The 144,179-nt window shown below is 46.3% G+C and overlaps 2 protein-coding genes and 1 pseudogene across 2 annotated transcripts; 2 read left to right on the top strand and 1 right to left on the bottom strand.

Moving 5' to 3' along the window:
• Window positions 1-24,672: 24,672 nt before the first annotated feature.
• Window positions 24,673-37,815, bottom strand: LOC144168789 (uncharacterized). Its single transcript, XM_077697760.1, has 8 exons — window positions 37,542-37,815; window positions 37,423-37,455; window positions 34,272-34,313; window positions 33,639-33,701; window positions 31,830-31,886; window positions 30,274-30,377; window positions 27,409-27,622; window positions 24,673-25,120 (listed from the first exon to the last, which is right to left on the bottom strand). The coding sequence occupies exons 1-8, from the start codon at window positions 37,669-37,671 to the stop codon at window positions 24,879-24,881; spliced, it is 885 nt and encodes a 294-aa protein (XP_077553886.1). The 5' UTR covers window positions 37,672-37,815; the 3' UTR covers window positions 24,673-24,878.
• A 9,209-nt stretch (window positions 37,816-47,024) lies between these two features.
• On the top strand, window positions 47,025-49,486 carry LOC144167864 (uncharacterized). The gene is made up of 3 exons (XM_077697015.1): window positions 47,025-47,745; window positions 48,604-48,738; window positions 49,479-49,486. The coding sequence occupies exons 1-3, from the start codon at window positions 47,025-47,027 to the stop codon at window positions 49,484-49,486; spliced, it is 864 nt and encodes a 287-aa protein (XP_077553141.1).
• Window positions 49,487-49,590: 104 nt separating this feature from the next.
• LOC144167863 (uncharacterized) lies at window positions 49,591-124,778 on the top strand (annotated as a pseudogene).
• The last annotated feature ends 19,401 nt before the right edge of the window (window positions 124,779-144,179 follow it).

The following is a 144,179-nucleotide window of genomic DNA, read 5'->3' as shown; positions in this document are numbered from 1 at the left end:
TCTGAGGTATGCAGAAATCCAGACAAGTAATTTATCATTTCGTATAAAATGTTCTAATTCGTGCAGAAGCTTTTGGTGAGGTGCTTTATCGAATGCTTTTTTAAATCCATAAATATTACGTCACTTTGTTGTCCTTCATTAATGGCAATCGCAAAGTCATTAACGGTTTCCACTACCTGAGTAGTGGTCGAGAAACCAGCTCGAAATGCGTGCTGCATATTTGTTATTACCTTATGTTTTTCTAAATAGTTAATTACGTGCTTGTAAATGATATGTTCTAGCAGTTTACATAATGCTGAAGTGAGTGAGATTTTGCGGTAATCTGGAATGCAAGTGCTTCCTCTGGTTTTATGTACAGATTTGATTTTGGCTACCCTCCAGTAGTCAGGTATAGCGCCATCATTAACAGACTTCGTGAAGACAACATATAGATATTTTGCACACCATTCCGCGTATCTTTTTAGGAAGGAATTTGGGATCTCATATGGTCCTGGAGATTTTTTGATATCAACATGTAACAGTAAATTCAATATTCCAGGCTCAGAAATACTAACATCAGAAAGAGGGGGGAGATTCATTGAAAACGCGGGAAGAACACTATTGTCCGTCGTAAAAACTGGCGTGAAATAGTCATTAAATGGGGCGGCAACTACTTCATCTCCGTGCACGCATTTTCCGTCTATGACGAACCTGTCAGGAGAGCAAGACTTAGGGGTAATTGTTTTCCAGATTCTCTCGGGGGGCGCGTTAATAAACTCGGAAGCGAGAAGAAGTACTATTTACCCTTATCTTGAGAAATTTTTAATTTTAACTCACTTGATATTTTATTGATTATCGATTGCTGCTGCACTTTTGTAGAAAATCTGTTCTTTTTTAATCTATTGAGCTTCCGTTGTAATTCCAGCGTACCCCGAGTTGTTTTGTAAATAGTGGTTTTTGGAGGATTTTTTAGAAATTTCAGGCACAAAGCGTTCTACGCACTCATTCAGGATGTATTTGAATTGGAGCCACAATTCATTCAGAGAGCAGGTCGTGTTAGCAAAATTGTCGTAACATCTCTCCATTATTCGCCTACCCGCTGTTGTTAACACCTCGTGTGATGTCTTGGAGGTATTATAAATAAATAAACCAAAATTACAAGTTCCCATCGCTTGAAATATAAGGTAGTTTCTGTTTCCTATAAAACCGCTTGGCTATATTGCGAAGTGATAATTAAAATTTCTTTTCGCATCGCGAGAACGATGGCTACAACCTTTTTAGCTTGTAGTTTATGGTATCTTCATCGTGTTGACCTATATTCCGGGTGAATTGGATGCTGAACCATGCAACGAAGCATTCGACTATTTGGTCGATAGTGCGTGCTTTCGGGCAACGTTTATCCAGAAGTACTCATTTCTCACTGTGAACGCGCACTTCCTTGTGCATCACATTTTTGATATCGCGTGGTAATAACAAATACCATAAGGTCTGAAGTTTACATTTGCCGGTTCGATCGCCCGGCGAGCGCTCGAGGTTGAATGCACTCAATATCTCCGCATAGGAGGAAGAGCGGGGGATATATTTGAACGCCTAAACCTACTGTTTTCTCAGCGCATATAGAGACTGTGCTATGTAAGTGCCGCTGCCTCGTGCTCTACGCCAGTGTTTACCCGCCGCAGTTATTCATGCCTACGACATTCTGGCTCGCATCTTACCGAAGTTGTACTGCGCAAACACGATAGTATATTTATGAATTCACTCTACTACCGCCTGCATGATTTGTGGTATCATTCGGCAAGCACCGACTTAAAATATTACCGAAGGGCACTTCTGTCTTGCCTGTATTTCACTGCAAAGGGAAGTCGTACCAATGGCGTCTTAGCTGCTAAGAATCCAGTTGAACTGATGACAGTGCAACACGAAGATTAACGCCGATATGCACTGCCCTGACGTTAGGCATAACGCTACGATTCTTGCGCTGGAGTTTTGGCCTCTCGGGTGGGGGTAGTGCAAGAGCAGACGATCAGCACCGGTCTCCATATGTTTTTAGTTACAAGCCAGAGCTAAACTTGGGCGGAATCTGTTTTAATCACGCTTTTGTGCAGTAAATGATAGTATACTAAATAAAATAGCCCTTACAGTAGTTGCATAGGCTACACAAAATATTATCCGCTAAAAGAAGCCGTTCCACCGGCTTTCTTTTGAGTCAGCTGCCTCGAGCGTCGCGACGTGCGTTAGTATCGCCAGTTCGGGTGGTTTACTTTCCTGGCGATTATTATCGTTCTTTCTTCTTGCGTACGGTCGACAAAGGAACAGTTCGCAAGCGGCATAGAACACAGAACGCTGTTGTCCTATAGAGCCTGAGGTATCCGCGAAAGGTTGCTTCAGCGGGAGCATGCAAGCGAATGCACAGCCGACTCAGCAGACACCACCAGCCCGGCACCGCCTTGAGAACGAGCGGAAATTTTGTTTTATATTTCGGAACTTTCAGGCAACATTATACCCTGCACAATTTACGAACTTGGAGGTAAATGTGTACGAGCGCGTAGTAATCGAGGCAATAGCGTCAAATAAACTAATCAAGCGCATTTGAACAACGCGAAACAAGCAGCACATCGCATAGTCCAAAGTGCCATCTAGACGAGCATTTTGCACCACCCGGACGCTGAAGTGTGTCTGCCTAGTTTATTAGTTCGATCAAAAGAGTCCGTCCGCTTGCTGTTTGTCTCTACGATCAAACGCTCCTAATTTAATTGAAAACGGCAAGCGTACCGGGAGTGTCACCCTGAGACTCTTCGCCGTCCTTGTATATAGAAGGCCACTGAATTTTTAATTTCGGTCCATCTGATATCATTAACCAAATAACGCCGGATGGCATTTTGTTTTGTTACTACTCTACTTGAATTGCACAAAAAAGTAACGAAGACTGGAAAGAGATGACATAAGACAGAGCGCACTTTCAACAAACTTTACCAAGAAGAAATTACAGATTTTATACTGCTCCCTCTCCCTCTCACATGTCGTCTCTCTACAGTCTTCGTTGCTTTTTTGCGCAATTTGAGTACAGCATGGATTACCAACTCGCCGAAACCTACAGCCTACTAAGCTTATTTTATTAGTTTTCCTTAAAGGCAGTGGCGTTCACAATGGGATGGACATTATTTTTTGATTTGGGGACTTACCCAACCATCAGGTTTTAGAATTTAAACCCACTTAACCACGTATAGAAACACCGTCGCCCACCAGGTCTTTGTAATGTGGCACTGGGTAAGGCGGGGCTTCTCTCTATTAGGGGAATAAGATTTACCGCAGGAAAGACAAGTACGGAGAACCGTCAGAATGGCCGCTAACTCGCAACTGCATTTTCTTGAAAAGATGGCATGCATAGATATTCTCAGCGTAATGGCACACGTGTACAAAAAATCAAACAGTCATCAGGTAAAGGCACGCATTAAAATGTTTAAGAAACTTATCAAAGGCACACAGCTTCGCGTAGATTTACAGCAATGGCACGCTTTCTCTTGATGCAGGACGTAGGAACCGGACTGGGCCGAGCCTCTGTCGCCTCCATGGGACGTGATTTGCGCCGGATCACCTTGTCACGACCCTGACCGGCAGGCCAGGTTAGCTGTTACAGCTGCCGCGGTCGCTGATCAATTCACGCTGACAGCCAACCCGGCCACCTAACCACCAGCATCGTCTTCAAGATGCAAGATCACTGATATTCCTCGAAATAAAGTTTATCCTCTCTCTCCCTCTCTCTCTCTTGATGTAGAACACTTTCGTTGCGTCACGTGCTGTGACATCCTGACTTTGTTTCAGATTTTTTTTTTTTTTTTTTGGGGGGGGGGGGGGGGTGATTCAGGTTCACAGTGGCGTTGTTTGCAGTGGGAAGGCAAGTGTGATCCGGTCCCGGTTTCGGAAAGCGCATGCTCTCGTACATCGATGAGTTTGGCTGATGTAAGCTTTGCAGCAATCCATCGGCATCTCGTAGACAACACCTTCAATACACTTTACGAAACGCATTGCACGCTGCTTATCGCATTTTTAGGGACGCTTCTTTTCTGGATCGGTTCGCACGCAATGTGTTCCGAGTTTAAGCGGGTCTAAATATTACCGCGACCTTATTTGTCGTGGCGACATTTTTTTTAGATTGTGTGCGACGCAGTCCTCGTAGGGTATAATTTCAGGACGTGTTTTTGTGCAAAGGCTCTGCGATTACTCTTTTCGACACAGTTTTGTTTTGCGAAGCAAAGTTTCCGACAAGGACGAGAGCACTGATCGCAGAAACGGCATGGCATCTAGTTTCTTCATCAGATGGACAGAACGTGTTTGTACAGCCTGCTCACTGATTTGTAGAGTACAAATTAAAGGCGCAAAGTCGCTATAGCTCGGTTCACTGTCTTCAAATTTGCAGAATTGTAAGGCAGCAGTTCTTTGGCGGTTGGAGGTGAATATCCCCTACAAACGTGGTCGTCCGCAAAGCCGTGTTGATGTCTTGAAACTGGAGACTAGTGCAATGAGGTAACCATGCGTAAAACTGCTGTGCACGCGGCCGCGGGTTCAATTCCCTGCCGCGGTGGTCGCTTGAGGCTAAAAGCGAAAACGCTTGTGCGTACCAGATTTAGGCGCGCGTTAAAGATCCCCATGAGGCCAAAATTTATCCGGAGCCCTCACCGCCTCACCGCCTTTGAAGCGTCGGTGAAGGTGGAAGGCTCCTCACCGCCTGTGAAGCGTCGGAGCGTTCAACCCCACAGTAAATCAAGATCTTCTGTAAGAACTACACCCTTCCCATTCGATTAAAAACGCCTAAAATTTCACTCATCAGATAAATTAGGGTAGCTTGCACTCACACGCAAGACTTGAATGGCGAAGCTATTGTAGGTGATCACTGACGGACACAAAGTTGAGTTTTAGTATCGCTGTGGTATCTTGCTGCGTGTGCAGCCTGGCATTTCAATTACCTTATTTCGCGCAAGGCGAGAGTGAGCTCGTAGTTTTGGTCGACAATATTCGGGCGCCGGTTATCGTTTCTAGCGGATGCTTTGCACGCCGAGCCTCTTGATGCGCGGCGTCTTCCTCGGCCGTGCGAACTATCCGCGGCCCCGCCATGTGGAGTCAGTCATCACCTACAGCATCTTGGGGATTCACATTGCGGCTCTTCTACGGAACAGAGCGCAGGCGCATGGCGACACGAGGACGAACGAACGAGGGGCGTACGCTGACATGTCTTTCTCGTTACGAGCAACTGTTTCCAGAATACGGCGAGCGCTGGAGCTTTTTCTGTGGTCCATTCTCTCCAAGACGAATGTGTTCTGTACCGTAAGAAATGGCCGAGCGCTCGTGCGCGTGTTCCTTGAGCTTACGTTCGTCAAGCTAAGCAGACCCATTTACGGAGGTGTGCCAATATTGGCAAAGAAAAAAAAAACCCCAGCCTTCGCACGCGCTTGGCACAACGTGGACCGCGTTAGCACGCGATAAAACCACAGGCAATCGGCTTCGCGAACTCGGCGTCTGTAGCGCGAGCTTCCCTGTGTTCCGCATTTGACGCGCGGATGCGCGTGAACTGTTTTCTTGGTTTTCTTGCAAGCTCCTCACGTGGAGCAAGCCCGCGCGCGAGACTGGACGACGCCACGCCACCGGACCAAGCTCAAACCTCAACATGTCTACTGCTAACAGCGGCTCAGTTGCGGAAGTGAGGCCTTGCGGGCGAACCAGCGAACCAAAGGACAAAGCAACGAATGAATGAATGAAAACACGAACGCACAAACACATGAACGAGCGAACGAACGCTCACGCGAACTCCAAAGGCAAGGCTACGAATAATACAAAAGAAATAAAGCTCTGCGCACTGGGGAGCCTAGCAGTAGGACAAATTGACCCGCCGCGGTGGCTCAGTGGCTAAGGCGTTGCGCTGCTGAGCACGAGGTCGCGGGTTCGATTCCCGGCCGCGGCGGCCGCTTTTCTGATGGAGGCGAAAAGCAAAAACGCCCGTGTGTACGAGATTTCGGCGCACGTTAAAGATCCCCGGGTGGTCAAAAATTAATCCGGAGCCCTCCACTACGGCGCGCCTCATCGCCTGCGTTGCGTCGGCGCGTTAAACCCTACAATCAATCAATCAATCAGTTGGAGAAATTTGTTTCGACGGATATGTGACGGTGATTTACGGCTAACTCAGCTGTTTGCAGGGCAGCTCGTAAACCGACTTTTGCTTTTACGCGATGTACAGGACCGTTTTCGGCGTACTGTAAAGGAAGTTCGGTTAATGCGTGCTTTGTCTGAACCGCTGGTTTCTTCATTATTGCATGTCAGGTGGTGTTTGTGGATATTGCAAAGAAATATTGTCGTCATTCCGATTTTTAATAACCCGTTTTTCGATGCAATGTCTAGGAAATGTAATAGGTAAATTATATAAGGGTGTATTTGACGTAGGTTTTCCCGTGCCGCTATATTGAGCCCTGCAGAATAATGGTCCAGGACAGGCCATGGTAAAACGAATGAAACGAATGGAAGTGCCGATTTCTGAGCCTCAATGTACCGCTTCATCAGGGTGGGGACATCTCTGATGATATCGCCGCTCGCAGCCGCATAATCTCGCGGAAGAGTTTTCATGCGGTAAAAGCGGCCCCTAAGTTTGAAGGGGCAGGCATTTTGATTCTGTGCCGAAGTTTAGGAGCGTTGGTTACGACGTATTGATATGCATAACTCCCGTTGGCTTGTCCACTCAGAAACGATCCAAATTGTTACTGCTGTTTCTGGGGTTTGAATATCCGCGCGTAGCTCCAATTTAACTTCAAAACGGCAGCTATCGAAGGTATGAAGACTGCATTCACGGCGGAATTGGACACCATCTTTCACTGAAGCAAGCCCATTCAGAAGCCGGCGCAGTCGGTTTAGCTCTCATTTCACCGCTACACTGGACAATGGGAGTCTCACACTGAATGCAAATTAATGCGTAGCCTCAGAGAGTATGTCCGGGGATGGAGCCCTTTGAACTCTTTCTGAATGTGCCTTGGTACCTAACCACCGGTAGCACGTTTTGCAAGGCATGAACCGCGCGCTCGTGCGTTCACGCTGGGGCAAATACATGCGAACCTTTCGTCACATAATTGTTGAAAGAGAACTTTCACCGCAAACTCTACTAGATTGCTCAGTTTCACGGACCTTATGGATGCACACCATTTTAACAACATGTTGGTATGCAGTTTCCGAAGTGCTTCTGAAGTTTTTGTTCAAGTGTGTCAGCGCGAAAAGCACGACGCACGCAGAAGAATGCACACGACGGGTACTGACTGGCACTGGCTGGCAAGGTGGGAACCGACTAGAATACGCACAAATTTTTCTGCCTTCCTGTGCTTCCCCCTTTCTTAATGCGCTGTTATACTTCAACAAGAATACCCGCGAACTCAGCAGACTATCCGTCATGTCTGCAATTTTACCACCCCTCTCCATCGCCTGTCTTCGATCGCACGAAAAAAAACAAAAACTGCGTGGTACACATTTTGTACCACGAGTCAACAACTACAACCCTTTTCGCAGTTTTGCTAATAGTCGTGGTCAACTAGCTACACAGTAAAATGAATGATGCGCTGCCGCGAATTCTCCGCACGCCCGTAACAGCCCGAAAACTGTTTCCTTGGCCTCGATCGCATTCTACGTTCGTTTGATTTTGAGTAGCAAGATAAAAGATTGGTCAGATAGATGAGGAAGCATTTCAAAAGCATTTTTACTGAAAACTACGGCACTTTAAATGAAACGTTGTCTTAATTTCCCTTCTGTTATTCCTGTGAGTTTAACCACAATCACAAACAGAAAACAAATAGAAAATAGAAAGGATAATAAACTTGCATCCGAAAGTAGCATGAAAAGAGAGAGGAGTGCACGTGCAGAAAAATGTTCGTTTCAAACGACTGTTGAACACAAAAAATAACACCATTACAACTTGGCCAAGCAATGATTTTCTGCACGCTGTGCCGCTTTTAAACCAGTAAAATGTGCTAACGTGTCAGCACAAACGACAAAAATATCTTGTAATGCGAATATCTTTAACTTTCCATCTGTCTCCTTTTACAACCTCCCAAAGTGGCGAGCAGCAAAAAGTGGGTGACATTGAAGTAATTTAGTTGGAAAGACAATTGGGGAAAGTTCGGAGTAAATAATAATCAAACTCAGCTCCTCCGGATTCAATTTGAGAACGCATTACCGGTGCCACTACAGCTGCATGCATGGCTCTAGACAGCTAAGGGTAGACCCAGTGAATGTATTGTGGCCTTCGACGTTGAAAACCTCGACAAATCGTGCACGCATTCCTGACATTCAAATAAATTTGACATCTCTTGGCACATTGTGAGTCGGAACGTTAGGCGTAACAACTCGTGTGGATTGGCTAATGATACGTGGCACCAAAAGATAAACGCCATATCACCGATCCAATTTTGGCTGTGAAGCCAACATACTCACCCACAGTTCTCACATAGCAACTCAAGGACTCGGTCAATGAGAGTGACAGCTTTCGTCGAAGCTTACAGCCGCTTCACAAAATCCTATTGTCTACGATGTCACTATACGCACTCGAAGAAGCTGTCAATGGCATTCGAATGGACACTAAGTATTTCGCATTTGCAACTCATAAGAAGCGCTTAGCTGTCCTTCGACTTTTTACCCAACATATTGCTACCAACTGTTAACAACACATGTAACAAAGCTTTATACTGTCGTACTCCCGAATGACAGTGACAAAACAATGCCTGACTACACTAATGGTGACACTGTTCTTCCCGATTACCGTGCCATACCCAAATCACAAACATTTCTGTTCCTAGTGTTGAAACTTCCTTCCTGCAAAGCACAAAGAATTTAGAGCAGGCGTCTTGAAAGAGCACAACGAAAGCTATTGAGGTGGCCAAACATGTTTCAACTGCACTATGATGTAGATACAATTTTTTTTTCGTTATAAAAGGCGTTGTAGTCCTAAAATAATGGCGCTAAAATGCCCCGGCGTGAACCAACCCCTAGACGAACAACAGATTGGTGCGGAGCCTGGTGTTATGTACTTGGGCAAGAATGAAATTTAGCCTTTGAAGACGTACACAAAGAAGAGAGGTGCACACCACACATTGTGCGACTAGGAACAGTTCAACGAAAAATGACGCTCAAAGGAAAACCAGCGTGAACATATGGGAAAACTTTATGAAAACCTCCCAAACACGACGATTTCTTTTTTTGGCATGGTAAGCAAGCGTATGTAACGTTTACTCCAGCATAACTATTATTTTATATTTTTAATTAGTTAGTTCGGTATTTATTTATTTATTTTAACATACTGCGGCCCTCTGGGCGCTATAGTAGTAGTGGGATACATGGCATAACGGCAACAATATACATTCAACAAGCGACGACAGTTGGCAAAAAAATAGCGAGGTAATAATACAACATGGTATCGAGCAGCAACACAGAAGGAAGCCCACAAATCTCAAGCCAAGGGAACTAACCAGAATAAAATGACCTAGTATGCGTGCATAAATATAAGTACACTCACAAAAGTACAGTCGTACAAAGAAAATAAACAAAAACCAAAAACTGTGCCCGTCCACTCTATGAAGAAGGATGACCTGCGAAGCTGGATGCAGTCCACGGACCACATAAAACAAAACACCTTTGTAATTTGTGATTTAGCATGCTTCCTAGCAAATTAGCTGAATGAAACCTGGGCGGATTCGAGCTTTATTTTGACAGACATACATGGAGCCATCTGTTTCACTCACGCGTCGTAGGCATCTTACTATTTGTGCAACGCACCAACCCAATCCACCCAAACACTCAGAACACCGGACCGGTGGCATAGGGCATTGGGCCCACCAGCACAACGGACTGTTCTTCGCCGACAACCAGTTATGTGCACGTATTTAAAAGTGAAAAAAAAACATCAAAAATGACGCTCTGAAAGTCCTCTAAACTGAACTAGTAATATTGGCGCGCTTCAGATTCCCAAGAGGGCAAGTTGCCGTTCATCCGGGAGGGATTCGCAACAACTCTAAGAGCTGTAACTTGAGTAGGCAACGGCGGCGACAGTGGCTTTTTGATGCTTTCCCGCCTATTCGCGATTTTGTTTGGGTCGACGCTTCTTCAACTTCCGCTCCTGCTCCAAGCGAACGACAGGTGTCCATCCCATAGCGAGTTAAGACCTGGAAGGCCTCGAGTTTTATTTTAGTAGACGAACTTCACTGTCCTTTCTGTCTACCGTCGTAAACATGTTACTGTATCAGTAACACACCATCCACGGCTCAAACAGCTCGATTACAGGGAACAGCTGGCAGGACGCATTGACCCAATCGTCTTCTATGTTTAATTCTCCCTCTAACACAACGAGGATGTCATTGGGTTATCGGTAATGACATGAAGTCCAGCTGTCCCAGCCCGCCCCACTCCTTCCACCCCCATTCCGTGCACACATAAACCAGCAACCAGCGAAGGGCGCACGCTTAGGCTTGAAAAGCCGGCAGAAATGTCGCTCTGAAAGCCTGTAAAGCTGAAGTAGGATTGCGGGCTCACGCCGACGTTCTGGGAAAGTGGCTCTTCAATCGGTATGCACCCCTACTATGCGAGGTGGAAATTAAGGTACCTGTGTGAAGGAGACGGAAGGATTGATCATGGTGCTCGAGCTGTTGCTGCCTTGCACACTGGCGAAGTCTGCTGCTGCCAGGACGTTTGTATGCACAGAGAAAGCCGTGACATGCCAGTGACGCTCGATGACTGGCGGACCAGTAGTGACGTTCTGGCGTTGGTGGGTGCGAAAACAGTTAGCAGCAGTGCTGCTGAACACAATGATGCTATCGAGCACGGGTAGTACATGCATACGTCGAAGCGCACAGTCGGTGAGTTGCACTCGCGCCTTGGAATAGTCAGTCGTTGTCATCGCAGCAGAGCATCCCGTTTGCAGCGCAGCATGTGCATGGAGCCTTGGTTCAGTCATGCAGCAGGCAATTTGTGTGATGAAGCCGAAAGGATTGGGAATGGCGCTCGAAGATGATGCTACTTGCTCTGGTGCTATGGTGCGATGACGCTCTGCAATGTGAGCATCGTGCTACCGTGCCCGAATTGCAGAAGGGAAAGGCAAGAAAAAATGGATATACAGGAGGAGGCATACAAGGAAGCTGATATCCAAATAAATAAATTCCGACCATGAGAAAAGGAAAAACAAATACTTGTTCCAATGTGGCTCAACCCATCGAGCCATTTGTTGGCGGAGATGCACTCTCAACCGTGAGCGAACGTACTTCTACAGAAGCAACTTTTGAACATTTTAGTAAGAACTGCACACTCTTTGAAGATTCACCTTCAAATTGTGAGCCAGGAACCTGGTTATAATTTTGAATGGATCCTCTATGTTCAAGATAGTATCAGATGTGACAAACGCCTTGAAATACTGTTCAAAGGGAACCAAAACAGCCATCACAGCATTGCTGGGTCTTTTCCGGTTGTGAACTCCCCTTATTCCTTCAAGTCTACGAGTGCGTTGTAGCATTTATCTTCTCCAACTAGCGTTGGCCTGCACGGCTCACAATCCTGTCTTCATTATGGCCCGGCGAAGAACTCCTAAAAGTAGGCAAAAATGTCACAATAACTTGTAGAAACTTCCTCAATAGCAAGGCTCGCTAGATGATCCTCGTAATCCACGAACTCCTCAAGCTCCTTTTCCAGAGTGGGCCCAAGAAGGTCGGCGAGCTGCACGCTGTCGTCAATGTCATAGCTTGTTGATTGTGGTCTGCATGAACTGCTCTACACAAACCATCTGAAAAGCACATTTGACATCATATGCGCTTGCGCGGGACTTTTTGATCTGCAAAATCGTGGTGTATTTTAGAGAGTCTCGAATTAATCGACTGGACAGGACATACTCTACCCACGGTGGCACAGAAGCTCTTTGCGAGGCTAAGTACGACAGTCATCGAAACCAGAAAACCTGCTTGAGATGGCTTCCCGTGTGCCGTTCCCATCTTCACGTGTCGCAGTATATGCTACGCAAGCTGAAGGGTTGCAATCGCCTCTGCATACTTGCCGACATCTATCGTCCACAGAGCAAGCACAGGGTGGTGCGATGACATTAGGTGGTACCATTTCTACGTTAGCTTAAAATCCAAGTCGTTGCCTCTGGCTTTGCAAATTGGAATGTACTCTTGATGACTTGGGGTTTCAAATATTTAGTGCATCTTTTGTTATAAAATCTCTTTACTGCTGACACAAATAAATCATTAAAAGCAACAGCTAATTTTTTCCTGATAAATTAACACCATTTTAAGTAAATACGGTTACTGGATTACGCGGCAGTGTTTGGCCAAGTAGGGCACATTATTAACCATTTTTATACATTTCCTTTTGCTCTTGGGCCCTAAACGAAATTCGCATACGTGAGGCATGTGAAAAATAGGCAGCTATACAGTAAAAATATATTTTTTGAAGGAATAAAAATCTAAATTGACACATTATACCTGCGTCTCTAGATAATTAGAACAACTTCTAATTGATCATACTAAGACATGTGCTCCTGTGTAAGTATACCAAACTCGAAAAATTCTATTTTTGTTGACCCAAGTATCAGTTCACGATTTCTTTCAGCAGGTTTTTCATCTACGGTAAAAAATTAGCTTTTCTCCAGGTATCCAATATATTTATCAGAGCATTCTCTGCTTCTATAAGGTTTCCCACGTCACTTCCTCCTAAAAAGAGGCTAATATCGTCAACATAAATTACAATTGTAGTTTTTGCGTTGATATTAGGATCAATGCTACAAAAATGTAAAGACTCTGGGGCCCCAATATAGCGGCTTGGGGCACTCTTGTGTTTACAGGTCTTAATGGAGAAGCTATATCAAGAATTACTACCTGGTGATGGCGATATGACTGTAAAATGAGGTGAGTTTTTTAAATATATCTCGACAAACGGAGCGCTATCACTTTCTAAATAACATTTTATGGTCAACGCAATCAAATGCTTAAGAATAATTCACAAATACGCCTAATGAGCAAGATTTGTTTTCAGACTACTCCAGATTCTATTCTTTCTCTGTCTCTCTCCTGCCTTCGTTTTTGAAGCCGAACTGGCACTGTATTATGATTTCGTGCATTTGCGAAAAATTTGTGGTGCAGATGAATGTAAGTTGCTCAGCAGATTTAAGGAAAAGAGGAAGCGTTGAAATAGGACAGTTGACAGCGAAGCTGCAGCGAGCAAAACTTTCCCTTGCTGATAGTAGTGAGCGAAACATGCCCTTGCTGCAGTATGGAAACATTCCTCCTTTAAAAAATGCAGTTTACTACATGTGAAAGAAAGTGAGCGAATGTACGTATTACGTATTTAACCGCTCCAATTGGTAGACCGTCAATGTCAAAGCTGCTGCGGTTTTCATGGACATAGTATTGGTTCAATTGCGGGTGCTATAAATGTACTCTTGATGACTCTGAATTTCAAGTATTCCGTGCATCTTTTGTTAAAAAACGGTTTACTGCTGACGCAAATAAATCATGAAAAGCAACAGCTAATTTTTTTCCTGATAGGTTTACACCGTTATAAGTTACTACGATTACTGATTTATACGGCACCGTTTGGCCAAGTACGGCACAAGCTCAAAAAGCAAGAAAACCATGGGTAACCCAAGACCGCGTCAACGAAATTCCGGAAGAGAAAATGACCTTTTTGAACACTTGATTGAAACAAGAACTCCAGCCGATTTTGTGATGTGCAAGCAATATTCAAGCAAGTTGAATAACGTGTTTCGTGGTCCTAAACAACAACATGTGTATGACCTCTTCAATTCTGAAATAATCAAAGGACTGACCTCCTCTTGTTGTCCATCCCTGTCCCGTATATTGCGCTGCTTCTGCTACCTTTAAAAATGTACCAACCATACCAAATTTTTACCCTTATTCGTTTGAAGCATTGATGACAGTAGCTATGAGCTCCGACAACTTCTCTCCGGCAGCGACAGGGGCACCTTTGATTTCGCTGGTCTTATTTGTGGTCGATTGTTCAACCGACACTATTCGGTGCTGCTTTTAGACCACTTGCTTTTAACAGCAGAGCTGTTTAAGCCGAGCGGTATCCGTCCGCCGCACCACAAAAACCTAGGGGAGCGATCTCGTCACCTCGCGTTGCCAAGCAACCCTTGGCGCTGCTGTGCGTAACTTCGCGGTCGCTTTTCTTGCTTAGGCATGACTCCGCGAAGCCTGAACGGTGCCCGTCAAGCCGTGGCGTCACTACGCAACACGTGGTATAAATTTCGATGGAAATCAGCTTGAATACAACGAACACAAAAGGAAAAGGGACATACAAGATACACTGCTGCTATCAACCTTAATTTTACTGAAGGAACCACAGATACCAAAACGTTTATAAATGAATGTAAAAACGTTTTTAATAACACGTTTATAAAAAATTATGAAAAACGTGGTTCACTTTAGTCAGTGAAAATGATTAACGAAGATCGCTGCGCACAAACTCTTTCTCGGTACGTGACAGGGCCACAGACGGCACACTGACGCAGCTCTCTCCAGCTTCGTCTATCGCCAATGCTTCGACTATCTATCGTCCGGTTCTAGTTGTCTTCCTTCCGATAACTGCGAATTTGTGCACGTAGGCTTCACAGTGGCCGTCTCGAGCGTGGGTAGCAAGGTGGCCGGAAGGGGTTGCTTGGAGCGAAGCAACATGCTCTCGGGCCCTTTCGTTCAGGCATCGGCCGCTTTCTCCGATGTAGACGGACCGACACCTCAGGGGAATTTTGCAGGCCACATTTGTGCTGCAATCTGCGTATCTTGTCCGGTGTTTTTTGTCACAAACTGGCAACGGCTCGCACCTGTTCACCTGACGGCACATGCCGTAGGCCTTGTTGGGGGCGGAGAATGCGACCTTGACGCCATGTTTCTTCCCACTTTTTTCATGGCATAGGAAAACCCATGTACGCATGGCAGAACTTCCAACCGTCTTCTGTCCTCTTCAGTGGGTTGAGGAGGCCGTCTCTTCTCTTTACCCATTTTCCTTTGCAGGAGCACTTCGCAGACAGGTTTCAGCAAGCATTTTGGGTATCTGGCGTTCTGTAGGCGAATGGCCTGTCTTTCGAAACTGGTCGCCATCTGGTGCGGACAGGACTTCTTGAGTGCCGATAGCAAGGCACCAGTGGCCACTGCTCTCTTGACAGTCTTAGAGTGGCCAGACGCGTGGGAAAGAAAGGCCTTTGACGAACGGGGCTCGTACCTCCAACAGGCGTGGTGCTGCCGGAAATGTGTGATGATGTCCAGGAACCTGATTGACGCGTTTTAGGGAGCTCGTGTGTGGAGAAGAGGTCCGGGCAGCAGTCCTTGAAGACTTTGAGGACAGCGTTCAGGCAACGGTTTGGAGGAGCACCTATGGCAGTGTTGCAGAAGACGAGGAAGTCGTCTACGTATCGAAAAATGGAAAGGACGCGGTCTTTTTTGAGGCTGGACTCGATTGCTCTTCCGCATGCTGCCAGGAAGATTTCGGATAGGTACAGGGCTACATGGGACCCTACGTAGATGCTGTCCTTTTGGACGTAGTGCGCATCTTCGGGCTGAACAATAGTTGACAACAGGTAGGCTTGTACGAGCTCAAGAAAGCTATCGACAGAACTCCCAGCAGCATTTTAAAAATGTGTAGCACCCTGTCCCTCAATTGCTGAGCGCAGTTTTGTCAGAACCTTGGCTTGCGGGATAGAGAAGTACATGTCCGCAACGTCGAGCGAGAAAGCGGAGGCTACCCTTGCTTCATTCTTCTCCAAAAAGGAAGTCACTGCGCCAGAATTGGGTACCTTGTAAGGGTCGCCTACATGTGCCTGGGCTAGATGCGCGGCAAGGCACCCCGAAAGATGGGCTTGCCAGGTGCCCGCTTCCGAGATGATTGAACGGGACCGCCTATTTGTGGATTTTCGCCGCAGTGTGTCGTGTATCTCCCTCTTCCTTTTGTGTTCGTTTTATTCAACTGATTCCCATCGAAGATGTACGAACTAGCACAGATCAGAGTCATTCTGTGGTATAAAGGCTCGCGTACAGCGACGTCGATGAACGGAGAGGGGCTGCCAGGTCTGCGGTTTTTCTAGTGCAATATAGGCAACGTTTTTGCAGCGGCGCTCACTCCGTTGCGAAGTAGCTGTTTGATGCCTTCGGCTCTGCATTTTGTGATTTAATTGCTTTGAATCGCACTACCATGTGTTTAAATGACTTGCCTAAGCTACCTAGAGCTTACTTTATGCCGCAATATTCCTGCCATAGCTCCCTCTCAAGTGATTGGCGCATGTCAGTCATGTTCTGCCGGATTTATTTCAATAAGGTATGTAATATAACGGGAAATACGCTCATTGTAGAAATGTGACAGCAGCAGCAGAATGGTGGACAATACATGCACAGACTGCAAGTTCGCAAAATGTGCCAACTTGCGATGTATAAGCTTTGCCCATCAGTGAAGCAGCACGCTTGCTTCTGGTGCTGCCAAACGAGGACCGAAGCTGCGGTATCTCTTTTAAGCAGGCTGATCCAGCGTTGGGGCGTCCGTCCTTCGCTGTCGTAACGTCGGTCCTGCTTAATTAGCAGACCATCGGCTGATTCGGCAGGTACTGCAGACGGTTCTAGAGGCAGGGGACAGGGATTAAATTTTTTCCGCAAAGTATTAGCGATGCCCCTCAGTCAAGCAGCAGGCGTGCTGCCGCTGGAATAGTCATGAGACCCTGTGTTTTGCGATGGGGTGCTTTGCCGGTAGTCGTGGCGGCTATGCTGGCTGTTATCGCTTGAATTATTAGAAAACACGAACAAATCTTCACTATACGGGGCAACCTGACTGCTCTTAAAGATGCGCAATGTGTACTTCAGCCACACTAGCCGAAATGGCTGATGTGGTGGAGATATTTATTATACTGGGTACATTGTAAAACACTGGGTACTGGGTATACTGGGTTCTGGGTACCGCAAGAACAGTACACAAGAGGAAGAAAAGCACGAGACGAACGCTAGACTACCGTTCGCCCTGTGGTTTTCTTCCTATTGTGTTCCTTCCTTGCACTAGTACAATCTACTCAGTATCCTCAAACAAGCGATCCCAACTTTTTGTCCTTAATTGAACATTTTTTAACGGAGAAGTAAGTTCAGAATTTATTACAACGGATGACGAAATTACTGCCACTGTGTACGAGCTATGTACAGTCGGTAAAAGGCTTGTCTATAACGCTCGAGAGACGTGCTCCGGACTGCGCGGGAGACATCTAGTGATAGCGCCTGGTTTGAGACCGGCGGAGTGTTAGCATGCGCGACCCGTATCAGCGCGATGGCCGTGTCCCTGCTCGCTGTGCCCGTCGCCTTGGTCTCCGCACCTTCTTTCGCCGTTGGAAGCGCTGCCTGCGGGGCCGGGCCGGGAAAGCATGACTTGGGTTATACAGTCCGTGCACCCACTTGGCATGCAAGTGCTCAGGACGTTGCGCTGGGCATGACGGTGATACTAGAAACCTAGTACCTTGTTTGTGCTCCACGAGCCAGATTTACGCTCTGAATCCTTCCGGCAAGAGAGTAGTAGAGCGGGTCTACGAAACTCGGGTCAGTGCGGAGAAGCTCCCACTCTCTCTCAATGGCGATCCATGGCGATCCACAGCTCGTCGGAGTCTGAGGTTGACAGGCCAGGTTGTTTAGACAAATTGGTTTTCATCAACCCCCCCCCACGTTTTCTATTATGTTCAAATCCGGGCTTCTGGCAGGACATGACAAGTTTGTTATTCCAAGGCTTTCGAAGAGATGTTGAATTGCTTTGGCGGTGTGAACTGGCGCGCCATCTTGTTGTAAATGATACAGTCCGTCCAGGAACGGTCCATCCAGCACGTATGGCGCAAAGACAGCCTGAATTATGTCGGCGTAGGCTGCTGCCGTCATCCGTCCTGTGACCCTGTGGAGCGGTCCTAGGCCTTGGTATGATAAACATCTTTATTGTGTGGCTTCTTCAGGAGGTGGAGTCCTCAGTCCAGGACCCCATATGCTTTGCCAGCCGCTACAGCCCGCTCCACCAGTCGAAGCTGGTCGGACAGGCATGAGCTGGACAGGGCGCGCCTCCAGTGCTAGGAAGAGTTGTACGGATTCGGTTTGGAGAGAGGGTGGGAGGGGCATCCACCAACCATGTGGAAAAGAGTACAGTCTGCTCCACAGAAGGGGCAGCTAGGGGACGTAATGTGTTCGGAGTAGTGGCAGACTCTTTTTGGGTGGGAAAAGGTGTTTGTTTGCAAGGCACGGTAGTGGTGTGCCTGCTCTATAGATAGGTGTCGGGGGGGGGGAAGGGTGCGTGGGGCCAGGCGTAGATGTTGGGTCATTTCTCTGTATGCCAGAAGGGGAGTAAATCTCTCCAAGGCGGCGTCTTCACTCCTCGTGCGGCGTGTCATTTCTCGCGCATGGTCGTGCGCCGTCTCGTTCCCTCTCACTCCGCGCCTTGCGGCTCGTCCAAAATTTAAGCATGGTATCTATGCCGACCATGGGACAGTCTGGCTAGGCCTTGGTAGCTGATAGCCCCCCACATGGTGACTGTTGTCCGCCCGCTGGAGCGCACCTTCCAGACATATTTGTTGTCATACCTGCGTGATGGCGGTAAAAACCTATTATACCAGCAAGAACTGTGATGCATGTCTAGCATTTAAACATTAAATTCAGGAAAGAGCGATTGTATATCAATAGAACCGAGAGCGCACGTATGTTTGAAATTTCGGCGCACGTTAAAGATCCCCTTTAAGGTGGTCAAAATTAATCCATAGAAGCTCTCCACTACGGCGCGCCTCATCGCCTTATAAGCTTCAGCGAGTTAAACCTCCTAATTGGGCAATTATATCACTAGGCACAATATATTTTTACCGGCATTTTTCAAGACGCCACACCCATTTTTGCTGGTCCCAGCGGATGCAGAATACTGCCTCGTCGCTGAAGACCACGGCCCTCCAGTTATCCGCGGTCCCGTCTTCTACAACAGAAGCAAACTCCATCCGCTGGTCCCGGTGCTATGCTTCCAGTTGGGTCTTTTGTGCAGCCATCCTTCCTTTTATATGGGCTTCGTGAAGTCTCGACCGGATGAGTTGGGCTGAAACGTCCAATCATAGCATGTCTCGAATTTCGCGAGCGCTGAGGAAAGGGTTGTCTACTTCTGTTGTTACTATCAGCCTATCCTCCTCATCGGTCGTCGCTCTGGGGGGCCTAACACGGGGAGCATTGGCAAGTAGTCCTTCTTTAGTGAAAGCCTGAACAATTCTATTGACAGTTGGCAATGGGCGCCCTGTTGCCGCAGATATGGCTCTTTGGGACATCGTGCGTCCCATCAAAGCGATGGCTTTTCTTTCCAGAAGAGTTAAGCGCGGTGCCATCGTCGGAACGCTCACTGCAGCACAGATTCAATAGCGTGGTATATATAAAAGATTCGCTGGGTGCGCCTTGAACTTCTGCGCATCGCCGAACTAGGCAGCCCCAAGCGCAGTTACCAGGATCGGTGACCGCCAGCGCCAGATTATCTGTCCAGCGCGAAGTGCGGCAGAGTTGCGGATCAAGTGTGAACTTGGACGTAATAAACCAACAGATACTGCTGTTTTCCAGGTTATTCAAATCCTTCCCTAAGCAAACATTCTTTGTAACTGGACATGTTTCGAAAAGACATTAACCGCCATTTTGTCGAAATTATTTGTTCTGTGCCTGCTTGCCCCGACTGTGTCGTTCCATTCACTAAATTCGTAAATGCCTGTAGTTCCCTCTTGTTTCGCTACTGTTTAAGTGGGCAATATTGCATTTCATGCCTCAAATGGGGTAAACAATGTTTTCAAAATGATTGCTGCCCTGACTATAATGTTCAAGACATATCGCTCCTCATGAGTCACCACAACGTGCGGATGCCGGTGCGATATATATAAGGAACAATCTCTTGATTGAAATGAATAAATGGAATACATGTATTACTGTTACTAGTATTACACCTCGAAAAGGCGAACCTCATTATTTTCCTACTGGATATGGTGAAGAAGGGTATTAGAGTTACATCCTTCGTCAATGCCGTGAAGAGGCTTCCATCCTCATGCTCTCTCAAAACTCGTACCGCTTCACAATTTTGATGGCGCAGGTTTCGTCAGTTGTAATGGCGCTCCTAATAACGGGGGTGCGCAGTGTTTCAACCCCCGTCTCGCTATCGCGGGAAGGAAAACTGCATGATCAGCCGCTTTTTAACTCTTAGCAATCGAAGTAGGAACGAAGCCTGTCGTCTTCCGACGAAAAGGTTGTAGCACACAAACAGTTCATTTGTAATTTTTGATGTCAGTTTCTCCTTAAATTATAAACAAAAATTATTCAAAACTTCAGTTTGTGTTCTACTCGATTTCATCGCATTTAGTTAGCAATCGTTATCCGGGGTACATAGCAGCGAGGTTTAAAACGCAATTTATGCAGGAGAGTTTTTTTCTGTATGCGAGGAGGCGAGAAAAAATGGTCGAAAACGCCTCGCTGACGGTGTTTTTCAGTGTCTGGACATCGGTCAATGACAGCTTGCACACTGCCTCGAGTTTTTTGGCGTTGGCCTGTCGGCGGTGACGCGCGAAGCCGAGCGCCGATACCCGATAATGGTGCACGCGATACCCACGCACCGCATTGGCAGAGCGATGACGCAATGCACAACTGTGCGCCAAAGCTAATGCAGACGGGAAACTAACGCGGCGCGCTCTAATGCAAGTGATCTCCGATATGCTTTCCCGGCCGGGCCCCGCAGGCAGCGCTTCCTACGGCGAAACAAGGTGCGGAAGCCAAGGCGACGGGCACAGCGAGCAGGGACACGGCCATCGCGCTGATACGGGTCGCGCATGCTCACACTCCGCCGGTCTCAAACCAGGCGCTATCACTACATGTCTCCCGCGCAGTCCGGAGCACGCCGCTCGAGCGTTATAGCCAAGCCTTTAACCGACTGTACTCTTGACGTTTATGACAGAGTTTGTAACCTGTGTGTCATCTGAAGTTTTAATGGGTGAACACAAAAACAAGACTGTTTGTGATTGCGTTCTTTAATTTCTTTGCCCCTTTGAAGCACTTTTTACCACTTTTCGCCAATCTTTGTACATTTCCATAAAACTAGAATAATCGTGTTCTTTTTAGTCTGAAACTTAAGCGAAGTTTTTCGCGTAATGTTTCCGTGTGTTCCAGAATTAGTTTGGAAGTTGCACCGGTTCTGATGGAAGCTATGAATACGTTCCATTATTTAGTTGCAAGACGGGAAATGCAAAGCCACACTTCCACCTATTTTTGTAATATTAGTATCCCTGCGCTGTACATTTTAAATGCAGTATATTAATCTCAAAATTAAACACGGAAATTCTGAAACCCCGGTACAGTATGGCTGTCAGCATGTAGCGTATAAAATGTGTAACGGCCCCAGAAATAAATATCTTGTGTTTTCTTTGCGCTTTCGCTACGAAAAATCCATCAAATGTGATGTTATCCACGTGGTCCCTGGTTGCTCGGTGGTTTTAACCCTTCGATGCCCAAAACATTTTGCTTGAGATTGCGAAAACATTTCTATGATCTATAAGGACTTACGACGTCGCAAATATCAAGTCAGAAAAAAATTGGTTAATTAGGACGGAAACAATGACCCACTAGGAACTGGCTGCCCATATATTAGCTGAAAAGGAAAGTTACCTTGATAAGCATAATGTATGGTTCAACTGAAGACAATGACTTAAAGTTTGTATTTCTATCATTTGTAATAACAACAAAATTGCGCAAGTTTGCTCCCCGGTCACCAGCCCCTTGAGCCGCCGGGCTCAATGCGAGTTGACCACCACAAAGAAGACTTTGTTTAGCAGACGGAAGCAGGTGCTGCCTTCTGTTTCTCCTCTCATTTATGAAGGTACGGGAACCATTGTCTGTCAACAGATGGGGCGAAATGTTGAAGCCACAAAGTGCGAGAGAACAAAAATATTGTTTGAGTCGTCAATTCTCAGCAGCATTCCGTATCAAAAGGTTAATTCGATAAAGGGAAATTGCTATCCAGAGTGTAGATCAGATAAAAATATCTAGTTTAAAGCTGACTTGCCTTTATCATGGGGCGCGATTCCTTGTAGTTGTTCCCAAGCTTTGGCCTGTTCTCTATCGGTGTTGCTCTTTTCGAGAAGCTACCTTACCAAAGGATTTATTGTTTGAAGGATAAAATTTCATGCAACTAGTAGTAGTTCTTTCTCCTCTGATGCAGTGTTTCTCGCCTCTCGCGAAAGCTGTAACGACAGAACTATTACACAGCCACCGGGGTAATGTACCACACCACAGCTTCGGACCGGTGCCTTAATGAAGATCTGTTTTTATATGCCATGCCCGGATGTTCTATTTATTTATATTCAAGCTAGTATAACACAAAAAATTATGGGTACGTATTTACTTGTGGTATCGGAATTTTTTCTACACTCTGTTTACCACGCACCTAACAATCAACAGAATTCTACTCGCACAGACGCACCTTAAAAAGCTCAGTTGCCAGTAGCAGTTGGAGTTTGGTGACCTGCATGTCACGAAGGAAACATAAATCTCCGTTCCGGTGTTTCCCCTACTTGAGGTTTTGTTTGAGGCTGCGTATTCAATCGTGGGGCGCACGCAGAGAACTTAGCGCTGATAGCCTTGACGTCATTGGGCCTGTGTGGAGAGAAAAGAATAAATATGTCGTGGTGAATGGGGAGCGCCAAAGATGCAGCCCATGCTCATCTTCTTTTTCTCGAATTGTGCGCCACAAACAGAACATAACAACGCCGGCAGGGTTCAGGGAGTGGCAGTAATTGCCTGTCGCCTGTCATGCCCTAAATGCTTACCGGAAAGCCCGGAGTTCGAAGGCAGCAGCCCTGTTCTCTTGCAACACGTATCACGACAGGGAATGCAGCAGGTACAAAAATACCATGGGAGGCTTTTTGCTCCTGCAAACGGCCGCAGGAGGTCATATTTAGCAATAATTGTACCAATCAGCTGATGAGCATCTCGTTTTAGGACTAATTGGCGCAATAAATGGGCTCCATATTACGTGTCGCTACTCCAGTTTTTTTTTTTCAGTTAAACCCTACCGTAACCAGCTTTGAGGGAATGCCACGCATGTTGCTTTTACAAGCAGTTAAACCACCATCAGCTTCAGTATTCTAGAGTGATTTCATTGTGACAATTTGCCTCCTTTCAGGCGAAAAGTCATAGGTTCAGTTTGTGTGTTACCTACGAATACCGAAGGTAACAAACAAACAAAGAAATAAACAAGGAAACACACACACGCACACACACACATACACACGCACGCACGCATGCGCGCGCGCGTGCAGCTGATAACGATGGCAGTCTGCCTTAAAGCGCGCAAATATAAGATTAGTAAAATGTTGGACACATGTTACAACGCAACAACATGGTGCACTTCTCAACAGCAGAAAATACGCGTCTACCGCCATAGCACGGCAAGCGTGAAAAATTTCAATGACCCAATGGAAGTTTTGCCTTCAATGAAATCCACAAGTAGCTTGATTATACCGCCGGATGAGGTTGGTAAATTCACTGCGCTATAAGTACAAAAATGCTGCCATCGAAATATGCGGCTCGGTATCGCCGGATGGCGTTAAATGATTTTCGGGAGAATAAAGCACGCGACTATCTGAAAGTTGTCGGTAATCATGGTATATGATCGAAAAAAGTAGATGTGAGCAAGGAAACTGAGGAAAGTAACTTTCAATAAAGCGTAAAGCGTGCCAGCTTCCCATTCCCTATCCGAAAAGGCAGCGCGCTGGCGGGCAGCGTTCAGCGCGCGCCTGATTTCCGCACCAGCGCGCGCACTTTCCAGCGGCGCTGGCCGCTCGAAAGCGCGTGGCGCTGGCCGCTCGAAAGCGCTCGAAAGCGCGTGGCGCTGGCCGCTCGAAAGCGCTCGAAAGCGCGTGGCACTGGCCGCTCGAAAGCGCTCGAAAGCGCGTGGCGCTGGCCGCTCGAAAGCGCTCGAAAGCGCGTGGCGCTGGCCGCTCGAAAACGCTTGTGCTGGCGCTGAAAATCGCGCGCGCTGGCGCTGAAAATCGAGCGCGCTGGCGCTGAAATTCGAGCGCGCAGTCCCCTGAAAGCACGCCCACTAGCAGCTAGAACCGGCTGTGCATTATACCAAACACAGACCAGCCCTAGAAGCTATCGTGCAAGCACTAAAACATCTACTCCAGTTGTAAACAACAAAATTTTATTAGCACTCCAAAAATTGAGTTTATACTTCTAGCGAACTTTAACCCAGGATGAAGAAAGAAAAGACGAAACACACACTAGACTTCAACTGGGTTTATGCAAAAGGGAACAGAAAAGCACGCATATATGTACATGATACGAAAGAACAACCAAACAAACAAGCACATGATTCCACGCGAATGAAACACCGCAATGTTCGCACACGCTCTATCACTTTTACACTGAATCACAAACAATGCCTGGTCACATCACAGCGCCTGTTCTTTACCGACAGTGTGCACACCAGTCGCCGATTGCACATGATCAAGAGAAGGGGTGTCCCTTGATCATGTGCAATCGGCGACTGGTGTGCAAACTGTCGGTAAAGAACAGGCGCTGTTATGTGACCAGGCATTGTTTGTGATTCAGTGTAAAAGTGATAGAGCGTGTGCGAACATTGCGGTGTTTCATTCCCGTGGAATCGTGCTTGTTTGGTTGTTTTTTCGAATCATGTACATATATGCGTGCTTTTCTGTTCCCTTTTGCATAAACCCAGTTGAAGTCTAGCGTGTGTTTCGTTTTTTCTTTCTTCATCCTGTGTTAAAGTTCGCTAGAAGTATGAGTTCATTAGTCAGTAACCAGCTCGGCCAACTCTCCGCTTTAGTTGTCCGAGAGGTGATCTATGCTGCTTTATTAAGCACTGGCAGCTGGAAGAGCACCCTCTTCAGTTTCTTCGGCAGGCACGGCAATGGCAGGCACGGCAACAGCAGGCACGGCTACGGCAGGCACGGCAACGGCAGGCACGCCAGGCGTTTTCAGGCGCATGAGCCTGCCCCTTTCAGCGAAGAGGTCCCGCAGGGCCTTCCGTCCCCGTGCGATCCTCTTCGCGGGTGGCTCATCACACGGATTATCGTGTACCACCTTTTGCACGGCACCTGCAAAACGGCACCAGATGCTCTGTAGTTGAACCACTAGTACTGGATTTGAAAATGAACGCAGATCAAAATGTCTCACAAGCATTTGCAAAACCTTGTGGTGCTCACAACAAAACGTGAAGCATTTAGGGACTGTCCAGTTACACAGCCAGTTTGCTGACCCACTTGTGAGACTTTGCACTAACTGAGAGATTGAGGTTTAACATGCCAATGCTACACAAGCGATGAGGAGCGCCATACTTGAGGAGTCCGGATAATTTTGACCACCTGGGGATCCGTAACGTGCGCCGAAATTTCAAACACAGAGGCATTATTGCTTTTCACCTCTATCAAAAAAGCAACTGCCAAGGTCGCGAATCGCATCCATATCCTTGGGCTGAGCAGCACGTCTTAGCCGCTGAGCAACCACGGTGGGTGTTGCACTAAACTGACATTTATAGTGATAGCAGAGTCCTTAAATGCTTTTCTGGTCATGAAACTGTGCCGTCACGCTGTGGGAGAGCTCCGTGCGCTGCCCAGGGAGGCTGCACCACGGCACTGGTGTTGATCGGAGGGCAGGGCAGCAGGGGAAATGGTCAGAGTGCGTTTGGCAGGGAACGGACGCTCGGCGCCTTGTCAGCAGTGCGGTTTCGCTTCATGCGTCGTGGACTGCTGAAATGGACTTGTCATTTTGTGAGTGACGAAAACATTTGGCGTGAACAGACATGCTGCTACTGCATTCCTGCCTGCCGGACTGGCTACAGAGCAGCGGCGGCCGAGCCCGATGCCCTCTGATCTGTGGTGGTGCCCCTCGCCGATAGCATCTGTCCCCGTACGAAACTTGGCTGGGAGTTTCATGACCAAAGAAGCATTGAAGGACTCTGGTGATAGGGTAGGACACTGTCAAGACAGGCACACCCGAGGCACATACACAAAACTTTATACAAAGTCCTCAGGACATAAAATTCCCTTCGCTCTCAGAAAGCTTCGTTAAAAACAGGAATTTACTCTCCCTGCACTGCCATTCCAAAAAGAGAAAGTGGTTACCAATGCCACCACTGAGCAAGCAAAGAAAACAGGGCGCAAGATAAACTGGGATGTTGCCCAGATTCTGTCCATAGAGCACAACGTATAAGCATGCCTTCATTTGGAATTCTTGGTTATCCAGACTGAACTACAGAAAATCAATAGGACTGGTGGCTGCAAGTTCCCCAGAGATGCCAAAACTCTGGCAAGATCACTGAAGGCCACACAAATCGGTGCTTTCAAGTTCATTGCGTAAAACGAGCCGCACTGCTCCCAAACATCAATTTTTATGTTTTTACTTGGTCAGTGATCTGCATTTCATATTTTCTGCAGTTCGTACCATTAGGCTTCGATAAAGCGAAACCACAAACAAACCAAATTGATTGAAAGCAAACTGTATGTTGCTTGTTTTGAGTTTCTTTTTCATAATAAAGAAATGAGCAAGCAGAGCTTGTTTTTTTTTCATGTAAATTATCTCGGGTGTATAATCTCACATTTAGCACAAGGTTGTGCAAAATGTTGGAGGGCATGCTGGTGGCATGTGACACCTCCCGCAAGATCCCAAACAAGCAAGCCCCCCCCCTTCCATCAAGGCCCTTCTCCCCTTAATCAACAGCTAATTTCAAATTTCCGTGCTGTTGCGGGATTCTCCCTTTGCCCTATTGTGTCCACACCCCGAGCTACACTGCATACAGGCAACATTGGCATGTGACGTTCAGTCTATAATCCAATCCAACTGTGGTTAGCAGCCCAATAGCATGTGTTCGATTTTGTTGCTGGGGCATGGGCTGCTGTACCCGAGGATACCGCGGCATGGTTTTTCAGGGGCTGTGCCATAAGAATGCACTGTATGGCCCGGGGGAAGGCGACCTGCATGGAGGACTTGCAGATGTTGGAGCCAGGACACCAGGAGAACAGGGCAGACTTCAAGTTGAATTCTGAAAACTTTCCTCTGAGACTGACTCAGAGGATTTTTTTTATATTTTTGAGATTGATGACTAACACTCGTTGGCAAAATGTTAGGTGAATGTGGATTCCGTCTTTTTCCTGGCGAGGGATCGTTGCCGCCACCATCGTGAATTTTTGTGTCGTTTTGGGATAGAGCACCCTCCGCACTCTGCCAGTGATCTTGACTTGCATGCAGGGGGGCACCTACTCGGAATGGTATGGTAGTTTTGGGCCGCCTGATAGGGTCAAACCAGCTTGCTACATAACTGCACTGCCTGCATGGTAACATTTCACTGATGCAGATCAACCTTCCCTCCTTCAAAATGCCCCCTTACACATTATAGCCTCCACTTTTGTTGGCGTAGCTGGCAGAGAGGCCACTCCGCCCGGCTCCTGGCGGTGGGACTGGCCAGTCAACGTCCGAGCCTGCAGCTCCTTGGCTGACCAAAAATTGCGGGCCAGCTCCCGAGCCACACGTGCCGGCGCCCGACTAGCCATGATGTAGCCGAACTTGGCTTCTTTGACTAGGTGGCCGGACCCAAGGTGAACCTGTAACAACAAAATACACACAACATAGGAACAAAGGCTATTCCCAAATTTGGGCGAAATCTACCAGGAGCTATTACCGGCAGGCTTGGAAATAGGTTGCAGGAAGTCAACAACAGAAATTGGTTAACATAGAATAAACTGAATTTAAGTAATACCAGCAGCTTTGGAGATGCAGTCTTCAAGGAACCACGCAGATAAAATACAACTTTGTTTTATTGGAAAGATTTGGTGTTTTAGTGCCTTGAGCACTTACTTGCTTAGCAGCAAATGATGCTTTATTCAATCATAAATTAATCCATGAAATCTAAAATTTTGATTCTTCTGCCCAATCACGTTTTGTGACGTCTTCAATGACGTAACAGATAGGTCTTCAAGTAAATGTTAGTATGCCATGTAGTCTGCAGTGGACTGTAGGAACATCCAGTTTACCTCAGAAGAGTTGAAGCTTCAGCTGGTTGGTACATAAATTTGAGAGTAGAGGGCGGCGCAACGAACGGGACGACGCGAAGATGAGAAACAGAAGGGCTTACTAACAAACAAAGGATTTATTGCATCGGGATACATGCTGGTCGACCACAAAAAACAAGAAAGAAAGAAGAAGGGGTAGGGGAGAAGGAACAAGGGAAAGCAGCACCAAATTGGTTGCTAAAAAATGCACAGCAATGGTGACAGGAGACACGTGTCAAGTTCTGAGATAGTGAATCCCTTTTTTGATGAGCGAGATGCCTGGTGGGCTAATACAAACTTCACCGCGCTGAGAAATGCAAAACACCTCATAAATCTTGCGTGCCTTCTGCTCCCGATAACAGCCCAATACACCGCATTTTTCAAGCAAAAGTGTGCAGCCACAACTTTTGCAGTGCGCAGGAAGGTGCCCGCCAACAGACCCATTCAGTGCTTCAGCGTGTTCACGCAAGCGGTCATTAATGCAACGGCCTCTGTCTGGCCTATGTAGCACCTTTTGCAACTGAGTGGGATGCTGTACAGCACTTGAGATTCGCATTCAACATAAGGCCAAGCATGTTTCTTTTTGCAGGTCTTGGCTGGACTGGGCTTGCAACTAACTCTTCTGCACAGGCGTCGATCGGCGCAGAGAAAAAAACGCAAACGCCGGCTCTTCCAACTACTTTCTTGATATTGTGTGACATCTTATGTACTATCGGCCGGAAAAGTAACCGGACCACTGCTCAGGCAGCCGGAGCGGCTGCTGGGGCGCACCGCGGCGCTGTTATCTCGCTGCGCTCGCTCACGACGAGAGTGCCACGCTTGACGCCAAACTTCCCCTCGCCCTCGCCCGGGTGCTTGACGCTTGACAAACAATCGCATGAGGGCCCAGCAGCCGCTCCGGCTGCCTGAGCAGTGGTCCGGTTACTTTTCCGGCCGATAGTACATAAGATGTCACACAATATCAAGAAAGTAGTTGGAAGAGCCGGCGTTTGCGTTGTTTTCACTGCGCCGATCGACGCCTGTGCAGAAGAGTTAGTTGCAAGCCCAGTCCAGCCAAGACGTGCAAAAAGAAACATGCTTGGCCTTATGTTGAATGCGAATCTCAAGTGCTGTACAGCATCCCACTCAGTTGCAAAAGGTGCCACATAGGCCAGACAGAGGCCGTTGCATTAATGACCGCTTGCGTGAACACGCTGAAGCACTGAATGGGTCTGTGGCGGGCACCTCCCTGCGCACTGCAAAAGTTGTGGCTGCACACTTTTGCTTGAAAAATGCGGTGTATTGGGCTGTTATCGGGAGCAGAAGGCACGCAAGATTTATGAGGTGTTTTGCATTTCTCAGCGCGGTGAAGTTTGTATTAGCCCACCGGACATCTCGCTCATCAAAAAAGGGATTCACTATCTCAGAACTTGACACGTGTCTCCTGTCACCATTGCTGTGCATTTTTTAGCAACCAATTTGGTGCTGCTTTCCCTTGTTCCTTCTCCCCTACCCCTTCTTTCTTTCTTGTTTTTTGTGGTCGACCAGCATGTATCCCGATGCAATAAATCCTTTGTTTGTTAGTAAGCGCTTCTGTTTCTCATCTTGCCGCATCGCTGCCTCTCTGGAAGCACGCGCGAGCGAGCGCACGCGCGCGCCCAGACCGGCCAAGGTTTTCGCCGTCCCCACAGGACCGGGCAGCATGACGTCAGTCCCAAAACCATGAAGTGTACACACGCCTGAGCAGCGCGCGCCAACCACCGCCAGCGCGTCGGCTTCGTCACGGGAGCCCCGACGTCAGCAGTTTGGGGCAAGTAGCACATGATGTCATGCCGGCCCGCTCTGGGCATTCTCGTGAGGGCGAAGATTAAAATGGATTTCAAATATGTTTCGCTGAACGGTTGCTGTTGAAACTTGCTGGAAGATATCTCCTGATAAAAAGGAAGCGTTTTACATAGTTATCTCAGCTTTGAAATTTCGTGTCAGTACTCCTTAAAGCTTTAAAATAAAATTCCATGAAAGATGGTATGGTACAATCATTTTACTAGTAAAAAATGCGTGCCGCAGGAGAACAAAAATGCCTAATTTTCAAATAAAAGTCACGTAAGCATTCGACAAAGAGCCCATGCGTACTGAGGCTCATGCGGTTCAAGACCAGGCCTTCATTGTGCGTGGCTGAAATCATGTTTTCAACTGATGGACTACGCTCCTCAGCATATACACACCTCGCCATCTTTAACTGCAAACAGTGGTGGCAGGCTCTCCTGCTGCCGCTCAACTGAGGCTGTCCTGCTGGCGGCAGGCAGTCCCACTGCTTCAGCACTGGTACCTGAAGAAATAAGGACACCAATGACACATTTCGTAATGACAAAACACGAACTCTGGAGTGCACAGCTAGGGAAAAGCACTGCACTATCTGGCTGATCTTAAATGTAGGTCAGAACATGCACTGCTGTTGACATCAACAGAACTTCATTGGCCGTGGGCAAATTCCAGATTCCAATTTCTTTTACACCATGCATTGTGTGAAATGTCTCTTCCTTTTACAAATTGTATTAGTACTTAAACCAAGAAAAATTACGGGGGAACTTCTTAACATTGTGAAAATGAGGGCTTAGTTGCACGTTCTGCCAATCTACTGTTAAACTTGCATGTTGCTCTCATGGAGCTTCTGTAGCTGCCACTTCCTTGCAATGGCAATTACAATAAGCAGCATTTCAAGCTGCTTTAGCCCCATCTGCCATTGCATACTTTCTCGGCCTTCCTCACTGGTGATTAGGGTCTAATGCCCACGCAGCGACATATACAAGGCATGTCCAGAACATTCCACTGTCGCCTTCTCTACCAGCTCTCATTTGGCGGCTCCTGTTTTCCTTTCCAGCCTGTGCTGCCCGCCTTGTGCCCCAATTTTCTGTGATTCTGTGTGCCTTACAATTTTTTTTACCTCACATGTGCCATAGAATGAAGATCTAGGCCAAACCATTACTGTGCACTCAATTTATAACAAGTTTAGATAACACATACGTAGCAGATGATACGCGACTGCTCCTGCCTAGTGGGATCAGTGCGCATGTGCTTGCTCCTGCCGAAACTCGCCATTTCTCAGCATCGGCGCTTCGTAGAGCGCAGTTGCCACACACTCAATTCCCTTTAACAGTGGACCACACTGCACATTTGCATCTTCAAAGTAGAATGTTTCAGCTACTGGAATATGTCTGTCTGGTGCAATACACATTGCATTAGTGCTGCAGTAGTACGTCAGCCCTAGCACTCACCCCACATAAAAGACAAGGCAGTGCGCTGCCATCAGACATTGGTTTCCTAGATAGACAAGTTATACCTCACATTTTTGCCTGCAGCACTTAAATTACAGCAAGTCTCCTTAATTTACCACTCCTAAAAAGCCTGCTGGCTGTACAGAAGTGACCTGAAGCAGCTGTCATCCAAAAGGAAGCAGAAATCAAGCAAATATACAACGTAAAAGCTGAATCCATCAAAGAATTACATGACAAAACAAATGCAAGAGTGTATTAGGCAGCTTTGCTCCTACACTGGTTACAAAGCCCAGCATAAAACTGTTGTTACTGCCATGTTCTACCTTTATCCATGTTGTAAAAGCATATTTGAGGCCAAGCAAAACGTAATGTATCAATATCACGTCTTGCTTGTCTGTGCAAGAACAATTTTTGAATGTAGAAGCTTTTCCAGCAAAGCGGACTGATTTTTTTTAAAACAAGGAAATAATCAAAAGGTGCACAAAAATGCAGAAATTATGGCTCACCACCGTCATGCAGATGACTGCCTGATGCCACAGCCTTGGCCGCAACAGCATCTCGGTCTGAAAATTAGGGGGTATCATAGCATGCTTTTCAAAACTAAGTACAGTCTGTAAAAATTTTCTAGGCCAAGCCGAAAGTGTGCTGGGCACAATAAATTCACTATACAAGCTTATGTCCCAAGCGAGGCTGAAACATTTTATGATACAAAGCTAGAGAAAACACCTTTCTTTTTTACTGTCAGAAAATATTTGCGTCAAATTGAAAGATAAAGCTTATTTTTTAAATTATTTGTGGTTGCGAAGGCTTAGGATTGGCATAGAAAATTTCAACACAGGTACATCTAACTATACCAGCACATCATCTACAAAAGCGATACCTACGAACACTGCCTCCCAGTACAGCCACTGCTGGCAGTGCAACTGAGCAAATCAGATTGTCCTTGTGGAAGAGAATGTGCGAGCACAACAAGCTATCACACATAACACACGGCTGGCCTGGCAAAATGTACTGGTGTAACCATGACATGCTTCAACAGTGGTGAACCTGAAGGAAAGGTAAAACAGGGGCAGCCACCTGTGGCCTCCAAAAATTATTCACGTGCTTTGGTAGTTCCCTAATGATGCTGTGCCCCCTGCATTTGTAGGCCTCTGCCGATGTGGTGATCAAGACATAACTGCACTCCTCTCTCCTCCCTCTTCTGTTCCTTTCACTCTTTTTGATACCCCTTCAATCCCCCACCCCCCTTGATTGATTGATTGTAGGGGTTAACCGCCGACGCAACGCAGGCGATGAGGCTCGCCGCAGTGGAGGGCTCCTGATTAATTTTGACCACCTGAGGATCTTTATCGTGTGCCGAAATCTCGTACACACGCGCGTTTTTGCTTTTTGCCTCCATTAGAACAGTGGCCGCCGAAGCCGGGAATCGAACTCTCGACCTTGTTCTTAGCAGCGAAACGCCTTAGTCATTGAGCCACCGCGGCGGGTCCCACTCCCCTTCTCAAGGACTCGGTTGCATGCACATTAACTTTCTGATGAGCTCAATAATACCCCTATCCATTTCTTTTTGTGTTTTCCTCAAAACTGAATAACAACCCCCTCACCCCCTGCATTTGGTTTGCTCTCTTGGTCGGCTGCACCCCTTCCCGCCTTTGTGCCTGAAAATGTGACCCTCTCCTTCTTAGCTCTCCCCAGCAGCTAATTAGCTAATTTCCTCCAGTCTGCAAGAGCAATCACATACCACATCATGTAATGTATACTTTGCGGTGGAAACTGGGACCCTGCCCATTTTATTTCTGCATAAGTTTTTGATTTGTCCAGCATACAAAAAACACCTGTCCTTGCACCCCACAACAATGAGCACAAAGTTCCACATTTTCATTTCAATGCCTTATAATGATGGCTGCACACTCTAGGGAAATGCCTGTCAGCGTGATGCGGTGACTAATGTGCATGATACAACTTTTGCATTAAGCTCATCCCAGATGTTCGACTTGCCCTAGTACGCTCATGTAATCGTGCGTGAAACTGGCAGGCGCCAAAGAAACTGTTGCTTCCCTGGACTCTGTTCGAAAAAAACACTCGTTAAAGCAAACTAAACAACAGGCAGTACAACTGGCTTGTCCACTGTCACGAGAAAGTGTTGCACTATAGCGTGCCAGTAATGCTGGGTAACAATTCTCATTCATCATGCCATTACCACTTTACTCTGTAAGTGGGGAAGTTTTAAGACACTGCTCATACAGTAAAGACAGTTTTTCAACATCAAACTGTAACAAAAATATAAAACAGAAAAGGCAGAAACTAGGACTAACCTCGCTCACTCCGCTCACTCCATGACGCCGCACTGTGGCCAGCTGTCAGGATGACGTCCTCCCCTGAAATTTAAAAGTCATCAATAAACATGCTCCTAGATTAATCGAAAAGAAACTAAATGCCAAGCAACTACTAATTATGCTCACACAAAATAAATGTAACTCAGTGGCCAATGCTCCTTCCAGTGACCTGCAAGCAACATTAGCCCCTCTAAGCTCCCGATTCGTGGCCATCCCCCCAGCAGGTATGTGCAAGAAAAAAAACACTTTGTTCCATTGCCAGCAGCATCAGCAGATAGCTAAGGCACTTAAGGCTTTTGCTTTCAAATATTGTTTCGCGGCCGTATCCAGTCGGCTTCATTTTTCTAATGATCGTGCAAACTGCAGCGATTGGCGATTTGCCTCGAAAAGGACTCTTCATACACGCCAAAGCATTATTTCTAGATCTGGTGAGCAGCAATAATGTACAGTGGCTTTTCAGAACATCGATGCACTCTTAACCTCTAAAAAGAAGTTCTCCTCGTAACCATCTAAGCCAATACATGAAAGATGACACAAATGGCGCAAAAAATTACCAGACTGCAAGGCACAGAATATGCAGCACAAACTCTAAACAGCTATAGAGGAACTTGCCTTCAAAGGAGCAGCTGGCAAGGACGTCGTACGGGCCGGGCTCTGTACATAGAACAGTTCCATATGCATTGGTACGCGAAATATGAAGGATCCAATCTACATGTCACCTGTATGACATGCATGCACACAAGCTCGTAACAGTTCCCCATGTAGGTAAATACCATGAATACAGTGAGCTTGTGGTATGCGAAATTTTTCTGCCACATGGAGAGGGATCAGGGGCAGTGATGAAGGTTGCCACAGCAACCAATGCATTCCAATAACTGATGGTACACAATGAGAAAAACTTGGCTCAAATAAAAATTTCGCAAGGCTATCATGCCTTGCTAAATGAAACTATCATGCCTTGATGTGCAATAAATGTATTAGCTATTGTTAGGAATAATTACTGCTCAATGAATACTGGTTTTCTAGGTCAAAAACAGCACAAAATATAAATGGAACATACAGCACCCTCAGTTCTGACTTTAAACTAGTTTCATTTAATAATGCAATGAGTATATACTAGTGGTTCACAAACAGAAGTGCGTCCAAGCCCCCACATGTGCAGCAATGGTAAGACATGTTCATGCAACACCCCTGTCTGGACATGCACACTTTGCCGCAAGACAAAGAGGTCTGATGAACTGTCTCTGCCCAGCAAGGGACAGTCTCCTTCCTGTGCTCACCCCCCTCCCCACCCAATAATCAGTGCAGAAATAATAAAAGCTATTCAATTATAATTAGGTAAAACACAATAAAATGTGGCACTGGCTATGCCACACCTGATGCCTCGAGATATGGCAACACAAACAGGGACTTTATGATTGGCCGAGCTCCCAGTATTTTATACATGCCACTGTATTGACCAAAAAGGCCTAAACAAGGAATGCTTTATTTCGTATTCTTTAAAGTAACCATAAAAACTGGATTATCGACTCAAAAAAGAAAATAAATGGAGATAGTAATAGGGTGCTTGCTCGGTCCGAGAGCTTGTGTGCTTTTCCTCCGCATGTTGCAATGAACCGATTAAGCATCACTCGGTGTCTGCACACTTAGCCAAGGTGCATACACGAGAACTTGCCCATCTACTAGTTTTACATGGAAGTCCACTCTCGGCATATACCAGCATTGATGCCAGAAGTGGTGCAGATGGTAACATCAGAAAGTGAACGCTAGTTCAGTATATCTTGAAGTTAGGGGACATGCTTTAGGAATGGGGAACTCAATTCCATTCCCCTAAAAACAATCCTTTTTTCTATAGCAGCAGTCGGCTGTCTTGAGACCAAGTCAACCAAGCTATTTGAGGTAGAAACCTATTACCCAAGACAACTGCAATACTAGTGACGCTTCCCATTCATGGCTACGTTGGTTTGCATAAGGAGGATTGCAAATCTGCAATCACTTTCTATACAGCAAGCTCTGGCTACACTGTTATAGCGCTAGGATGATGGGGCCTGTCTGTAAAGATTGGTGCTTGACAAGTGCTATCACTGCCAGAACTTCTCTAATATGACAAAAAATACACACCTGAAAATATGTGTTGACCCCTTGGCTTCATACACTGAATTTTTAAAGCATCTTCTATTGCCAGAGTCAAATTAGTGGTAACGCACCCGATTTGTTTTGAAGGTTGGTAGTTGTAACCCCACCAAACTTTTTTTTTCTGTGTGCGCTTTCATTTTTTTTTAACCACGGTGTGCGAGTTTTTTGCCTTTCTACGAGCTTGCAAGAATTGTCATGTGACGTGAAACCTCAGCATAGAACTCAGCTTTGCACTTTGAATTAAAGCAGCACTCAGAGGACAAGCTCAAAATAGATCTTCCTATAAATAGAAGCCCAGTTAGCCCAAAATAGCTTGAGGGGTGGTAGGGAGTTCAGAGAAATAAGCCTAGCAAAAAAAAAACCAATTCAGAGCCAGCACATGAATATGCCAGCCTCTGGTTACTTGTTCTCTCTTGTCGGCATAGTGCTGTCAATAATGCCGTCAAGCATAAAAAGGAGCTTCCCAAGTCAGGACATTGTGGGTTTAAACTTCCAGAACTTCTCATGTTTCACAATCACTGGTACTGCAACACGCCACCGGGGCCAGTAGAAAAGCAAGCAGCAGTCCCCAAATTTTTTAGAAGAGGGCTGCAATTCATTTGCTTGTTTTTTAAATCTACAGATTGAATAGCTCCCTCATTTCTGCACAGATCTTGATCATTCTTTTTGTGTCTGTTTCTGCAACAGAAACTACCGAATGAAAGAAAACCGTTCCAAGGATGCTTTAAGACTGTAAACTCTGCAGCTAGGTGCCTCCTACATATTCACTTTTGGGCAGATTCTACCCAACTTATTTAAGGTGAAAACATAACTTGCCCAACATACCACACTGCCCTGGCAACAACTTGTCGATGTATTGTATGGCACAAACCTTCTAACAAGCCACGTACACTCATTTGATATCTGGCCCACATACGAAAACAAACAGTTTAAAAATAAAAGCAGAAAAACCATTGCATTAGCACTAAGAAATGGGCTTGCTACACCTGGCTCACACAGTTCTCACCTTCTTTAGAATGCTTAGCAATTCAATCTCATTACCTCAGCCCGCATTTGAGCGAGAAGATAACACGAGTACTCTTGAAGGACCAAATACAGGGGCAAGCAAAGCACTGCAAGGCGAGGCCTGGTACTTGGCCTTGACATAAACTACCATGAAATCCCGAACAAATGCTCCCACCCATGTAAGGGTCCCGACTAAATCCACTGCTAATTTCAAACTTCCGTGCCGTTCCGGGAAAGCCCTCCCTCTCTCTGCACGGTATCCACACCCCAAAATTCACCCATTAGCAAGCAGAGAATGATATTAGGTTCGAGGCTTACATAACAGGCACGTTTTCATGCTGATTCGACATGTGAGAGCATTTTTTCTTTTACATGTGCAAGATATCAGCCGACATTATTTGGATGTTCGGTAGCCCTAAGCAGCACTTCAGTATTGTTTTGCAGGCAACATTGTTCTCTGACTAAACTGGTTGGCCCTTGTCCAGAATGTTTTCCTTTATCTTGGCTTGCATCATCTTGTGCTTGTTTATCAAATCTGAACTACAAGCTGAGGTGTGAGTTTTAAGAATTTCTTCTCTTACAATATAGGACTGACAAGCACAGAAACATTGTCACTCATTACCTTGTGTTTGTGCAGTTGGTGTCGAACTGCGAACTGCAAATTAAGCAAAGGAAATATAAGCAAGATAGAAAGACTACAATGAATAAAATGTCTCCAAAATAAAGGGAAGTCAAACTAACCTGTGGGCTCGTTGTCGGGCAGTGAAAATTCTGCCACCACGTCCGGCCCAACAGCGTCCCGAGCGATTTCTGCAGAAGTCACAAAATTTTTTGTAGTCACAAGTAAATGTGGGATAGGTGGTTCGAACATTGAAACATGGTTAAGAGAGCACACAGGTCTACCGCTAGTCCCGAGTGGTCTCTACTTTTGTCCCGTCCTTACCACGCTACTTCACTATGTTTTTTGTAGTATTTTAAAGAATAACATTTTAAATGTCTACTTATAAGCATGACAATCATTTGAGAATGGCTGCCACTTACCTATCCTTTCCAAGACGGCATCGCACAGTCTGTCCGCCCGGCATCGCTGCTCTCGGACCTGCTCCTCCAGAACAGCAACTTCTTTTTTATGCCCCTCCTGCTGCTCAAGGAGGGCCGCCTCAAGTGCTGCGACCTTATCCTGGAGGCTCCTCAGCTCCGCACACTCCTCAGGGCCCATACCGTCCCCTTGAGCCATGGATGGCCCCGCCACGGCTAGATCATCACACTAAACAAAAAAATTATGTCATAAATATGTACTTTAGAAACAATACTGAAACCTAGCCTCAGCACAGTAGTGAACGCAGTACCACTAACAGTACCTGCTTTACATTGTCATGTATTGTTTCAGTGCAGAATACATACTAGTACATGTAATGCCTGCTAATGTAGCTTCAACAAGCTTTCAATACAGATGATACCTTTTTTCGTCTCTTGGTCACCCACATTTTAGGTTAAAAAAGCTACAGCGTTAAACCCAGATTTATGGGACTATTGATTACACTGCGTTAGAACGGTGGTTTGGGCTAGTTGGTGGTGCATATTGAAATTCGAAACAGTGTGAAAAGACGGGACAAGAAAACGACGACACAAGGCGCTGACTAATTGTTGGTTAGTCAGTGCCTTCATCGTTTCCTTGTCCCATCTTTTGGCGCTGTTTCGAATTTCAGTATTGATTACAGCTGACTAAATTCAAAGCAAAGTTTGTTTTTATTAATGCTTAAATTTCTACTTCTACCCAGTAAGCATCCGATTTATGGCCTGCCCCTTTATTGAATGACAACAGCCATGTCTGCCACCATCCTAGACTGCGCGATGCAGGGTCCTGGCTGGGCTAAGCCAAGCCAGTACCAATCACGTCTCAGCCTTTAATTTTCTGCCACGTGCGATAGCAACCAAACAAGTGAGTTAGACATTGCACCTCAATACAGAAGATGTCCTGCGTAAAAAAATAAAGAAAAAAAATATTTTGTTTTTAAAGTGAAAAGCAAGGTGAAATTACAAAAGCTATAAGACGGCATCTGCCAAACTGTGGAATTTAATAAACTTTCTACAGTTACAACAAAAGGGGGGACAGGAGCTTACTTATCTTGTTAACAAAACTTCGTTGATTGTCACTGCAAGGGAGTCACTTTGGTTTGTGGTCGGCTAAATGATTCTGTCCCTCTCACCATCCACCGTGGACAGAAACACATTTGTAACACCCAAAATTTCATCCCTTTTTAACCACACTTTGGCGAAAAATGTTTTAAAATTTATATCACATTGATCAGTTGTGGTCATGCTAAGGAGATATTGCTGCAATAAAAACTTTTTTTCACAAGCACGTTTGCTGGCTAAAAAGGTTTGTTATGACTTATTCGAGCAGCGCTAACTTAAACAGCTGCTCAAATATTAGTCATAATTAAAGTAGCCACAATAAAACATACAAACAGCAACCAAAATACTTTGCTAGTATAAGATACATGTAGGCTCCCCAACGAAAGCTAAGATGAACGAAGGGCAATCTGCCGCCTCTTTACTAATGCTCTGAATGTCATATTTTTGGCTGTGCTTAAATGGACCCTATGTACTGATGCTTCTGTAGTGAACAGGAATCTCATGTACGAGCCAAAACATATGTAATTAGTGAAATATTTTGGTGGGTATTATTTTGCTATTCCATTATACCATGACCTATCCTGACCAAATGAGCTTCCTTCCATCAAACCGGAGTTCAGAACTACCCCATTAAATGTCGGTCAAATTCTGGTAGAATAGATATATTGCAATACACATAAGTTGCAGTGAAACTTACGTTCGGAAGTTCTAGGCTGCGGTCAGAGGCGTTAAAAGCCTCGATGATGCCACCTAGCTCCCTCCTTGCAGCTGGCTTCCTTTTGGCAGCCCTTTCTTTTTGCGTAAGGCTCTTAGGTGGCTTCAAAAAGAAAGCGATAAGTTATATAGGTCATTAATTAAATGAATGGTAACCACACATTGACCACAACTTCACTACCTTGTAGAAAACACAATGCCATGCAAACATTTCCACTCTATCAGGACCACATTGAATAACAGTGATTACATTAAAATTTCCAAGCACATTATGTCTTCAGTGCAGTTTACTGGGAGCCCCCCCCCTAAACTACTGTTATGCAATGTTAGTAGTCTGTAAAAATCGCGTAGATTCCCGCCGCGGTGGCTCAGTGGCTAAGGCGTTGCGCTACTGAGCACGAGGTCGCGGGTTCGATTCCCGGCCGCGGCGGCCGCTTTTCTGATGGAGGCGAAAAGCGAAAACGCTCGTGTGTACGAGATTTCGGCGCACGTTAAAGATCCCCAGGTGGTCAAAATTAATCCGGAGCCCTCCACTACGGCGCGCCTCATCGCCTGCGTTGCGTCGGCGCGCCCTACAATCAAACATCGCGTAGATGCTAAAAACATGCATTACTGGAAGTTTTTTTTTTGGTTATAATGACATTATATATTTTGTACTCAGCAGAATTGCCTCCAACGTTATACATTAAACAAAGCCACCGCCAGTAATTTACAATAAAACAACAATCCCTCAGATTTGTCAGATCAAGAGGCGCTTTATATTTATTACTTGAGTCATGAGGTCTCAAGGACACCTTACCGTGGCAGTCTTCGTGACTTCGGCCAAAATCACTCTCGGCACAGCGAAGCGGGATTTTTTCAAAGCTTGAGTGAGCCCCGGCAGTGAGTCTAGAGAGAGAGATTAAAATCATTACTATTACGTTACAACATCAGATAACTCATACAATTTGAGGAAGTCGCTAAAGGTCGATAGAGAAAAAGCTCTCATCGCGACAAATTAGGAGAAAGCAGGAAAATCTGCTCTTTATAATAAGATTTTGCTTTCGGCGTACATTTGCTCTTGGCTGAGTTTGATTTAACAGGATACTTTTTCGCTATTCGCAACAACTGCGGTTTTTTTCAACAATTTTGTTTTAACAAAGCAGTTCCTCTAGCAATTCCTGTTCCAATAAAAGGAAAGCCAGCTCTTCTTGAGACAGAAAGAGTAATTTGTGTAACTAGAGACGCGGCTATGACCGAGAACGCAAAGGCCCTTGTGGCATCGAGAAGGGTCCATTAAACGCTAATAAACGTAAGCTAATTTGCTCATTACCATTCGTCGTGCACATCAACTTGTAGAACAATATACTTTGGTACTATTTCACGGGCATATTCCAAGCAAGAAAACCTATTCGCTTACCTGACAGTGCCGTCACGTGCGCGGGATAAAATCCCTCCACGTCGCCCGCTTCGCTGCGCCAGTACGCAGAAACTGTTCTTTGCCTCGAAAAATCGGTCGCGTTTTTGGGGTGAAAATCCTTAATCAGCTCCGTAGGAAGCACCGCACGCTGTAAATCCTCCGTGAACAGCACACACGCGAACATTCCAAGGATGGGAGAAAACGAGCTGCAATGGAGGATCTCGCGCGAGTCGCATGGAGGAGTTGGAGGAGGAGGAGGAGAATGGCCGGAATGGCGTTGCAAGTTGCATGGAGGCAGAGCCTTCTATACAAGTTGTATAATAAACGTTACTAAGGGGCACACTGGTCATTCCATTCCTAAATTTGAAGATATTCAGCAAGTGCAGTGACTCGATCAGTGGGTAGAAAACCTGCTTGTTGCAATTGAAAGTGGCAAAGCAGCCTAAATTATGACATTATGAGCTCAAAGGCACGGTTCTCAGTGCTCAAGGGCACTGCTCAGAAATTGCCTCATGCTGTTTTTTAGCCGATTTGTTGAGGTAATCTGTTTGGGCTGGTGTTTTTGTGATGAGAAGCTCGTGGTGTTGGGTAACAACTGCAATGCAAGAACAAAGTAACAAAATACTTCGTATCTTGTGTTTGGACCAAATGCTCGCACCCGCAGTAAACATATATACTCACCAGCTGCCTTAGTGCATCATTGGTATGCACTAGCACGGCAGAAATTTCTTTTTTTTTGGGGGGGGGGGGGGAATTTTTCCGAAATTCGCATTCCTTCAGCTGTTTGTTCACATTCGCTACTAAACCTTGAAGCTCCTTCCTCCATGTTCTTTAGAGGTATTAGCAATCGTCCAGAGATTGTCATTTCCCTTTCCGATGACCACTAAAAATTGGAGATTTGTTCACGTTGTTAATCCTTAAAATGTGAGTCAATTCACTTTGAATTCAATTTTTTATGTCCAACTGGGGAAAACCAGCTGAATTCCCCCCCCCCCCTCCACGTGTGGCAAGTTCTACTGGGCTCACACTCCTAGATACAATTTGAGAGCCCCTTGTGCAACGCTCTCATCCAAGGCTGTTATAACGCTGATCGTGGTCACGCAATTGCATATGACCACTGTTAATGCTCTCATCCAAAGCTCTCATAACGCTGTTTGGGGTTATCAATTGCGTAGGACCACGGTTAGTCAGCATTAAAATATACTTATTCGTATATTTACACTTAGAGTATTGCGTGAGAGAGGGCCCAACATACCAACAATTCATTTGGCTCCACGACGAGTGAATTTGTAAGTGCATTCTGAACCGGTGCAGATTAGTCAAGTGTCATGCAGACCAGTGCAGGAAAATGAACATACGCTGCACTGCTTACACTAGTGCAGCCAGTTCAGGTACAAAAAACGCCTCTGTTATTTAGATCAGCACGGGTGTCCCCCGCTTTGTGTGTGCTACGTCCACTACGCCTTCTAGAGATGCGTCGCTCAGGAGCGGTTTGGATCTTTTGAGCTGCTCTTTCTGAAGAGCAGGTGAGCTGCGGCTCAGTGAAAGTGAGCTGCAGTTCTTTTGGAGAGAGGGAGCCCATTCTCGCTCATTCAGTGATCCGTGTCGAACGGGGCAAGCCACAGCAGAGCCAACCACGGAGGAAGAAGGGCCTACTGAGCCGAAAAGCCGAGTCAAATGAGCCGGCTCTTTGCGCCATCTATTATCGCCGCAAGAAAGCAACTGCACTGCCGGGCCAGGCAGGCCTAATTTTCCAAATCCCTCCAGCGCCACCTGTCGTGTAAGCAGACAGTCAGAGTCAGGAGAGCCGGATCTTCTGAGCCGTTCTTTGAGAACGGCGGTTGAGAGACCGCGGCTGCGAGAGGCAAATCGGGAGGCCGCAATGCCAGCAGTGACTGAACTGCGTATGCATTTTAAAAGTAATTAGAAAATACACTCCTGTGACCTTTATGATTCACCGCACTTACATTTTTGCGCTCAGCTATAGTCCAAGTCAGGAACGAGCCGGATCTTCTGTGCCGCTCAGTTCAGCGGCGGTTCTTGGCTCCCTGCTCCGAGCGGTTCTTTGGCACAGTGGCTCTCTCTAAGAACTGCCGCTCAACGGCTGCTCGCTCGATCAGAGAATCATGCTGAACCAGATGGCTCTGGATGAATCACGTCGGCACGTTCCGGTAGCGTTAGTAGAGGCGTGTCGGCCGACCAAGCTGGGTCTGGTGTGCAACTTTTGCGTATATTATCAGTGCCAAAAAGCAAGCCCATCTCGTTTCGAATAAACTGAGCAAAGGGTTGTTTAAAAACTACAGTTTACATTTCATGTATTAAAATTAGTCTCTTGTATCGTGTTTTCCAGAGTCATTTTTTCTAGTGTCTCAGCTCAATAGTAGAGATTGTGTTTTTTCTTCAAATATTGACAGAGTGATCTTGAAATACCAGACACATAAAAACCTTTGTAATGACGGTGAAGCCAGGTCTTTTCTGTACAAATACACCAGACGCTGTGACAAAAGAAAGGTGTCTATAGCAAGGAAAAGTTCCCGTACCTAAATTAGGCAATAATTTATATTATGTTTAACATAGGTTAATGAACCGCTCAGCCGTTCAAATGAACCAGTTCACTTCTGTGAACAGACCCATTCTCAGTCACTCAATGACGTGAGCCATTTTTCCCATCTCCAACGCCTTCGCTAACACATGTGCGCACACGAACACACACACACACACACACACACACACACACACACACACACACACACACACACACACACACACACACACACACACACACACACACACACACACACACACACACACACACACACACACACACACACACACACACACACACACACACACACACACACACACACACACACACACACACACACACACACAATTCAAAATGAGGGGCTTGGCAAACGAAAACAGAAATAAGGGTGTACAGTCATGAACGGCATGGAAATCAAGGAAAAAATGTGGTACGTCATTTTCTTCTTGAACCAGACATAGGTTTTTTAAAAATGTTTGCAGGATAGAAAAAGTGGAGAAAGAGAGAGAGAGAGAGAGAGAGAGAGTAAACTTTAATTCCATAAAGGAATTGCTTCACAAAAGTCTCCTCATTCGAGGATGCCTTGAGCTCAGGCCGCGTCGACAGCCCTTTCGATCAGGCGCAGCTGATCTTTGAGGCCGGAGGTGGCCAAGGCCTCTCCCAAAGCTCTGTGGAAAGGTGGATGTTAGGGGGGGTCTAGGGTAGACTTGTCGCAGCCGCCCACTGTGTCTGAGAGTCCCAGGCTCTCCACAGCAGCGGCAAAGTGGAGAAAAGTGTGTCCGGTCAAAGAGGTGAAGTCTGGTTGAGTGTGGGAAGGCGTTGACCTGCAGGGCACGCAATACACGAAATAATCTTTCCTTATCCCTCAGTAGCGATTTGTGGGGTGAATAGTAGGTTTTACAGGACAGCCTATAGGGTTGCGTAATTTCCTGGTATGTGACAAGAGGTTGCATGCGCTCGGTCTCGGCTTCATCAGCACTGGCTCGGCGGGTCAAATCGCGAGCCATGAGGTTGGCGATCTCGTTGCCAGGGATGCCGCTGTGAGTTGGTGCCCATACAATCCTGACTGGTCTCGTTGGTGGTCTCTGATTGATTAGTCGAAGTGTTGTGACGTGCAAGCGACTGTAGGCAAAGTTGCAGCACGCCTGCTCGGAGTCTGAGATTAAAATTTTGGCGTTGCTTTGGCTAAGTGCAAGTGCTATCGCCGCTTCCTCAGCTTGGAGAGGGCCGTGTCCAGGGATTAAGATGCTGCATTTGTGCTGCTAATTTAAAACTACAGTGGCTGCCATGGCTGCTCTTCCAGAGTAACAGGCTGTGTCCTTGTAGGCAGTAGATGATGCATCTCCGTACAACTAAAATATGGTCCAGGATTGGGCTTCTCTGCGATCCTCGTGATGCACAGGGTGCATATTGTATGGTAAGGCGGGCACAATTCAGCGTTGTCTAGTGGAGTGGGGTACATTACCAGTAAGGAGAGGTGGGTGGCTGAGTGGGGCTGACAGCGCCAGGCATGGGAGGATAAACCTCCCCGTTTCGTTTGTTCCTAACCTTAACCGTTGGCTAGACAGGTGCGCCTCTATTAACTCCTCGGCCCAGTTGTGGATGCCAAGTGTCGGAGTAGCCGTGCAGTTGAGGTGCTTGCCGGGAGACCCATGGCTTGCTTGTATGCCTTCCTGATAAGGATGTTTACTTTCTCGAGCTCTGTGGCTTTAAGCAGGGCGTAAGGCACAGCGTATGTAATCCTCGACACGACAAAGGCCTGGACAAGGCCTGAAGCTTCTCAACCTGAACCTAAAGGCATGAACCCTTCTGCTGATAAGAAGGGTGTTGGAGCGGTCCGCCTGGAATATCATGCCCTGTATCTTAATTCACGGTCGGAGATGGCGCAATGATATGTCCCTCTAGGCGTAGAGTGATAGTAGGCGAACCTGGAGGGTGTGTTTTGCGTGATGAAACCAGGAACAGCTCATTCTATTACGGGGCGCAGCTGAGACCAGATGACTTGGCATAGGCAGCCACCACATCCGCTGCCTCGTGTAGGCGGCTCTCTAACTCTCCCATCAACCCTGGACGACCACATGGTTATGTCGTCAGCGTATAGGCCATGACAGATCCCCGGGATGTTGTCGAGGAGTGGCGGCAGGCCTAGCAGGGCAAGTGGGAAAACCCCCACCGGGTAACAACAATAACAATACTTTATTTCAACCCAGGAGGGCTGGGGTGTGCTGAAAAGGCCAAAGGCCCATACCGAAAGGCCCAGCACACGGGTAGATTCAGCTCACGATCTCCACAATAGGCGTCCGATGCGATTACCGGAGGGCCTTTCACTTTTACCGTCTTTCTATCTCTTAAACATAAAAAAAATGCTATACCTGTTTCGAGAAGAAATAAATGACGTATCAGATCTTCCCTGTTACCTTGCTTGACGTTCAACCCTTATGAATGAAAAAAAAAAGAACATTACACTAATATACTGCGGTCTCGCTGGCCTAGTTTCCTAGGCTTCTAAACAATTTCTCAAAGAGAAAGAGAGAGAACAACTTTATTGTGTGCCCGGTCAATGCCTCCTAAAAGACTGGCCCTGTGTGAGGTCGAGGATCTAAGAGGTCAGCACTTATTGCACATATTCAGAGTGAAGGGAAAAAAAATTGCTGGGCTTTTTTTTTCTCCATGCATGGATGAAGATATATAGAAGCATAACTCTATCGATAGGAGAAACTGGAGAAACCATGGGTGGGAGCAGCGCGCGTGAGTCAGGTTAGCCAGCTGAGTGATCTATTTAGCTTAGGCACGAGTGACAGTGACGGACGGAGTGGCCGAGCCAATCAAGCCCGCTGCTGTTGTGCTTAAGTGATAGGAATTCGATTTTGCGCCGTTCCGTGACGTCAATCGACGATGAAAGACTCAGACTAACTGGACGTCTTGTGTGGGGTTGCAATGGCGACTGCTGAAAAAAGAAAGGCGAAGCTCGAGTAATTCCACGAGAGTGAGGACTTCCGTGTGCCCAAGTCTACGTACTACGACAGGCTGAAGAGGCAGCGGCGACAATCGGCGCCTCAAGATTTGCGCAATGACGGGGCGTCTACTTCTCGTAGCGGTGATTCAGATGGATCGGTGGAGGAGTTCCCTGCCGCGGACGACAGTTTTCCCTCCCATGAACTCGGCGACCTGCTACAGGACGGCACTATTCTTGAACGTGGCCGACTGGCCCAGCGCGTGTGAGGAAAGTGCAACTGACTTGCCTCCTCAGATAAGCGAGGAAGAAATAGTTTCGTCGTCTTTTTCGAAACTGCCGACGGAAAAGATACCCAACCTCGGGACCTCCAAAGCTGGCGCAACCGCCATGGCAATGTCGTTCTGTGTGGCGCACGGCATAACCTGGACAGCTCTAGGTGACCTCGCCAAACTGGTTAATAACATTGCCGGTATGGAAGTAGTGCCGCGCAGCCAAAAAAAGCTGTGGGTAGCACAAAAGAACGACCTAGTGCAGTACTGGTACCGGTGCGTACAATGTGAATCTGTGTTGGAAGAAGACCAGAATGGTGACTGCGTATGCGAAGTCTGCGATACTAAAGTGCCAGCATCGGACCTGCACGCTAAGTCGCACTTCTGCATCACTCTTGACACCAGGAAACAGCTACAGACGCTTATTGAAGGCACAAAGGAGGACCTTGCAGGTGGTCTGACGGCACGGAATGAGAAGTGCGACGATGTAATCACCGACATTACAAATGGGACGTCCTTCAGTTATCTGCAGCAGACGGAAGGACTAACACCGGATGATTTGACGTTGACCATGAACACAGACGGAAGTCCAGTATTCAAATCGTCCAAGACGTCCGTGTGGCCACTTCAGTTCACTTTAAATGAACTGCCACCTGCTGCCAGATTCAAGCATCCTGTATTGGCTGGACTCTGGTTTGGGCCCACCCACCCCAACATGCAGGCTTTCCTCTCGAGATTCGTGGCGGGTGTAACTGCAATGAAGCCGATTGTGTGGGAGCACCAAGCTTGTGTGCACAGCTCAAGGGTGTTTGTCCTGTGTTGTGCAGTGGATGCACCTGCACGAGCAGCTGTGTTAAACATGAAGATGTTTAACGGGCACCACGGCTGCCTTCTGTGCTTTTCGAAGACTGACCACCAAGAAGGTGAGCATCGGACCATGCTTGTAGGGTTTCCTAGTGTTTTGCTTTAACAAAATTACAGTGCCAAAAACATAAGTACAGAGCAAGTGCTCGTAGTTGTGTTCTTTGTGCATCAATTTTTTTAAACTGTGTGCAAAAGCTTGCTTTAGTGTGATTTGTTGCACAGTTGTAGATGGAATTTCTGCTGGATTTTTTGGCCTGAGCAGCTTTGAATTGAGCTTTAATAACATGTTACTATTTTCGTTTAGTGCAAGGCATTTTAGCGTTGGGTTGAAAAAAACTTTTACAGCAGCCATACCAAAAGTGTGTGTTGCCATTGGAGGTATTAAGGGAATGCTAAGTACTATAAAAAAGTCTGCACTGTAGGGCTCTTCGATTTACAGTGTCGGACTTGCTGTAGATTGTCCGCGGGTAGCCCGAGGATTCCCTGAAGCTGCAGGGATGCGTGGGAAAATTGAATGCTGGACTGCTTCTCACGGAGTCTACGGTGAGTTCGAGACCGTAAATTGAAGAGCCCCAGTTATGCTTGATGTAACATGCTTTGAGATCCATGCTTAACAGATAAAAAAAAAGGAAATCGTTCCTGAACAGTGACAGCTATAATCAGGAAGTTTTGTTTGGAATGGTCGTGGGAGAGGATGTTACAGCTGTGCAGGTCTCTTAATGAAGCTGTGTATTATTTTTGTACTGTGCACGTAGCCACATTTACACTTAGTAGGAGAACTTGCATTAGCCACGTGCGTAATTGCTGCTCAGGTAATGACATGAGGTTTTTTTTTCAAAGTTTTGGACTCTTTTTCATCTTGTACATTTTTTGGCACTGAGTACACAATTTTTTGTGTCATTTCTGCATAATTTCAGGTAGCATGCGGTATACCAGTCAACTGATGGAACCAAGAACACATGACGGCGTGCTGCGAGACATGCATATGGCATATGTGACAGATGACTGGTTCAATTTCTTCAGAGGACCATCAGCCCTAATAAACCTTTCAGGTAGGTACTGAAATATGTTTTATAGTTGTTGTGAGGAAGAATACAGTTTGGTTTGAAGCATACGACAAATCCTGTGGTGTGTGCTCTGTAATGGGGCTTGGAGGTGAAATCCCTTTTTGCTGTTTTTTTTTAGACATTTTAATTCCCGTGAAGTATTTATCCCCCACTGACCTCGTGGGATTAAAAGCAAATGATCTGTTTGTTGAGAGCTAAATGTTGCGGCATAGATAATACTTTTTCTGCAGAATAGTACGACAAATTGCTGTCAATCTACTGTTAATTTCTAGAAAGCTACCCAGTGAAGCTGGGGATTTTACAAGTGCCAGCTGCAGAAACAAAACTCTTGGGAAAGGCATTTTAAGCGTAGCTTTCATGGCAATGCATATGCAAGTGCAATGTAATTGCTGAATACCTTCAATGTGTTTGAGATTAAGTTAGTTTAGTAGGACACAAAAATGTCAGGTAATTGATAGAAGTCTCGCTGCAGTAGCTATGTGTCTGATGGTTGTAAAATCCAGAGTGAATGCCGTATTTAAAATATTTCACAAGATAAGGCCATAAGTAGACCGCATAAAAGTGTCGTGCCTCTCTGGTAGTTACCTTGACACATGACATTTTAAATGTAAAATAACAGTGGGTTTGAAGAAACACTGGATACTCACAAATTTGGCAATTAGTGCAATGTTAAACGGGCTATTAGGACGACATACAAGTTTGATGCTCTGTTGTTTTAAATGCAGTATCTTAAAAGACGAAAACCTTTCTCCGTTTTATGCACTAGACATAGCTCAGAATAACTGAATTTCAAAATAGTAATTTTCAAAATATTTTGAAATTTAATGACACAGCCACAGTATGTATGACTCACTGCTTTGCTTACCGGCTTTGAATTCATCTCTTTTAGGTTTCAACCTGGTCTCCGGCGTCAGTGTTGACTACATGCACTGTGTGCTTCAGGGGGTTTGTAAACAACTGACAGACTTCATGTTCAAAGGAAATTACAAAGGAGTGCCTACGAAGTCAAATGACAAAGCAGCGCCGACCAAGTCAAATGACAAAGTACCACCTACCAAGCCAAATGGCAAAGCACCATTTTACATTGGTACGTAAGATGCTTTTAGTATGTTCCCTAGATATAATGACTACCTCAATGGACAGGAAGATTCTTACTTTTAACTTGAGTGGTCACCATTTCTTGTAAACGCATTGTGGGGAGATCCACCAGTGACAGGGTAGTAGATGTCACTCAGATAAGGTGAACATAATTAACACTGTTCATTATGGCAAAAAACAAAACGACATCACCAGAAGAATTGGCCTGTCTAAGCAGACGGTCAACTTCGTGTCAAAAACAAAAATGCCGCCAGCAAATGGGGCTCTGGTGAGATTGAAGAAAAGTGCTTTGAAATGCACGAAGCTGTGCACCCAGGGGTCGAATCTGCTCTCATCACGCAACATTCTCTGTAATACAGAGGTGAAGTTCAGTGAAGTTTGGCATTTATTATTTCCACGCAGCACCGATTCTCTTCCATTTGATAAAAAGGGTAAGAGTTGTTTCAAATGGGAGGATGGTTCTCGTCCATTGTGTGCAATCGGCCGCTGGCAGTGCAGTCCGGCTGATCTAACTTCCATTTCCACAGCCGACCTTCATCAGATTTCGTATCAAGAGTTTTACTGGCCAGATGTATCATTTATAAAAAACATGCAAGCAGGCTTGAAGAACGTGGGGCAGCGATCCAAATTGTTTGAAAAACGGTTCTGGGTAAACCTGCCTTGGCATGAAGTGTTCAAAGGGTCCTTGGCAAATTCTGTTGGCAAGGACTGATTTCTATAGTTAGGTAGTAATTGCTCCTGATTACATTCTTGCCTTATTTGCCCAGCTTAGCGTGCATCTCCATGTACTTGACTGCATGGGCTAGGACTCTTGTAAGCAGCAGTGCTAAGATTTGAAAACTTTCATGCTGCATGTGGGTAAAAAGAGTTGATTATCAGTAGCATTTATAAGCAATACTGATTCCAGTTCCAATTTGATGCTCATATACACCCCCCCTTCCCCCCCCACCCACCCACTTTGTCATTTGGATTCTGCATGCTTCAAGAACAGCAGACATATTTTTTCAGATTAAAAGGGTCTGTTGGAACAGGCATAGACTGTACTGTGTAATACTTTTTTAAAAACAGAGAAATATTATCGCTGAATGTTTTTATATGCAGGTGATCCACCGAAACTGAAAAAGGTCAATGACCGGCTGCTGGCCATCCAGCCACCTCATTGTATAACACGGCTGCCTCGATCCCTCGATGAAAGAAGCAACTGGAAGGCGTCCGAGTGGAGGGGCTGGCTGCTCTTCTATGCTCTCCCTTGCCTTGAGGGTGTGCTGCCGCAGGAATACTGGCGTCATCTGGCGAAGCTCTCTGAAGCTATTCACATTCTCCTGAGAGAGTCGCTGTCCACAAACGACATTGCCCGCGCAGGTAGGAATTCGATTGCAAGAAAGGGCTAGATAGTGGTGTCATTTGAGGTTCACAGAATTATTTGATGTGGTTTGATTGTTTTTACAAAATTTACTTCAGAGAAAAGCAGGCTTGAATGCTACTGACAGTGAACTGTGTGTTCAGGTAATGCGCTCACCTGTTATTCATAATTGGAGGAAAAAGTAGGACGAGTGATAATGCAATCATCTCAAAGGAACTCATCTTAAAGGAAGCTCATTTGTTTATTGCCATTAACTAGATGAATCTGTTGTCTTCACTAAACCAGTATTGAATGACATACCTGTTGCTGTTGAAAACTAGTTTTATTGCTTCATCAGTACTATCACACCAGGATGGCAGCTGTAGGCATGAGTGACACTTTATGGTTGAATATTCAGTTTTCTGTACTTTATTTCTTGCTGTGTATTTTTCCGGGTATCTTTCCAAAGATATATTTGCTGGAACTCTATGCAATTAATGGGTTGTCTTCACAAGTGCATTGAACCAAACTGGCCATTTACGTTCTACATTTTCAAGTACAATAAACCCTTGCAGGACATAGTCCTCACAATAGAAAACTGTCATCAACAGGTAATACTACTTTGTTAAACGTGGAGATGGTTTGGCCTCTCTGCACTGCAGTGGGGGACTATTAAATACTTCAAATAAAGCGAGATTTCATATAGAGGACTACCATTATAAGGTGTGTACTGTAGTTGATCCCATCTTTAAAAGTTTACACGCAGCCATCCTTAAGAAAAATATGTGTATGGTGATTTTGTTAGAAGTATTTTTTGGAACGATTCCATGCTATGGTGAAAATTCTTATCTGCACATGTTAGTCAGTACTATACTAGGACCTTCAGCGTCTGAGGTGCCTTGTAAGATTTGTGATCCGAAACCAGTCATACATGCAAGATTTATTTTAGAAAGGTCTGGACCACCCGCACAGAAGAAAAATCTGCTAGAGCATAATAAAAAGAACAAAAAAGTCAGAACTAAACAAAACAAATGTACTGAATGCTGAAGCTGGGCCCTATTTTAAATAGCCAGCCTACTGATTACTCTTACACGGTGGCTCAGTGGCTAAGGCGTTGTGCTGCTGAGCACAAGGATGCGGGTTTGGTTCCCAGCCGCCGTGGCTGCTTTTCTGATGGCGGTGAAAAGCAAAAACGCCCGTGTGTACAAGATTTTGGCACACCTTAAAGATCCCCAGGTGGTCAAAATTAAGCCGGAGCCCTCCACTATGGCGCGCCTTATCGCCTGCGTTGCGTTGGCGCGTTATACCCTGCAATCAATGATTACTCTTAAAGGGGTGGTGAACAGAACGTACATTTGCCTTTGCTTAATTTTATCTGCAGGAACAATCTTTTAAAAACATAAATACGAAATGTTTTCACAATTCGTTGCTTTTGGAATTTCGGAGACACCTTTGAAATGCTCATTCTCAGGCGCATCGCAAGCAACCATGTGTGCATTGTCGGTCGGCAGCGCAACAAGCAGTGACGTCTTGTTAACAACATTTGAGAGATGAACGCTCTTTGTATATAATATTTTGTAAAGCTGCAAACTCAACATTTTAAAAATGTTGCATCCTTTTGTGTGTTGCCCGATGTACTTTTCCATCCACACGATCAGCGGCGTGACTGCTTCAGTTGTCTGGCAACTGTTGTAGCAGAAATCAGACCTACTGGCTTATTGTACTCAGTTTCCCTGGCGTAGTTCACCACATTTTGGGGAATTCTCTTCCAAATATTACCTTTTTCATGTCAAACAATGCAAAGCCACTCTAGCAAAAAAAAAAACAGCAGGTGCCTCGCGTGTGATTCGAACGTGCAGCCACCGGGCCAGCCTGCATTGAAGTCGAACACTTTGCTCACTGGACCACAGATGCAGGGTGCTCATGCATCTCAAACTGCAGCATAAAAGCCGTTTTATATTTAGCCCAGCATTCCGGTTTGCTTTCATAAATTCTTGTCTATCTAGAGCTTTAACTGCCAACTTACTGTAGAACGCTTCTGCAGTAAGCCATAGGGGAGGGTATCCAGTTGACAAAACTATGTTCTTTCATTGCAAACAAGGGAATCAATCCAAGTGCGTGATGGTGGGGCTTGGCGACTCGCTGTATCACTGGTTCACGTGCAATATTTTTACACATGAAGGGTAAAAGATGGGTTGGTGTTAATATCTGACAACTAGGAGTTCCTTAGATAAACGTGTTCAGGCAGTAAATTCCCATTTTAAGCTTTAGGTCATTTCGCTCGTCATATCAGGAAGCTCACGTTTGCGTAACTCACATGAGAGGTTATGTGAGATAGACATCAGCATAGGCGTGTGCAGAGTTCTCGATTTAGGGGGGCAAAGTCTTACCGCTGCCCCCCTCCCTTACAGCAACTCCTGACCACTTCCCACTGAAGGCCCAGCGGTCCGAACGCAGTGCAAAGAGGGACAGTTATCAAAGTTTTATTTCAATGCGATGGAATTGCAACACACAAAATATTTCTGAGCAGAAATTTTTACTTTCATGTGTTACATCGGCAAGGTATGGGGCAAATTTTGCGCCCCCCTTCAGATGATTAGGGGGGGGCTGCCCCCCCTGTGCGCACGCCTATGGACATCAGCAAGCTTGAGCAAGAATACTGGCTTAAAGAGCGACAGATTAGACTAGGGGAAACAGCATAAACAGTTTACAAATACCCAGTTTACTGGTTGCCTCTGCCTGTGCCACTCACCCACATTGTTGACTGAGAGTTCGACCTTGTTGATCAGTTGTTTCAGAGATCAGACATTGCCCGTTCAATTGTGGGCAAATTCTATGGTTGCACCGATGTTGTAGCCATATCTGACTCTTTGCAAGCCTGCTGTACGCCCACATGTGCAGATGAGGGGGAGCTATGATTGGCTTCTTTAGTTCTTAACATGACATCACCTCACGACTCGAGGAAAAAATCCTTGGAGAAACCGTACCTGCGTGTTTCTACCCATTTGCCGATATTGTCCAGCGTAACTACTATGCACAGTTTGTTTATCAAGGTTTCACAGTTCGAAATACGCACACACAACATTATTATTTTTTTTTAATCTGTTCACGACCCCTTTAATTTTTTTTAAATGTGAAAGCCTTAAGTGTGCCAATGTGTGAAAAACAGTCTTTGCTGTTTGGTCAAAGGAATGTCCTGCCACTTAAAAGGGGTAAAGAAATAAAAAAAAATGTGTGTGCTGCGGTGGCATTTGATTAGGGTCTCCACGGTAGCACTGCATAGCAGCCCAATGTGTGACCAGTGTACTATCTCGGCACGTTTGCAATAGAACAAAAGTTATCATTATCCCTTGTTTTGTTGCGCGTTCTCACTTTAGCATTGGCCGGGATTCTGAAGCTTGCCTTGAGGGGCTGATGGGCCCACTTCACAAAGTTCACAACAAAACTATGAACAGGAAATGTAAAAGTTGTCGAATAGTGCGGGCCATGTCACACCTAAACATTGTACATGAGTAAAAAGAAGAAGCCAGTGGAAATACTGAATGCAGAACGGCAAAGAAATAAAAGCGAAGAAAGAGGTGCAAATACGATGTAGCTGTAAACAAGTGCGAACTTAGAAGCTGTATAAGTTAATTGCGTGGCTTTAGATAAAAACATAGCCACCAATAACATTTCTCTGATGATCGGCAGGGTTGGTGGCCTTGATCGATACCCTTTTATGACTCTCTCCCCTCCTCCTTCCCCTTCATAAAAATTCAGAAGGGGGCCACACCCCCTTTTTGCATACCCATGTCTCTGAAACATTCCTTTTTAATTCATTCCAGATCGGCTACTGTTGTCATTTGTTGAACGCTGCGAAGTGCTCTACGGACCTGCAGCACCGGTGTTCAATGTGCACTCTTTGCTGCATTTGGCGGCAAATGTTCGAGACCTTGGTCGTCTGTGGGCGAATTCCACGTTTGTATTTGAAGGTGGGAATGGAAAGCTTGTCAAGTCCATCACAGCAGCTAACGGTCTACCCCATCAGATTGTTGAGCGTGTGGTTATGGGACAGTGTCTGGAGAATTTTGTTTCAGCTGGAGACATCACCGAAGATGAAAGAGCCACGTGCAAACTTTTTTGGGCCATGCTCGTGTCTCCAATGCAATTCATGAGGAGGGGGCTACACTGTTGGGGCGCAACATGCATGCCAAGCTTACTGTTGCTGAAGGTGACTTATTGAAGGAGGCTGGCTATGGTGCCATTGAGTGCTATGACAGATTCATCTTTGACGACCAAGTCTATCATAGTGCCTTATATAAAAGGCCAATTAAAAGTGATAGCACTTTTGTGGAAGCATCCCAAGGTTTCTTCCACATCGAAAAAGTGGTGCGAGCATCGTTTATGGGAGGGCACAAATGCTTGCTCTTATGCCGAGAAGTTCTGTTTTTGGACACTGCGTCATTTACCGACCAAATTAGGCCATGTTTCTTGTCTGCTTCAGGTGTGCCCACAATCTTAACACCACGGGATGTGTTGAGAAGCTGTGTTTTTGTCGAGTTTCGCAAAGAAAAAAAAGCCTATTTGTGCTTGATGCCCAACAGCATTGAAAGGGATTAGGTGCCCATAAGTTCATTTTCTTTGTTGTTGTTTCTGTTGTTGTTGATCTTATAAGTGCAGAGCACTTTAGGGACTCAGCTTGTTGTCATAGCTTGTCTGGGGTCACACTATCTAGCCACTGTAGTCCCGCGGCGGTACGCGCCCAAACAGAGCCCAGCAGTTAATCGACCAGATTTAGGGGAAATCCCCAAGGTGGAGTAAGTTTCTGTGAAGGAAATATTGACATCCACCTTAATGCAGCCATACGGCTACAAAGGAAAGCTATACAGCTTTCTCAGAAACTTCACAGTTGAAGAAAAATTCGTCCTGGTCCAGGATTGGAACACCCGGGACCACTGCTTATTGAGTTCAGTGATTTTTTTTTGTAAAGAAATGCACAAGGAATGCACGGTAAAGAAATGCACGGCCATGGGAGTAAATGATTATGGCAGGACAGCAGATTTCAGCACTCATACATTTCCCACTGTTGCCTTCCCCAACAACTGGGTAGAGAAAGGTCAGGCTTACTCTCGCATGCGTAGAGTATATGCTCCAAATGTAGTTGCCCTAAACATACACTGTTTTTGCGACCTTTTGCAAAATGTATCAGGGAGATTGTGTTGTAAATATTGTGTAAAATACCGTACGTGTACCATATATGACTGTAAATGCTGTGATGAGTGTACTTTCCAGCAACCTTTATTTCAAGCCTGTGTGGCTGTAAAAGTGTGTTGCCATTGGACAAGGTTGTATTGTAAATATAGTGTAAAATACTGTAAGTATGCCGTTTATGGCTGTGAGTACGTCTTAGCAACCTTGTCTTCAAGCCTGTGTGTTTGTACAAGTGTATTGCCATGGGAGATTGTAAGTTAACTATGATGTCAAATTCTGCATGTGTACTACATAAGACAGCAAATACTGTGAGAGCACTACACTTTTTGGCAACCATAATTTAAGCCTGCACTTGAATAAAAATTTGTTTCCACAGAATGTAGCCCTGCTGTGTTTGATGGCCTATACTTCCTGTTATGGACTTGTTTCAGTTGATCAGGGGAGTAAACAAATCGCTAAATGTCCTGTTGTGCTTTACTGGCTTCACATTCCCTTTAAAACGAAAGCCTGGAGTACCCCATTCTACGAAAAAGTTCTATTATTGTTGTTATTTGGTCAAGAAAGTATTGACAGGGAGAGTAAGTAAAAAAAAAGGCTCCAGCTTAGCTCAGCTAACCCTGGATTTGTGAAGCAAAAGCTTGGCATGGCCTATTTAAGCGTTGGTTTCACTTTGTTAACCTTTTACTTAGCATAGGTATACATTCATCGTTAAGATGGGTAGGACGGCTTTGCCTATGTTGGTGGTCAGGCATGACTCATTCGGTAGGCGTGGGAAGACATGCATTGGCTCAAAGCCTCCGTCTCCGGGAAAGATGGTCCGAGCTCTAATCCATGGCCAAGTTCACACTAAGTGAGTGCGGCATTTCTCTTGGCCGGGTGCGTGGGGAGTCAAAGGTGAGTCAATGTTCTTTGTGCTTCATAGAACAATGTGACGGAGAGGCTTATGAGGACTGGTCGGTTAGAGTGGCAGCAGCGATGGAACACCGACAACGCTGACACTGACTTCCTTCGCTGAGTTCCCAGCACGCTCACTATACCGCGCTGTTTTCCTCAGCCCAGACAACTCGCCTACATCATTACTGGACAAGGCTCTTCCCTGCACTGTTTCCACATGATCGACTTGATCCCCGAAAACAGGTGTCCATGTGGACAGCTTGCCTCTTGTGTGAGCCACTACCTTTGGGATTGCAGTAGGGAGCACCGATTGTAACCCGACTTAAACATGTCCGCTTGTCCCTTGAACCTCTACATCTGTGACAAGCCCTGGACCGGGCCGTGCAAATCCTCATCGAGCTTATCGATTTTGCGAGCAAGAATATGCTGGACGTCTCGCGCTCATAAACAGCTCTGAAGTGATGTGTGTTGCTTAAGGGTGTAGTGAGTGTCTCTGCGATTGTGGTCCTCATTTGAGGGCTCATCTAATGAAATTTAAGGTGCTGTGGGTGGTTGCTGCCTGTGGTGAAGTTGCCCGCCTGTGCTCATCTTCATATCTGCGCAGCGGTACTGTTCTTCGGGGTGTGCTTCTCTGTAGCTGGACCGTGCAGTGGAGACAGACTGCATAAATTCGGGAATACGGATAGTGCCTCTAGCAGCTATGGGTGTTAGAGTTTAGGGCCTCTTCAGACTGCAGTGCTCTTTTCGTGTTTGGATTTTCATGTAATTGTCATTTTTTTATGAATTGAGTTATTCTTTTTTTTTAATTTACATTTTGGGTGCTTGCCCCTGTTCATTTATATCTGATTGGCTGTAAACGTGAACCTGCCATAGTTTTGGTGGTGCGGGTGTTGTTCCCCGCTTTTTTTTGTTTTCTTTTAGGAGGGGGGAACACAGAAGGAATTGGAATTTGTCAGGCAGCGGCCTAGCTACGGAGAGTGCATATGCCAAGAAAGTTGGTAGCGGCGGCCAGCACACCTGGCAGCAGTGAAGCTTGGTGCAGCAAGTGGTGAGGTGTTGCCTAGGCTACGGCACAGTTGTGATCAAATAAAGGTCAAATTGCTGGTAACGCTGAAACTTGGCTTGGCTGGGTTAGTAAAGCTTTGCTTTAAAATGTGTGTGATCTGATGTGACTTGAAGCTCAGTTTACATAGTAACAGCATGATGCTTCAACAACTGTGCCATCTCAGATCTCTGCAAGTTGCCAGCGCTGTCGTGTTTGTCTTCGTGGCACATATGCACTTGGGGGATTGGCAAGGAATTCAGAACTGTGAGGCCTAGGCAGTGTGGAAGCTTCACAAAATTTACAAAACTATGAACTTGAAACGTAGAAGTAGTAGAGTGACACCTCAATCTAATTTCCCGTGAGTATGTGCACCAGCTGGGCAGAACCCTGATTTTAGGGAGGTAGTGGCATGTACGTGTCGGTCTCCTTGTTGAATAAATCGGCAATATAATGCGAAAAAGTGAGAGCGAAAAGACATACACAGTGTAGAAGAAAAGGCGATTGAAGCATTTCACACGAAAAGAAAAATAAAAGCAAAGAAAGTGGTGCAGATGTGCTGCAAAGAAGTCACTAATTAATATTGCGAGTCTTCAACCATCAGCGCACATAGACAAACTTCAGTGTGCCAAAATATTTTGTTACTGAGCTCATAAACAGAACTGCCTAAGTGGTATAGCAAACTCGAGCAAAAAAACCTTTCTTGACTGCTTATGTATGGGAACGTGAAAGCGTTATATATACACTTCATTTTGAGCACTGTGCTGTCCTCTATGCATAATGGCAGTTCAGTTCTTATTGTCATCCTTCATAGCGACAATGTCTCTCAACTCGAATCTTGATGTTGGCAATTACGTAATAAGGGAAATACTAAAAACAGTGTTTAGTGGGTTTGCTACATTTTGGCATTCAAGGGATGCTATAAAATGAAACTGGCGGCCGTACTACATTTGTACAGTCATGTTTCCTAGCAGCGGCTGTGGTTGGCGGCTGCCCACAAGTCCCTGTCACATCGTAAGGACCTGTTCAGAAGAGGATCCCATTGCTACATTTGTCTCTCCTGCTATCTAGCTTAGCTGTTGGGAGTTTCTGTAACCATTATTGCTTAATGAATTGTGCAATCCTAGCTTTCAGTGAACTCCAGGTTAATAAGCCAGCGGCACCTGCCGCGAGAGAATGAATTGCGCCGCCCCCGCATTAGGCATTTCACTGCACAGCTGAGAAATGAATTGTGGCCGCTATCAGCTTCATTAGGTGCCACTTCCGTCTCTAGAAGAACTTGTTGTTGCGCGAGTTGGTGCATCTTTTTTAATAAACACGGCCTTAATTAGCGCGAAAAAGACACCACACACAGGAAGGACGGGACGAGCGTTCGATCGTCCCGTCCGTCCTGTGTGTAGTGTCTTTTTCGCGCTAAGGCGATTCGCTTCCGTCTCCTTCGCCTTCGCTGGTGCGAAACTTTGTAGTTCGCTTTTACTTTCATTGTGACAGTATATCAGCCGCTCGCCCATCCTTGCCGCAATGGGCCGGCCCTATCCCCTCCTATCCGTATTCATTCTCCGTGGTTTAAATTGACCGTCGCGCGTTGTCTGCCGGCGTAGGCGCCGTCGTTTGGTTGCAGCGATTAATTATAGACCGGGGCACAACGAAGTGTCTCACGTACCACATCCTTGTGACCACGTGCCTACGCACGTGCTAAATTGGTAAGCGGCTGCTGTTTCCGCGGCAGCAATAAGGGCAGAGTTGAAAATTTTGCCCGTTTTTCGAAGTTTCTGCACGCAAAGCTTTTCTTTGCTTCACCGCACAGCACGCGCGCGCACACTGCAGTGCCAGCACCGCTTGGGGCCAGCGTTCCGCCCGCCAGCGGCATGAAAGCGCTGTTCACAAGTGAGGCTCGAGCGCCAGCAGCACATTTCAGCACATTTACGCCACTCCGGCGCGCGTGACGCTGCTTGACAGCGGAGCTGAAGCGCTGCTGAGCGGGGCTGAAGCGCTGCTGAGCAGCGCAAGCGGCTTTCAGCGGCGCCAGCAGCGCAAACCATCGCTTTCAGCGGATTTCAGCACAAAAATGGCGCTGAAATACACTGCCTTTTCGGATAGGGTTGCTTTCATTTAATGAGACGGGACTCCTGAATTTGCAGTCGTGATATTTCTTAAAGCCAAATTTTGGCATTACAATATACAAAGAAGTGACGGAGTCTGTTTACGTTCCTTTATAGAGGCAAAAGCGGAACACCTTCTGCATGAGGGCATGAATAATAAACCGAATACGACACCGAGTTCCAGCTTGACCTATATATTGCTGCTCGCAGAAGGTGCATTACATAAGGCAGTGGTTTTCACCCACGGGCGGACCAGGGAACCCTTGTAGACCGGCGTAAGCGATGGGGGACCCCTTGCGACGCGGTTGAGGGGGGAATAGCTTAGGGGACACAACTGAAGGATGAATCAGGTACTTTATTTCTATGAGGGCCACGAAACAGTAAATGAATACGTCGCGCATTGGGCCTAACAGAGTTGCATATCTGCGGCCAAAATAAACCCGTTTTGACATTTGGGTTACAGTTATGTTATTGAAGCCTGGGAAAAGCCTGCTCGCATTCGTGCGTTATGAAAACTAAATACCGAGGAACATCTCGGCAGTTCCAACACAAATGCCAGTCTTATAGAAGTAAACTTTGCTTTCATCGCTGTGTTTTCCTAGAAATTGAACGAAATCACAGAATCAGATGTTTATCCGCGACAATATTTATATTACCTTCAAAATAAGCCACAATCCATGTGTTTGGTACAAGTTCTGGGGAGTTGTCCTTGATATCACGACTTAGTGTGCTGAGACGGGCCGCGATTGGGGCACTGGGACTCGCACATATTCCCCCGTAGCGCACAAGGTCACTGAGCAGCTTAAAAAGGGAATAGTGGTACCTGGTTAAACCGGCTCAAGGAACTTTGACGCTTGTTACAAAAGCTATAGGGGAAGGGGGAACGGGGTAGACGAAACGATCTTCTACGGATTGCTGCCAGTCGCAACCCGCACAAGATCGCTGTGTGGTTTGGTGAAGTGTGCTGCTGAACTCTGAATGTGTCACGGCCGGACTGGTTTCCGAAGCAGAACGGACAATTTAGCCAGTTAGGAGCTGTTCATCTTGGTGTTCAAAGCGCTCACCACACAGGGACGAAGAAAGAAAGAAAAGCAATATGACGGTAATTCGCCATTGTTGGTTTAATGAATATATGTACAAATTAGGAGTTTTTTTCCGAAATGCACCAAATCCCCAGATCGGAAGCAAGTCTGATAAAACTGCGGTGACAATGAAAAAATTCAGGGAAGCTTGCACTCACGCGGAAGACTTCAATGGCCGAGCTTTTGTACATGAGCATTGGCGGCACATAGTTAGGTTTCAGTATGATTGTTTATTTGCAAAGTTGCGAGAGTAGTAATCGTCACCGTACGCATGGAAGAGGTGGTCGTGTTCGTCGCGGGTAGTGGTGGATGTAAAGTCATCCTCAGCATTGTAGACTTCCACCATCCCTTCGCCATCGACTCGAGCCAGCCGTTGTGGTATCCGTAAGTCGTCTCGAGAAGGAGTGGCTCACTCGTAGCCATGTCTGCAATGATTCATATCGGCTTCCGGAGAATGCGGCGTCCGCGATAACCTCTCCCAAGCAGGATGTCGTTTCATCTTTAACTTTAGCAGTGGAGTTTTTTTTTTGTATGCGTGGTGTTGCTTGACAAAAGCGCTGGAGTTTTCATTTGTTTTTGCGCTAGCCAGGGACTCGGTCGTTGCCGTGAGGCACACGCCCAGGAGCGCTCTACATTTTCTTGGTATTTTTCCTGCAACGGCGAACTTGCGGCTTCCACTGTTTAAACTCGGAAACCTTCCCCTTGAAAAGAGGGTGCAGTGAAACCTGTTCGATAACGCCGGCAAGCGAGTACGCATATCGTATTTCGTATGAACGTGGGTCAGATTCGGCAGTCGCACAGATCAAAATGAGCCGAATTTAATTTTCCGAATGGGAGTTCGCTTTTAGTGGGGCTGTTCTGACTGGTTCACGGGTGTTCTGGCAAGTCTTCTTTCCCTTTTCCGGGCGGGCTTATCATGGATTCGCACGCCGTTTAAGAGATCAGCAAAAGATCCTTCTCCACACGTCGGAGTCGAAGCAAACAGTGGAAGCAAAGGAAATGATATTGATATTTGTGAAACAATCATTTCATCCCATCTCCCGGCTTGGATATACATCCCACTCCGATGCATATAAGCACCACCATAAAAAAACCTAACAAAAACTAACCCCCGGTTTACATTCTTGCGTGTAGTACATTTCGGGGTAGTCTTAGCTAAGACTGCTTCTATTCTGCGTTTCATTCTACTGTCTGGAAACATGGTCGTGTACAAAGTTGCCACGTTACGCTGGCTCAAAATCGTCCCATGTGTGTTTAGGTTGGTTTCCGTGTGATCAGAATGAGAACTGTAATTTCTTTCGAACATGTGACACGTGTTCCTGCACTCTATTCGGCGCTTATTTGCATGTAATCTACTTCTTCTTGTGGTGATGTTTTCCTCCCGAGGCGCGTGTTTGGGGATTGTTTGACTGCAATCAAACAGCACTGAATAAGCATTGAGTTTCATCTCGCTTCAAAGATTCAACCCCCCACACCCCAATGCCTCTCACTTTTCTAGCAGATGTTCCAGGAGGCCCAAACCATCCAGGAAGGGATGTCTTGAGCAATCCAATCCTCATTGTCACAATAATATTTTTTCGTGATGTTAGCTGAAATATAACTCAATGGAAGCAGTGCCTGGCCAATTTGATTCTGGTTTCAAGTTAATACTGCTATTATGGGGCGTCGAATGAAATCCGTAATTGTACAGTAAGACGGGGTACAGTTCAACAGAGTAAGACCATCTGCATTGCAAGACGGTGCGCGGGGAAGTGCTAGCGTGGACATGCGCGCGGGGGCCTTAGCTCTATCGGTACATTTAAAGCTCTAACATCATCAACCAGGGGCCGAATTCTCTAAAACGAGGGGGCGTCGTTTTGAAACGACGGGGTAGCGCCATGTAAACGCTTGTGTTCTGGGGTTGGGGCCGTCGCTTTGGGGTTCTCTGCAGGTGCAGTGACCGTAGAAAAGCGCTGTGGCAAGGGCGCGAAGCGACAAGTGAAACGACGGGGGGGGGGGGGGGGGGGGGGGGGCAGTGGGTGTCGCTTCGCGCCCTTGCCACAGCGCTTTTCTACGGTCACTGCCCCTGCAGAGAACCCAAAAGCGACGGCCCCAACCCCAGAACACAAGCATTTGCATGGCGCTACCCCGTCGTTTCAAAACGACGCCCGTTTTTTGGAGAATTCGGCCCCAGTACACACAGCTGCACAATCGATGACACTGACGTTGCTTCCAACCTATTGTGACTGAGTGTTACAGATTCATAAGGTTAAGCCTCTAAGAGTAGATATAGGCCTAACACAGTCGGGTGGCCAAAGCTTTTAGCCATGGGATACTATAAAAGAAAAAAATATGCAATGAAAAAATAATGACTATGATAATCTGAGGACACGTTTACAAGTGGGACTACAGTGATTTTGCTCTCATTACGTAATAACGAGTGCTCAGGTGTGCCCTATTTTTTTGTTTTATTCGCTAATAGTGTAGCGTGCTGTCAAAACAATTTTAAACTTCGCTGAACTACAGCGATGCGCGATCATATATAACAGCTGTATACGCCAAGCTTCTATAAATGCGGTACTTGTAACGCGAATTTTACGAGTGCCCTTCAGATACGCCAGGACAAGCTGTATGTTATAATTCTTCTGGAGAACCTAAAGTTTCATCTGAAAGGGAATAGACACATCGCGAACTTTAGTCACAAAACGAAAAGAAAATGTACAGAAAAAGACGCTGATGGTAGCTCAAAAGCGGCTCTTCAGTTTTTTTTTTTTTCAAGTTTTTATAATGTACTTGCATTATGTAAACAAAATCGACTCTATTATGAACTCCAAAAATTTATTTCAACTATCAATCTTATACCAACGCCATCCAACGTAATAAGTCTTTCTGGTCATGTGTTGATTTCTCCCCTTCGTAGGCGAGACCCTCGTGATGCAATGATCCAACTTCCCAAATACTGTACTTTGTAGGTACAAGCGAAAAAAAATCCCGTTCTTCATTACAAACAACAAATGAGGTAACTTGATCCTCAGCATGGTGCCGTTACTATGCTTACCACATAACAAGTGTTGTTGTGGTTTTGAATTAGTCGCTATATATTGCGTCTTTCGTCAGTTTATCACGTTTCTGTGGTCTATCATGTATACCTGCAACAGAGAAGTTGACAGAAAGAATTAGTCCGAAAGCGGCTTCTTAATTTGATCTTCCAGTTGTTTTTGAAGTCCCACCACTTCGTAGTACGATTTTTATATACATATATAAGTTACATAATTTACATCATCAAATCAAAACTGTGTTTTTTCCTACTAGGTGAAACTAGGACTTATCAGATTTATTTGTACTCGTGGACGTATAAAGAAGTTGGAAATTCATATCTCTGTCCATCGCCGTAAAGGGTTTTTTGTTAATTATGCAAAGCAGAAAAGGTAATGCGGCTTACGTAATGTGCCGACGCCGACGGTAATGTGCCGACGCCGACATCAAATTGGCGGTGGAGCACGAGATGGTGCCCGGTATCCACTCCCGCGTGCACTGCCATTCGGCCCTATCAATGCTGATTTTTTTGGGCTTTGCTAGCAGGACAAAGCAGCTTACTTATATTCAAGCCACCGCATAAGCCACAGACAATCACTCTCTTGATGTCTCCAATATGCCCGCCCTAAAGCTTGTTCAGTATTTCTCGCAGACCTGAGTTGCATGATGTGCATTAGTGAAGACGCTGCGTTTAGTACGGTGCTCGCGAAGGAACTCTGTAGATCTGATATAATAAACGCATCAGCGGTTAAACAATTCGTAAAGCAATTGCGTATTCATACGGATGAAATGTAGCGATGATTCGCTGAAAAATCAATAGAAGGCGCAGTCTATACCATACACGCGAAGAATATTTCCGGAGAATTTTTAGTTTCACATTTGCCGTCGGTGAAACACCAGAAGGTTTTTAGACGCTCATTTTTGACGGTTGAGCTTCTGATATCCTTGCACCCTTATGTAGGGAGCACATGTTGGATTTATAATGTATGAAACGAACTACATGAAGTTTGGCCGCAACGAGGAGCCTCCAAAGAGGCAAAGTTTCGTTAGCGTGGTGGCAAGCTCCAACACCAAAATGCACGACAAGTGGTGACGGGTGTCTGTGGTTCACAATTTAGGTCAGTGTGCTGCTTTGAACCTTGCAACACGGTGGCATTTTCCGGAACTTTACGTGCGTCAAATTTTATATACCCCTTATTCTTTTTTGGTTATCAAACAATGTTTTTTATTTAGAGGTCTTTCGTTATACGTTAAACACGCAAAATTTTTACCACTCACCTCCTACCGAACGTAACCTCAGACACCCTCTGAAGCGAGGCTGCCACCGAGGGATCACGTGGGCGAGTCATAGCGTAATTGCCCTTGTTTCAGCAACGGGACTGTATCGAGGGGTCTTCTGCTCTTAACATCTTAATGCTGTCGCTGTCATCCTTCATTGTGATGATTTCCACGTTTCAGATTAAGGGCCCATAATACATGTCGAGCTTTTAGTGACATCATACTCATTCTATACATATTTATTAACAGACAAAATTAATGGCCACATAACATAATTTTGACGCTCTTTGGCCATAGACGCCCTTGCGCCATAAACGCCCAGATTTTAGACCACTTCTTTTTGCTTTCTGCGACTCGCCGTTCCCACGAACCGGTGTCGGTAGATCCGAGGCCGTAGCTACATTATCTTTAAACATGGGCACTCTCTTTCCGCCGATTTTCAACCCACCTCCAACGTAGTGTCCTCGCGCATTCGTGTTGGGTTGCCCAGGAATAATTTTCTGCGCGCACGGGACCGGCGGATTTTTTATCTCCAAGCCATACAAAACTTCGCTTTAAAATCGCACGAACGAGATCGATTGGATTTACTTAAAAGTCGACTGGTGGACAAGTTATTGCATGGTTTTTTGAAAGGGACAACCAGTGGTGAAAATTTGAACGCCCATCTGCTCCTTTCGTTGCAAATGTCTACAAAAGCCGATGGTCTTTAGAAAGTCGACATTTGCCAAGTAAATGCCTCCCTTTGCTTTCCCGTTCACCTCTCGCGCTGTTCCTCTTCCGTCGCGCTCCTCCCAAGGTAAACACGATAGAGGTTTGCTTAAGTGAAATACATTTACCGCGTTCTACTGCTCCAAGCCGGGTCCTTTGATGCCAGCGCTGCCGTACGGCGGAGATGCGATGAGTCGAGGTGCCCTACTTTAAGGTTTGTAGAACCGCGTTGGCTTACTCCATGTGCGTTCGAAGCACAACGTGAAACCTATCTAGTGGAACCTTTCGTAACTGTTGCCTCTTGATTTCTTAAAATGCCGCCAGAAGCTACAGTGGAGCAGGCGACAGCAGGTGCCGGAGTGAATTTTTTTCTGAAGTGCATTTAGCATGTCATTGCGCAAAAGGCCAGCATCCATAAATGGTTGTATAAAGGAACACTGTAAATATCACTTATGTGTTTATTTGCTGCCTGATATTTGCGTGAACAATGTTGACAAGTATGAACGTTGACCTGGGACTTGGGCGTTTAGATATGGCTTTGGGTATATAAAACTATTGCGCAGCTTTCCCATCACTTCGGCCGGGTGGCTGAATCAAGTCAGAGACACACAGCACACAGGCAGAGAGACATACAGAAAAACCAAAATTTCTTCGTTTAAGTAGCTCCCAAAAAACTATCGTCTTTAACAAGGGAGCATAAAGGGCATAAGAAACCCAACGGCGGCCACTAAATTAAGACTCATTATTTCAGCGAAAATCCCAGAATTAAATACGCCCTCATCGCAGCAGGCGCCACTTTAGGCTAACACTCCCGCACACAGAAAGGCAATGCGAAGCCCAATCTAACCTCGCATGCGTTGCACTCACTGTCTTCCGATAAGCTGTGTCTGTCTGTTTTGACCACGGAGGGTTCATTATAATGCATTTTAAGAGTGGTGCTGTCGTATCTAGCCGCAATGTGTGGTGCGTAACGCGTTAAAAAACCAAGAAAACTTCGAGCTCTCGCGAGCGCGTACCTCATGGCGACCGCCGAGCGTTCCCAGCACGCACAGGGGCTCTAGCAAAAGAATAAAAAGAACTGGAAAACCCAGAGGAGCGAGAAAAAGCCCAGCGCTCTCGAGCGCGTGCCTCGCGATGACCACCGAGCGTCCCCGGCTCGTGCACTGGCTCTAGCAAAAAAAAAAAAAAAAATGGGAAAAACCCTCAGAAGCACCTCCTTTGCCTAACGACCGACACCCGAAGAGATGGCGCTAGAGCTGGTCCGAGAAACATCGACGCGACTCCCGGAATGCCCCGCATGTGTTGTGCACGCACGCGCCGCCGCTTCGCCCCAGCTGCTGTTAAGCCCAATCGCGCATGTAAGCAAGAGGAACACGACGGTATCGATGCATTTGACGGGGACTACTGCTAGCGCAAGGCAAAGCGACGACGGAACATGTAAATAAACAAAATCAAACTTGTACAGATGCGTTGTGATGTGACCTTTGGCGCTCACATTGAAAGAAATCGTGCCGCTTCGCTATGGTTCTAGTTTTGCGCGACTTAGTGAAAGCTTCATGAGTTTCTTCAGAGCGTTTTTCTTATAAATGCTCCCGTAAGCTCTCGCTCCTGCGTCTCACCTTGCCACACAATTGATACTCTGATTACTCTGATTATTCATATCACTCAAGTGTCACTAATCTGAAAAGCCAAGCCCAACTTCAGAATCTAGAATTGAGACGCAAGAACGCTAGACTAACCCTTTTTCACAAATTCTTTCATTCATCGTCTGACGCATCCAGTATCATGCCCGCACATCGAATCTCTTCTCGTACTAGCCACCGCAACACTGTTTATCCTGCGCATGCCCGTACACCTGCCCACCTTCGCTAGTTTTTTGTTCAAACAGCAAAGGATTGGAATGATCTTCCACCCGACGTCGTGCACCACTCAAGCCCGGTTCTGTTGAAAACCCACATCGAAAGAAATTTGTACCACAGGCCACCCCTCATGTAACACCCCGTACTGGGGCATTTGAGGTATAATAAATAAATAAATAAATAAATAAATAAATAAATAAATAAATAAATAAATAAATAAATAAATAAATAAATAAATAAATAAATAAATAAATAAATAAATAAATAAATAAATAAATAAATAAATAAATAAATAAATAAATAAATAAATAAATAAATAAATAAATAAATAAATAAATAAATAAATAAATAAATAAATAAATAAATAAATAAATAAATAAATACGCCAGGTTGCTGCCCGGACCACTGTTGGGGTCCGGGCGATGTTCACGACTTTCTCCGTTCATTCACCGGCCCGATTGGCCAATGTCTACCTTTTTCTCAGAAATGACACCGGTAGCGCGGTCACCAAATCTCGCCTGGTGCTGCGATTTGGGAGAACGTATGCTGGTCTGTATCCCGTTATTATGAGCACAGATGCCCGAGAGCTCGAAACAGGCACTTCTTCCTTCGAGGAAGAATTTGGTTGGGCTTTTACTTGCTTGAGGTATATATTTTGATCATGTCGGATTCAGCAAAACGTGGAAAACTACCTTCGAAGCTAAATCTGGGCATGCTTATCGAAAATATCAGTGCTTTATATTTCAGACTTTCTTTCGATAAGTGCGTATGCTTGCCTAATACCTAAGAAACCCATCCATTTTAACCTTCCATGATTTAATAAAAACGTGCATATGTCTGCAGGACAGGAGTGGTTCGAGCTTTCATCCTGCAGTGAACCTAGTAAGATGATGGTGATGATGACGACGACGACGACGACGACGATGACGATGACGAAGATGATGATGATGAGTATGTCTGTAGACTCCCTAAAGAATCAAATCTTGCTTAGCTATTTTAGCGGTCCTTGTTCTAAATGTTCCGCCAATACCGCTTCCCAGAATGTTTCACTACTCCCTGCTGCACGAAATGGAAAACTTCGAAACTTTGTTTTAAACTCCCGCTGCTCGCAACTTGCTGCCTGCTTATGTTTTGGATGCCGGAATTGTGTTGGATGTGCTACAGGTATTTTTGTTCCGTGCACAAAATGAATATAGAAATGTACTATCGAAAAATGAAATGAGCAGAAATATTGTCGACCGGCAGACTTTCATTTTAGAGAAGTATTTAACTGCTAGTGCTGTGCGTTTTTACCACCATTAGTCATTTTTAGAGCCGCACCACCTCCTCTAATAGAATAATAATAATACGTCACTCTTCAGAGAAATATCCAAGGGAGCCTATGCTTTGAAGCCAAGACGGGAAATTACAGAGGGAAGAGGGGACCCAAGGGACACCCTACTGCCGGCGCTGAAACAAAAGGCACCGTACATGCCTTTCTAACTCAGTAAAGGTTTCTTCCGAGCACTCAGCCAAGTGCGCGGGTGGGGTCGTCCTTGGGCGAGATGTTCTTAGGTAATACCAACGCCCTTCCGTGACTATGCCGATCACCTGGGCGGCGCAGAGCAGCCCTATTATCGAAGAGATGAGTAGAGTTGCGGAAGTGTTCATGACGGGTAAGTTGCAAAAAGATGGAAAAAGGTCATACGGATACCCTCGTATCGATAACGGATACGGATGAGGATATGTACAGCCGTTCAAAAGTCAAATGTGATCACAAAACTATAAACTAGATTCCGCAAAATTAAAAAAAGACATTCTTCGTGGACGTCCAATTACGGCGTACTATTTGTATTTTTGTAAAGCCACATTTAACACCGTTGTTACTCTAATAAAGCCACGCGTCAGTTTTACTAGCATGAAGAGAAATCGCGCTATTTGTGTTTTGGTTTATATTTTTGTGATAGCGTTTCTTTCGCCGATGTATCTGCCTGCAAAAGTCTTGCTCCTTGATAATATTCTTGCTCACGCAAATAAATTGCATTTCGTAGAATCCGCCAGTTAAAGTTGGCTAACTCCATTATAGACTATTCAAATATTCACCGCTTTCACTTGTGAATCATGTTATAAATGTGTCATAAGAATATCGATTTCCTTCCTTTGTATGTGTCACCTTATGAGCTGATTGGCCGCGAGGCACAAGTTTAAACATCTACGGCACGAATGGAAGACTCAGTGTTACGCAGCATTTTATTGTATGTAGGTAGGTCGAGTCGTCTGCGGGTCGCACTCTATTACCGCGTTTTATTTACGTACTGCAGCCCGTATCAAGAGGTAGTTATGAACTGTTCGCGTAATGGCATTTTGCAACACACATTTCGAGGCCGAAATGGGCAGGACAAAAAGGGTGTGGTTAGTCTTATGCGGAAAAAGAATGACGCGCACTTGAACGCGTGAAATATTTGCACGTGCGGCATTTTTAGTAAGTAATAAAGGGTGCGCCACCACGGTACACTGTAAAATGATTTCTTCCTTTTTTGTCCATAGCTAACACTCTTACATTCTTCTAATAGCAGTAAAATGACGGGGACGAAGACAGAAAGAGAAAACACAGGGGCTGTCTATCAACCGAAATTTATTCAAAGGAAAAGAACACTTATGTATACACATACATCTGCTCATGTGCAATCACTGCGTGCATCGATAAAAAAGAGCTGCAAGATTCTAAACACAATAAAACAGCTGCAAGACTGTTCGTTCGCCCTTTCCCTCTCACAAACCTGACACCAGCAAACTAACTTCCTTATCTGACAGGGATAAGGACTGGTAGCTTATGCATCCCTCTTCCAGTCTCCTAATAAGGAACGCTTCCACCACTCCTCTCGTCGTTTGATTGCTGTGTTTGTATAGTATCGCTGTTTGATTCAAGGACGCGGTGCAATTGCATTTTTTTGAAATGAAGTGACAAGTGGCTACAGGGCCTACTTTTTTAGTGACGACAGATGCTCTGAGTGTGGTATTCACACACACCCCCCCTCCCTCAACTACCCCACGTACACGCGATCACAATGCAATGGTATCTGATACACGACGCCTTTCTTCTTACAATCAACAAATCGGCGAGTTCCCGTCATTTTAGCGCTGTTAGAACAATGCAACCGTACCAACTAGCTCGACTTTCGTTACTGTAACTCTTACACCCTTGAAAAACACACCCTTTGATAGGTGTCATGAATGGCAAACCTCCCGGTAATAGTGTACTTTCTGGTGTGTTTACTAAGGTCTAAGGGTGCCGGGTATACCACAGATGATTTAAAAGAGTGTTTATTACACTGGCATAAGCTAGGGCCGAAGGGCGAAAATATTCCTTAAGGGTGTAAATCATTTTCAGTGTGCTAATATTGGCACCCTGGTCCGTTCTCTGCTTTCTATCTCGCTGGTTAACCTTCGCTTGGTTACTTGCTGCTTGCTGCGACACCAATCCGACTCGATTGGTTGCGCAGTCGGAAAGTTCATTTTCTCATTTCATTCAGTGATCCGAGTCTTTCGAAAAGGTAACCTCCCGAGCTATACCGGAAAATAAATAGTTTTCTTTCAGGGGAATTTATACCAGCGAGATACTTCTAGGGGGACCGTAAATATTCAACCACTCAGCCAATGGAATGTCAGTTTCTCTAATAACCCGGCGCGCCTTACTGTAGGTTGAAGTTTAACGCTGTTATACGCCCCAGCCATGTCTCTAGTTAAACCGCTTCCTATCCATCCTGAGCCACTGAACCGAGGGAGCAGCTTAGACCCCGAGAACCAGTAATGAGGATGAGTTCAAGAGCACCTGCGGCAGCCCAAGCTTTGCTGCGAAGGCTGGCGAAAGCGTGCATATAGTTTCTATGGCAACAAAATCGATCTCGAGGAAATTTAATCCTCTGCCAAGGTTTGCACAGAGTAACCTGGGGCCAGATTGCCATTCCATACCCAAATCAAAACAAGATGGAAGCGACAGTGGCGAAATCGTTAAATACGGTACCGTCCCTAGATTTTCTCGCAAGCCGCAAAATAAAGTGGTAGCATATGTTGTACAGCTCCTATTTGTCGCGCTAACGAAGCAACTAATAGCGCAAATCTACCGCATTTATCCAAACCAGATTTATAATATTCGAGAGAGAAATTCTTCAACATTATTAAAACATTATTCTGACACGTCAAACCAAATTGTAAGATTTTTTTCACTTTTTTTCAATTGTCCCAGCATTCAATTACAAACAACACCCCTCGCTTGATTGGACCATACACTAGAACAAGCCTGAGGCATTCAATTACGATAGCGCGAACCAAGCTTTCGCCTTCTTAGAGTCAGAACACACGATGTCTTACTAGGTAATGTGCAATTATGTGTCTAGAAGTAAACTCGATTGCACAGTTTTCATCAAAGTAGCGATGTTAATATTAGTCCAGCAGTACAGTGAAGGCATTTTCACGGCCACGAGTGGCAGATGCCAACTTGTGCTGCCTGCCTGTGGTAGGTTGACGCCTTTTGCCCTGTGCTTCAGTGGCCTGGCTTGCCTGCTGCCGGGGACTCGAAAATCAGCGCAAAGCGGCATCTCTTGGTGCATCGGCGTACCTAAAATATCTGGGCGGAGCATCGCGTGACGTCACCTGTTGACACAGCACCATCTGGCCCTACATAAAGAACGGAGCATCACCGCCTCACTGGAATTCACGGCCATGAGTGGCAGATGCTAACTTGTGCCGCCTGGCTGTCGTAGGTAGGCGCCTAATTTTTCTGAGTGTGTATCTTTGCTTTGTTTCTGTGGCCGGATATCCCCCTTCTGGTATTATGGGTATTGATCTGTGCTCTTACCGTGCCCTTATCGGCTGTTTTGTCGCTTGCCGGGATCTTGTGCCCAGAAATGATGAACGCGTTTCCACTGGTTCTCTCTTGATTGGCATGTTTTTCCCGGATCATCTCTGGCCCTGCTTTCTCCGCGCATATTTCTGATGTTCCCATGCACAGGAGATGTTGAGTTAAACCCTGGCCCGTGGAAGGTCGAGGATGTTATGAGCACACTGAAAAAAGTCCTAGCAACAACCGAACTGTACAGTAACACCACTATTTCTACACCTAACAAAATCAGGCAAGATATGTTAGGCATAAAAGATCGCGTTCGTGCTATCGAAAACAGCCTGAAAGTGTGCCTCAAATGAAGGACGCCGTCAATACCGTTTGGGGAAGTGTGGAAGATGTAAAGGGATGTTTGCCCCGCTCAAGCGAGGAGCTCGTCGATGAGCTCAACAATTGCATGAGAAGGGATAATCTGCTGGTAAAGAGTATAGCTGAACAAGAGAAGGAATACTACACAGTTACAGAGCGAATCGTCTGTGATTTCTTTTCCAGTAAACTAAACGTGCAAGGCACTCATCGTGTCGGCAACCAACAACCAAACTTTCATCGCCCCATCCTAGTTAAATTTCTTGACTTCAAATCTAAAATGGAGGCTCTTGATAAAGGGCCTATACTCAAAGCTATCTCGCGTAAAGTGTGGCTGGAAGAGGACTTCTCCGCAAAGTATCAATTTGCTAGGAAAATGCTTCGCGAGTTTTCTACAAGCAACTGCAAGAAAAACGCGCGGTACACAGTTCGTTACAACAAGCTTCATTTAAATTGCATGATGTAGCAATTCAATTCGGCTACTGGCCTAGTCGTACAAATAAACAGCAGCCCCCAGTTCCAGCCAGCTGCAGAATGCGTCGTGTGCAACACGCGATATCCTGCAACCACGCCCCAAGTTTCTGTGCTGATGGCAAATTTTCCTAGCATACTCCAAAAACTTCATTGTGTTCATGTTATGGCGCACACGTGCTCAGCGGACGTAGTGGTCGGCAGGAAAACTTGGCTTCAAAATGACATAGCAAATTACCAGCTCGGTTTCCCTGACGACTTTAAAGTATTCTGCAAAGATAGGATCCTTTCTCGAGGAGGCGGCGTAATGATCACTGTGAAAAATGCTTTCCAACCATTCATCATATCTTGTGACAGTCCCCTTTAGCTTCTTTGGGAAAAACGGGTTTTGGTCCCTTTACCTGCGTTATTGGTGCTTGTTACCGGCCCCCAAACAACTCCTTCGAGTTTGACCACCTACATCACTCACTCGAACACACATTCGACAAATCTCCTCATTGTGGTTTAATTCTTTCGGAAGGCTTTAATTTCCCCACACTTTCCTGGGAGATGCCTGTCACCCATTCCAGCGGAAGTGAATGCGCTCGTTTTACGCACACATTAAGCCTATTTCATCTTTCCCAGCTGGTGGGTGAACCAACGCACACACTAGACTTGGTTTTTACGAATAACCCAAGTAAAGCCAGTGCCCGAGTTCTAGAAAAAATCAGCGATCGTCATTTCGAAGATTGCCTTCGTCATTTCCATCTCCCGATAAAACGAAAACTAACAAACAGATACTGAACTATGCAAAGACCGACACCCACAAATTGAACCGCATGCTCAATGATTTTGCTGTTTCATATCAAGATTCCTTTTCCACGCGCACAACCAACCAAAACTGGATAATTTTTCGAGATAGGATTAACGAAATAAAAAACACTTGCATTCCAAACTAAATAAAAAAAATCAAAAAGCACTGTGCCTTGGTTTACAAGGGACGTTAAGACAAGTTTAAACAAAGAGAAAAGAGCATACCGGAAGGCTGCTGGAACAAATTCTGCCATTGATTGGCAAAAGTATAAATCGCTGTCTTCTACTTTGGAGGAAACTACCAAAACCACTGAAAACCACTATTTTAACGAAATTCTCCCTAATACGTTAAAATGTATTTCTAAAAAATTCTGACGTGCGGTTAATCCGAAGGAAAATCATGCAGTACCTGCCCTTCCTGACGAAAAGGGGGCGCTCTGTCTCTAGCAGCTTGTTCAGAGCTGTTTAACGCGCATTTCAGAGGCCTGTTTACAGATGAACTCCCTTTCGATACCCTCGCACCTCTTCAACCACTTGTTATCCGCAATACTAAAGACCCGATAACCATATACAGAAATGATGCGGTGAAAGCAATTGACCGCCTTCCCCTCAGCTCTAGGCCGGGGTCAGATGGTATTAGCACGAAGCTCTTGAAAATGACTTCTCACGCGGCTGCCGCTCTATTATCACTAATATTTCAACAGTCATTAGACACATGTAGCATACCAGATGATTGGAAAAACGCGCATGTAAGAACTGTACCTAAGGCAGGGGGATAATGCTAATCCAAAAAATTTTCGACCAATTTTCCTAACTTTAGTTTGCTGCAAGATACTGGAACATATATTCACCCAAGTCATGGCGCATTGAAATGCAAATAATTTACTATTAGAAAATCAAAATGGATTCAGATATAAGCTATCATGCCAAACCCAACTGTTTGAATTAGTAACTGACCTTCACAAATATTTCCACATGTCCTTTTACACAGACGTAATATTCATCGATCTTACCAACGCATTTGATCGCGTGCCCCACAATTGACTAATGATTAAAGTTGAGCAGTTACAACTCAAAAACGAAACTACTCGCTGGATAAAAGAATTTCTGACAAACTGATCTCCATCTGTAAACATTATTCATTGCATATGCAGCAGCTGCTGTGTTAAGTCAGGAGTCCCACAGGGCTCAGTTTTGGGTGCCCTTCTGTTTCTAATCTATATTAATGATATAGCACCTGGTATTAACTCGTCTTTGCGCCACTTTTCGGATGACTGCGTTCTTTATAGGCAGACTACTAACATTGATGATGTCATTACTGTGCAGGATGACTTGTCCAAAATAAGAGAATGGTGCAATAGATGGCAAAAGGAGATTAAGGTATCAAACACCAAACGCATGGCTTTTTCTACCATCTCAGATACTCCTTCCAGTCAGTACTATTTTGTTGGAAACGGTCGAATTGAAACAGTCTCCTCATTTACATATCTGGGTATATTTTTTTACTTCCGATCTGAGCTGGAGCACCCACTTTAAATACATAACAAGGCCCTCAAAATCTTCGATTTCTTAAACGAGGCCACTTTCAAGTTAACAGCAATACACAACTGCCTGCGTACGTTTGCTTAGTAAGATCAGCATTAGAATATGCTTCTGTTATCGGGCATCCACAACAATCAACCTTTATTAACTCCCTCGAAGCTGTGCAGAACAAAGCTGCAAGATTTATCTTGCGCTCCTACTCTTCAGATATAAGCGTATCTGCTCTGACACGTTCTCTTTATCTGCCTAATATGGATACCCAAAGAAAATTTTTGCGCTTGTAGTTTTTTCAGTCCCTATACTACTCTGAGGCATCTTTCAAATCATCCAATATTTTTCCGGCTCATCACATTTCCTCCCAAACTGGTCATGCGCCCAAAGTACGACTGATTTTTGGTAGAACCAAAAAGTAACGGAACTCTCCTCTTGCTTTATTAATACAGGAATGGAACTTGCTCCCGGCAAGTATCGTTCATTTAACAGATTCATGTTCCTTGCTGACAGCGTTGCACTCGTTCGTTACCCAAAATACTGACCAATAAACCCTAGGAACTGTTTTTTTTTTTGAAGAGTTGTAAATTGTGTATTTTTGTTGGCAGTTTCACTTGTCAAGTGTAAGTTTCTAGTGTGCACAAAGCTTGTAATTGTTTGATTTTATTGTATGTGTGCTTTCCACTGTGCCTACGGGTGTTTTTGATGCTACGTGTTGCTTTTGTTAGCACCTTATACGTAACCCCGTTGTAGTACTAACTTTTTGCGTTGATACATGCCTTGTTAAACAAAAAGGACACGAGGAAGAGCGGCGAATAATCGATGTACCTAATGTGGTACGCCTCGTTCACCTGTGATATAGTATTGCGTTTGTTGTTAACCCCCACCCTATGCAATGCCCATCGTGGGCCCTTAGGGTACAAAAATAAATAAATAAATAAAAATAAATAAATCTTCCTATCAGAAAGCTGTAGGTGTGGTTTTGAGCAAAACATCTAATTTATACTAAATCGGCTGTTCAATATTCCAAATAAATGTCGCTGTGTATAACCACTTCATTTTGTGTTGCAGTGTTCCGCGTAGATGATATACAGCTGATCTAAACGGCTATTTTGAGGATTTCACCCTGATGAAAGCAGGGTTTCACGCGCCGACGCAACGCAGGTAATGGGGCGCGCCGTAGGGGATGGCTCCGGATTAATTTTGACCACCAGGAGATCTTTACGTGTGCCTAAATCTCGTACACACGGGCGTTTTTGCTTTTCACCTCCATCAGAAAAGTGGCCGCCGCAGCCGGGATTGGAGCCTGCGCACTCGTGCTCAGCAGAGCAACGCCTAAGCCACTGAGACACCCCTGCGGGTTCACGATTGCGCCCTTGTGTTGATGTAGGTGTCGAAATGATTCAACGAATACTCGGCGTCCGTGCGTGCGTACGTGCATGCGTGCGAGCGAGACTACGTGCGTGTTTGTGAGAGAGAGGGAGAGAGTGAGTGTGTGAGTGTGCGTGAGTGTGAGCGTGTGTGTGTGTGAGAGAGAGAGACAAAGCGTGTGTGAGTGAATGTGAGTGCGTGTGAGAGAGAGAGAGAGTGTGAGTCGGAGTAGGAGGGTGAGTGTGCGTGTGCGTCCGTTTGTGTGTGCCTGTGTGTTTGTGCGTGTGTATGAGAGAGAGTGTGTGTGAGTGAGTGTACGTGTGTGTGTGTTCGTGTGTGCTTGTGTGTGCTTGTGTGTGCGGGCGTGCGTGTCCGTGTGCGTGCGTGAGTTTCTGTGTGCGTGCGTGTGTGTGTGTGTGTGGGCGTGCGTGCGTGCGTGCACGTGTGTTCGTGTGTATCTGTGCGTACGTGCGTATGTGCGTGTGCGTATGCGTGCGCGTGTGTGCGTGTGTTGGAGTGCGTACGTCTGTGCGTGTGGGCGCGTGCGTGGGTGCACGCGCGCGTGTGTGTGTGCTTCCGTGCGCCTTCGCGTGCCCGTGTGTGTGCGTGTTCATGTGTGAGTGTGTGTAAGCGCGCGTGCGTGCATGTGTGTGTGTGCGTGTGTGTGTGCGTGCGCGTGCGCTCGCCCGTGCGTGTGCGTGTGGATATGCGTGTGCACGCTCGTGTGTGTGTGTACGTGCGTGTGTGCGTGTACGTTTGCGTCCGTGTGTGCGTGCCCGTGTGTGTGAGTGAGTGTGAGTCTGTGTGTGTGAGAGAGAGAGAGTTTGAGTGTTAGTGTGTGTGTGAGTAGGAGGGTGAGTGTGCGTGTGTGCGTGCGTGCGTGTGCGTGTGCATCCATGTGTGCATCGCCTTAACAACATCAAAATGCAGCATAGAAAGCGATTTTGTCGACACGTGTCTAACTTTTGGCTTAACACAACTTGTTTCTGCGCCAACTCGAGAATCTTGTAATTCCTCAAACATTCTGGACCTCCTTTTAACTTCGCACGCTGATATCATATCACCACTCACCCACTTATCTGGCCTAAGTGACCACGCAGTAATCTACGCTTCGATTAGTCTCAAGTTACCTCATCAGCAAAAAAATAAAAAAACCATCACGCTCTACGATAAAGGAAATTACGAGGCTATCAACGAAGAGCTAACAACATTCTCTGAGTGGTTCGTCATTGATTTCTTGCAGCGCTCTCTTGAATGTAATTGGTCCCTTTTTAAAAATAAAATGCAGGAGTTGACCCAGAAACACGTCCCCACCATTACCGTCAAAGAAAAATCATCTTCCCCCTGGTTCAGTTCGTCACTTAAACGTCTGAGCAATAAAAAGAAACGTCTATTCCGGTCGGCTAAACGGTCTGACAGCCCACATGCTTGGGCCAAATATCGTGCGGCGGACAAGACGTTCACGGCGCATTCCCAAAAGGCTAAACGGTCGTTTTTTTCTACCACATTACCAGAAATGTTACGTAATAACCCAAAACGATTTTGGAAGACTATTAACCCTAACCACCCCACTTCGCTGTTGCTAACCGACGATCATAACCACCCTGTACCAGCACATGATGTCGCCGAAATTCTAAACAAAACCTTCAGCTCCGTCTTTACCAGAGAACCTGTGAGTGAGTTACCTGACACCCCTTTCTTTGACCACGACATCATGCCATCATTAGTGTGTGATCCTAATGGTATTTTGAAAGTTATAGAATCATTGTCACTATCATCTTCCTCTGGCATCGACGGAATCAATTCAAAAATACTAAAAAACACAAAGCATGTCTCAAGTATCATTTTGGCGCACATTTTTCAGCAGTCTCTTGTATGTGGTGTGGTGCCGCTGGACTGGAAGGTGGGCAGAGTTATCCCATTGGCGAAAAAAGGTACTCCAAATTCAAATAATAACTACCGTCCCATTTCATTAACTTGTGTTTGTTCTAAAATCATGGAACATATAATCTACTCCCACATTGTAAAATTCCTAACTGCCAATAAATTTTTCCACCCTCACCAACATGGCTTCCAGAAAGGGCTTTCCTGTGACACGCAACTCGCGCTATTTGTGAATGATATCAGCTCTAGCATGGATACTAACTCACCGGTAGATGCCCTTTTCCTAGACTTTGAAAAAGCTTTTGACAAAGTTCCACACAAACGCTTGCTTTTAAAACTATCCCGCCTAAATTTAAGCCTTCAGATTTTCGATTGGATCCGTGACTTTTTGACTAACCGCCAACAGTTTGTTTACGCCAACAACATTGTTTCAGATATGTCCCCCGTTCTCTCCGGAGTTCCGCAGGGCACTGTTCTCGGCCCTCTGCTATTCTTGATTTACATTAATGACCTTCCTACTAACATTCAGTCCAATATCAGATTATTCGCTGATGATTGCGTTCTATACCGCTCTATACGTCATCCTTCCGATTCCACAATCCTTCAGTCCGACCTAAACCTCATTCAAACATGGTGCGAAACATGGTTAATGCGCCTGAACGTTAAAAAAACTGTACTCATCTCATTTCATCGCAAGCAGTCACACCAAACATTTACGTATTCCATTTGCGGTTCCGCAATTCTTTCTGTTAGCTCCTATAAATACCTAGGCATCAATCTAGCTTCCGATCTTTCTTGGTCATCGCACATTTTGCATATTTCTAACAACGCTAACCGTGCACTCGGCTACATTCGACGAAATTTAAAACCTGCTCCCCCTTCACTAAAGATCCAAGCTTACATTACACTAGTTCGGCCTAAGCTAGAGTACGCGTGCGCAATTTGGGACCCCTTTCAATCTAATCATACGTACACACTTGAAGCCGTTCAAAACCGTGCGATTAGATTCGTTTACTCCGACTATTCACATCATACTAGCGTATCTGCCCTCAAACGCCGCGCCAACCTTAAAACATTAGCTTCACGACGAAAAACCTCTCGCCTTTGCCTTTTTCATAAATTCTACCACGCATTGCCTCCTTCATCTGCTATCACACCCGCCCACCGGACGTCATGCCGCACTAGCCATGCAAAAGCTGTTTATCCTCCAGCAGCCCGTACATCTGCCCATCTGCACTCATTCTTCGTGCAAACAGCCAAAGACTGGAACAGCTTGCCCACCGACGCCATCCAACACTCCGACCCTACTAAATTCAAGGATTTCATCGATCACCTTGTTAACTGATGTATCTGCCCACCCCTTATGTAATACCCCTACTCGGGGCATTTGAGGTACAATAAATAAATAAATAAATAAGTATGTGTGCGTGTGCGTGCGTGTGAATGTGAGTGCGTGCGTGCGTGCACGCATGGTTGTGTGCGTGCGTGCGCTTGCGCGCGCGTGCGTGTGTGAGCGTTTGCGCTTGCACGTGCTGCCGTGTGCGTGTGCGCGTATGTGCGTGCGTGCGTGTGTGCGTGTGCGTGTGTCTGTCTGAGAAAGAGAGAGCGATTGAGTGTATGAGGGTGAGTGTAGTGTGCGTGAGCGTGTGTGTGTGTGTGTGTGCGTGTTTGCGTGTGTGTGCGTGCGCGTAGTGTTTGTGTGAGGGAAGTGTGTGGGAGTGGGAGTGTGCGTATGTGTGTGAGTGTGCGTGTGCGTGCGTGTGTGTGTGCCTGTTCCTGTGTGCCTGTGTGCGTGTGTGCGCGTGCGAACGTGCGTTCACGCGAGCACCTGTGTGTGTGCGAGCGTGCGCGTGAGTAAATGCGTGCACGCGCGCGCGTGAGTGTGCGTGTGTGTGTCTGCTTGCGTGCGTAAGTGCGTGTGTGTGTGCGCGTGTGCGCGCACACACAAACACACCACAAACGGACGCGTGCGCGCGCGTGTGTTTGTGCACGTGGGCGCGTGAGTGCGCACGAGCGCAGCTAAATAAACAAGAAGGGGCTGGGTGAATGAAGAACACAGCAAAGCAAACCGGCAGTTCGGTGCTACAATGAACATACAGGGGAAAATCGGTGCCCCACTTGGTCGGACCAGTGCAGGCTGCCATATCGAGAGTCTGATACAGCTCTATTAAGACAAATACCCTGGAAATCGGGGTAGCATATATTCGCCGAAATTAGCGAATATGGAGGGCATATTGACTAATAAACGCATTGTTGTTGGTTCTCTATTTACTCTGGATGCGTTTTTCGCCACCTTTTCAAGTAGAGAAGTGGAGAAATAATCTAAGTACTCTTCTGTGCTCTTCTTCACGATCTGAACTGCTCGCATTTCTTGCTGTTTTTTCACCTAGCCCGTTCATCTCCACACACTAAAGCTACAAAAGTGTGTATAGCTCTTTGGGTGCAGGCAAAAGACTTAAATGGCGTATTGAGCAGGGTGTGGAACAGGAAGCGAACCGCACCAAAAACTGGAACTGAACCGGAATTTTTGCGGAAAATGAACCCGAACCCGAACCGTTATTTTTTGAGCACGCTGAACCCGAACCGGTACCAAACCGAAAAAAGAAATAACGGTTACCGGTTCATGCCGACACGGTTCGACCCTCCGTTGTTGATATTGCACAGTCAATGCAACTCAGGCTTTTTTTCTTTCACGCACCCTCAACTTCGTACCCGATCGCGCACTTTCCCCTCCAGACAATCGAGCACTATCAGGCTGTATGTACAGAACGGGAAATGAAATGAATGGGAACCAATGTAGCAATGGTCTGTTGTCGCTGGAAGCGCGACCGTAGTGCAAGCAGAAGAAACGAAAAGTCAGTCTCGGCATCTTGTAGGGTATATAAAACGACTTTGTCCTTCCCTAGCTGCGACTTTATTGGAGCAATCAGGCTGCAGGAGTGCTCCACTGCGCGACAGCGAAAGCGCAAACCCGATGTGTACAAACTTTTTGCATTTCATAATTTGTTTAAAACGTCGGACACCTGCAAATTGTTAATACTTGACAAGTGTGACCGCAGTCTGGAGCTGTTCAGTGGCTAAGCCATTTGCTGCTGACCACAACTTGCCTAGATCTCGCTGCCCCACGACCGGTTTTTTTTTTCTGAAGTAGATGGAAATCGAGAACGTCTGTGCATCGAGATTTTGATGCAAATTTAATATCATCAGCTGGTTAACACAAGTCGGCTTCTCTGCAACATAAGCTGCGCTTCGGAGCAGAGATATAGCACGGGGCATCAAGTGCACCAGTTTTTTAATGTGTTTACACGGAAAACAACAAAAAAGAAAGGGCGAATCACGTTGTTTCAAAATATTATGCAAAAAGTAAGTAACAGCGAAGAAGTAAAAAAAGACAAAAACGTGGATTTTGCTCTATACTTTTCTTTGCCATGCCTTTCACAACCGAACGTGTCATCAATGCGAAGGAAGTGATCTCCGTGGTCAGTTTTTGAGGACATTACAGTAGACAAGTTCCGTTTTTCACAAATACAAATAACAACAAATGTGTCAGGGAAAACTGTTAAGGTGCGCACTGAATCCCTTGGCCAGAAACTGCAGCCCTCGACCTTGTCTTGGAAGCAGAAACAGTAATAACGCAGATCAGACGGGCAGAAAGGCAGGGCGGTACCTCACACGGTCCCATTCGCCCAGCGGTCATCTTTTCTGCTTGTTCTGGAGTTCTGTGTCTTTTAGATCCGCTTTTTTTCTTAGGTGCACTTGTACTGAGTGCCAAACTCGCAGAATTACTTCTACTGCTACTCGCTCCGGAGGGAAGTACTGCTGCGGACGAATTAAAGAGCGTCTACTCAAAAAAATTACGCCATCTTCCTATGGGGAACCCTGATGAGGATGCGAAGCATCGTGGCGGTTCCGTGTGGTTCCATTGTGTTTCCGTTATGTTGAGTGATCTGGTTTTTACTAGCGCCAGAGGGAATTCCGCGTCCGGGTCCACCGGGAAAGGCATGCAAGTGCTGTTGTGTTACGGTGAGTAGGCGGATGTTCTCGAGGCGCCGAAACTCATCCATCATGTTCTTGTCGATGTTGTCTCTGTGGTAGAATCGGTAGTCTCCGTCAGCTTTGGTGAGGTAAAGGTTGTTGACATTAGTGCACCGGCTGAGAGCAATGTACACGCCCTCCTCTTCGCAGCTTTGTCTTCTCGTTCTTCTTGTTCGGCGGTTCCCCTACGGGAAGATGACGACGGTGGTTGAACGCGAACCTATCTCGTGATGGATTCTTTGGTTGGCCAATCCCTAGGGGCATCCTGACACAATCAGCATCAGAGTCTCTGCGGACGGGGCTGGTTGAGCTGCAAGGCGCGTGCTTTCCCACGGGAAATTCAGCATCCCCCTCGTTTTCAGTTCGTCGTTTCCGTTGACGTTCAGCTTCGCGTGCCTTCGTTGTATCAGTAGCTTGTTGACGTAGTTTGAATGAGTCAAGGACATTAAGGTGCGTTCGTAGCACTTGCCCCTGTCCTGGATTTGTATCGTAGGGGGAAGAGCACCGCGTATCTCCCGTTGCGGCCAGAGCGTCGTGGGATCGAAACCGGGCGCCGTTAACTATTTCTATTTTTTATAGTTTTTCGATTTTTATAGTAGTATAGTATTTCTATTTTTTATAGTTTTCACAATTGGAACAATCAAGGCGAAGTAATATTGGCCCCGCCTTACATCCGACGTCACCCACTACGTCCGGAGCTGCCGTGACTGCCAGCGATGAAAAGCCCACCGACGACACCTGCCGGACTTCTGTAGCCGATCGCCATCCCACCGAGGCCCTTCCAGAAGAATGGAATGCACCTTCTCGGGCCGTTCCCTACGTCACGATCGGAGAACAAGTGGATAGTCGTAGCGACAAACTACATGACGCGCTACGTTGAGACCGCCGCTCTTCTAAGGGGGACTCCACAAGAAGTCGCGAAGTTCTTCATAAACCACGTTGTGCTAACCACCAAGTCCTAATCAAGGACCGCGGAACGGCCTTTACTGCGGAGCTGATGCAAGGGATGTTACGCTACAGCAACACAGATCTCCGAAAAACGACGGCGTACCAGCCCCTCACGAACGTACTAACGGAATGTGTGAACAAGACGATCGCAGATATGCTGTCTATGTACGTCGACGTTTAACATAAGACTTGGGACGAGGTCTTCCCGTATGTCACGGTAGCGGACAACACGGCTATCCAAGAAACTACGTAGGTGGCACCGTTCGAGCTTGTCTACGGAAGACGGCCGACTACGATGCTTGACACCATGCTTCCGCACGTAGAGGACGACGACCTCAACGCCGACGTCCAGGATATCTTCAGTGTGCGGAGGAGGCCCGCCAGGTAGCTCGAGTTTGTACAACGCACCAGCAGCTGGTGGATACCGGCTGCTAGCACCTCAAACGCCGAGACCCCGAGTACCACCCAGGGGATCATGTGTGGGTTTACACTCCCATACCACGACGCGGACCCATTGAGAAGCTTCTGCGAGGGTATGTCGGAACCTACTAGATTCTACGACGTGTTGGCAAACGCACCTACGAAGTGATCGCCGGTGGTGATTCCGGCCCATCACGACGACGCACTCGACCCGAAGTCGTCCACGTTGTTCACCTCAAACCTTCCTGCGCAAGATGACGGACTTTTCTGTTGTTCCTGTTTGTTAGGACTTCCGTTTTATTTTAGCATCGGGTCGATGCGTTCTTAGAGGGGAGGGGGGGGGGGGGGTAATGCCTAGAACCATATATGGGTTTCTTTATTCATTGTTTGTTTTTACTGCCCGGCCACTTCCGGCTCCGATATCTGTGTCCCAAGAGAAGCGCATGTTCCCTTCTTTATTTTTATGCCGCACGGACTATCTCATTCAGATAAAGAGGCTGTGTCACCGTGACGCCACTAGCCTAGAATAATCTTTGATCGACAATGGTCTGGATGTAAATCGAAGGTTCGAGAACCCCGTGCACGGAACGATAAAAAAGCCTGCCGAGACAAGTCTGCGCACGTAACTTTGTTGACTGCTGCTTCGCCGCCCGTGTATTCTTTGAGTTGTTAGGAGAGCACCAGTTCGCTGCAATAAACTTGTTTTTCCTTCAAGGCTGCTGTGTCATCTTTGGCTAGGTGACAATATCCAAACCGTTGACACACCCCAGATATCACAAGTTACAGGCATATCAAAAGGGGTGTCCCAAATCTATTGGGCGAGAAATAAGATCAATTCATGACATGAATATATTAAAACACATGTGAAAACACTCTGAACGGGGATTTAGTGGCATTGTACGCCTGCTGTGTTCTGTTCTTCTTAAATTCAATGGTTGATGTGCCCGGATTATTAATATCAGTCATTTTGTCGGTCGCGTCGAGAATTGCGAGTACCGTGCCTTTCTAGTGTGGGCCATTTTTTCGGAAAGTTACCAAGTGAGAAATCTGTCGACTTGTTTCACAAGACCACCAACTGAAACAGCAAAGCCGAGGACTAAGGGTGGCGGATCAACGAGCACCCCCGCTACAGCCTCACAGGAACTGGTGAAGTCGAGAATTCGGTCACGTAGTATGTAAAGCAAGGACACAGTAAAATGTCAAATATAGGTAAAATATATATACGTAAATATACCAAAAAAGACAGCGGACGAAATGATATTATCATCCTGTCGTTCATAATGCAAGTCAATAGTCAAGCCACACCAACACACTGCAAGCGCAACACACTGCAACGCACGCCCTACAAAATAAACGGCAGGAAGGTGCGCATACAACCTTGAAAAAATCTGCAAAAAGCATGTTTGGGAGGAATTATCCTCTTACTATCTACGCGACATCACTAATGAAGACTTTCTTAAGTGATTTTGGGGCGGTTACTATTATTGTTATGAAAACGTCTCTATCCTCTGTCAGATATGCTAGATATGCGAAGGAGATATGCTACCTACGAGGGCGCATGTGTGACACATAGGCTGGCGTGTGTGGGGATGTGTAGAGGCAGGTCGTGGTGATATGTTATCTTTCTTTGTTTCACGGACGCTAAGTAAAACTTCAGTTGTAGTCTAGCGAGTGTCCTGTGCACTTCTTCTTCGTCCGCGTCTATTTTTCGCTAGTAAAATGCAGTCAGATAACCAACTAGCCCAACTTTATGCCTTAACTGTGACACTTTCTAATTGTATGGGCCCTGTCCTCCCTTCTTCCTTGTGTGTCAACCCGTCTGCAGCCTACGTCAACCTGGTCGCCGTCGCCAGGTGTCGGTCGAGACTCGAGAGTGCTGTCCTTCGCCCTCAAGAATAGACTGGTTCCCCCTGAGGTGCAAGCTCTGTTTTTTGCCTGCCGTGCGTCCATGGGTCACGCAAGAAGGATCACCAGGATTCTCAGGTCAGAGCTACAGAGGCGAATCCGGTACCGGCACGTGTGCCTACGTGTTTTTGCGGCGACGTGTTCGACGTGCCCCGTGACCAGAGAGGACCTTGTGCGTGCCTGGAACCGTGATTCAAGTACTGTCACTGAGTTTTTATGGAGGAACTGTCTACCAGCATTGTGTGCTTGGAAAAAGTGTGCTACGAAAGTAGATGTTAGGCCCCAGAAAGTCACGACGCTTGCACAGGGGCCACTACCTGGTTTTGTTGATGACGTACTGAGTTGTGGGCCTAAGTACTGTATGGAGCCAAACGAGAACCCTGTCAGTGTGCTTTCAATGGTTAGGAAAGTGGCCCATCAAGCGCAGCTAGACGAAAAAGATAGATGTATTTCTGAGGGTGTTGACTGCCTAATGGGCAGGAAGGAGGGAACAAAAAGTAAACCATTGCGCGTCAAAAAGACTTGACTACCTGCGTGATAACGACCTTACCCTGCTAACTGCTGATAAAGAAGGAGGCTTTGTAGTGATGCCGGTGTCTATCAATGAAGAACAAGCCAGTCAGGCAATTGGAAAGAACTTTGTTCCATTTGCGGGAAGGAAGACACAAATTAGAAAAACAGGCGTTAGTTTTTTGTGAACATCTGAATTTGCCCCACCTCGGAAAGAAGATTGAGGCAGCTAAAAATGAGGGTTTAAAAATATTCTTTTCGGGTAAAACCCATAAGGAAGGCATGCCACTTAGGGCCATAGTGTCTGAAAAAGGTTCCTGGCAGGGCGTTATATCTAGGGAGATTCAAAAGCATTTGAACCACATCTGCGTTGATGACCCGTTTCGCATTCGCAATTCCAACGAGCTAATTGAGGTGTTACCGGAGTTGCACAAGAAGGGGGCCAATTTTACATTCTCGATAGACGTCGTAGATTTGTTCTATAGTATCCCTAAAAAAGAACTGATTGACGCCGTGAGAACGTTGATCGAAGAAAACGGACCGGTCCGTTTTCAGAATGCTAGCGGTATGTCCACTCAAGGGTTTATTTATCTTTTAGCGTTTTATCTGGAGTCAACCTTTGTCGCTTGTAATGACCAGTACTATGTACAGAACGAAGGTGTCTGTATTGGTTCCTGCATTGCCCCAATACTTTGCGAAGTCTTTTTAGCAGTTTGTGACAAACGCATTGCAGCGCGCCCCAATCACAGTATAGTTAAGTGTTTCTGATATGTTGATGATTTTATTGTGTTTGTGGATGTGAAAAGCCTTCAGGATAGAGGGGGTGTGATTGACTGTGTTTTAGATGTGTTTAGGACGTGTTCAAAGGGCTTGAAGTTCACTTTTGAGGAACCTGAGAACGGGAACCTGAGTTTCTGGATGTGAAGCTTTGCTTTACGGCGGGGCACATATGCTGGACGTACCAACCGCGCTCAAAAAAGCAGATTTTGTGTTACGCTTCGGCCCACTCCAAGGTGGTTAAGCGCGGCATAGCGGCGAACTGCCTGCGCGGTGCCCCCCAGAAGTCGTGCGCTCACAAGGTAGCTGGTAGTGTGCAAGCTCAAGTGGCTCGTCTGACGCAAGCGGGCTTCCCTTTGGAGTTGGTGGCTTCGGTCGCAGAAAGCCTCATCAAAGAGGTTAAAGCCGGTAAGGGCCCTTTAAGGGAAGAAGACGCCAACCGGGAGAGGTTGCGACGCGTAGCCGTGCCATACGTACATCAGTTCACGCACCGCCTCAAAAAAGTGGGGGGAAAATGCGGCGTGGAAGTGCTGGCCACCGCGCCTGGCAAGCTGATGAGGATGTGCCCCGCCGTAAACGAGAAGCCACGCCAAGCTTGCACCAAAAAACATGGCACCAGTTTTGTCACCTGCAAAGAAGGTGTCATCTACCGCATTCCGCTGTCCTGTGGCAAATGCTACGTGGGACAGACGGGGCGGTGTTTAAAGACAGGCTGAGAGAGCACCGTGCAGCAGTTTCGTCTCTTGCGGCGGGAGGCCATCTGGCCAATCATTGCAAGCGGTGCCCTGATTGTACGCCGGCGTTCGATAAAACACGTGTTTTAGGATCTGGACGTGACCAAACTAGTCGCGAGATTAACGAGGCATTTCAGATCTACAGGGAAGGACTTAATTGTGTGAGCACCCCTTCAGTCACTGTTACAGATAAGGAGATAGGTATGCTACCCACGAGGGCGCATGTGTGACACATAGGCTGGCGTGTTTGGGGATGTGTAGAGGCAGGTCGTGGTGATATGTTATCTTTCTTTGTCTCACGGACGCTAAGTAAAATTTCAGTTGTAGTCTAGCGAGTGTCCTGTGTACTTCTTCTTCGTCCGTGTCTATTTTTCGCTAATAAAATGCAGCCTCTGTCAGCTCTGGGGTTTGAAGCCAGCACTCTTACCGACATTTGACTCACGGCACTTTTGTTTATGCAGGTTCCTTTGTTTAATACTACTCATTGTTCTGGGCCATTAATTGCTCTGTTGGTTTCGCCCAGGAAGTCTAGTGTATTGTCCGAAACGCCCCGCAAACGGTTCTGCCATTTACTGCGATGCAGTATATGTCTAACCGCAAAACTGGTAGTCGCGTTAACAGCGAGACGAAAACTGTCAGCAGTTTTAAGCTCTACAAGTATGTGCATCAGCCAACCCGGAGTGGCAGCATCCAATACTTGATGTTCTGTAATGCGTTCACTGTTTTCACTTCCGTGGATAACGCTCCAGGCATGAGTGATCACACCGCACTCGTAGGGTCTATCAAGTTCAAAACAACATGAGAAAGACAAACCGAAGAAAGGTGTGCCTTTTCGGAAAAGGTTACTACTCTGCAATTTATTTATTGCGGCGCACCGAGCTATGAACAGAAAGCGAACGGTGGCGACGATGGCCGAGCCATAGCGCCGGTGGTTGTTTCGGCGTGGAAAAGTTTCAGCGTAATACGGGTAGATCAGCGGCTGGAATCCAACTAATGCCCGCGCGACCCCTGCCTCGTGGCTCACGGCTCGGGAGAGAATCTGCAGTACGCGTTGCACTGCTTTGGCGGCGCGAGCTGCCTCGAAAGCCGCGGTTGATCTGCTACACTCTCCAACCCAAACGGCACAGCAAAACACCAGCATTTCTTTTCGGATTGCTGAGCGGGCAGCTGTGTCCGGCGTTGGTTACGCCGCTGGAGTTGCGAGTGCCGTGAGTGCGGAAATGTGTCTAGGCCTATTGTGTCAACCCACTAGAGGTCGTCAGTGTGGCGTTGCAGTGCCTTTGGTTTAAGTAATGCACGAAAAGAGACCAGGCCGTCAGCACCGCCTGCAAGCAGCAAAATGTGTGTCGCAAACAGTGTCGCTAGGCTTTGTTCGGATTACGCCACTTCTCACCATCTGAAAAGGACAAACTCGGTTTATTAATTTTTTTTAGTTATTATTTATTTATTTATTCATTTATTTATGTATTCAAAGTTCCCCTAAAGGCCCTTACGCAGGAGGGTATTACATAGAAGTGGTCAATGCATAAAAAAACAAACATACAGATATACACTGGGAGAAATAAAACATTAAAAGAACAGCGAATGCGCGAACACAAAAATGACAAAGTAATATTAGCTCGGAATAACACGTAAAAATAAACACAGAAGCAGCAACAACACACTAATCTCTAGAAAAAACTGCAATCTGTCAGAATTTATAGAATACAAAAGCGATAATTTTCTTTTCAGTTCACAACTTCTGTGAGTATGAGTTGATTAAATTTAGCACCGTCAATGGCGGTGGCTATGTGTGATGGCAATGCGTTCCACTCAACGATTGTACGCGGTACGAATGACCGTGAATAGTTCAAAGTATGACATGCTAAACGCTTCACTTTGAAAGTATGGTCGTGTCTATGAAGGGTGGAAGCTGGTGAAGAAAAGAAGTCGCCATGAAGCTATGGGTGATGATAACGTTTATGCAAAAGTGATAACCTTGAAGCTGTGCGTCGTTGCGACAAGTCGAGCAGTTCTGCCCGAATTTTCAAGGCTGTGTCCCTGGAATGACGGGAGTAGTCGGAAAAGGTGACGCGAACTGCGCGGTTTTGAAGTGATTCGATGTTGTTGATTATGCAAGCTTGGTAAGGGTCTCAAATGGCTGATGCATATTCAATTTTTAGTCATATAAGTGTGATCTAGGCGACTGTACGTAAGTGCGATGGAGCATGTTTCAAGTTATGTTTTAAAAGACCTAGAGAGCGGTCAGCCGATGCAAGTACGGCGTTAATGAGATGATTCCAGGATACTCTGAACTAAGGTAAAGACCAAGGTACTTGTAATTAGTTGTACGTTCAAGTGGAGTATTATTTAAAGAGTACGAGGTTCAAAGGCGAGATGCGCTTTTAGTGAAGGACACAAGCTTTGTTTTAGAATTATTAAGGCACAATACCCATTTTTATCACCATGAAGTTATACAGTCTAGGTCATATTGGTGGGCCAAGGAAGAGACATGAAGGAGGCTGACACACTTCGACTTGTCCAGGCATTTGTCGTCTATGTGACGCCCTATGCTTTACTAACGAAGACTGAGAAGGACAAGTTGGATACGCTCTTGCGAAAGGTGTACAAACAAGCGTTGGGTTTGCCATCCTACACCTCCAACGAATGTCTCCTCAAGCTTGGGCTTCACAACACTGTGGACGAGCTGATTGAGGGCCACCTGCTCAGTCAGCGCTACCGGCTATCAAGGACGGATGCGAGCAGGGCCCTTCTACTGAGACTAGGCATGAACATCCCTGATCGCCCTCCAGAATCGACGGAAAATATCCCTGGTGAACTACGCCGTAACATCACAGTGGCCCCCTTGCCAAGAAACATGCAGCCGCAGTTCCACGAGTGACAGAGAGAGGCGCGAGTTAAAGCCCGGGAGAAAAAATATGGCTCCAACGAAAATGTTTTTTACACGGACGCCGCAGATTATGCAAGACGCGGAGTCGTGGTGGCGACCGTAACGAAGATAGGAAGCCACGTCACGAGCGTCACTCTCACGAAAGTAACGACGCTACAGGCCAAAGAGGTAGCTATAGCATTGGCGATAACGCAAACAGCTGCGGAAGTAGTCCTCACGGATTCTCAGTCAGCGTGTAGGAGTTACCTCCAAGGCCGCATCTCATACACCGCAATGAAGATCTTGAGCCAGAACCCTCCAAATAAAAGGGTATCGGTTGTCTGGGCACCGGCTCACACTTCTCTCCATGGCAATGTATTTGCCCACGAGACTGCTCGAGGTCTAACCAGCCGAGCGCCGCGAGAGAGTTGGCTAGAGACGGCCATCCCCTTGACATCATTCCAGTAGGCATCATTCCATCATCCCCTTGACATTATTCCAATACTACAGGCTAGCGCGGCTTACGCTTTCCCCTGCACACCCATCTCTCAGCAAGAAAGAGCAGCGCTACTGGCGTCTCCTGCAAACGAACACCTTTCCCCATCCTACCAAGCTGCACTTTATCTGGCCTACGCAATACGACCCGCAGTGTCGATTCTGTAAAGCACCCTGCACTCTATACCACATGGTGTGGGAGTGCCACCTCAACCACTCAGTTTCCGCGATTTCGAACCCCTCGGTTGAGCAGTGGGAAGGAGAACAGGCCAGCTCGAGCGCCGAAGAACAGCTTCGGCTGATTCACCGGGCTGAGACGGTTGGACCGCTCCAACGGGGTCCTGGACTGAGGAAACCGACCACTTGGCCCTTTTCTTTAATAACGTTTACTCTCTCTCCCTCCCCTTTAAGGGCTCCTGGAGCGACAGTGTTGCCGGTGTCTTCGTGGGCCGGCACGAGACGAGCACGCTTCACGCGCCTTCGACGTTTCACCGTCATCGGCGGCGGCGTGCGCCGGCGACTCTCGTCGGGCCGTGATTACAAACAGCCCACAGCCATCCGTGGAACGTGCATCGACCTCATCTACAGCAACTTTAGGGTTGACCCATTACAACACCCCTTTACATTTGACAGACCATAAGGCGGTCATTATCAAAGCGGAATGCCAACCGCAGCTCGACGGCACCTACGTTGAACGTGATGATGATAATGCCATAAAGACAAACTCATACCACGTACAACGTCTCTCTCTGTCTTTAATGCCTCTCCACTCTAATTCCCCACCCTCCAATAAAATTACACCATCTTCCCGTAGGATGCTTACGGTCGAGCCTGTTCCCTCCCTTATTCTTGCGCCGTCCACACCTACACTGCTCATGCGCGTCTCTCCTATATTCACCTCCTTATGCGTAAAGTGGGAGTGAGATGCGTCGACGTTGAATGTTACGGCAGGCTCGCAGGGAATCTGTTACTAATTGCAAGGTAGTCGGAGCCAGTGATAGCGGCGATGGCTATATTCCTTCGACATTGGTGGTTGAGGTGGAGCAAGCTGTGAGGGGGAAAAAGTGTGCCGTCCGAGTTCAAAACCGCCAGACTATTAGCATGGCGTGAGAGGTAGAGGGCGGTATAGGTTAGCGAATATCGGGGTGAAAGTGGAATTGGGATCGACGATGTTTCAACCGCGAGCGTCTTCTACCTTGGTTTAATTCGGGTTGCATGTTGTTAAGAATTTTGGATACAGTAATGTGGGACCGGATTGAAGACGGAATGCGCTGAAGGGCTTGTGAAGCAGGTAGGGCCGGGTAACCGAGGACCTGGATGACGTGTCGGCCGGTATGGGTGAGAAGGAGTCTGGCGAGTTGGCTGCTGCGTTGAGGTTCCATGGGTTTTTCGAGGGTGTTGTGTATTTTGAGTTGAATGAAATGACGAGTATGGGTTTGAGCGGGGAGGCCAAGTCCTATTTTGAAAGCTTTTCGACTTTCTGTTGTAATGTGAGTTTGAGGGCGATGTATGAGGTGGATTACGCGATGCCACTAATCAAAAGTGCTTGAATTAGTCGTATTGTATTACAGTTGAACACGGATATATCGAATTATTGTCTATATCGAACAGTGCAAACATCCCCTTGAAAATTCCATGCAAAAGTACAGGGCTGTTGTGCGCGTGTATCGAACTCCTGATCACGGGCAAATTCGATATATCGAATCCCGCACCGAAGGTGCCCCTGAAAGTTTGCTTCCTCTGATGGGGTGGAGTTGATGATAATGTTGACTCATCGAAGGAGCTGCCTGGCTTGGTGAGACAGAGGCGGTGTCCGCGGCATTATGTCGCTTCGATGGCCTTCAACAACTGTTTTCACGCTAGCACGGGGGGCAGCTCCATGATAGCTAAAACGCGGATAGTGGTTGGGGCGAAAGGACATACAGGAGCAAAAGAAATTGACCGGAGGCACTCTTTCTGTGATGGAGCTGTTTGGTGGCTCGTGCAGGGGGAGCAATGCGGCGTTGTATGTTTGTTTTGTCCGAGGCATTCATTTCGGAGTAACGAAGGCGGGAATTCGTCGGGCGCAGGCTGCTGAAAAGATGTTGGTTGAAAAGGCGTTCGGAATTCCTCGCAGTAGTTTTGAGGGCGATGCACGCATCAACGTTGACGTAAAGGCGAATGCAGCACAACCCGCCCCGGCTATTCCGGAGCGTGTCGTGTGGAAAGCGACTTCGTTGCACGCCTCCAGATGGGGGAGGTGTTCGGTTCGGATACTGAAGATAACGGCACTGAGTGCCTGAGAACGTTCCCAACCGCCTACTGCAGCCGAGGTTCCGTCAGCGTTGTTCGCCTCTGTTGTGGCACAGTGTACAGCGTTGATTTTACCATTTGTGCGTGTTTGTAGTCTTGAAGACAATTTGCAACCTTTACGGCGCAGAAGAAAAAACAAGCGAAGCTCAAAGACATTTCAGTGATAAATAAAGTGCGGTGGTCATCATGCTGCGGTTCGGAGTTTCCGTGATTTGAGGTTTAAAATGGTAAACTACCGTTTTCCACGACTTCAGAAAACTCTCAGTGATGTGCGGATTTGTCAGATAATCTTCAGATAGGCGTATTTTATATATCGAATTATCGATATATCGAATTTTTTCGCGATCCCCTTGGAGTTCGATATATCCGTGTTCAACTGTATATTCTTTCAGGTCTTGGCATTGGTTTGCGATGCGCTAGGTGGGAGTGGTGGGCTGGGTGTCAGTGGCTTGTAGCTGAGGAAGAACTGCAGCGCCAGAGCCATCACTATTGAATTGGATGCCGAGTATACGTAGCGTGCGTACTTCAAGGGTGGCTGTGGAATCTATTTTTGGTGAAGGGTCGGGTGTGGAAACTGGAGGTCACCCACGAGTGTGGGAGCGGACGTTGAAAAGTGCTGACTTCGGGAAGGGGGGGGGGGGGCGGGAGGGGCACGTGAGGCCTCGAGGTCGGAGATAATTGAGGACAGTGTCGATGGCTTGTTGAAAGGTATGTTGTTGTACGCCAAGAGATACAGTGGTGGTATAAAGGGCTAACTCTTCAGCGTACAGGGCATGGTGGAGACCAGGAATGGCTTGCAAGAGAAGTGGGAGCTTGAGGAATGAAATATTGAAGGGAAGGGTGAATGATACAACTGAACCTTGCGGGTTCCTTCGGGAGGTATGCGAAATGTGCCGGAGCGAAGTGGCCCTATGCCAAGGCTGGCAGTGCTGTCGGTAAGAAAGGCCCGTACGTACGTACACGCGCCGAACTGGGTTTCTCGAAGTCCTTCTAAGATGGCTTGAAGTCTGATCTTGAAAAACGCGCCCTTAACGTCAAGGGCTAACATGGCGCTGGGATGAATTTTTTTGAGGTTTTCGATGATTTGCTTTTTGATCTGAAGGAGAACATATTAAGTTGATAGGTGTGAGCGGAAGCGAAACATTGTGTGGTCGTTCTCTTTGTGGTAGTTGTCTTCAAGAGGAATAGTGAGGCGGGTGTGAACCATGTGTTTGAAGAGTTTGATGAGACTGTAGGTGAGGGAGATGGGACAAAGATTGAAGAGCTATATCGGCTTCAATGACTTCGTTTAGCGCAAAAAAATGACAGAGGACTCAGGGAGGCGGCGGGCACAAGCGCTAACTTCCAACTAAGTTTTTCGAAAAAATGCGTGAATTTCAAACACCGCGGCGGGGCATTATCATAAAGAAACAAAGACAGAAAAAACAGAAGAAAGCAGGCCATCACAAATTTTGCACACAAAATAGTTCGCACAACGCTGTGACGTCGAACAAGAGGCAGCACGAGGCAGTGAGTTTATTGAAAAAATGCGTGAAAAACAATGGTGCGGGATGTTATGATAAAACAAAAGATGGAAAAGAACAGAAAAAAAACAAAAAAGCAGGTCGTGACAAAATTTGCACACAAAATAACTCGCAGAGCGCTGTGACGTCGAACAAGAGGCAGAACGAGGCATTGGGTTTATTGAAAAAATGCGTGAATTTAAAACACTGGGGCGGGACATTATCATAAAGAAACAAAGATAGAAGAGAACTGAAAAAACAGAAAAAAGCAGGTCATGACAAAATTCGCAAACAATATAATTCGCACAACGCTGTGACGTCGAACAAGAGGCAGCACGAGGCAATAACTAAGGTGGTACCCAGTGAGTTGGAAGTTAGCGCTTGTGCACGTCGCTTCCCTGTGTCCTCTTTCATTTTTTTGCGCTACACGAAGTCATGGATTACCGCTACCAAATAGCCCAAACCAAAACTGTTAGATATGCTTGTTAGGCTTAGGTATGAGTGATATGTGTGCGTGCCGCCATCGCGGAGGGTGCCGTGTTCAGTGATGCCAATTTAGCGGATTTTCTGCTAAATCTGGCGGATTTCATTTTATTCTGCGGGGAAAAAATTAGCCTAGCGGCTAGTGGATTTTTTGACGGGCCATTTTCATACATAGCGGATTTCTGGCGGATACCTCACGCAGTACACCGATTCAAAATCGCCCTGCAAGAAACCATTTCCGTGTCCTCTAAAAATGCAGAAATGGCTTAACTTCAGATGTTAGGAGAGCTCCTGTTCACTTGCTCCGCCTATCTCAGACAAACAAATCCATGAGGTTTCAAAACTGCTCTGAGACAATCGAAAAAATTCAAAACCAGTGGAGCAAAATCACCCTCCTGGAGTGGAAGCAAATATCGTCCACGCAGTCGTTCTGGTGTGAAGTTCACTCCTATAAGGACGCCTGCGGCGAAAACATGTTCGCCGAGGTGGCCGGATTTGCCATGTCGATGCTCGTGCTGCCGTATTCAAATGCCGAAGTAGAAATGAGGTTTAGTCAGCTTAACATAGTAAAATCCAAGATGAGGAACAAGCTGAAGCCTGAAACAACAAACTCCATCTTCGTCGTAAGAGCGGGACTGATGTGACACCAAAAAAGTTGTTTTGATTACGAACTTCCCGCAGCAGTTAGTGAAATCGGCACATCTGCAACGTATGTGCAACCAAGTCACCTTTCTGGTCCCTCAACAAGTACCAGCGGTCCCGTGGAGATGGTGTCCCGTGAAGATGGTGACCTGTGAGTTCTTTTTTTTTCATCAGTGTGAACATTTATAACTTTTAGCCTCTTCTGTGATGAGGTTGACCAATGACCACCCCCGCAGCACTGCAACCTGAAGTGTTCTGTTAGACTCCTTGGAAGACTCTTTTATATATTATTTCAGCTCTCGTAGTTTTGGGGAGCTTTTAAGAATGATAAAGGTATTTATCATACGAAATTGCACTGTTGTTTTAAATAGAATAGACCCAGGCGGGAAATTGAGCGGATATGTTTTAGAATCTAGCGGAATCTGGCGGATTTATCATTGCTTTTTAGCGGATGTCTGACGCCCAGCGATGGAAACAATGGCCGTGTTTCCAGTGGATGATGAAGGTATCCAGTAAAGCTGTTGGAGAGGTATGCCCAAGTTGTGGATAGTTTAGTGACACGGACGTGGCCGGGAGTGGTGTTTCAAGTGATACATGAGAGGGATTGGTCAAGTTCTTGCGGAGTGACTGGAACCTCAAGGGCAGGATTCGAAGCGCCATTGTAATCAGCGTGGCAAAAAGGGAGGGGTATTGCTGTCGGTAACAAAAAGGGTGGTATATTGAGCTTTTTTATTAGCCGATCGTTCGAGTGAGGATATTTGCAAAGAAGACGACGGACGTAACTGTGAGTGGCCGTTTTGGTGGATTTCGAGCGAAGAAGACAGCGGAGCGGATGCCATGTGCTCTTAGTGCTGAGTGTTCCTTGGACCTGGTCGCAGAAGGTAGCCTAACGTTGTTTGTGAAGGGTGTGTGTGTAGAACGCGGCTTGTTGAGTCAGGCAGCAATTCGACGTTTCAGGCATCGATTGCATTTTAGCGTCTGCAAAATACGAGCAAGGTCCCGGCGAGCCTCCTATAGATGAAGAAGATGGCAGTCAACCAAGGGATTCTCCACCGGAAGAGGCAATGTCTTGTAATACTTCTTGACAGCAGTGGTTACTTGTGAAGTCCATTCTTCCAGTTTGATGACAGTGTCTAGGAGGGGTTCAGAATCTTTGCGAAAACATTCCCAGTTCGTGAGTGCGGCGTGACCGATAAGAGGATTGACTGTGAGGCGGGGTTAGTGATACGGATAATGTGATGATCGCTGTCCAATTTGTCTTCAAGGCACTGCCATTCAAAGCAGGAAATAATATGTGAAAAGCTGAGGTCGGGGTTTGTATAATGATACACTGTTGCCCAGTCGCGTAGGAGTGGTGAGGTCGTTGTAGCGAGTGAGAACGTGCTGCTGAATGGCGTTGACTAAGGTTGCCCCTGTTTTGTTTGCCTCGTGATAGCCCCATGCGGAGTGCGGAGCGTTGAAATCACCTAAATATTGAGAGAAGTGGTGCGGGAGGTACGAATTGCGTTGTGGCTGATGGTGGTGATGGAGTGGGTTGGAGGTGTGTAGATGTTGAGAATGTATAGGCATGTGTTATTCCGGTGGGAGGGCAGCATTTACAGAAAGTTTTGAGCGATTGGGGGGAAATATCGTTTAGTTTGTTGGCGAGAAGCTTGGATACGAGGTGGTGCGTTGAGTGGGATCGTGAGCGCATGCTTCGTACCCTTTGATTTTGGTAGGGGTGTCGGATTCTTGTACAATGAAAATGGCAGGTTGGTGTTGCTAATTATATTGCCGAGTTGAAAGTGTTTGCTGAGGAAAGAGTGGAAATTCTATTGGAAGATTGTACCCATGAAGGCTATCATCGGGAAGGGGGGTTATAGAGGCAAGTTGTTTGTCGCTGCTCTGGTCGATTTCAGACTTTTTGAAGTTGGGGGGTTGTTCGAGACTGGGCAATTGAGGCGGTGATGAAGTGATTGAAGACTCTCGGCGATGGTTGAGTGGGGTAGTTGAAGGGCTGCGATTCGGGCCGTGATGGTTTCACAGAGCTAGACGATTGATTAGGGAGTAGTCCGTATCATTTGGTTGCCTTGAACAAGGGTTACTTGTATTTGACTATCTATGAGGCCGGAACCTCTTTAGCAGTGGTAGTGTGTGATGGAGGAGCCGTCCGGTGTTCATCTTGAACATGACCTTCGTGCTGGCAAACGCAATCGTTACTACGAGGGCGTGACTCAACAAGGGCTCAAGGGCTTCTTTGCGTCGTAGGGGCATCGCGCTTCAATTGCGTAGTTTGGTGAGGCGGCCCTTGATGGCGGAAGAAGATGAGGTGGCAGGTGTGGTGTATGTGTGTGAACGATATTGTTCGTATGAGTGGTCGATTGCGTGGATGGGAGGGGAGGAAATGGTTGAGCAGTGGGACCATTACGGACGGCCTGTGACCAACTCACCGGTCTAAATCTTAGCTCAGGCCTGGTTTGTTGTGGTGTCCTGGAGCTTTCTATTGGAGGTTGAGACTGGGAGCTGTAATGGATGTTTCCGCTTCACTACGGGAGGCATTTGAAACGGCCGTTGGGGCAGTCCTTGAAAGGTGTGATGTGTTCAAGGCCAGGCAGATTGCAGTGTGATCATCGATGGTCATCGGCGGGTTTCGGAGTTACGCAGTCAGTACATACGCATTGGTCGTGGTGTGGGCAGAAGTTCTGCCGATGGTCGACTTCTCCCACAGCCGGCAGAGCAACGGTTCTTTGAAACTGGTGGCAGCGGTAATGAGGCTGCCGATTTAACAAAAAGTGCACGTGCGGGCCTTTAAGTGTGATGAAGGCTGACGTGGATCGACCCCTCATGCGTGAGTGAAAAAGGTGAGGCTCGTTGACCATGAGGAGTTCCGGGAAATTCTCGTTCGTGAGACCGGGGCCAAGGTCGTGAATGAACCCACGGTAGGTGCCAAGTGGAGGCTTCCGGTAAGGGAAGAGTTCATACAGGGTAGAGTTGAGTTGAATGGAGCAGATGCGGCTGAGGGTTATGGCATCAGTTTCGCCCGGCGTACTCACTGCAATGAGGTATTGCAGTGCCTGAATTTGGATTGTAACTTGAGAGAAGAATTCCTGCTGCGGAATGTTGCTTGCCATCGCTAAGCTTTGTGTAAGAAGGCGAGGCGACCAGACAGAAAGATCAAGGCCAGAACGGGGTGGATATATCACGGTGTTTTTATTGGGGGGTAGGCGTGGTATAGGATTGCGGCTCTGCATGTAGGCATCTGGGGAGGGCGGGGTTGGTAGCGACGTTTTCTTGAGGTTTGTAACGATGCTCGGGGCATTCGCTGTCTTCTCAATGCGTGAGTGTAAGACGTGGATCCACGGGCTGTCGGCATGAATGGTGCGACCGCTGTGTGAGTCGAAGTCCATGCTCTTGGTAAAAGCGGAATGAGTGGTAGGAGAGGACTCGCCCCCCGGAGGCATGCTTGCCTATTCCGCAACGGGAGCCGGGAACCGGCTCGTCGAAGCGTTAGGGTTCGCGCATTGACGCCCACTTGAGAACTTGATAGGTGATAACTCGGGAAAAAGGCTCACCGGTTGCTCACAGATGCAGCTTCCCGTCATCCCGTCAGCAAATCGACGATATACTTTGCTGAGCGGCAGGGCTGGAACTTCACCCAAAAAATCCCGGGGCAGCTCCACTAACGTGAAACCTGGGAAGGGGCGATGCATGCAGTGTATAAGTGTAACATTGCCACCTTGTCATTTCAGGCAACGGAGATGAAACCGTTGAGGGGTAGAGGTACACAGCTTTGCTGTAAAGGTTTCTTGGCTTTGAAGCACGAAGCTCCCTACCGCAAGGCGGAAACGAGTGTCCCGGTGTTTTTTAGCACGCGTTACGAAGCGCTCCAGCCCAAGGCCTCAGCGAGTGTCCTGGTGTTTTTAGCACGCGTTATGTTCTAGCACGAGGCGTAAAGAAGTTTCCCGGTGTTTTAGTACCGTGACTACATGCGACGACGATTACGACAACGGTGACGGCGACATGCGACGCCAACAGTTCCAGCCTTTAAGGGCCGTCGCCCCTAGTAGAGGTTGATAGCCGCGGCCCCTTCAGAGTAGAAACGCGAGGGGAGCTTCGTGGTCGTCTACTTTGAACGGAGAAACTGTTTTCCCTGTTTTCCTAAATTGTATTACCACATGAGCCTACAAGCATACAATGAGCTCCGCAGTGCACATATTTATAGATTTAGGAGCCTGGTTTTTATGAGCCAGGAGAATTAGGAACCTAGAGACTCTGTTTTTTTTTTTTGTTTAGCCCAAACCGTGTAGTGTTGTGTGGCCAGGAGCTTTTTTTTCTTTTTGGTAGCGTCCAGCTCTGCTAGAACGGCGCAGTGGTGATGTATACCGCAAAACGTATCCTTCAAGGCCGACTCCCAAAAAAACTAGCAGTTTTGGTTTTGTTCTCTATGCACTACAGCGATTAGAGCGATGTGATTCTATTTGTAATCACCGGGACCGAAAGTGTTAAAGACTAGTAAAAAGTGGGCAATTAAACCGCCATGTGTCGCACTTTTACGTCGGTAGTTTTCTTAACGCTAGCAGTGTATGCAAACCGAGCATAATAAATGCATACTTCCGCAAGGCGGTTGTGGATTGCGACAGGAAAAAGAAAGGAAATGCACTGGGGTTACTTTGAGCTCGGTACGGAGCTCACCTGCATACAACACAGTGCATCGGAAGGGATGTAGAGGGGGAGTGATAAGATAAAACAGAGAGAGAGAGAGAGAGAAAGGTGTAACAAGAGCTGTTAGTCCTAAAAAGCTGTCAGTCCGGGAACATCAGTCAATCACTGCACTCCGGGCTACAGCCGCTGCGTGAAGCCGGTACTTCCGCAACCACGTAATAGGAAATGTACGTACGTCATACCTACAAAAATAGAGGCAGCTTCCTGTGTGCTGAGGCGCTAGGCAAGGTCAAAAAGGTGAAGATGAGTGGTGACGGAGTGGTGAGGAGAATATTTAGGGTACATCTCGAAAGAGGATAAAAGTAGCAAAAGAAAAGTCACCAAACTGGATGGCCGTAAGACAATGAACGCGGTAGTATAGAAATACGCTATACAATTAATTCTTAATATAACCGGAGAGAATGTAGGTAACGTAGGAAGACTGAATACAAAGTACAACCATAAAAGTGCCAGGAACAGGCGTCGAAGGAAGCGAGCTTAAATGGAAGACCAGTTCAGAAAAGGAAGGAATTTATGGAGGAATGTAGGAGTATAAAGGTGTTAGACTGCCGGCAGCTAATCGCATTAGAGAGCTGCGGGAATTAATTAACGGAAGGGAGCTTAGTGACGTTGGTTCTAACAATGGTGAATATTGATGCAACAGCAAAACGAAATACTTTGAAAGGCAGCGAATAATAGGCTTACTATTGTAGGCAAAGGTCTATAGTCACAGGTGAAAAGGGCAACGTCGCACACAGCATGAACGAAATATTGAGGGTTACAGAGAGGTTGAAAGCAGCTTATTGCTACAAGCAAGCTCATATAGCATAGACTGTACTGAAACGAGTAAGTTATATAAGGATGTTCCGGGAGTAACTGAAGACGAGAAGGCAAGTTTACTTTAGGGGACGAAGGGAAGGAATTTTTAAGGAGATGATAAAATGACCATGGGTGTCCTTTAACATGACAGAAACGTTGTGGTACCAAGCCTTGAGAATTATTAAGAGAACGGCCAAGGATAATACGCCAGAAATGACTTGTTCAACTCACAGGTAATTTCGATTGAAAACATTGGTGATGTCAAATGGCTTCAGTACTGCTCACCAACCGTCTACTTCCAGTACTGGATAAGTTGTTACCAGATGAGTGAAATGGTAATTCCACAACCAACGGAAAAGATGCGTTTAGGAAATGCTAATCCACAATTGGTCACACACAGGACATTCTTCAGATAATACAGAAATTCGCGAGGGTAGCAAAACACTTTATATTCCATTCTTTGTACTAAAAAGGCAATTGGCTTGGCAACGCAATCGCCCTACTGGAAGCAATTACAGATGGGTAACAGAAAAATGTAGAAAATGCTATTGGACGACATAAAAGATACCTACGTGTCGAGGAATACTTCACAACAGGAAAAGCTTGTGTGGGAACAAGAACGCGATAAAAAAAAAGCTGTCTCTCCAAACTTGATTACGCCTTGTCTGGGAAGGCGTATTTAGGGGGAACTCACCTGTTAACATTCTTATGAGACTTACTATTTCATGACCCACAGGCATCAAAACCATTGTGCACCAATACAGAAAGTTTCGCAGATCCATGAAAACGCTCCAGACGGCCTAGTTTCCTTACTTCGGAAACATGTCACTCATGTACTGAAATAAAAAATAATAATAACACTCTCCTATCGAAGACCGCTAGCGCCATCTAATGAAGACTAGATCAACTAAAATGCGGTTCTTGTTTATTTTATATTTTAGTAAAGATGGGCAATATTTCTAAAAGAAGAAAACAGGCCGTCAGGAGCATTTTTAAGCCTTTATAAAACTTTTTCTAGTGCGCATGCTCTTTTTTAAACCTGTGGCCAATGAATTAGAATGTGCTATAGGAATGTGGTCACGTGAGTTCCCTTTAGGAAGCTTGATTGGGATGCGTAAGTGATACTAGATAAGGAAGAATATTTCACCCACCCGACATTTCACTGAGCAAACATCTCATTCAAGAAGTCTTATGAGCACCAACCAAGAATGCCTCAGGAAAGGTAATTCGAAGCCACCTCCGCTTATATTTAAACACAAAATATAAAAATTGAGAAATGATGTTTAACAAGCATCCACAAACCTCGCTCTCAGCTTTGGCAACAAAATAACAAAAGTTATGGAGACGGGAATGAATGAAACTGCTCTAAAGCGTATTTGTGCTGCTTCCAATCATACGGAAGAAATCCGGCAGATTCTTCGCACGTTATAATAATAATCAACAGTAGTCTAGCTCTTTAAATGAGAAGAGTTATATACTAAAGAACCGCAGAACTGCAACAGGTGGTTATTTTTTCACTTTTAGCATTCGAATCTCGCTGCTGATAGTTATATAAAACTATTATAAAACTATTATAAAATTATTTCTATATTTATACAACAGAAACTGGTAAAGCGTCATCTTTATCTATCTGGGATCTGGCACCGACACAGCCGCTAGAAACGTACGCCGTCTTCTTTTCCAGATTGGTCTTCGATATCTTTTTGATAACAGCGAAGCATTGAAACGATCGGTGCTAGATCCCACTGGCCTTTTTACACACCGCTTTTTGTGCTTCACTAAGAAGTGCAAAGTGATTCGAATATGCGGGTCTTTCCTTCATCTGTTGCTGCTCGTCGGTGAAGCTGAACTCAACCCCGGGCCTCTTACGCCCAGTACGAAAAACAAATGTTAGACGTGATAATGGCTATGCCAGCGGTTCAGCTTAAACAATCGGAAAGTCTTGATAAATCACATTCTCTTCGAGTGATGTTTGAACAGGAAATAGCTTAACTAACGACGCGCATCAAGCTTGTAGAAGATAACCTAATTTCTGTACAACCGCTAAAACGCAATGTGAAGGGCTTTGTCGGCAACGACAAATACCCTCCGTCTTCATGTGCGCCATTACAGACATGCCCAGATGACATTGACAACAGGGAACGTAGGAACGATGTCATTAGTATAATTTTGCCGATGACCAGAAAGAGACGTGAGACGAACCAGGAGAGAAGGTGTGGGCCGAACCAGAAGACGTGGGCCGAATGAGAAACGAACTGTTTGCATTGGCTCTGTGGGTATGGGTGCAGACAGGGCTCATCGCCTCGGGAAGTGCACGTCAATGAAACTACGGCCAAAAATACTGAAACTACCCCTGTTGAAAGATAAACAACGTGCACTCCCTGCTGTTGCAAAGCTGAAAGAACTGGTATCAGTATTACAGCAGCCTGCTCCGAAAAAGTCAGATTGTAAATGAAGCAACTGTATGAGAGTATTTTTCAATACGCTTGGATATGCGTTACGCCTTATCATACTCACAGAAACATGGTATACTGAACAATGTGAACATTTTGCTCCAAGGGGTTATCGCGAATTTTGATTGATTGAAGGGTTTAATGCGCCGACGCAACGCAGGCGATGAGGCGCGCCGTAGTGGAGGGCTCCGGATTAATTTTGACCACCTGGGGATCTTTAACGTGCGCCGAAATCTCGTACACACGGGCGTTTTTGCTTTTCGCCTCCATCAGAAAAGCGGCCGCCGCGGCCGGGAATCGAACCCGCGACCTCGTGCTCAGCAGCGCAACGCCTTAGCCACTGAGCCACCGCGGCGGGTTTATCGCGAATTTTCCATCATGCGCAACAGTAAGCGCGTGGGTGGCGTATCTGTGCTCGTACATGAATGCCTTCAATGTACAATTAAAAACTAGTTAACAAACATTACAATAGATTACGAGTAGGTAGCTGTCCGCCATGGAGGCCATATGTTTATTGGCATATATAGACCTCCCACCGGTGATTTTGAAAGGTTTCTCGTCTTTGTGGAAAGCATTTTGAACTATGTCAACGATAAGAAACTAGTACTCCCCATGGGCGGCGATTTTAACGTCAACTTACTTGATAAGAATTCAATACAAGCACACTTAACATGCCTGGTCACACAGAGCGGTTTTGATATCGTACGTGCCAGTGAAACGAAATTACTACGTCATCTGCTACTCTTATTGATTTTTTTCTAACCAACCACTCTCCGTCGATAATTACGACAGACACATTATATGCTGACATTTGCGATCACCTGCCCGTTTTTATGGTCGTTCAAAAGTACACATTCCGGGAGAAGAAAACAGAGCACGTCTTTTTGGGATATCTGGAGCCAAAACGTAGTACAATTCACAGAAATCACAAAAGCTTACATTGGAATGCGTACACAAAGAAACTGGCTCCAATGACGCCTATGAAACATTCTTATCAGAACTTACTAAGGCTTACAACTCTAGCTAGGCCATAAAAACCACGCGGAGAACAAATCGCTATCGTAAACCCTGGATCACAAACAACATAAAGGACCAAATAGCTTGCAAAGATCGCTTGTATGAAAAGTTTATTCGTACGAAAGATAATAAACTTTTCCCAGAATTTAAGTGAGTCCGTAATAGAGTAGTCTAAACAATTGGAAAAGCCAAAAAAACGTACTATTATAACTCGTTTGCCACTGATACCCACCTAACTGAGCTGAGGTGGAAGAAGATAAATTCTGTTCTCGGTCGCTCTCAAGAAAACAAGCCACTCGAAGCGGCTTATCATGACGATAAGCCTGTCTCGGGACGTCTGTTAGCAAATCTATTCAATGACTTTTTTGTGGATCAATTCGCAGGCTTCAAGTTTTGCCAAAACAATTCGCATGTCGTAGAACAGCGCACCTGTTCAAACTCCATATTCTCGAATCCTACAGATGAAAGTGACGTCACTGCTACAATTCCTAATTTAAAAAATAACAACCGCTGCGATGCAGGAAACATGCAAATTAAACCTCTGAAGTATGTCGTTAATATTATCGCACTGCCATTAAGTCATATATAATAACCTAATCCTGGAAAATGGAATATTTCCCAATCGCATGCAACTTGCTAAAGTTGTGCTGGTATTTAAAGGCGGTGACTGCAACGTCTTAAAACATTATCGGCCGATTTGAATATTACCCGTTTTTTCGAAGGCGATTGAAAAGATTATCTATTCCAGGTTGTCTAAATATCTCTTTAAAAAATTTGCTCCAGTCTTTTCAACACGGTTTTCGCAGGCATTGTTCTACAGAAACTGCATTACCTAAAGGGACAGACAACTGGTTTTTGTCGAGTATATATTCTCTATCCCAAATGAAAGGGCATCACTTAAAGCACCTTGACGACAAACAGTTTTGCAGATAACGCCCTAGAACATTTTAAATCGACATTTTTAGCTCTGCGAGCAGTATATGTCCCTCCCAAAAATAATGCTGGCAACCATGACATAAATTAGCTCGGCAACATACTTTTGTCTGTATGCGAAATGAAAAACGATATTTGAAAACTTGTCCCCAGCTAAAAAAGTTTGAATCGCAGGCTTCTCTGTTCCGTTATGTGTTTTTAATGCAACGGTCTATTGTGCACAATCGCGCCATCTGTTGGCATAGACCATAGGTAGAATCTGGCTTCACGTTGTGGAGGTGGGAAGTTCGATTCTCCCCGGGCGCGTAGTTTTTTTTTAAGCTGCTGTTGGCGTATTTGGAAACTGAAATCAAATATTTTGGCATAACAAACGCCTCTGCCTCAGGCAGAATCGCCAAAGCTCCTTCACTGGGTCTGTTTACTGAACGCTGCCGTTGATTCTGGCCATGGTGGCTCAGTTAGCCACACAGAGCAACCCAGCCTCGGCGGGCGGCGTGTCTTTAGATTTTTCAAAATAATGTTAGGAATACATATACAATTTAACCTGTACAAATACTTTTGTTAAAAGGTTTTCAACCTGTATATAAACGTTTCACCAGTTACAGTAGCTGCTAGGTTTGCAGGTCGCGTGACAGGGACACATATTGTAGTGCCAAGTTTCGACACTACGAACCGCCACCCTTCCGATTTCGGGAAGTTTGCTGCCAAATTAAAATTATTTCCGCTGATTTGTTTAGAAATTGCTTGTGGTAACCGGGCTATATAAAACGCTGGCTTTCATATGAGCTAGAGAACATATACGTGACAAAAATCGGTTGTCTGTCCCTTTAAGCAAAAAAAAAAATGCTACAGAATTTTGCCGAAAATTTATTAACACTGGGAATTTACATTGATTTATCCAAAGCTTTTGATTCGTTCAGTCATAGCGTTTTTCTAAATAAATTACCGACATATGGAATTCGCGGTACTGCTCTTGACCTTATAACATCTTAATTAAATCACCGACAACAATACATATCCTCAGGTAAATTTTCATCTGAACTTAGATGTGTAAAGACAGGAGTGCCGCAGGGCAGCATATTAGGTACCCTGTTATTTTCTCTATATATTAACGATCTGCACTGTATCGTTACATGCCCTGAAGTGAACCTTGTAGGCTATTCCAATGACACCACTCTTCTAATTGCAGGAAAAAGTACAACGGATATTGAAAGCATTTGTCAAGAAATATAACCCACTTTGCTAGAGGGGACAAGTATATTTGCCTTTGTATTAACGCTGGCAAAACGAAAGGCATACTCTTGCGGCCCAAAAATAAGATTGCACCTCTCCCTAAACTATTGCCTGGCAAAAAAGAGGTTGCTATAGTTGAGACTATGAAAGTGCTAGCAGTGCACTTTTCTAGTAACCTAACTTGGGACATTCACGTTAGCGAAGTTCGCAAAACATTGTGTAGAATAACTGGGATACTAAATAGAGCCCACCATACATTACCTGAAAAATACAGCTTTTAATTTACAATTCCCTGATCCTTAGTTAGTCTGTGGCACGACAACTAAAACGAATTTAAATAAGTTGCTTCTATTGCAAAAGAGAGTTTTAAGAGCGATGCAGATGTTGCATTTGCCGCCCACACAAATGAGCTGTTCGATAGATATAAAATAATTAAAGTTAATAGTGTGTACGACTTTCGTCTTACACAAGCATATAAAAATGCAGTTAACATCAACAGCCCATTTTATGCTGTGTTATCTGGATTAATAAAAAATGCTATTTTGTACAGCACGCGTTTCACAAATGCATGCTACACACCCACTCCAAAAAACAACTACGGCTTACAGTCATTGACATTTAACCTACCTGTCCTTTTAAATACGCTAAATCGCAGAATTGCTTGGGTTTGGGCGAGTTGGTTTTCCATATCGCTGAAATTTCAAGTCGAGACGCTAAATCGATTCGATTCGATGGTGCTTTATTCAACACAAAGAAAGTACATAAAATGGGTATATACAGGAGGAGGTGCCGAAGTCAAAGACTGCAGGGAGACCTCCTATAATACAAGCATCAACAAGTAAATGTTTTAACAAACAGAGGTTACAGTATAATGTTGAAACAAACAAAACAGATGTTACAAAACTGAGATTGCACATTGAAAGTAAAAAAAGCAAACAAAACACGGGATAGAAGCGAACAAAATGAACTGAAATTGACTCAAATGTGGCTGAAGTAGACCTTTTCCGCCTCTCCAAGCGAAACTTGCGGAAAATATTTCTTAAATTTATTCTTTTTTTATTTATTCTTGAATTTTTAATTTTCTTAATTTTTAATTCTTTTGAATAACTATGCTCGTTTGCGTCATCTGTGTACCCCGTAATTTGTATCCTGTACGTGTGTGATAACTGTGTTTGAGTGCTGGATTTAAACTTGTGCATCTTTCCCCTTGCATTACTGTATTTTTGTAAACTCCTATTAGGCTGTTAGGCCAATGTTGTTTATATCGGATGTTTTGTTTCTATGATTAAGAAAACATGACACCTGTTCTTGTTTCTCATTATGCTTGCCCTGCAATGTATATATACTCGTCAAGTTTCTTGTTAACACGTTTATGGCGATTTAGGAATCAAAGTTTACAATTGTGGTAATATCCCGAACGTGTGTCTTTCTGTTTGTTTCGTTTTCTCTTTTCCTACACTTTTTTACCACTCCCAATTGCTATTGTATTTTCCAATAGCCTGTACACCGAGCTTCTAAGTGTTTTTTGGCACGAAAAACTCGTGTCGCCGGTTGGTGTCGAACGTAGGGAAACTTTCCTCGTCAAGCTGCCATGTAGTGCAGCTTTTTGTAATTGCTCCCTCCTTGTATGCTTAAGGAAAATAAAGTTTGATTTGATTTGACTTGATTTCGCCCGGAAACCCGGCGGTGATACCAAACTACGTTTGAAGAAATTATGAAACTAATGCAGTGACTACCTCAAACGAATAGACACCAACAAAGTGTAAACCACCAAGGAAAATTCCAAACAATGTAAACGACTTGGTATGCATTACCGTTAATTGTCCTAGCTTAAAAAATAAAAGAAACGGTTTGAAATCTCTCTTACATATGACAAAGCCACCTGCAGTCATGGGAGCGGAAGCGTGGTTCGACAGCACCATAATCGGTATGGAATATTTTCCTCGTGAAGTGGTACAGACTAGATAGAACGACTATGCCACCACCTCACCCGGCTTGACCCGTGAGGAAGCAGTAATATATCGACAACTACAGACAGGGTCGTTAATCACCCCGGTTCTGCTGAAGCACATATGTCCGAGTGTTTATGTAAGTGACCTTTGTTGTGTGTGCCGAAAGGGGAGAGCCACTGCGGCTCACATCCTTTGGGACTGTGCCAAGAACCCGCAGCAAGCTATAACGATGACAACGAACCCGCCGCGGCTCGAGGCCGCAATGCGGTGCTACGATCAAGAAGTCGAAGCCCAGGCCGTCCAGCAGATCTCGGCGGCCCTCGAAAGGCAACGACCGAGCGAAACCGGAGGGAGGCTGCCACCCCAAAACAGGGGCAGGCGCAGTCGACCAAAGGGAGTAGTGAGGCCGCGGCCGGAGTAGAGGCGCCAACAGCCTGGAAGACGTCATGGCCGCGTCACGGTGACGCCTTCCTTACATGAGAGGGCTAATCGTTCTGCAGGCATTTTCAATAAAGTTGCTTCGCTCGCTCGCTCAAAATACAGTGTCTATCGGAAACGTCGAAATTCTCATGACGGTGGCGTTTTTATTCCTGTTCATAATAACACTCCATTCAAAGGTGCCACTTAAACATGCAAAAGTATGTAGTGAAAAGTCGCGCTTTGCCGCTAACTGCTGGTCTGTCGTTGTTGGCTCGTTTTATGACCGCCTTGCTCGAACACCCCGCAACGTTTGTTTGATTCGTTATGAGGTTTAACGTACCGATGCTACACAGCAGATTAGGCGCGCCGTAGTGGATGGCTGCGGATAAATTCTCACCACTTGAGAATCTTTAACGAGCGCCGAAATCTCGAGCACCGTGGTGGTTCCGCTCTTCGCCTCCACCAGGCAACGATTTCTTGAGTTAAAAAACGATTTGAACTGAAATTGGAATTTTATTGAAGTTTACTTGCCTTAGACTCGACATGTCTTCTTCTAGCTGGAAACTTTAACTTGTCTAACATACAATGGAAAAATTCTACAGGTACTTTCCACCTCGTTGCTTTTATATACTGCTTTCCGCAAAGTTATTAAGGCCCATTCCATATATCAATTGGAGAATGTACTTGATAATGTATCAGCGAGAATGTACTTGATTTGCTTTCCTCAAATGATCGTGACCTTGTGTCATCGGTCATCACAGTTTCTGATGTACGTGGCCATCAGGTAGTTGTGCAATCACCTAAGGTCTTTTTTAACACAGGCAAGTACGGCTCAATCTCGCATGAATTGAATACATTTTTACTGGACTTCCAGTCGCTTTGCAGATGCCTAGATATTGACTGAACATTGGATCTTTTCAGCAAAAATTTATTCTCCCTAACCCCAACGCTTATTTAATCCCGTGACATTCCAGCAAAGCATCGGAATGATAAGCGTTGGATGAACGCGGAACTTAGAACCTCAATCAATGAAAAAAATAAAGAAATCTCCTGTTGCGTCGGTATTGTATTACTTGTGAGGCAGATTCAGTTATATTGCAAATGTATTGGGATTTTATCAATTCCTTTTGTCAAAAATGCAAAGTGACCCTAAATAGTTTACGAGTATTCTAGTTACGTTTATTAACAAAAGAAAAGACATCTCATGGCCACCAGCTATGCCTCAGTGGTTTGAAATTCTCTTTCGCGTCTGAACACAAATATGATGGTGTAACATTTCCAGTGGTCCTTTCACGGAATGATCATTTCAAAAGCAAGCCGATCACTTAACTTTATTAAACTAAATTTTTGGCAAGCTCCGCATGAGCTCGAAGAAAACCTGTACATGGGTAACGTTCGTTTGATATTAGAATATGAAAATTCCCGATTGGATTCTCACACTAAACTAAACGTGGATGCGTAAGCGTATTTATGAACGTGGAGCCCGGTTTGCCTCAGGAAGTTGCGACATTAAGAAAGCTCTTCAGTCTCTCGTGCAAAGTTAGGTTGACCTCTACTTCAAACCGGACGGAAATGTTTGCGACTGGGTCTTTTTTACAACAGATGCCATAACAGAACTGGCATTAGAGGAGTAGTGACACGAAATTTCAAAGCTGGGATAAAATCCTTCCTCTTTATCAGGAGATATTTCCCAGCAAGCTTCAACAGTCGCCGTTCAGTATAACATACTATCAATTCCTTTTAATCTCTGCCCGCACGAGAAAGCCCAGAGCGGGGCAGCATCATATCATCTGCTACTTGCCCCAAACTGCCGACGTCGGGGCGCCCGTGACGTAGCCGACGTGCTGAATGCGGTTGGCGCGCGCTGCTACACCGTGTGTACATATCCTGGTCTTGGTACCGACGTCATGCTCCCCGGGCGCGCGGGGATGGCGAAGACCTCGGCCGGTCTGCGCGCGCGTGTGTGCTAGCTCGCGCACGCGTCGAGACCTGCAGCGGTGCGACAAGAATGGCGACAAAAGGTGCCACCTCTTCTTGTGGCCACCGCTCGGCGTTCGTTTTGTCGAAACCGAAACTGACACGAATAGACGACTCCGCAAATGAGTGTTTACGCGGCGATCGACCGTGTAGTGTGCCATTCTGCTAGTAGTGGGCTAACGGGCACTCATAGCCGTGAAAATAACGTCACATCAAAATTTGTGTCAGTACTCCTTTAAGGGAAAATGCATTAGCCCACCGGCATGCATTTCTTCTCAAACAGATCACGCATTAAAAAATCTCATGAAATAACATTTTAAATATGCATTCTTTCCAAGAAGTATTTACGACTGCAACAGTTTCCTGAACCGCTGCTAGGCCCAAGGACGCCGGTTCGATTTTCGGCCGCCGCGGCCGCTTTTCTGATTGAGGCAAAAAGCAAAAATTAGTTCCCTTCCACTCTGTGAACAAGGATGACTGGGAAGCTGGACGCAGTACGCAAAATGCACAAAACAAAACACACAAAATACGTTTTTTTGTAGTTTGCGATTGAGCAATTAGCACTTAGCCCGATGAACTTTCGCAGGACTCGAGATTTCTTCTAGTTGACATACATGAAGCTGTTTGTTTCCCTCACGTCACCTAGGCATCTTAGTGTCTAAGTAACACGCCAACCCAATCTGCTCGACCACTGATAACACCGCAGACTTCGCATTGGGGCGGTGGACGTACAGTCAGAATCTATTGGAAGGTGATCGCTCGGATGGCAAAAAACAAGCAGCAACACTATGTAACGAGTTTAATTAGGGTTGTATCACGCAAGAGACAACGACGGGAAGAAGGCACTGCTACCTGCATCTCCAAAGTTCTGAAAACGGCGGCTGTGTAGGTTGCAAGGCCCGCTGATCGATTCTCCCGCGATCGCCTTCATATTGATCCCGACTGTACACGTTTAAATCTCTCGGCAGCAAAACGGGCATGTCATCAGTGAGGGAATGAAACCTATATCTGCGCGTGCACCCCCCCCCCCTTCATTCAACTGTCAACTCGTGCCTGATGAACCGGAACCCAGTTATGAGCGCGTCCTTAGAAGGGAAAGGTACCACCATAATTGTCGCTATAGAAGCCCTTGAAGCATAACAAGAAATATTGGCTCACGCCGACGTTCCTTTTCATACAGGAGAGATTCCCAGCTGCTCGGCTAGCTGAAACATGCGGTGGAAACTACGGCGCCAGCGGCGTTCTGTTGTTTCCGGACCCATTCACGATTCTCTTCTGGAAGACCACAGCCGCTCGATCTCCCGCTCTTGGTGTGGCCCGCTAAAAGCTCCTCCCTGACTGTTTGTGAGAGAGATGGAGATAAACTTTATTTTGAAACCTGTGTCCAAAGGACTGCTGCGCTTCTTGGTTAAATTACTGGGACTATAGTTTTGGCTATAGTCCTGGCTTTCTATATTCCTGCCGTGTTTTTGATGTCCCGTGAGTGAGAGCAGTAGTTCTTTCCCTCCGCCGCGTCGCCTGTGGCGGGCGCCATCGGCGAAGCGGCGGCGGGGACTCGGAAGGCCGCCGCGTAATCAGCCATGTGCGCTTACTGCGCTTACTCATGCTTTCCTTGAGGTGCGCTGCTGAACAGGCTGCAATCACATATTTCTGTAGAGTATACACATCGTCCCTAACATCTGACCCCACGTTTAATGGGATTGTAGTATTGAGCTTATTTTTACCGAAATTTTTGCGTCGCTGGAACTTTATTTTCGCGACATGCAGGTTGCCATTGGACCATATGAATCGGACACTCGGCAGTAATGATACAACGCAAATAGTTCCTGGTGCACATTAATATTACTTAAAGTTACATCGTCCAAATAGTTCGAACGCGGGGGACTTTGCGGGGAAGAGGCTTCCGCCGTTGAATTGGCGTAAGCAGCTGAACAAAGACTCAACTGGATCACTGTTCAGGTCCCGCGTCAAGAAATACTTTAAACTGAAAATAGTAATGAAATAGTTATCACGAATAATTTCACGAGCTTATCAGCCACTTAATTATGGACGGCAATCAAGTATTGCGTTTTTATTTATGCTTACCCAGAGTCGTTTTGCAGGTAGTCCACGACAGCGACCGTTGATTTTGCCGTCATCGTGGTTGCTTCGTAAGTCTCTTTAGTAAGGAACTTCGTTCGAGCCTTCGCAATTTCCAGATTAATGTTCTCGAGGAGCCGATGAAGTCGGCGACAAGCCACGTGAGTCGATCGTCTTCACTCGCCTGGATTATCCAGCCAGGTATGCCGTGTAGATCGTACCACATGCCAACAATTTTTATGAATGCAGTGGTCGATCCGCAATCTCTAGATTCTGAGGCCCATTCGTGAGCTTCGGTATTTTTCTGAAGAAACTCTAGGCTGCTTGACAACAGGCGAGAAAATATCAAGGGGGGGGGGCGGGACACCTTCATTTTTTTCCATGTTGTTCTGCTCAACGTGCGATTCGCTTAAGAGTCGAACTGACTTCAGCAACATTTTTGATGGATCTAAAAGAGGGCCTTGAGGGAAAAGAAAATCTCTAAGTTTCTGCCTTCCGTCAAACGTATATATCTCTCTCTAGCAGATTTTCTCTGAGGTTCCTAATGAAGTGGTTCGGGTCATATTAGAGGAACAGTGGGTCATTTTCCCGCACGAGATGCGGTATGAAATGCCACAGTGTGTTGTCATCCGACATGCCTCGGAACATGGCGCTGTTTGTTTGGTGGTTGTCCGTGACAGCGCGTATAATGAGGAACCCCACTCTTTCAAAAGCTCTCAGAACACTGAGAGTCTGGTGACGAAGTCGGTCATTCTTTAGGTTCCTGGTAAAAATATACCCTGCGTGTATTACGTAAACCGTGTAAAGCCCCGCAGGACAAAGGAAAGGAGCCTTTTCGGAAATTTTGCTGTCACTGCTGGTTCGAACTACCACCGATATGAGCAACACCAAAAATTTTGTTGACTTGGCGGTAATAAAGTAATTTTTGTTGTATTGACATTTCGTCCATAATCAGGCTGCAGTATGGCTCTTTTTGTGACCGCAAGCTCTGTCTCACCACTTGAAGCCGTCCCTTAACAAGGCTTGCTACGCCAGTCTCTCCTGTAGAAAATCCGTCGAACTTTTGTAGTGTGCGTCCACAGTGCAGCTTCAGCAGTTTTCTGCCCCTCATATGATCGTACCCTTTACAAGTTGTCGCCTCCCACAACACAGATTCCCTCAGCGTGGGTTCCTCCCAAGTCGGCCGCGCCTTATCAAAGTTGATCATCTGTTCCGTGATATTGGCATCCCTATCTCCTCGCTATGCGTTTCGTTCCTACATTTTAATCGCTGAAGTGAAGCGAACACACCACGGCCCTGGAGCTTGGCTGCCACTGGCTGCCCTCGTCGCTCCCTTGTCGGGAAATGTTCCGCAGCCAGGCATTCCGGATGTTTTCTTTCGATGGCAGCTCATGGTAGCACAGTTCCGGGTTTCGTGAGACATTCGACTTGCAAAGCGCCACAGAACAATTTGTAGGCATCGCGTGCAGTTTGGTTCATCCACACACTGATAAGCTTAACAGCAATAACGAAAAGAAAAATCGAGGTCGCATGTTTACCGGACGACAGCAGACCGGACGGGACGTCACTCGCAAGTTAGGCTCTCGGCGCCTCGAAGAGTTTTGAGAAGAACTGGGTATCCCTTTTGGGAGGGCGGGTGCCTAGTGGGCCTCATGGGAGTTTCGCCGCACCTGCCAGGGCCGACTGGTAGTGTCCAGTTGGATATTTGTACCAGGCGGCCTCCTCGAGAGTGGCTGCCTTCGGTGGGTGGCGCACCGGTTTACGGAACTTCCACGCGCACGTTGGGCCCGCCCGTTAAAAGGTGGTGAAAGGCCACGGATAGTGGTCGTTAACGGTGACTTCCGGTAGTTTGGTCGACTGCCGGTCGTATACAGAGACCTTCCTGTGCTGACCAGGGTTACAGCGCTGTGGGCTGTGCACCCCACCTCCCATAGTGTAATCATGACTTCTGGATTTTTCATTATACTACGAAGAGTTTCTTGCGTCTAATAAGTTAGTTAGCCATGGGCGTGTCGTTTGACTCACCTACCGCTACTCCTCAAATAATGGCTCGCCGAAATGTTTGCGTCGCCCTGAGGGCATAAGTTAACCGGCTTTTGAGAAATCTGTACTCGCGCGTTAGGTTCTCGATGCTTCGAAGAGTGTCAGGCGGAACTGGATAGCCATTTCCTAACACTCCTTAACGTAATACATTTCCATTACTTCTATATAGTGTGGATCCGTCTCATGTCTACTCTTTCATAAGGTGTACGGAAAGCTTCTTGGAAGAAGGAGATTGACCCTTGTGGGAATACTGCGATTATTCAATATTTGTTTTTCTGCAGAGAATTCGGCTCCGGGTAGGTGGGGGGCGGGGGGGGGGGCTCTGCTGGTTTTCTTTGCTTTGTACGTTGCAGGTTGCCCAGTGGAGGTGGGTGGTTGTGGTGGCCTCGGATCAGGGGGCTCAGGACCCCCTCATGGCCCAGGAGGCTCAGGACTGGGCTCTGGCCGGTTTTCTCGCCGGGGGCGCGCACATCTTCCAGGAGGGTTCCTTGGTCGGCTTTCTGGAGTTCTTCGCGGTGACTTTGTCTTTGTTCGCAGAGAGGGTGCTTTTGCTTTGGGTTAGGCCTGCATTGTGATTGGTTGGATGCTGCAGCGCTGGGCGGAGTTCTTCTGGGGAGTTATTTGACTTCGAAGCATCAACGACTTGTCAGTCTCAGAGAAGAAGGATAAATACAAGATGCTGTTGGACGTATTTGGTGTGGTGGTGAACTGCCAACCTGTTTACTGGGAATGTGCAAGTTCAAGACACCTGAGACGTGGCCGAGTACTGTGGTAGTGTGACGGGACGGGGGACTGTGGGTGAGGTTTTGGTTGGTGCCTAAGGACTGGAGATCGGACAAGGTAGGGACTCATGTTTTGGAGTTTTGGTTTGTGTGTGTGTGTGGGAAGGGGGGGGGGAACGTTGGGGTTGGGAGTGTGTGGGAGAACTGTGGTTTCTGGCCGGTGTGTTGGGGGCGTCGAGAGGGAGGGAGGTTGTGCGGCTGTGCTTAGGGAATTGTTTGCTTGAGACATGGGACTAGCAAAAGGGTACTGGGTTGGGGGGCAGGGAAGGGACGAGTTTCCATAGGGAGAGGTTCGGGGAACGGGCCTGCTGTGTAGTGGGTATTCTAGTGTGCCTTATAACAAATGTGCTAGTTCTGTGTTTTGTGCCGCTGACCGAAGCAACAACCTTTTTTTTTTATGGATTGGCTTACTTTCCAAATGTTTTTTAGGGCCCGGCTCCCCTTTCATTTATCTTTATAATTGGCTGCAACCTGTGATAGCTATGCTGGCGAAGGTTTGTTCCCGATTTTATTTAGTCTGTTTTTATTTTTACGGAAACACATATCCTTTTTCTTTTCATATAACCGTGAAGAATGAAAGAGGCCAGCTTCCACTGCAATAAAATGAGGCATGATAGATTGCAGGATAAACGTACACGTCCTTGTCGACATTTATAGAAAATCGGAACAAGGACGACGAAGGAAAAAGTGTGTGTGTGTGTGTGTGTGTGTGTGTGTGTGTGTGTGTGTGTCTGTGTGCGTGCGTGTGCGGGCGTGCGTGCGTGCGTGCGTGCGTGCGTGCGTGCGTGCGTGCGTGCGTGCGTGCGTGCGTGCTTGCTTGCTTGCTTGCTTGCTTGCGTGCGAGCGTGCGAGCGTGCGTGCGCGAATTTATAACTACAAGTGCCACCCAACACTGCTTTTTAACCAGTTACTTAGAAACAAAACTTACCTTAAATGTTTCTTTGATATTCTATCAATCCTTTCGTCTCAATATAGGCCTAAGTAGCAGACATTGAGAGAAAAAGTTCCGCCCACTACATCAAACCTTTGGGAGGCGACAACACTTCAGCTGTGCTCATAATAATTTCTTTCTTGCGCACTGCAGGGGTCTGGCCCCTTTGGTCCTGCAGGGCGCATGTCCAGGTTCAGCACTTCAGACAGGAGCGTTCCTCTTCAGTAGCCGAACCTCCATTTCACGAGCTTGCTTGAGAGTGCTCTACCGTTAGTGACTCTCCGCTTAACATCGATGCACGTCTTGGAAATAATCCAGCCCTGTTGAAGCAAAACACATTGCTGTCAGTAATTCCACCTTTTCAAGAGTACTCCACTGCGGGGTCACAAGACGGTGGAATGACTTCAGAAACATTCCAACACCGAACTTGCCGGTCCAACACAGCTGTCAAGGGAGGCTAATTTTCAAAATTTGCGATCGTTTATTCTGTTGGTTAGATTGTTCTCGCTCTAAAGCCATGATGAGTATGGCGCAGAGTCAACAATTGGGGAATTTCTCGCTTGATGCTCGCTTTCTAAACTCAGCAGCGCTTTTTCGCCGTAGTTTTCATATCCGTACTCATTGTGTGTCCTCATTGGCTTTTGGTCTGCAGTCTGGCATCCTGATATAAGGTATCTTGGAATTTGACACACGTAAGGGCCAGCGGCTTTTAAAGTGCGCTATGAGCTACACTTTTAGAAAATATCGGGCGCATAATGTCTAAACGACTTACGTTCGGTGTTCTCAACTGCCAGAAGTAAAGGATCCACTTCAATAAATCTAATCCCAATTGCAAATAGAGATCTTGGAGCAAAATAACCCTTGCAGACCTCGCCACATCTCTGTGGTGCCGTCACAAGACATAATAAACTGTCTTCGCTTCGGACAGAATTAAGACGCTCAGCGCAATACTTTAACCGATCTTTTATCCCTTATCGCTGGCTGAAGGTATGCGGAAAATTTGGGATACCTAACTAAGGCGTTCTTTAAGTCTGACTTCTGGTCGTATCAAGATGCAAATTATCGTGTATCTAAAACAAGGGGTAAGGAAAATGTGTGCCCAATCGTCACTGAAACGGCGACATTTCTTATGACGAAGGTCGTGATACGCAACTCATGCCGTCCTTTTAATGTGCAGCTTGATAAAATTATTTTATTCGGTTGGGATAAAAAGCAGTGAGGAAGGATGCGAAAGGAAAACACGCTTCTAGGGGCCGGGTTTAGCAATCGCCTGTTAAAAAGCGATTTCGTCTTTGTAGCACAACGATGATAGAAGTGAAAAAAAAAAACGGGCTTGTTTGTTTGGTTGGTCCAGCCTATGCGATGTTTGCAATGAAAGCTCGGAAAAGCGCACAACACCGGAGGGAGAAACGAACTTCGCTTGCAGGAAATGTTATTTGCATGTGCACATTTTCGAGTTAAAACATCACTTGCAAAGGCTGTTTGGATTTCAGAACAAAAGACAGTCGTTTCAGAGCCTGTCTACCTGGACCTTCAAATGGCATTTGTAGGGGCATTACGGAAGCCTTTATTTATTTGTATTTGTAAACTTTCATGTAGCTGTTCACACGGCTTGTTGTCAGGTGCGCTTCAAGCGAATTTTGACTGGAATTCTAGGTAGCGTAAATTCTCTTCATACCAACATGGATGACCACGCTATTTTATTACACAATCTACTGTGCATGAGTGACTCAATCTTCCAATGACGCGTTTTCCCGATACCCAGGAACCCCCTAAAAGCGCGGTCCCCACCACGCGTTAAGCACGACAACAAACCAAAATAGAATAGGCCTAATACAATTCAGCGTGAACCTCGCGCATAGAAATAATTAATTAGGTAAAACGGCAAACACGGAGGGAAAACAATGCGCGCGCAGGCGCCTGCGTACGAACACACGTGAGCCCGCACGCACAGGCTGTCATACGCACAGCGCCGAGACATAGAGGAAGAGGGAGAGAGAAATAAAGTACGTGGCTAATCACAGCGAACAGCGGGGGTATGGGGTAGAAAAAGAAAGAGTAAAGCCACTGAACGCTACCACAGGTACGCCGTCTGCTGCTACCTTTGTGTTGCGTGTACTACAGTTTATGGGCGCGCATGCAGTGTTTAGGTTCTCCCTCGCTTGTTTTTGCCTGTTTACGCCGCGCAAATCTCATTACGGTCCTGTTTGTTAGCAAACAACACGTTTAAGACAAGTCAAAAACAACTGGAGCTTCGTTCTCGAACTCTTACGAGAAGCATCCCGAAACAAGTTTCTGCTCGTTTGGTCCTCACCTGCGTAAGCGAAAAAGGCAGGCCCCCCCGCGTGCCAGGCACTAGTCGTGGTACGTTTATTGGAGCCCTTTAGATTTGATAATTCCCGGTGAACAAAGACTCGCAAGTTGCAAATCCTTGCTTTCTTTCATCTTCAGTAGTAGAAATAGGGGACTCATATGGAACCTAAATGACTTAGAAATGTGCTTCTAGTGAGGGACGCGATGAATTGTTGCCTGTCAAGGCACCTGCACGTTGTTTTCGGAGAATGCCAGCCACGAAAACAAGTGCAGGCGCGGTGCAACGCTCTGCTACGGCAGATATGTGCACACCCAGTTAGGCAGGAGACGCATCGGAGAGAGGCGCAGTAAAAGTTAGGGAAATTATGCAGTGACGGAACGTCGTCGAAGCACAAAGAAACAAAATTTATGAGGGATTGGAAGAGACATCAACGTAGTGTCACAAATTACCAAGCATGTTTGCCTTGAATCAGACCATCCATGACATAACTGACCCAAAATATCCGCGAATTCGATTGTTATTCCTGAGAACGGCTGGGTCGCTTGAGTATCTCTTGGTCCAAATATATGTAACGAAGCACCAGAAAAATTGTTTCTGTAGGTACCTTGACATGCTGTGCGTTTACTTTTCTTTAATGTTTTACTAAACAGAGGCGCATCATAACAACTTCAACATAATGCTTAGTGAATAGAGAGCTTGAAGAGGGCGGAGTTAAAAACGGCCCCCTTCAGAGCATGACATATTCGCGTACTACAGCATATACGTGCTGCAGACGAACTGGGATAATCGTGGCTTGCGATTCACTATCTGTAACAGTCAAACACTGAATTTATTTAACCATTGCTGACTGCGTGCATTAACTGGCAATGTTCGAGAGACGCACGATGGGGCAGTCCTGTTCCCCCATGGGCAATCAGACCTGCTGAAAACCATATAAATGGCGTTCATCCCCAAATATTATTCCGCCGTATTCAAACGAACAATTTCCCCGATTGTCCGGAAACTTTGTTCCATAAGCACCCACTACGGCTACATTGACATCATGGCGATTGGTTGCCACGACAGTGGCAGTATCAGCGGTATGATATTTGAAAGCGTAGCAGGTGCTGCGCAAGGCACTTGATTATGTAAACGCGCTCCTCTTCTACCCGGGATTTATGAGCGAACAGTACTTGCCGAAGCATTGTGGAAAAGGGTTAGGTATGATGAAGCATAATCGCTACCATATCACACGAGTGAGCGCAATGATTTTACTCGACATCAAGGTAGCGCGTATGGAGGCCGCTTGTGTCACTCCACTCGCATAAGAAATATTCGCACACTGGCAAATCAGGCGTTCTTTGGTAGCACTGTCCCTGCGATATTCAATAATAATATACAATTAATCGAACACAAAAAAAGCACAGCCATGAGTGCACCTCCTATAATGGAAACCCGACCGCAGTGAACTGCAGCTGCTTTCTAAACATGCCGTTAGAAGGCATCCAGTGGAGCCCCTGATAGCAGCACGCATGGTCTGTAACCCAAATGAACAAGGTATTCAATCCTGTGACCAACGATGGTAACATGGGTGTGCACATGCACACCCACAAAACAGCTACGTATGTCGTTAAGCAAAGTTGTACGTACATAGAACTTCTTCAGTATGCCAATCTGGGACAAGGTTAAATTAAACCGTGAACACTCATGTAGGACAGAGGAGGTAAATACAATATGAACAACAGGAGAACACGAGCAAGCACGCGCAAGTAGAACAAATAATAACAGAGCCGAAAAAAATTCCCCGCATTTCCCCGAGGGGAAGAATGTGAAAGTGCGAATGCACGAGTTGAATTTGCGTGGTTCGGTAATGTTCGCGAAAGAGAGATCACACACACACACACACACAACTAAAAAGAAAGAAAGATGCATTTATTCACAGACACCTAATTGTGTTGTCGTTGTACTTGATTGCTAGAGCGGATGTCAGCTTTGAAATTTCGTGTCAGTACTCCTTTAAGCGGGTGCATTAGCCCTTCTCACGCCCGATTCCTGGCCAATCCCCCACGTGGGTATGTGCCATGTCAGCGGCCAGGCAGCGCGCGCCCATCTCCCCCATTGCCAAGGAAGACGAGGAGCGCGCGCACCCGCAGCTGTTGCTATGCGGACGGCGGCGGACGCTTCAGGCTCGCTTAAGAAGTGCATTCGCACTTAAAAGAATACAACGTAGCCTTCTACGCAGCGGTGTTATGACACGAGTGGCTGAGAAAAAGAACTGGGGCGTACGGAGCTACCCTCAAAGGTGCGCACAGAGTCTCCTTAAAGGTTCATACAATTTTTCTGTCAAAGCGTCAGCGAGATAAAAATGTAAACTTGGAGTGCACGTGTTTTGTTTGTGATTGTTTGTATTTTGTATATATTGTTACAGCGCAGTTTCTACGAAGGACATTGTCTTTGGGGTTTCTAATGGAAAGGGATTGACCAAGCCCCATGTGGTTTGGTAGAAGAGGAGGTTGAGGTGGTGACTGTGCCGGCCGCTTCCCGATCTGTTCGCTTGGCCCTTCCCAGTCCACACAACTGTAAATAAACCCAGTCCATCCATCAAGACCGTGTCACGTGGTGGAGGTGCGGGGTAGCAACGTCCTGGACCCTGCGGACTCAGCGAAATCCTGCGTTCTCCGTCGGAGTAGGCGAATCGCCGGCTTGCCCGTGGACCCCGCTGACATGGCGCCGCCCCGAAATGGTGAACACTCTTCCCCAGTAGTGGTCAACGGTTGGCACCACAAGGAACCACGCTCGTTCTCTGGGAACGATGATGACGATGTCGAGGATTGGCTCAAACACTACGAAAGGGTGAGCAAATACAATCGCTGGGACACAGCCGCGCAACTAGCCTATGTAGTGGTGTATCTCGTCGAAACAGCTTTGACCTGGTTTGAAAACAATGAATCAAAGCTCACGACATGGGCGAGCTTCGTCGAGGAGCTGAGGAAATCTTTTGGCGACCCCATTTCCCGCCGCAAAAAGGCCGAGCAGACGCTCGGGCAGCGAGCACAGGTACCGGGCGAGACTTGTACGGCATACATACAAGAGGTCCTTAAACTCTGCTCTCTTGTAAACCCGAACATGACTGAGGAGGACAAGGTGGGCCATTTGCTAAAAGGTATAGCGGAGGACGTATACCACTTCTTGATTGCAAAGGAAAACCTAGCCTCTGCAGCAGACGTGGCCAGCTACTGCCGCACATTTGACGCTCTCAAGCTTCGGCGGATTTGCCCAAAATTTGGCCGTCTTCCAAACGTTCCCACTGTCGCTAGCGTGGACACTGGTCCATCTGCGGATATCGCATCCTTGGTTCGCCGTATTATATGGGAAGAACTAGGGTATCAAGTTCAAGCGTGCACCGCCGGTCCGCCTGCCTATTCGGGGCCTCCTGCAAATTGCGTGTTCCACCAGTGCGCCGTTCACGAGCCTTGCCTTCAAGTACCAGCACCCAGACCACAACTCCGCTGCACAGAGCCCTGCGGTACGTTTCCACAAGATGGCGTCAATGTTCAGAGCTTCCGAGCGCCATCCCGGCGACTCGGCTACGAGAACGAATCCCGTAGAGTAGTCGCTGGCTACCCACGACAACAAGTCGAACCAGCCCGCTACCGGCAACAAGGCGACCAAGACCGCTATCGGGAACCACCGGTTTGCTATTTCTGTGGCGTCAGTGGGCACATCGCTCGCTTCAGTCGCCGTCGTCAGCAGCACTCCGCGGCTCTTTGCTCCTTCTTCTCCCAACCGACGGGATGGCGCAATCCACCAGGATCCCCTTTTCCACTACCCGGCTCCGCTCACCAACCGCAATGCGTCTCCCGCCGTCTCCGACCGTAGCATCACACCACCGCTTCGCCAGGGCCGGTCGCCGTCGCCTCGCCGCCGGTCCGTGCCCCCGCCGCTGGGAAACTAGCTGGTGCGGCCGACAGGGGTGAGGTCGCGGAACGGTCGGTTTTACCAAATCCCCTGTCAGTAGTGATGGTAGAGAACAAGGTGTGTATTTGTGTCGACGGTGTGAACGCAACTGCTTTGGTGGATACTGGTGCTAGTGTGTCAGTGATGAGCTCGTCATTTAAAGATCGTCTTGGACAAAGTTATGTTTGAGTGGGATGGAACTAGACATTTCCGTGGGGTTGGTGGTGAGCCTTTGCGGGTAGTTGGAATTATCTCGGCAGACGTTGTGCTTGGCGGAGACACCTTCAGAACTGAGTTTATGGAGTACGCAACGCAGGATGTCATTCTGGGTATCGACTTTTTGAAAGAATGTGGGGCAAAGTTAGATTGCGGTGCTGGAGAGATTTCATTGGGAAGTGTATTGCCTGTCTGTATCGAGCAAGCCACCGAACCCGGCCGAAGAGTGTTCGCTGTTGCTGATGATACGCTATTGCCTCCTATGGCAGCCATGTTCGTTCCCGTGAAGTGCAGCCAAATGAGCAAGGGTAGCCCCTGTGTGGCGTTAGTTGAGCCCGAACTGAACACAGCGATGAAGAAAAATGTGTTCGTACCTCGGGCTTTGGTTCATGCGGAGGGTGGCTTTACTCACCTGTGGACAGTGAACGCAAGCTCAGAATCCGTACTTCTCCCTGAGGGCCTCACGCTCGCCAGTTATGCCAATAATTTAGATACTTCACTGGACGCTATTTCTATGGCTGGCCCTGCGACTAATGTGGAACCGGACTATACAGCCAATTTCATCAAAATGGTTAACAAATCGGTGCCGTCTGAGCAACGACACGCATTACAAAAATTGCTGGCTCGGCACGCTTCGGTGTTTGATTTTGCGCAGGGTAAATACCCTCCTGCGCCGCCAGAGTCTCGGACGCAACATCGAATTTACACCGGCGGTGCACCACCCATCCGGGAGAAACCTTACCGCGTGTCTCCTGCTGAGCGCAGCGCTATAAATGAGCAGACTGAGGAAATGCTCCGGAAACTGTGTAATTCAGGAATCTACCAGCCCATGGGCCGCTCCTGTAATACTGGTCAGAAAGAAGGACAACACCTGGCGATTTTGCGTTGACTACCGTAGACTTAATAATGTGACGAAGAAGGACGTCTACCCACTTCCGCGAATTGACGACGCCATCGATTGTCTGCATTCTGCCTCCTACTTTTCGTCGGTTGATCTTCGATCGGGCTACTGGCAGATTCCTATGCACCCGGACGACAAGGAAAAGACAGCATTCGTCAGACCAGATGGCTTGTTCGAATTTAATGTTATGCCGTTCGGCTTGTGCAACGCGCCCGCAACATTCGAAAGATTCATGGACTCTGTCCGTCGGGGCCTGAAGTGGGAAGTCTGCATGTGTTATCTAGATGACGTCATAATTTTCGGCCGGACGTTCAACGAGCATAACCAGCGGCTTGATGTTGTTCTCCAGCGCATCGCGCAGGCTGGCCTGGTCCTGAACTCGAAGAAGTGCCATTTCGGAGAGCGCCAGGCGCTTGTGCTCGGCTTCCTTGTTGACTGCGATGGTATCAGGCCTGACCCACAAAAGATTGCTGCGGTTCGTGACATTCAAAAACCCCGATCACTTAAGGACCTGCGGAGCTTCCTTGGACTGTGCTCCTACTTTCGTCGGTTTATCAAAGACTTCGCCAAGATCGCCTGTCCCCTCACAGCTCTTCTTCGTAAAGACACGCCCTTTGTGTGGACTCCCGAATGTGACTCGTCTTTCACGGAGTTGAAGCGTTTGTTGACATCTGGTCCTGTGTTGCGCCACTTCGACCCCTCGGCCACCATTGAGATCCACTCAGACGCCAGCGCCATTGGTGTTGGGGCTGTGCTGGTCCAACCGCATGGAGGTGCGCATAGCGCTGTCGCCTACGCAAGTCGTACCCTCTTGAAAGCAGAGCGCAACTACACGGTGACAGAACTAGAATGCCTTGCGATGATTTTCGCCATTCAGAAGTTCAGACCCTACATTTATGGACGTCATTTTACCATCGTAACCGACCATCACTCCCTGTGCTGGCTTGTCGGACTACGCGACCCCTCGGGTCGACTTGCTCGCTGGTCTTTACGGCTTCAGGAATTCGATTTCGCTGTTGTCTACAAGAGCGGGCGCCGCTACACCGACGCTGACTGTTTGTCACGCCTGCCTCAACAAGCGCAGCTATTTGAGGAAGAACACCATGCCGATTCCTTAGCTTCCATCTCGACCACGCTCCCCGATGCACTCGTGTTTCAGGAAGAGCAACAAAAAGATAGCAGCTTGCAGCCATTTTTTGTCTCCGCACAGGCGTCTCAAGCGTCGACTTCATCGTTCGTCATCCGAGATGGCTTGCTCTGGAGACGGAATTATTCGTCCGATGGTGCTCGCTTTCTGCTTGTCGTGCCTGAGAGCCTCCGGCCTGTCGTCCTGCATGCTATGCACGACGACGTCACCTCAGGGCATCTTGGTTTTGCCCGCACGCTTTACCGACTCCGTCAACGTTTCTACTGGCCTCGCCTCCGAAAGACGACGAAGCAGTACGTCGCCGGATGTCAGGTGTGCCAGCGCTACAAGCATCCCACAGTCCCTCCTTCCGGGCCTTTGCATCCGGTGCGTCCACCAACGTCAGCTTTTGAAAAAGGAGGAATTGACTTGCTCGGCCCGTTTCCCAAGTCGATGGCCGGGAATCGATGGATACTTGTCTGTGTCGATTGCCTGACAAGATATGTGGAAACGACTGCTCTGCCATCCGCTACAGCTTCCGAAGTCGCACACTTTTTTCTGCACTTCATCATACTGCGCCATGGTGCCCCCCGGGTGGTTATAAGTGATCGCGGACGACAATTCACAGCGGATATCGTCGAAGAGCTCCTTCGTCTTTGTGGGTCACAATACCTACACAGCACGCCATATCACCCACAAACCAATGGCCTTACTGAGCGCACAAATCGTACACTCACAAACATGTTGGCCCTGTACGTATCCTCAGATGACAAAAACTGGGACGATGTGTTACCTTTTATTACATACGCTTACAATACCGCTAAGCACGAGGTCACGGGATACGCACCTTTCTTTCTTTTATACATGCGACTGCCCAGCCGCTTCCTCGACAGTATCCTGCCCTTTTCTTACCATGAAGATGTTTCTATAGCGCAGACTCTCTGTCGTGCTGAAGAGGCGCGCCGCCTTGCCCGACTACGGACTTTGATGTCCCAGGCGAAGACTAAGGCGCGATATGACCGACGACACGCACCAGCTTCGTACTTTACTGGTGACCTTGTCTGGCTCTGCACGCCGCTACGCAAACCTGGTTTGTGTCAGAAGTTTTTATCAACCTATACCGGCCCGTTTATAGTTGTGCGAAAGTTAAGCGACATGAATTATGAAATCGCTAAAGTGATGTCCCGAGATCGTCGGTCCCGCAAAACTCAAGTTGTTCACGTCGCCCGCCTGAAGCCTTGCCAACCCCGACAACTTCAACTCGCTCGGTGAGCTTCGTCTCGCCCCGGGGAAGTGTTACAGCGCAGTTTCTACGAAGGACATTGTCTTTGGGGTTTCTAATGGAAAGGGATTGACCAAGCCCCATGTGGTTTGGTAGAAGAGGAGGTTGAGGTGGTGACTGTGCCGGCCGCTTCTCGATCTGTTCGCTTAGCCCTTCCCGGTCCACACAACTGTAAATAAACCCATTCCATCCATCAAGACCGTGTCAATATGTTCACCCTTTCTATAAACCCCTTCAGTTGTTAGCGCTGTGTTCACGTCCTGTTGTGCGCTGTGCTTGAAGGATGCCTCAGGACCCCTTTAACTTTACTCCTGTGTGTGGCCGTGTGCGTGTGCCTGCATCTGCCTGTCTGTGTGTGCTTATCTGCGTTCGTTAGTGTTAGTATGAGTATTTGTTTCTTCGCTGCCTTTGCTCGTTTTCTCGAAAGACAAGCCAAGCTCTCTACCAGGCTGACTTTTTAAAGGCATTACAGGCATGCCTACTTCCTCCGGAACGGCCAAAAAGTGATCCATGGATCATTTTCTTGATCACCATTCCAGCTCAAAATTTGTAAGTGGTGCTCCTACATGTATACTGTTCTCTTTCATATTATTGTTTGGGATTTCAGGCGATGTCAACGTAAACTATACGCTGCAAGTCTGGAACTACGGGGGGCTCCTACTTTTTTTTACTCTCACGACTCTCAGTAGTATTAGCGCTACAGATGAAAGAATGAGTGAAGGAAGAAAAGACAGCCCCAGTTCCCAAGAGCATCCAATTACTGAAACAGGCGCGCAGAGAACCTGGAAAGAATTATTCCACATTCCTACAGCAAAGGGGGGGGGGGGGGGGGGGAGGCGCGATGGAGGAACAGAACCACCGCCTGTGTGCAAGCCACGCAATATGCAGAGCTGGCTTTATGTAACAATTTTTCGGGCATCGCTCATTGATTGTAGGTTTAGCGCGCCAACGCAACCCAGACGATGAAGCGCACCGTAGTGGAGGGCTCCGAATTAATTTCGACCGCCTGGGGATTTTTTGGGGCAGGTTTCGCAGATCGGGAGTCGTGGCTCTGAGGCTGCGCATTTCCTAGTTGGTTCGATCGGTTTTCGTTAACGCACTCCTTTCCCCAACGCTCCAGGTACTTTTGGGCGTCGGCAGCGAAGGCCAAACCGCGCTAGCGAACGCGCCGCCTCCAAGATAATTAAACTCTCCGACTGCATTTCGCGTGAGCCTGCCGCCTTAGCTGGCGGCCGAAGCGTCCTTTCGGGACCAGCCTATGGTCTTTTCTTGCGGAGGAGTTCCCAGGCAGGCGCCTGCACGTGAAATCTTTCCTTCAGACTAAGCGATTCCTTGTTCTGTTGTAGGGCGCTTAATTGATGATCTTCACACCCCGGGTAGTCAAATATTCTGCCTTTTATAAAGACTCGCGGACAACATCCCGTCAGTACAAAATTAATGTTATCTAGTCATGGGATGCTTGCAATTGTGTATTTATTTATTATCGCGTCCAATACCAAAGCAACCACGGGGCCGCAGTTCGTTTTTTGTGCATTTACCAAATATTTTGCCTCCGCAAAGGCACAGATTTGGTTTTAGTTGTTGAATACGGGTTCCGCTACGTAATGCCCATTTTAAGAACTTAGCTTTTTTTTCTGTCCAGCGAAACTGTTTTTTAGCTGGCGTCCTAATTCTGTGAAGACGTTCGATGAGCGCATCTGGCAGCCTCATTAAGTCTTCTGCGATCGTGTTTGCGGTTTGCTGCTGCAAAAAGTGATCCCCATCTTCATCTAGCACCCCTAGGCTGGACAAAGTCGAATCATTTCCACACACTGATACTTTTATTCATTCGCTTTCCTCATCAGCAAACCCAATCACGTATGCACATCGTGGCATTAGAAGCGTTTGAAAAGGTTTCTAGAAACTTTTTTTCGTTGACAATACACGAAGGACGGGCAACGGAGTCAAAGATTTCTTACGCCAGCGGGTATTTTGAATGCGCGTTTTCAGGGCGGCACTTCTAGGGTGGTTCGGATTGCATGTCTGCTATTTACGGGTCAGAAACAAACCCACAAAACAGATAGTTATACTGACGAAAAGCAATGAAGCTAAAGAAAGCCGGGAAAACTCCTTTCATTGAAAACGTTGCGCTGCCGGCCCCGTCAGTATAAACTTCTGACACCCCTCCGGTATTTTTTTCAAGCAAGTAGTTTCGCTGTCCTCTGGCTTGTCACAGATTTTCCCCTCGGTAACAATGCTGAGGTACGCATTTGGGCTGGTTGGTTCATGATTACGAGTGAAAAAACAGCGCTAAAAATACAGGACAAGAAAGGACACAGGACCACGGCGCTGAATAAAAACCAAATGTGATTTTTTTTATTTATTTGTCAAATGATACAATACAAAGGATCATCAGACTGCTTGGACCCATAGCCAATGGCTAGTTCTGGGCCCAAAAAGAAAATGTATGCAGTGATGCAGGCTTTCTTCTACAGAAAAAAAGAAACTAACACTCCAAAACACAGGCTGTTGTACAGTACTAGTACAAGCATTTTTTTAACATGCAATCTTCGTGCCCAACAACAATAAAATTTATAATCGCGATAGTGTCAAAAGGTGCACCAATGCCGGGAAATCTCTAAAGTGTACACAATAACATAAAAAACAATTAAGAAACATTTAAGTAGCCAACAATACCAGTACCGGTATTCCCAAATACAATACAAATACAACATTCATTGCTAGGCCACAACAAGATTCACAATCCAGAATAGCGGCACAGATTTTGAAGAATGCACAAACCAAATAACCATCCAGCACGTATGATATTTCTGTGACTGCGACACGACATGCCAAGAAACAAAAAATCGCAAAGTTAGCTCGCATCATTCAAGCTTAGATAAAACTTTTTTTATAGAAGTGTTAAAATTTTGGGCTTTCTTTATTTCAGATGGCAAGCTGTTCCATATTTTTTCTCCACTGAACGGCAACTGACGTTCTCCATACGCGTTGTTTGTGGGGGGCAGATTGAAATTACCAGACGCAGCATTTCTAGTGGGCCGAGAAGTAGTGTAGAACAAGGATGCATCGAAAGGGTTGTTGTGCCGTATGATATTATTTACACTGCTGGCTGTCTTTGCTTGACGCAATGCATCAAAAGGTAAAATTTGCATATCATTAAACAGTGGTTTACTCGGATGATCATGCTTAGAGAATGTTATTGTTTTTAGAGATCGTTTCTGTAATTTTCGAATGGGTTCTAGGTAAGTCTTATAATTCCATCCCCAAGATTCAATGCAATATGTAATGTGAGAGTGGATGAATGCGAAATATAATGATCGTAAAATGTCTTTATCGAAGTAGTTACGGGCCTGCAGTAAAGCATAACATCCGGACGTCAACCTAGTACAAACTTCCGTTACGTGGTTTTGCCAGTTTAAGTGGTTATCGAAATAAACGCCAAGGTACTTGTAAGTGGTTGCATGAAGAAGAGAGTGGTTGTCGATAGCTATATTGATGGAGTTAATGTTTACGGTCTCGTACGAGAATGAAAAATTGTATATTTAGTTTTCTTGGTATTAATTGTTTGTTTTTTGGCACTAAACCATTTGGAAATTCTTGATAACTCTGAGTTTGTTTTAGATTCAATTTCCTCAATATTGTTACCTGTAATAATTATAGCTGTGTCATCAGCGTACATCAAAACGTCAGAGCAATGTAAGGATAATGGCAGATCGTTTATATACAAAGAGAAGAATAAGGGCCCAAGGACGGATCCCTGTGGAACTCCAGTATCTGTAGGCTGCGGCAAAGAACATACATTGTTAATGCGAACTATCTGGTACCGGTCATGACAATAACTTGAGAATAGGTCGAAAGATGTACCTCTAAAACCGTAGTGCTTCAATTTGCCTAAGAGGATTGAGTGATCTACGGTGTCGAATGCTTTTTTTAAGTCTAAGTACACGACAGCCACCAGTTTGTTATTGTTTAGGGCCGAGTTAATTGCTTGTGTTAAAGACAGCACCGCGGATGACGTTGAGCGCTCGGAACGAAAACCGTGCTGTTGTGGGCAAATTATGTGGTATTTATCTAGGAATTTATGTATTCGGGTCAGCATATATTCTTAATTTCTTCAGTCAGCATATATACTTCACCACTATCACAAAGCAATGACAAACAAATAGATTGGAATACTCAGCCTGCGCAGAGGCTAAGAGGCGATCAATCAGACATGAATTTTATCTCTTTTGGAAGGAGGGAAATCGAGGGGAGGCTAACACATGCCTCGCCACTGTTGTGGATGTGATAGGCTTCTGAAATGAGACGCGCGCATTCATCACGGTATTTTCACAAGAAAGTGGTATCTTCAAAAATTGGGTGGCACTTGCATTTCTTACAATGAATGGATAACTGACTATGAGCAGCTTGTTGTTTAACCTTATTCGAATGTTCCCGCAAGCAGTCATTCGCGCACCGACCCGTTTGACCGATATAATACTTCCTGCAAGAAAGAGGAATTTTGTAAACAACACCTTGGCGACATTCAACAAACTTCTGCTTATGTTTCTTAGTAGATCCTCTTGTTTTCCTCCTCCCCTCTCGATTCACTTTCTGCCACAGACTACCGAGCTTATTTTGGGCAGAAAACAATAGCTTAACGCCTGCCCTGCCGACAACCTTCTTGAGATTGTGCGCCACCTTGTGCACATATCGGATGACGGCTATTTTTTGCTGCGAGTTTGTCTCGAATTGTATGGCAACTGAGCGTTTTTTCTTAAGGCCTGCTAAGAAAGGCCTGCTAAGAGCCTGCTAAGAGCCATTGTTTCTGAGCGCGGAACCTGGCAGCGAGAACTTGGTAGGTTCCTGCAAAGATGCTTGTGTCTTCTTGAAGTCGACGACCCCTACCTCATTGGGACGCCAGGTACTGTCTCTGACTATCTCCGGGAGGAGTGTCCAGTGGGTGTGAGTGCGTTTTCCGTGGACATTAAGGACTTATATTATTCGCTGCCTCAGGAAGAAGTATGTACCGAAGTGAGCAATTGCATTGACAGATACGGGGCTATTAAGTTTCAGAACGCATGTGGAACCACTGTAGACAGGTTTTTAGAATTTTTAAAGTTCTATATGCAATCCACCTTCATCTGCCTGGATGATAAGCTTTTTATACAGCGGAAAGGTGTGTGCATAGGATCTTGCATCGCCCCTGTTCTTAGTGACATTTCACTAGCCAGCTACGACCGTAACCTTGAGAGCAAGCTAAGTCAGACGAGCGCGGTTAAGGTGATGCGATATGTGGATGACTTTAATATTTTACAGCACTAACCCTTCTGACGAGCAGCCTGCTGCTAAGGCTGTCTTTGACGTGTTTGTCGCAGAATTAAGCTATTTTGAACTGACGACTGAGCACCCTTCAGATAACAAACTACGCTTCTTATACTTGGAGCTCGCGTTCTAAGATAGCCATGTCTGTTGGCGTTATGCGCCAAGGTCTCAAGAGCCTTCTTCCATTTTCATCTGCCCACTCGAAGATTGTAAAACGCGGCATTGCAACAGCGTGTATGAAGGCGGCGCTGAGTAGGACTTGTGACCACCAAGTTGATGAAAGTTTTCTGTCGCAAGTAGCACGCCTGAAGCGCACAGGTTTTCCAGCAACGCTTTTGGCTAACATTGCTGAAAGCCTCTTAGCAGGCCTTAAGAAAAAACGCTCAGTTGCCATACAATCGGAGAAAAACTCGCAGCAAAAAATAGCCGTCATCCCATATGTGCACAAGGTGGCGCACAATCTCAAGAAGGTTGTCGGCAGGGCAGGCGTTAAGCTATTGTTTTCTGCCCAAAATAAGCTCGGTAGTCTGTGCCAGAAAGTGAATCGAGAGGGGAGGAGGAAAACAAGAGGATCTCCTAAGAAACATAAGCAGAGGTTTGTTGAATGTCGCCAAGGTGTTGTTTACAAAATTCCTCTTTCTTGCAGGAAGTATTATATCGGTCAAACGGGTCGGTGCGCGAATGACTGCTTGCGGGAACATTCGAATAAGGTTAAAAAACGAGCTGCTCATAGTCAGTTAACCATTCATTGTAAGAAATTGAAGTGCCACCCAATTTTTGAAGGTACCACTTTCTTGTCAAAATACCGTGATGAATGCGCGCGTCTCATTTCAGAGGCCTATCACATCCACAACAGTGGCGAGGCATGTGTTAGCCTCCCCTCGATTTCCCTCCTTCCAAAAGAGATAAAATTCATGTCTGATTGATCGCCGCTTAGCCTCTGCGCAGGCTGAGTATTCCAATCTATTTGTTTGTCATTGCTTTGTGATAGTGTTGAAGTATATATGCTGACTGAAGAAATAAAACACATTTGGTTGTTAGTCATCGCCGTGGTCCTGTGTCCTTTCTTGTCCTGTCTTTTTAGCGCTGTTTTTTCACTCGTAACAATGCTAAGAACACAGGGTGTATTTAGTTTTTTTATTGATATTATCTAGCTCCAACAATTGCAGTGTTTTTTTTTTCAATCTACACATGTAATATTTCTTTTTAATCATTTTATTTCGAATTATCCCTCTCCTTAGTATACTAAGTCACTTACTGCTACTGTATTACTACTGTTAAACATTTCGGTGCATGAAGTACCTAAAGCACCACCTCCAAGTTTCCGAGACCGTTATGACGCATGCGGGGTTCCCAAGGGCTTATCGAACGCTTTCTTCGAAGAGGTGCCCACTTTATGAAAAATGGTATTATCGAATCCATGTTTATGGAATCCCGAAGTTGTTGTTTTCAGTTCTAGTTGTTTCATTCTTCAAACTATTTACGATTCGGCCCACTTTTACTTGAATGCTTTATTTGCGAGAGGGCATAAATTGTTCGCAGGCGTTTTCCAGGTTATCTACCTTGTTTTTATCACGCCGAAAATTTCTCAGTATATTTGCAGAATTATGCATTTTTTTAAAGTTTATAGTCTGCTATTCGTGAAGTGAGCTTTCTTGTTTAGCGAACGTTACTTTTCCTGTATAATTTCTATGAAATTGGGTTCATATTTGGCAGTGTTGAATAAGCGTGCTTGGGTTATTTTGCAGTTCAGTAAATTCTCAGTAAGGATAAAAACGCCTTGCACCGAGCCGCCCCTCCGTACCCCCCCCCCCCCCCTCTTTCAGTTCCTTCAGCTCAAGATCACGGATTCAAAAGCCAGCGAAAATTTTAGAGCAGGGCGTTTAAAAATATTGCGGGCATTACTAAACCGTTTTGTTCCTCACACAGGTTATGCACAGCCAACCAAAGCCAGAACTTGCTTTCACCGAAGCCGCGGAACTCCGCTACTTTCTTTAAAAAACTAACCTTTTTTGGGGCAGGATTCGTCTTTTTTTGTGAAACACATTGCTGACTAAACCTTGCCCGAGGAGGGAGGTGCACATGATGGCTGGCTGTGTGAACGCGGCTGGGGTTATCGGGAAACACGTGTGCCACACCTTTGCCCCTCATATGGCCGGTAATACGAGTGGAGATAAGAGCGGACTCCACTCTTCCAGAATAGTCTTTTCAATTACAGTTTCTTTAAGGCTCAATGAGGACAGAATGTTCAGAAGTCCGGAGGCACGCTACTTATCGTGGTTTAAAAGGCAATGCTGCGCTTTCCATTCCAATTTACCAAAATCTGTTCCAAGAATCGGCAATATTTATTTACTGTGAATATTAATCAATGGCGAATTCTCCGCCGCTTCTCCCCTAAAAAAAGGGCGCTGTGATACTAAATATTTTTTGTGCTCGGACACGAGAGAACACGGGTAGGCAATAACAGGAAGAAGGCAGCAGGCTGCAACGACGTGATTAGATAAAGCGAAGAGAGAAAGATGGGTATTGATAGAAAGGAGGGGATATTTTATCATACAGGATACACTGCAAGATTGTGTTTGGTACTTAGTGTAGGCTGCTCCTCCGTTTTGAGTAGCGTTGCGGTGAAGATCATTCAAAAGCCACCCCTTCCTTTACCCCCCTAAAACAAAAACAGAGAAAGAATGGCCGGAAATGCAAAAAATAATGTGAGCACATATATAAATACCAATATTAAAGCCTCTGTAAACCAGTCCTCGAAAATACTTCAATCGCGGTACGGTGAAGATGTTTGAAATCTCCATTCCCCCCCCCCCCCCCCGCCTCCGGCCAAAAAAAAAAAAAACTAAGAACCAACTGCCGGGAATGCGTAAAATAATAACTGAGCACATATGTAAATACCAATATTACAGCCTCTATGAACCAGACCTGAAAAACAACTTTGATCAAACGTCGACTACTACAACGGATTCAGTAAAAAGGAGTTTGATATACTTGTTTTATGATAACGTAATAATTTTCGCAATAACAACTATTACTAAAGCATAGAAAATTAACATAGATTCGTCCAACAAAAACCATCCGAATGGCTCTTGATAAAACTTGAAAAAGCTGCTTACGAGTGGTGATGTATATCTTTTTCAAACCTCTGGTTACGGGCACACTCAATACAGCGTCGATTCATTAGACCTATTTTGAGTGCAGGAATACACAACGTGCCATAAAATAGCGCTACCTCTATTCGCGTTCATAAACTCAATGCACGATCCAAGACTAAGAAAACAGATGCAAAGTGACCTTCCTTTTCTAATCATAATAAGCAGCTTAGCAGTGCAGGATGAAGGCCTCTCCAAGTGAACTCCAGGTGCTCCTGTCCTGCGGAGGTCGAGTCCATGCCCTGCCTCCAAATTTATTAAATTCGTCTCCAAATGGAGTTATCGGCCTTGGCCTTCTTCTAGCCTCATTCAGTGCAGAAATCGGCCATGCTGAAGCTTACGCCTTGGTTTGTCAAAAGAGAGAAATGATTTTAGCTTCAAATCACCTGAGCCTTGCTTTTCATTCCCACCTGTGTTATTGTGGAAGTCTCACTCCAAATCATCGTCATGTGCAGCTCAAGGGCACACAAGGCAGCGGGAACAACGGGTGCAGCGTTCTTAGCCGAAAAGGCCGAAAACAGGAGTAACTACAGCCGACAGTCCTCGCGAGCGAATGTTGCCCTCAAGAGGTGTCACTGTGGGAGCGTGCATCTCGTGTGCATAATGGAGGCAGTTACTTGCATTACACGGGTAAGCAGTTACTTCCCCGTGTAATGGCGCCGCTGCTATGCGATCTACCGCATATGTCTGCTCACAGTTTCATAATTTGCAAACAAATGTAACCGCCAAGGCATAATCTTCTATATACTGCCAGTGGAACAAAACTTTGTTTTAAAATAAGAAGATCGCCATGTCTAAGAGTAGAGGTGACTCGGGGCACGGAACCTCTTGTTCAGGTTAATACGACGTGTCAGGCAGATCTTTCGAGCGATAATACAGGCCAAAGAAAGACTCCACGCACATGGCGCAGTCAGGCAGCTGTTAGTAAAAAATCGCTAACCTTACTCACTAAGTATAGTGAATGCACATATGCTTATGCCCGCCGATAAAAGTCAACTACGACGACCACAACGTCAAATCGTAAGCGAACACTTCAGGTAAACGCTTTTCTGTTAGCTTTCATTAGCGGGACATAAATGCCTTTCGTACAAAATCAATGACAATGCCTAAACAGCCGTAAGACACGGCTGCATTTTCCAGACCAATGCTTTGAAGAAGTCAGCAGTGCCGAAATTTGTTTCGTCTACACAGAAACATACGCCCTGTTCTCCTATTATTTCTATCGTACAGACGACCATGAACTCGCACATGTGAGGTCAAAGAAATTTGGGGGAAGTGGCGAACATTAAAAAACTTGTTAGATTTTGCCGAAGCGAGAGCGTCCTTAGACTACTCAGCCTTCTGCCGTGACAAGGGTGATTGCTTTTATTACATTTAAGAGGAAAAACTATACTTGTGAGCGTCTACTTGTAGTCGAAGCTCATCGATAATCCCTAGAGTTAGCAGAGCGTAAATTGCAAACAGTTGCATCGCTAGAAATTCCAACGTCAGCAATGAACGTAACGGCGGTGAATTCATAGTACTAAACGGTTTGCACTTGACTACCCATTGTGTTCTCATTTCTTTATCTAGTTATTGAAGTTCAGACAGCGAGTTTTCTGTTCCTGAGTGGGCGCAAAGGGTGGAACCCCTCGCCACGCTTAGGGAATTTTAAAAGACAACGCCGGCCCACCATGGCATGGAGGCGTTATTGTTAATTTTGTGTTTTCACATGTACCTGTGTGTGGTGTTGTACTGTCGAAGACCGGCAATCAAGACAAAAAATGTCTCGTCGCGTAGTCGGTAGTGCGTAGGGTTAGTGTTTCGGGGGCAGTGGTTCGATTCCCGGTCAGCGGCCTTTATCTTTTTGCGGCGCTTCTAGCTCGTCTCCGCGGGGGTAAAGGAACGGAGAAACCGTTCGTCCGGTAAGAACGGACGGTTGGGGGAATACCCGTTCGTCCTCTCGAATTTACTCGCGTAGGGAGCAACGCAGTGGCAACGCAGTTACTCCGCCAGAGGAGCAATGCCACTCCCCTGTGGGGTGCTTTTGGTTAAGAGTGAGGGGGTATCATAACCACACTTCTTTCAGGGCGTCTTTTTCGTCATATATCACTACCCTGTTCTGCCGGCTCCCTTCCTTGGTCTCGGTTACCCTCTCGTATTGGACCTAACTTTCTGCACTCCCATTCAAATGACTCCCAGTTAAACGCAAACACAAACACCATTAGGTTGCTTGGACAGTGAAGGCTAGCTTGACCAATCTCTTCGTCACAGATGGTTCTGTGATACTTACCGTCCTATAAACTAGCGAACTCTAATAAACATTCATGCAACGAACAAACAGTATCTCCTAAAGACATTCCTCTCTATGTGCGAAGGTTTTTTTCTGCTCTGAAATAAAGCAGTGAAGCGCTCCATAAAAAAGGGGGTTGACGAAGGGTTAACCGGAAGGGGTTATTGAGAGATTATCAAACGTTTTTTCATCAAAAGCTGTTTGATTCGGCGTTGTTAACCAAACCATCTATGTCGGCTTTATTTATATTAAAGTTTTGTGCTTCGTAACCTTCTTGAGCCCCTTATTTTATTTATTTTCCCATTCGGTTAACCATGTTTACAGTTGTGTCTATTTTTCAAGTCTGTACAATGCATCACATGCTAAACGCTCCCAGAATACATCTACGCACCTTTCCAGTCTTACTTTGTTTCCTTCTTCTCGGTTAGTCTTTATTGCAGCTGTCTTACTAGACATTTTACTCATTCATTCATGCTGTGGCTTTCAACTTATGTTGTAATTTTTAAACATTATACTGCCAATTTCGCCGGTTTCTTAGCGACCCTTTTTCCCACATAATTTTCATTAAATCGAATTCCAAAAGTCTGGTCGGCTTTATCATCAACTGGGCCAAATGTCGCTATACTTGCACTCCGAAAATCGCCCCTGTGTACCTCTCTAAACCGAGGGCAGACGACGACGCATTGCCCCCGGACCCTGCACGAGCCCATGTTCGCCTCATCTCCGCTTTAACATGTCTTTTGTATGGAAGTTCTCATTTGATGATGTGTAATTTATTTGGTATAACTCTTTAATTTCACAAAGAAAGTCTAAGTGTACGGGGACAAAAGGTACACATAAGTACCTGACTGGGTCCCCGTTCCCTGTGCAGACATCAGCAGCAGAACAAAGTTACAATTCGCGAAACAAAAACTCAGTACCACTGGTAACTCAGCAAACAAAAAGAAAATTTTGAAGCACTGACACCCCTTTAAGTAACAGTGTGAGCATGGCAAAACATGATCACAGAACAACATGTATAGAGAAATAATTACAACACAAATCAAAGTGCAGATCTTGCAAAACAGTATTTTCATAATATCCGCCGAAAGGGATTTGGAGGACATATTTGTATAATCTCGGTGATATCTGCATTGTCATTTACGAATTTAGGAGTGAGATAACGCATGGTCTTAAAGCCATGGTTTGTTCTAATACGGGGTAACCTGTAGTTTATTTTCCTGAACTGAAATTATCATTCATTCAGAGATATGTTTGCTGAAGTTCATGACGATTTGTGCGCATTTTCTTGTATACATTTGTGCAAGTACTGGGTACATTTTACTAGCGCAAAAGACGGACCACACGAGTAAGAAAATCACCTAACGAACGCGAGGCATCAACTGAATTTATTACAAAATACACATACACACTATGACAACGGCGCATGCACCAGAAAAAAGGGGGAAATAATGGGACGCTTAGTAATCAACATGTGTACGGGTTAATCTTTTGTCCAGGAACCTCACTTCCTTAGTAGAGAATGCCACAGATGGGGTGCTGATACACTCGTCGCCTTCTTGATAAATACAATATACCTCATAAATTTCGCGTTCGCGTTGGGAGCGCGTGGCAGCCTGGTGTTGGAATCCCAGGGTAGCTTTTCTGGCGGCCGGTGAAGGCGATGTAAATAGGAAGCCGCTGGAACCGTACATTCAGGAGAGGACGGTGAACGGTAAATGCTGCCGACTACTCCGTGATTCCACGTCAACGATGGATGTGGTGCATCCATCTTACGTAGCACCAGAGCAGATTTCCGGCGAGTGTGCATGGATCAGGCAGGTGGTTGAGGCAAACAGCGTGCGTCTTCCGATCGCGCGAACACGTATCGAGGGTCCATTCGGGGCACTTGACATGGGGGCTGTTGCGTCGCCTAGTTTGCCGCCCGAATATCCGTACCTATTTTCAAACCGTTCGGATGAAATGTTGCTTCCAAAGGGCTTGACATTTGGTGTAGTCGTTCAAGCAGTGACATGCTCAAAAGCAAAGGAGCTGGCGGCGAGAGCGCCTAGTTCAGACGAGGTGACATCCTATAGCCAGTGCGTAGGAGAGAGCAGCACTCCAAGCGTAGGGGCACCCCCTCCTGCCACGGGAATCGAGGTGACATCGCAAGACTCTAAACTCGAGTAAAACCCCAGAGACGAGGAAAAGTTTTCAGACTTAGGTGAGGGGGTTGTCCCACCCACTTCCGAGAGTTTGCAGAAGTTGTTAGGGGCAAACAGAGCTGCACTGATAGCTGAACAAAGAAGTGACGCAACACTTCAGAACATTAAGATGGGCGGAAGCGATGGAGTGGCAAAGAAAACTGTTCTTGATCAGGAAATTCCCCTTGATTTTCCCGAAGTAGCGCCCACGTCGAGCGAAGAGGACCCATCCCGGGTCGTCGAAGAAATGGTCGAAAAGGGAGACCTAGAGCCTAAACAGAAGTGTGACTTGAGGAAAATTCTTCAGGAATTTGTGGACCGGTTTTCCGACAAATCCGATAGAACCTCATTCGCGGTTCACGCTATAGAGCTGACCTTGTCCGAACGCGCTCGCTCTAAACCGTACCATGTGTCGCCGCGTCAGCAGAGTATCATGGAAGCAGAAATAAAGCGTATGCTTGAGCTTGACGTAATCGAGGCATGCGAGAGTGATTGCACTTCACCGTTGATCTTGGTGGAATTTCCCGGCAAGGACACCCGACCTTGTATAGATTACCAGAAACTGAACCTAACCACCAGGGATCAAACGTACCCGATACTTCACATTGAGGTACGGATCGAGACGGTGAGCGGGGCCCGATTCATGTCAACGTTAGACTTAGCTAGGGGCTAATGGCAGGTGCCTTTGGCAGGCTAGCAGGTACGCCGCATTCATATCTCCTCTTAGAACGTTCCGACCGAATGTCGTGATATTCGGTTTGAAGAATGCACCCTCTTGCTTTTCTGGCCTCATGGACCAAGCACTTGAGGGAATGTACAGCTTTGCGCTACCTTATCTGGACGGCGTAGCGATATTCTCTCGGTCGTGGACTGAAGACGTAGAACATCTTCGCGCCGTCCAAAATAGGCTGAGGGAAGCAGGTCTCACGGTCAAGGCTTCGAAGTGCCAATTAGTCCAGGCAGAGGTGACCTACCTAGGCCACGTGATTGGTCTGGGGCACCGACGGCCTTACGAGGTCAAGGTAGCTGCGAATCGCGAATTTCAACAGCCCCGTACTAAGACCGACATCCGCTCCTTTCTGGGCGTAGCAGGCTACTACCAGCGATACATTCACAGGTACTCGGAGTTAGCCAGCCCCTCACTGACGCCCTTCGGAAAACTGAGCCCCTTACGATAAAATGGGATGAGAAGAAGGAGCAGGCTTTCAATGATTTGAAAAAAGCGCTGACGAGCCAGCTGGTGCTTACAGCCCCTGACTACGACAAACCTTTCGTCATTCAGTGCGACGCTAGTGATCGAGGCATGGGGGTGGTATTGTGCCAGAAAGGGGAGACGGCTGACGAGCACCCCGTGCTTTACGCCAGTCGGAAGCTGACAGTGCGCGAGGAGGCATACAGCGGCTCCGAAAAGGAATGCGCGTGCCTCGTGTGGGCAGTTCAAAAGCTAGCTTGCTACATCGCCGGCTCGCATTTTGTTATTGAAACTGACCACTGTACTCTCACATGGTTGCAGACAATGTCTACTAAGAACGGCCGCCTCCTGCGCTCGAGACTCGCTTTGCAGCAGTACTCATTTGAGGTCCGTTACTAAAAGGGAAAGCTCAATGGCAACGCTGACGGCCTAAGCCACTGCCCTTAGTGTAGAGATGGCCTCGAGGAATATGGTTTCATTTTTTTCCCCGAACTATGGTTTTATTAGCAATATTGAGTTCTGCAGTTCGTATCATTGTGAGTTTCTTTGTTGGTGCGTTTTACATACCAGATTTATTTTTATTCAGCTCATATTCTCGTGTTGAGTTTTTTACATTTGATGGGTTTTAGTCAGTATGTTTGTTTGACTTTAGAGGCAGCCTGGTGGTCTTTCAGGGGATTGTCCTGGCGCCCGCTTGCTTTGTAGCTGTGTTTTTTGTGTTTTTCGAGAACTGCGAGTGCACGTGAGAGAGCCATGAAGCCCTCCGCGACATGGAAAGCAAGGAGTGTTCCGGCAAGTGTTCCGGCAGGAGTGTTCCGGCAATTCTGACCGTTTCGTTACCCTATCGAAAGACTGATTGAGGTGTGTGTGCCGGCCCGAAGTCGCTACCTGGGACAAGACTCCCTCCTACACGGGATGGAAACCAATGTCGTCGGGAGCTTCCCGCCGGCCGGAGATGCTGTTGCGATCGCCGTATTGGCATTGTGACGACCGTCTGATATATTAACGTGTTCAATCACCCAACCCCTCCCGTCATCTGGTTTTCGCCGGTTCCGCCGGCAAGGCAAGTCACAATTAGCGAAAAAGGTGCAAGGAGGGATTAACAAAGGCGTGCTGCGTTGCTCCTGCGGCGGCAATCTTCAGCTGCGAGCTGAGCATCGTGGGGCCGCTTTGTTGTGGGTCCGAGACGCCGCTGTTCAAGGAAGGTTGCACCACCGAAGCCGACCGACTGACCTGTGAGAGGATAAGTTCTTTCTCTTTATGAGTGTGTGGACATGAGTTTCAGTGCCCCGGATTGGTGCGTTCTGACGTCAGCGGAGAAAAAGGGGGAAAGGGGGCGGACCCAACCTGGTTATTTATTCTCGTGCGCGCAGGAGCGCAGAACCCTGTTCACTAAGTCAAACGCCATGTAAATATCTGTACATAAAGTTTCTTTCTTCGACCTACTCGGCCCCAATGTTTCCCCAACTCCGGATCAACGAACACCATCACCGGTCACGCTACCAGATCCGCAACACATGTCATCGAACATAAACCTATTGGTTGATGATTGTGTGATATATCGAGAAATCAATGACTTGATTGTGTTACAAAATTACCCTAATGCTATCTCAAACTGTTGTAGTCTTTGGCTAATGAACCCAATTATTAATAAGCGTAAAATACTGCGGGTCGGTGGAACGTTGCCTACCCCCGCCTCGTACCATCTTGATGATTTACTAGACTGTGTTTCATCCTACCACCACTTAGCTGTGCAAATTACTTCTTC

Source organism: Haemaphysalis longicornis, unplaced genomic scaffold, assembly GCF_048455015.1.
Source record: "Haemaphysalis longicornis isolate Haplotype H1 unplaced genomic scaffold, Haemaphysalis longicornis Haplotype H1 scaffold_2, whole genome shotgun sequence".
NCBI classification, from domain to species: domain Eukaryota; kingdom Metazoa; phylum Arthropoda; class Arachnida; order Ixodida; family Ixodidae; genus Haemaphysalis; species Haemaphysalis longicornis.
Note: the sequence above shows the minus strand (reverse complement) of the source record. Positions and strands in the feature narration are given on the sequence as shown.

Coding starts and splice junctions, on each gene's coding strand:
- LOC144168789 (XM_077697760.1), bottom strand. CDS start 37,671: ATGTTCGAACCACCTATCCCACATTTACTTGTGACTACAAAAAATTTT. Junction 37,456..37,541: donor GCCCGACAACGAGCCCACAG/GTTAGTTTGACT, acceptor CTTAATTTGCAG/TTCGCAGTTCGACACCAACT. Junction 31,887..33,638: donor GAGTGAGCGGAGTGAGCGAG/GTTAGTCCTAGT, acceptor CCTAATTTTCAG/ACCGAGATGCTGTTGCGGCC.
- LOC144167864 (XM_077697015.1), top strand. CDS start 47,025: ATGGAAGTAGTGCCGCGCAGCCAAAAAAAGCTGTGGGTAGCACAAAAG. Junction 47,746..48,603: donor GAAGACTGACCACCAAGAAG/GTGAGCATCGGA, acceptor GCATAATTTCAG/GTAGCATGCGGTATACCAGT.